The 117,120-nt window shown below is 41.7% G+C and overlaps 1 protein-coding gene across 1 annotated transcript; it reads left to right on the top strand.

Moving 5' to 3' along the window:
* Window positions 1-2,929: 2,929 nt before the first annotated feature.
* On the top strand, window positions 2,930-114,227 carry GALNT2 (polypeptide N-acetylgalactosaminyltransferase 2). Its single transcript, XM_075267778.1, has 16 exons — window positions 2,930-3,207; window positions 40,261-40,354; window positions 45,373-45,526; window positions 47,306-47,404; window positions 50,541-50,608; window positions 57,912-57,977; window positions 65,083-65,204; window positions 77,473-77,560; window positions 86,022-86,109; window positions 90,818-90,921; window positions 94,788-94,914; window positions 98,429-98,521; window positions 101,441-101,524; window positions 107,069-107,195; window positions 109,216-109,335; window positions 113,643-114,227. Exons 1-16 carry the CDS (start codon window positions 3,109-3,111, stop codon window positions 113,796-113,798), a joined length of 1,689 nt encoding a protein of 562 aa, XP_075123879.1. The 5' UTR covers window positions 2,930-3,108; the 3' UTR covers window positions 113,799-114,227.
* Window positions 114,228-117,120: the final 2,893 nt, after the last annotated feature.

Genomic DNA, 117,120 nt, shown 5'->3' with positions numbered 1-117,120 from the left:
TCTAATGTGGCTCTTTTGATGGCTGCATCTGGCTCGCAGACAGGGGCGTAACTATCGGGCCGTGGGCCCCACAAGCACTATTATACTTGGGAGTCTTTTCGGACCCCCGAATATAATGATTGGAGGTCCAGGAGAGGTAAGGGAGCATAAAAAAACGGTGTTACTTACCTCTCCATCAGGCTTTGGGCCTACTTGCGTGACGTCCCAAATGTCACATGACCGGGGCCTGCGCCCATATACGTCGCGACACAAGCCGCCTGGTCACATGACGTCCTGGACGTCATTGAAGATGGCCGACAGCGGCGGAGATTTCCCCCTGGGTCTCCAATTATTATATTCTGGGGTCTGAAAATACCCCAGAGTATAATAATTGTGCATTGGTGTCCACAATGGAGCATAATAGTGCAGGATCCACTATGGGCATAATATGCAGGAATGTGGGGGTGGTATTATTGCTCTCATGGAATTACATTTTAAAATATGTGGCGTTCATGGCTCTCTCAGCCAAAAAGGTTCCTGACCCCTGTTCTACAGTTTCCATTCTATCGTTAATTCAGATATTATAGTAAACAATTGGTTAGGAAAATAGGAGTAAGGGTCTTTATACTTGAGATCTCCAGGAGACGATTAGGGCTACCCTATGCATTAAAGCAATTCTATCATTAGAGTATCTTTTTACAACTAAATGAAGGAATAGCCTTAAGAAAGACTTCTTCTCTTCCCTTTATTGTTCTTATCTGCTCTTCCGTTCCTGCGAAATATCTTCTTTCTTCCTTATGTAAATGAGTTTTCTTGCAGCACTGGGGGCTTTCCTCTGCATTCAAACAACACTGGGGCCGAAAAACACTCCAGCAACGCCTCTGTCCTCTTCTCCGGACCGCCTCTTCTTTCACGTTCTCATCCCGTCGTCATCCAAAAGCACTGACTGCACATGTCTGTCTGCCATTTGCCTGTGGCCGAACGGGAGAGGCCACGGAAAATGGCCGACAGACATGTGCAGACGGCCATTTTCCTGTAGCCGAACGAGAGGCCACAAGATAATGGCTGTCGAACATGCACAGTCAGCGCTTTTGGAAGAAGACGTGGTGGGAGCACAAGAGAAGAGGTGGTCCGGAGAAGAGAGGCATCACTGGAGTGTTTTCAAGCAGCACAGGGGACGCCGTGTTGTGAGAAAACTCATTTGCATAACAACGAAAACCGGGAATATCTACCGAATGGTGGCGCGGAGAAGACTTCTAAAGGTAGGAGAAGAATAGTCTTTCTTAAGTAGTAGTAAAATATGGGATTCTAATGATAGAATCCCATTAAAGGGGAACACTATATTAGACCTGGTGCTCCACATATTGGTGCCTAGACCCACTTTGGAGTGTTTTCCTGGTTAGGATAGAGTATGTTCACCTTTCTTATCTTTTAATTATTTAGGAGTTTCTTTATATTAATAGAAGTTAAGTTTTTGCTTTCTATTTTCACTCAGTGATTAAAGAGGACCTTTCACCACTTTTGGGCACATGCAGTGTTATATACTGCTGGAAAGCTGACAGTGCGCTGAATTCAGCGCACTGTCGGCTTTCCCGATCTGTGCCCGGTGTAAAGAGCTTACGGTGCCAGTACCGTAGTGCTCTATGGTCAGAAGGGCGTTTCTGACCATTAGCCAGGAACGTCCTTCTGCCTCGCGCCGCCAATCGCGCTGTGCTGTGGAGTGGGGAGGAACTCCCCCCTCCCTCCCTGATAATGCTCGTCTATGGACGAGCTGTGTGAGCAGAGGGAGGGGGAGTTCCTCCCAGCTCCACAGCACAACGCGATAGGCGCCGCGAGGCAGAAGGACGTCTCTGGCTAATGGTCAGAAACGCCCTTCTGACTGTAAAGCGCTACGGTACCGGCACCGTAAGCTCTTTACACCGGGCACAGATCGGGAAAGCCGACAGTGCGCTGAATTCAGCGCACTGTCAGCTTTCCAGCAGTATATAACACTGCATGTGCCCAAAAGTGGTGAAAGGTCCTCTTTAAGTTAATATATAAGGTTTAAGTGCAGGCATAAGAACTCCCTATATATTTCCAATTCCTTTTGAAGTCGTTCTTGGATTTGGCTGAAAAAAAGCTGCGGAGGACCTCAGCCTAAAAGTACACCAGATTTTCAAAGCGCATAAGACACATCGGAAAATCTGATGGAGTATAAGGCCCCATTCACACGAGTTGTAGAAGGGCGAATTTTGGCACCAAGAGTGACACGGGGAGCCAAAATACGGGCCAAAATACGCCTGCCACAACTTCCCCTTCTGGAGTAGGCTCGAATGAATGGGCTGATTCCGGAGGTTACTGCCACGAGGCGGACGCCGCGGCTCAACGAGCCACGGAATCCGCCTGAAGAAAGGACAACTCGTTTCTTTTTCCGATAGCGGCAATATGCCGCTATCAGAAAAAAGAACGCTAACGGTCTCCATAGACCACCATTGTGAGGGGGCGAATTATAACGTGGATTCCGCGCCATAATCCGCCCCCTCTGTGCCCGAGTGAACTAGCCCTAAGACTACCTAGACACAGTTTGCATTGTATAAGTTAGGTTGTTTTAGTTTATCCACCCCTTTGTACACACTGGACCTCATATACTAGCAGTCCTACAGGTAAGTGAAGCATGCATCTCCCTAGCTACATGAATACTTGGTACAATCCCTTGCAATGATTTGCAGCAGTTTACTATTATATGAAATGCTTCCTGACACAAACTGAGAGCGATGCAATGACAATGGACACTAGAAGCAATGGCCAGTCAAGCCGCACAGAGAGACGCGATCCTGCTTCTTTTCGAGTCTGAGAATCCTTGTGCAATGGCGTACTGTAACCATGGCGACGCTATAGATCCCACCCATCCCTACCGACAACCCCCTCCAGTGATCTGTGATTGGCTCACCAAGCGAGGTTTGACCTTTGCCCCATGACCTGGTGATGCTCGCTGTTTCCTGCCAGCCGGCCTTGTTCCAGTCAAGGAGTCCATGCCAGAAGGAGAGGGGCTGACGCTGCAGGCGATTACACTGCACTCAGTGGGCGGAGGAGGAAGCGTGCGCCAGCGTAGATCGCCTGTGGCCGCCTCAAGACGCTGCTTCGTGTACAATGAGGAGAAAATCTCGCATTCTGCTTTGCTTCGCCTTCCTGTGGGTGCTTGGAATTGCCTACTACATGTACTCCGGCTCCTCCGTCAGCAACCGGAAGGTAACTGGCACGGTTATGTATGTGTCTGGGCTATGAGCGGCGCAGAGGCAACTTCGCCCCGTGATTTCAGTCTATGGGAGTGAATATAGATAGTCGGTATGTTTAGCCGGTGCTTAGTCGTTTCCCAATATGGCCATAAACGTGGAATGGACGTCACTCAGCGGAAGGCAATGATCATCATTTATTAATTACATAGAGTTATGGCTGGATAGAGAGAATCTTTCAGTATAAATAAGAACCTGTACATGTCCATCATTGGAATCTTCTCTTGGGTAATCCCTTAGGTCATGTTTCCATGTAGCCTTCTGTCCAGGTTTCCATCATTGAATAACAAAGCATGTATTATTACTTTCAGTCAAAACAAAGCAACTAGATACTATTGATCTGGTACAACCTTACGGCTTCTGCAATTGACACAACCATAGAACGGCTGTCAACATCTGCAGTGGAGACTCTGGTACAGTCTGGGATTTGATGGAAACCAAACTGACCGGTCGGGCTACGGTTATATGGCAACTTTACCAAAGACGTGCTGACCGGCCGGAGATTTCAGTACCTGACAGTATTACGGCTAATGAAATTGAATGCTGTCATGTTAAGACCATAACACCATGATGGTTTGAGCCAGTCACTCTTGTGTTGCAGTTGGGGCATCCTGCAAGGACGTGACTTATCGTTAACTACTATTTAGATTTACCTGCGGGTGGAAATTAAACTGAAACCTCACCTTTAAGCATTAGAAAATTGTGTGACACTTATCTGAGTTGTTTCCTTCACAATCGGTAGTAATTCAGGTAATAGTTCAGTGACAGACAATTCACTCTCCATTTGACAGCTTTTCTGGCATCGTCATCCGAGTAGAAGGTAATGATTGTAGGGGCGGGGGCTTTGAGGGATTACAGGTACTTGGTCCTGTGTCCTCTGCTTAGGACCTCCCTCCATGAGTGAAGCAAGGCTGCGGAGTCATAGGTAAAGAAAAGTTACCCATTCTGGCTTCAAAGCAAAATAATTCTTTTAACTGATGTTTTATAATTATTATTGTATAATTAGATGCATAGTTTGTTGCACATTCCCATTCATAGGAATTCTGTCACTAGCATTTTTTTTTTTATGAATTTGAACTTTTGCTGTTTCAGTCTGACCAAGGCTGTCATCCATTTATGATGGAGCAGGAGTCACTGGATTGATCTATCATCTTCACAGTCCTAGAGTGAAGAGTATCCCACCTTGGTGTTATTGGTGCAGCCATGTATTACGGTATATGAAAGGGCATTATGCAATGCACCAGTGTAGCAGGGGTAATGATTAGCACTGTCCGCCACTGATAACAGGTTATCGCAAGCGGCTTCAACATCTGTACCTATAGCCATTATCTGATTGTCTATGTGGTTTGATTTCTTTGCCACACTGTATTGGTTCTGATATAATGTAAGATGGCCTAGAGCTTCTTCTTTTCTTTGAAGGCTTTTTTTTTTTTTTTTTTTTTCTTGTAAACTCTATGTTGATGCCTTTTCCCAAAAAGCTCTACTTTTGTCTCATCTGACCAGAGTACATTCTTACAAAATGTTTTTGACTTTCTCAGGCAAGTTTTGGCAAACTCCAGCCTGGCTTTTTTATGTCTCTGGGTAAGAAGTGGGGTCTTCCTGGGTCTCCTACCATACAGTCCCTTTTCATTCAGACGCCGACGGATAGTACGGGTTGACACTGTTGTACCCTTGGACTGCAGGGCAGCTTGAACTTGTTTGGATGTTAGTTGAGGTTCTTTATCCACCATCCGCGCAATCTAGCGTTGAAATCTCTCGTCAATTTTTCATTTCCGTCCACATCTAGGGAGGTTAGCCACAGTGCCATGGGCTTTAAACTTCTTGATGACACTGCGCACGGTAGACACAGGAACATGCAGGTCTTTGGAGATGGACTTGTAGCCTTGAGATTGCTCATGCGTCCTCACAATTTTGCTTCTCAAGTCCTCATACAGTTCTTTGGTCTTCTTTTTTTCTCCATGCTCAATCTGGTACACACAAGGGCACAGGACAGAGGTTGAGTCAACTTTAATCCATTTCAACTGGCTGCAGGTGTGATTTTAGTTATTGCCACCACCTGTTAGGTGCCTCAGGTAAGTAACAGGTGCTGGTAATTACACAAATTAGAGAAGCATCACATGATTTTTCAAACAGGGCCAATACTTTTGTCCACCCCCTTTTTTATGTTTGCTGTTGAATTGTATCCAATTTGGCTTTTTGACCATTCTTTTTGTGGTTTTCCATTGAAGACAAATTAAATGAAGATAATAATACCAAAGAATTTGTGATTGCAATCCTTTTCTGGAAGAAAATGAGTATTATCTGACAGAATTGCAGGGGTGCCAATACTTTTGGCCAACACTGTATATCAGTTCGAAGGAAAGTTCTCCGGGTTTATGGTTCCTTTGATCAGTCACGAGGTGTCTAGTTTTACAACAACGTCAAGTGAACCAATGATTTTTACCTCTATTTTTAATTCTTTTGAGATTTTTTTTATATGGTAATAGTGTGTCAGAGAATGCAAAATGTGAAGAAAAAAAATTCTAGAATTTTTTTTTTGATTTTCAAAGTTCAGAAAAACTCAGAACTGTACAGGCTTTCACCAGATATGTCACAAGATTATCATTGTTAATATTATACCCATGCAAACGCAAAATTTTAAAACTCATTTCCATAAAAAACGTTCAATTTAAAAATTTCAAAAAATGCACATGTGCTTGCTATGCTCCGAGCGACATCTGTACCAAAATTCAAGTTGGGGTCGCAATGGGATCATATCTTAAAGTATAACTATTACAATGTCAATTCAAAAATCTTGAATTCAGATCTGTTCAGCCTGTGGTCTAAAAGTGTGGGGTCTAGATTTACCAAATATTCCAGGATTTTTAGATTTTACTGTATTATTTTATGTTACAGTTTAGGGGGTGTTGACACTACTGTTGGTGTCCGTTCAGCAGTGTCCGTACAAGATTTTGGCAGACACTGGTTGGTCCTTTTGCAATTTCCATTCATTTCAATGAGATTTTATCTTGTGTCCTTTAGTGTCCGTTCATAACCATGTCCATTTTTTCAAGCGGACAAAAAAATCTTACATGCAGGACTTTTCTGTCCGTTCGAAAAAAGCGGCAGTAAGTGTCCGTTTTTTTTTTTTTTTTTTTCTTTCTTTACCATTGAGGCCTATGGGCAACGGACATATAATGAACACTAACTGATAGCCATCAGTTACTGTCTGTTTGTTTATGTTATGATAGGTGTCCATTTTTGGGGAGGTTTTTAACAGACACCAACGGTAGTGTGAACCCTGCCTTAGAAGAAGGAGAGGACAGAGGAGAAAGCTTTGTTAGGGCTCAACCTGAGAATGAACAGGGATAGACAGTGAATGCAGAGCAGATGACAGGCCAGCAACTCTGTCAGTAAGGGATCGTTCACATCTGCGTCTCGGTCTCAGTTATGCAGGTTTTCGTTTCCAGCCCGAAACTGCGCAGGAAACGGAAACCTGCACGCATTTTTCAAAGCCATTCAAATGAATGGGTTTGAAAAGTGTCCAGCTGTGAGCACCGGTGTGCGTTTTGTGCTTTCCACGGCGAAACTGTTTTTTTTTTTTTTTTAACTGGACACAAAGTCGGACATGCAGGACTTTGTGCCCGTTTAAAAAAAACGGTTTTGCCACGGAGAGCACAAAACGCTCACTGGCGCTCACGGTTGGACACGGTCTGTCAGGTTTCTGTCTTCTGACGGCAGAAGACGGAAACTTGAAAACGCAAATCAAGCGCTGGCGTGAACCCAGCGTCATGTGAAGTATCTGTCCACCGCAGAGTCAGGAAGTAAGACAGAGCTTCAGAACTTTCATGTCCTGACTACGAAGAGGAGGAGAGTTTATTAAAACATCGGGACTCAGCAATACCACACTTTCATTCCATGCAATGAAACGGAAATAAAAACGAGGATTTTTTCATTCAGCAATGACAGTGAAGTCCATGAAGTGGTAGAAGGCAGCACAAGATTGGCAATGGATGACATTACTAGTTCTGTGACCTGTAAATATGATCAGAGCTGATGGCTGCTACTGTACTCTCCAAAGATTGTGAAAATGGAGACGTAGAATTGACTTTTTTGCATCCTTCTGGTCCAGCACCATCCTTTGTGTATCCAAGAAAACCAGATATTTTAAAACTTACCAAAAATCAGATATTAAAGGGATTCAATCATTAAAATGCCATTTTTTCTCCCTTCTTCCGGCTCTGGCTTCAAACTTCTGGGCATGTACAGTCTGCTCATCGTCTGGCCTCGGGCTGAGCCGCCTGCGCATGCCCGTGGCAATTTTCCTGTGGCTGCTTACACAGTAAACTGGTGTTGACCCTGCTTCCAATTTTCGCTGAACTTCACTTTTCCCACCATGCATCCGTCATACTGATGAAGGTCATGTTGATCGAAACGTTTAATAATTTTGGATACAAATAAATGCAAAAATTCTTCATGATTCCCTGTGAGTGCCAGAAACTCCTTTTAATATGTTGTTATGGCGGTGAGATGCCTTCTCTGAGCACCCAAACAAACAAAACCGAGTGACAGTGCACTACAATCAATACCGATGGCTTTGGTTACAGAAGAATTTCTAAACTACTGACGATTTCAGTGAGCACTGTTGGGGCAATAATCTGGAAGTGTAAAGAACATCATTTCACTATAAACTGGCCATGACCAGGTGCTCCCCACAAGGTTTCAGACAGGAGTGAAAAAAATTATCAGACTAGTTGTCAAAGACCAAAGGGCCACCTGTTTAGAGCTACAGAAAGACCTGGAATCAACAGGTACAATTGTTTCAAAGAAAACCATAAGTAATTGACTCAACATCCGTGGTCTGTATGTGTACTCACAACGCAAGACTCCATTGCTGAATAAAAAGCATGTTTAAGGCTAGTTTCACACCTAATTCACAGAGTGTTTTCTGAAGACACTAATAAATCAAATTTTTATAAATTCACTTTTATTAATGTAGTACAAAAACAATAAAGAGAGGTCACAGTGAGGTGCGTCACTCTTCACTTTAGGAAGGCTGCTGTATTAGCTCCTTCTAAATAAAGACCACGGCAGGTCCCTTTAATGCTTTTTGGTGGTAAGTGGAAAAGGGGTTCTCTGCTCTCAAAGACTAGAGACTTATCATATCCCTCAATCAATATCCCTGAGCTCCCTTCACCATACAGGACATGTCATAACGTCTTCCGATGTGGCTATCAAATTGTTAGAGGTGCTTGCTAAATTCTCAGCTTTGCTACCATATGCTAAGAAAAAAAAAAAGGAGTTCAGTAGATGAAAACACAGGGTACTTGACCTTTAGCAGTTCATGCAACGTGTAAAAATCAGCTTTTATGATACCGATAGTTTTATAAAACTGTGGTTATAGCCATTTGAAGTGACCATCCCCCTACTAGTGCATGTTACAGCTTTGCATACTGTATTGAGTGCAGGTGTAGGGGACACTCTCACAGGCAATGTTTGGAGCATTGCTAGTGGGAGCAGTTTTTTTTTTTTTTTTTTTTTTTTTTTATTAAAAGGAATTTAGATTGGAGAACCATTTTTGTAATATACATAGTTAACCTAACACCTTCTGGCACAATAGTAAAAACAACAAAAAATTTTTTGGTACTATTCCGTTATCGGGCCAGCAGCAGCGCAGTTCAGCAGCAGCTTTCGGGACAGCAGTTCAGCAGCGGGAATTACAATGACATCCGAGGACTGCTGGCCCGATGCTTGTGCCCAGTAACCAGTACATCGATGACCCCCCTCCCCCATCCTTCTCCTCCTGCCAGTGCTGCCCCCCAGCTCTCCTTACATCTTCCCCGTACCCTCTCCCCGCCACACGACTAGGCCTCACCTCAGCGCTAGTACCGAGACCGAAAGGAAAGACACCGGGGCTCAATCCAGGCCCTGACAAGAAACACGCCGACTATAGGAACGGTGAGCTACAGCGAGCCGGAGGGACAAACTTTCTGCAGCGTCCGGCGGCTATCTAGTAGCATTCATTGCTCAAGATTTACGGTGAGGCCTATTACAGGGAGAGGGTACGGGGCAGATGTAAGAAGAGCTGGGGGGCAGCACTGGAAGGAAGAGGAGGATGAGGGCATCGATCGATGTACTGCCTACTACACACAAGCACGGCCTCTATCATCGGGCCAGCATCGGCTTAGTCATGTGGCGGGGAGAGGGTACGGGGTAGATGTAAGGAGAGCTGGGGGGCAGCACTGGAAGGAGGAGGAGATGGAGGGGGGGTCATTGATGTACTGGCTACTGGGCACAAGCATCGGGCCAGCAGTCCTCGGATGTCATTGTAATTCCCGCTGCTGAACTGAACTGCTGTCCCGAAAGCTGGTGCTGAAATGCGCTGCTGCTGGCCCGATAACGGAATAGTACCAATTTTTTTGTACATAGTCTTGTTTCAGCTTAATAGATGTATAACTTTGCATTATTCAAAGAATATCAATTTTCCAATTTTACTTTATCAACTCCCAAAATTTCTGCTTACTCTTTCAGTAAAAACCTTATCAAAATGTCTTTTGAAAGATCGAGTGTCATACTGGGTACCGTTACAATATAGTTGGCAGAGTTGTATCGGTTTCTTGAATGAAAACAGATCTTGAAATCTGTGAGGAATAAAAACAAAGTGTAATGGAAAATAGTTTTTCCAGTATTTGGTGAAGAAAAATTATAAACTGGAATACTCCTTTACCCAGACTTCAGGATGTGACTATTGGTGTTTATACATAGCAACTAATAGTAATAATAAAGGGACATTATGTAATTTTTTTTTTCTCACTTACTTTGAAGATTTGGTGCAAGGTGTGCCTGAATTAAGAGCCTATGGCTTTTCAGTAAATTAGGCACCTTTCTGTCCACTAGGATTGAAATCTCTGCTAGATCCTGACTGACAAAAAAATAAATCATGTCATGGGTCTTGGTAAATTTATTGGGCATCCTTAGCTTCGTCTTGATTTTCTGTCCTGTTTTGCCAAATTCCACAAAAAGAGGCAAGCGAAGTGCAGAATCAGGGATGTGTCACATCTTTGGCAAGAGAATGGTCTTTTTCTCAATAATGCATCACATTTGGGGAGGGGGGGGGGGGTGGTATGGCTAGCTGTGGTCTATTTTGGACACATGGTGTGAGAGCTCCCCCTATAGCATTGCTAAAAAGTACTTAACCTGGTAGCCACTTGTACCAAAACGACCAAGAGATATCCAGGATTTCCTGTACATGTCTTCTTTGAGGGGTGTTCCTACAGATCCCACAAACTCCCTCCATCATTCACTTACTGGACAGTACCTTTTAGCGATGGTGGACTTGCGGGGGGGAAAAAAAAAAACTTGTTCTTTAATTTGAAAAAAAAATAAAAAAAAAAAAATATATATATATATATATATATATATATATATATATATATATATATATATATATATTTCGTATATACACGAATATAAGCCGAATTTTTCAGCACAGTTTTGGTGCTGAAAAAGCCCCCCTCGGCGTATACTCGTGTCAAGCAAATAAAAAAAAAAAAAAAATTTTTTTTTTTTTTTTTGGAGCGGGGATCTATGACGAACCGCAATAGTAATGTATAGAATCTCCCATAAAATAAAAAAAAGCTTTAATAGAATATAATAAAAAAAAGTAAGTTTTAAATCCCTACAATACATATAAAAGTAGAAAATGACTGTGTAACACATTAGGTATCCCTGTGCCTGAGAATGCCCGGTCTACTGAATATAGGGTATCTGCAGGCTTATACTCAAGTATATACAGTACATAGTACGGTGTGTGTGTGTATATATTATATATATGTGTGTTAATATATTTTATCCTACAGAATAAATTGCTGGTAGGTGGGGGCGAGTCCTCCCCCTGTCAATCCTGGGAACTGAGGTGTTTTATTTATACACTTCTGCTCTCATTCATTTAAATGGGAGCAGTGGAAGTAACTGAAGTACAGCACTTCTCCAGCATTCCCATTTAAAGGGGCTCTATCAGCAAAATCATGCTGATAGAGCCCCACATATGCGTGCATAGCCTTTAAAAATGCTATTCAGGCACCGTAAAAGTTATATTAAACTACCCCCCTGTTTTAAAATAATAACCTAAAAAAGAATGTGCTCTACGTAGGGATCGTGCACGCTGGGCGGGCATTCAGGTTGTGTCTTCATCTTCATCCACGCCTCTTCTTCCTCCGACGTCCTCCGGTCCCGTCCTCCTCCGGCGCTCGCGGACACTGATAAAAAAAAAAAAAAAAAAAACAAAACTTGGGTGCATGCGCAGTAGCGTACTACTGAGCATGCGCCCAGGCTATTTTTTTTTATCAGTGTTCCCGAGTGCTGGATGACAGCGGCACCGGAGGACGTCGGAGGAAGAAGAGGCGGGGATGAAGATGAAGACACACCCTGAATGCCCGCCCAGCGTGCATGTTCGGTAAGTAGAGCACATTCTTTTTTAGGTTATTTTTTTTAAAACGGGGGGGGGGGGGGGGTAGTTTAATATAACTTTTACGGTGCCTGAGTAGCCTTTTTAAAGGCTATTCACGTATATGTGGGGCTCTGTCAGCATGATTTTGCTGATAGAGCCCCTTTAAGTGAATGGTAGCAGGGGTGTGTCTGTGTTAACCACAGCTAAGAATACAACAGGGGTGAAAAGGAAGGAAAAACAAAAGCCAAATCTGCACTCTTTCACGTCTTGCCTCAAAAAAACAAAAAAGATCCACTGACTGGTATAAATTAACACTGTTTTGTGCTGCAAAACGACACCTTACACAGCTCTGTACATGTCATTAAAAGTTATGAATGTCAAAATTTGGCAGTTAAAAATAACATTTTTTTTTTTGTTTCAAAAATAAGAAAATCAAGATTAAAATCGAAAGTCATCCCCTGAATTGCTAAAAATTTAGTTTTTATTCTTTGTCCAAATTGCTTGGGCCTTTCATACTGCTTTCATTTCTCATTTTATGGTTGCAAAGTCCGTGACTTTGATTCCTCCCCTCCGTAGGTTTATTCTGTACTCTTTTACTCCACATTTAAATTTGCCCATGTATGCAGTGGCGTAACTACCGCCATAGCAGCGGAGGCAGCAGCCACAGGGCCCGGGACATTAGGGGCCCGGTGACAGCTGCTACCGCTGCTGTCATTATACTCGGGGGGGGGGGGGGGGGGTCTTTTCGGACCCCCAAATATAATTATCGGCGGACTGGCAGAGGTAAGAAACATGGCAGAGGTAAAAAAAACATGTTACTTACCTCTCCACGATCCTGCCTGACGTCCTTTCTGACGTCACATGAACCCGGCCTGCGTCCTGGGTCATGTGACGTCAGATGTCATTAAACAAGGATGGCAGAGGAGAAGGCAGCGGAGAAGACCGCGTAGGAGCCGGAGACAGGTAAGTAACAGTGGTTTTTTATGTTATTCTCCACCCTGGGTCTCCGATTATTATACTCTGGGGTCTGAAAAGACCCCAGAGTATAATAATTGTTTATAGGTGTCCACTATGGGCTATAATACTGTGTGCAGGGACCCCTGTGGGGGATAATACTGTGTTAAGGGGCCACTATGGGGCATAATACTGTGTGCAGGGGCCCCTATGGGGGATAATACTGTGTGCAGGGGCCACTATGGGGGATAATACTGTGTTAAGGGGCCACTATGGGGCATAATAGAATGCGCAGAAATGCATAGGAGGGGGTTGGTCAAGGTCTTCGGCGTCGGTCGGGGGGGCCATGTCAAAAGTTCGCCACGGGGCCCCGCCATTCCTAGTTACGCCACTGCATGTATGTGATAGTTGAATCTATTACCACTGTTTTTTTAGGTTTTGAGTTTTACTCATAAGCTCTGAGTTTTAAGTATATGTCCTACATGTATTTTCCCTACTTGTGTATGACCACAGCGACTACAAACATGGACCTTTTGCTGGCTTATATTTTATAAGTGTCTCCATGTACATCATTAACTGTCTATTTGCTTGCTGCCATGTTTTTGCATATTATGTTTGTTCCTTTTTTCTAGTCTTACAATAAATACCTTTGAAACTAAAAATTCACCACTGTAACACCTATTTATGCCAGTAGATAATGACATCAAAGACGTACATTTCTAACTACCAGTTGTGGCATGGGCACAGACTGGAAGTCAGTTCTCTTGTGGCTGGGTGTGACTCCTGTATATTTAAATTGCTCTTCTGACTTCTGGTCACGACTTTACTGCCCTTTCTTCTAGTCTGGAATGTTTGTGAAGGGATTTAAACCTACTCCTACTCTACTTCTCTGAATCCATACTGGCTGAGTAGGAATCTGGTTCTGGCACCTATCTATTTAGGTTGCCTGGCCTTTCATCATTTTTGGCAGTGGTAAGGATTCTGTGTCAGTATGCCTGAAGGTGATTTGTAGTTCGCTTTGATGGGGATGGGGTCCCTCCATTGGGGAGCAGGGCATGTTATTCATCTCTTCTCTCCTTTATTTCAGGGAGACAAGGAGTCCACAAGCCTAAACAACAGGCACAAGTGCATTATCTTTCATATGCTAAGAATTTCAGTATTCGGTAGATTCTAGATCTGTCCAGATAAATTCACACACCTAGACCTCGCTGCTAATGCTTGGTTCACACATCAGTATGCCATTCGTCCATTTGAATTCAGTTTGAGACTAAAAACGACTGATGCACATACTGATTGCATACTGACACCTTTTTATGCTGATAGCAAACCCTGTCTTCCCCTAGAGGACAGATAAGGGGATTAAAAATAGCAATTGTAAACAGAGTAGAGATAAGGACATATAATAAATGTCCTTATCTCTACTCTGTTTACAAGTTGACATAGTTACATAGTTGATGAGGTTGGATAAAGACATTTAGTCCATCAAGTCCAACCTATAACCCTACAATCCCTACAGTGTTGATCCAGGGGAAGACAAAATACCCCATGAGGCTCCGGCCAATTGCCCTATTTCAGGGGAAAAAATTCCTTTCCGACTCCAAATCTGTCAGTCAGTATAAAAACCCTGGATCAACGTGTCCTTAAAATCTAGAGTCCATAACCCGTTATATTTTTCTCTTCAAGAAAGGCATCCAGGCCCTCTTTGAACTTGTTTAATGAATCCACCATCCTTCCTGGGGCAGAGAGCTCCAGAGCCTCGCTGTTCTTACTGTGAAGAATCCCCTTCTATGTTTCTGGTGAAACCTTTTGTCCTCCAGACGTAGAGGGTGTCCTCTTGTCACTGTCACTGGCCTAGGAGTAAAAATATCCTTAGAAAGTTCTTTGTATTGTCCCTTCATGTATTTGTACATTATTAGATTTCCCCGTAAACGTCTTTTCTCTAAGCTGAATAACCCCAAGTTTGTTAATCTATCGTTGTACTCTAGTCCACCCATTCCCCTAATCAGGCAGCTCATCAGATAGGAGACAGGAAGTGGCTTAACGAGCTTAATCCTATTCTTCAATAGATTTGACTCCAAGCCAACGCTCCCTTCACCAGCATGCCAGCATGTCAGACAACCCCCCTCTCCTCACACACCAAGACCCAACCCCCACCGACCTGCAGTCAAATGCAATCTGACTATCTGATCCTGCAGGAGTCTCAGGTGTGTAGGGAGATCAAGAAGATTAAACCAGACAAGGCCGGAGGACCTGATGGTATAAGCGCAAGAGTTCTTAAAATGTGCAGTGACCAGCTAGGTGGTATTATTATGCACATGTACAATGTGAGTCTAAAGCTGGGAGTGGTACCTCGACTGTGGAAAACATCTTGCGTGGTACCAGTCCCAAAGAAACCCAACCCGATGGGCTACAATGACTACTGACCCGTAGCACTGACATCCCACCTGATGAAGGTCCTAGAGAGACTGGTCCTGACACACCTACGCCCCCTAGTGAGCTCCGCTCTGGACCCCCTCCAGTTTGCCTATCAGCTGGGCATTGGGGTAGATGACGCCATCATCCACCTTCTTCATAGAGCTCTCACCTAGAGAAACCCGGGAACACTGTGAGAATAATGTTCTTTGACTTCTCCAGTGCGTTCAACACCATTCAGCCAGGGCTACTGAGGGAAAAGCTGAACCTTGATCGTGTGGACCATCACCTGTCCAACTGGATCCTAGACTACCTGACAAACCGCCCTCAGTATGTGAGAGCCCAGGACTGTGTGTCTGACACTGTGATCTGTAGTACGGGGGCACCACAAGGTACAGTTCTTGCCCCACTTCTCTTCACACTGTACACTGCTGACTTTAGGCACAACTCATCCAGCTGTTACTTACAGAAGTACTCCGATGACTCTGCTATAGTAGGCCTTATCACTGATGGCGACGATAGGGAATACAGAGACGTAAACCGGGATTTTGTTGAATGGTGCCAGCGGAACCAGCTCGGGATTAATGCTGGGAAGACCAAGAAGATGGTGGTGGACTTAAGTAAACGGAGAGATGCTCCGACCCCGGTGGAGATCCAAGGAACATGTATTGAGATAGTCAGGCCCTATAAGTATCTGGGTGTGCTCCTCAATAATAAATTAGACTGGGCTGATCACCTGTAGGCGCTGCACAGAAAGGGCCACAGCAGACTCTATCTGCTCAGGAGGATGAGGGCCTTTGGAGTCCAGGGGACACTTCTTAGGGCCATCTTCAACTCTGTGGTTGCTTCAGTCATCATTTTCAGTGTGGCCTGCTGGGGGAGCTGTATATCAACCAGGGACAGAAATAAACTCGACTGATCAGGAGGGCCAGCTCTGTCCTGGGGAGCCCCTTGGACCCAGTACAGGTGGTGGGTGACAGAAGGATACGGTCTGTGGTGACCTCCATGCGGGAGAACAAATCCCACCCCATGTATGGGACCTTGATGGGACTTGGCAGCACTGTAAGAGACCGCCTGCTTCACTCCAAGTGTGAGAAGGAGCGCTATCGCAGGTCCTTCCTTCCAATCGTGACCAAGCTGTATAATCTACATCAAACCAAGTGAAAATCTCCCAGCACAGAGAACTAATGATTATGACGATGAGCATGAAGTCTTCCTTCTTTCTCTTCCGTTCCTTAGCTGCTATGGACTCCTAGTATATCTTCTCTTCTCAGCATATGTCTGTATTATATTACTGTGTATTATCCTGTACCTGTATTACTATGCTGCTGTAACATGCTGAAATTACCCCACTGTGGGAGTATTAAAGGATTATCTGATCATTTTGGTTGCCCGTATTTGCACTTTTTCAAGTTCACTTATGTCTTTCTTGTATATCGGGGCCCAAAATTGCGCACAATATTCTAAGTGTGGCCGTACCAGTGATTTGTATAGAGGCATAACTATGTCCTTGTCATGAGAATCTAGACCTCTTTTGATGCATCCCATAATTTTATTTGCCTTGGCAGTAGCTGCCTGAAAATCCCTAAGTCTTTTTCATTGGCAGTCTTACCCAGTAATTTACTATTAAGTACATAATGATACATTTTATTACGTCGACCAACGTACATTACCTTACATTTGTCAACATTAAACTTCATTTGCCAAGTCTCCGCCCATGCTTCCAGTTTCCTTAGATCCCCTTGTAATATTGTACTATCCTCCTCATTATTAATTACCCTACAAAATGTTTACACCCTGCTTTGTAAACCCGCTACCACAGTGGTAGGGAACGTACGGCTCTCCAGCTGTTGCAAAACTACAACTCCCAGCATGCATATTTGCTCTGTTGTTCTTGGAACTCCCATGGAAGTGAATGGAGCATGTTGGGAGTTGTAGTTTCACAGCAGCTGGAGAGCCGAAGGTTCCCTACCCCTGCTCTACCAGGTCATTAATAAAGATATTAAGAGAGGACCTAGTACTGACCCTTGCGGCACCCCACTGGTGACTGTGGCCCAGTCTGAATATTTACCATTAACAAGTACCCTCTGTTTCCTATCAGTGAGCCAGTTGCTAACCCAAATGCATATGTTTTCCCCCAGTCACAACATTCTCATTTTGCATACCAACCGTTTATGTGGAATAGTATCAAAAGCCTTTGAAAAGTCCAGGTACACCACGTCTACTGCATTACCCATGTCCAGTCTTGAACTGACCTCCTCATAGAAGCTGATCAGATTAGTCTGACAGGACCAATTCCTCATAAACCCATGATGATTTGGTGTTATAAGATTATTTACATTGTGATACTCCAGGATAGCATCTCTTAGAAAGCCCTCAAATAGCTTTCCCACCACAGAAGTTAAACTTACTGGCCTATAGTTTGCAGGTTCACTTTTACTCCGTTTGTTAGCTGCTTCTTAAGTTTTCTAGCATACCACTTGGTGATGTTGACCCCTTTCCACAAGGAAAGGTTAACTTAATTAGATCCAATTTTTTTTTTGCCCAAACTTGGGGTGTAGCTTATAGTCACACGTATGAAATACAGTATGTTATAAGTTATATATATGTTAAAAGCTTTTCATCTAATTATTATATTAATACTTTAGTTTATTTATTTTGAAACAGTGTCATTAACTTTTCTACTTTGTGAAATTCCGTACTCCTGAAGAAATTTCCGTCTCTTCCTTTTGGAGAAACTGGGAGTTTTTAAAGATGGTTGTAGTCTGGGACTGCTGGGTGGATTACAAGGATTACAAGGTACCCCCAAGATATGTTGTTGAGTTTATCAGGTAATCCATATGAATTTGGAGTAATCACAAGCACAAGTGTAGCATGTTTATTGAGAAGTCCCCTATCAGTTTATAAAAGAATCTCTCGGTGCTCCGCCCAGAGCCAGTCATACCATCTATAAGAATCAAAATTTTAGTCACAGGATGTCATTTTCAGAGAAGAAATTTCTTGCATAGGAGAACAGGAGGATCTGATCAGATCTTATCTGATATCTTTCAGTGCGGGCAGGATGCGTAGACCTTCGTTCACGCTCAAGGCCATCTTACTGAAGCAACAGGTCACACAAAATGGGTTCATTCAAAATGGATACCTAGTTAGAAACAACACCAAGTCCCTAACACTGCGGAGATGAATCTGGCTTCTTTTTTTTTTTTAAATTTCAAAAGTTTTATTGGGTTTTTCGGTTAACACAGAAGTATAGGAAACCATAAGATAACAGAAAATCAAACGCACGATGGAAAAAAATGATTTGACATCCATTACAAAGTATCTAGATAGTGTAGTGACACAAGTCTGTACAAAGACGTTCATTCACATCACAATAAGATGCAGGGTTCCAAGAACCTGGATGCATTAGTGAAGTCAAAGGTGAGAGAAAAGAAAGAGTAAAGGGGGAGGTAGGTGAGTAGTGCGAAGATAAGGGGGAGGGGAGGGGGGTTCAGGCAGTACTGCTTAGAAGAACCTAAAGGTAAGAACAAATATTCAATGATCTCATGTCCATTATTGTCATAGAATGTCTATGTACTGAGTATTCTGATGATGGGACGATGCTTGACGATAACGTTTCCAGGGGGCCCACAAATTTTTGCAAATTGTTCGGGAGTTCTATTAGACCAACTCATCAGCTCCTTGATACGTTCTATCTCTTTTCCCACATTTCTTACGGGGGGGGGGGGGGGGGGCGGCTATGGTCTGCAACCAGTATCTCGGAAGTAATAGCTTGGCAGAAGACCGTAAAAAGGTGACCAAGCGATCCTTTGCTGGGGAGCATATGGTGTTCGGGAGCGCTAGGAAGAGAACTGACAGAGATTCAGACGTGCACCTTCTTTCACCTCTTCCCAGAAGGGGACAATTTTTGGACATGACCACCATATATGGAGGTAAGTTCCAATGAGAGATAGACAGCGCCAACATCTTGAGTCGTCAGTCAGTCCCCTCTGGTGTTTCCACTCCAGGGTTCTGTACCACCTTGAGATTAGCTTGAAGCTATTTTCCTTCATCCTTACGCACGTGGAGAAGCCCTGGGAAGCATTGAGGACCATTTCTACGTTGTCATCCAACATTGTGGTATTCAGTTCCTTCTCTCAGCTAGTAAGGTATGCAGGTCGGTAGACTGTTGGCGGGGAGACAAACTCGTGGTGCAGTACTGAAGTTTTACGGAGCATGGTGGTTTTAGAGAGTAACACTTTCTCGAACTGTCAGTTCTTTTCTCAGTTTGTAAAGCTTGTTGAATTTGGACACATGGAATTGAATCTGAGACTCCTGTAAAAAGGACAATCTACTTTCTGGACCACCAAGAGCGGGTTCTGGTCAGATCTTGTCGCTATCCCCATCCCGTAGTTCTCACAGGCTCAAATTAAGATGAGGCGGCCAGAACAAGTCAGAATGAAGTGAGTTCCCGTCAAGTAAGGCTGGGAGAAATCTCACAGGAAGTAATGGTGAGGTTGCAGGAGCGAGTTCGGATCCAAGTTTCTTCCAAGTATCCACAGTGTTGGCCAAAAGTATTGGAACCCCTGCAATTCTGTCAGATAATACTCATTTTCTTCCAGAAAATGATTGCAATCACAAATTCTTTTGTATTATTATCTTCATTTAATTTGTCTTCAATGGAAAACCACTAAAAGAATTGTCAAAAAGCCAGGCCTTCAAAGAAAACGGTCCCTACAGTCAAACATGGCCAAGGTTCCCTGATGTTTTGGGGTTGCTTTGCTGCCTCTGGCACTGGACTGCTTGACCGTGTGCATGGCATTATGAAGTCTGAAGACTACCAACAAATTTTGCAGCATAATGTAGGGCCCAGTGTGAGAAAGCTGGGTCTCCCTCAGAGGTCATGGGTCTTCCAGCAGGACAATGACCTAAAACACACTTCAAAAAGCACTAGAAAATGGTTTGAGAGAAAGCACTGGAGACTTCTAAAGTGGCCAGCAATGAGTCCAGACCTGAATCCCATAGAACACCTGTGGAGAGATCTCAAAATGGCAGTTTGGAGAAGGCACCCTTTAAATCTCAGGGACCTGAAGCAGTTTGCCAAAGAAGAATGGTCTAAAATTCCAGCAGAGCATTGTAAGAAACTCATTGATGGTTACCGGAAGCGGTTGTTCGCAGTTATTTTGTCTAAAGGTTGTGCTACCAAGTATTAGGCTGAGGGTGCCAATACTTTTGTAAGGCCCATTTTTGGAGTTTTGTGTAAAATGATCAATGATTTGACTTTTTTTTCATTCTCTTTTGTGTTTTTTCATTGCAAGCAAAATAAATGAAGATATTAATACCAAAGAGTTTGTGCTTGCATTTTCTGGAAGAAAATGAGTATTATCTGACAGAATTGCAGGGGTGCCAATACTTTTGGCCAACACTGTATAGCTCCTTTCAGCAACGGATTTCTGGTATCAGGATGTTTCCGGGCACCTGATGGAAGCCAAAGCTCCTTCTGTAGAAAGGGGGAGAGTGTAAAAGACTGCGGTTTGATCGGGAAGAGTAGATGTGACCACCATCTTAGCTGATTTGCCTTGTATTAGAGGGAAATGTCGGGTAGGCCTATTCCACCTTGTGCTTTGCAGAATCTGGCTATTTTTAGGATTGCACTTCATGTGAATTAATTTTTTTAATTTCAAAGTTATTTATTAGTCGAAGATGTACGTCATCGTGAAGTTATATATTTACAGAGCAAATAGAAAATAATGTAGTAGTTTAGAATTTTTCATAAAATTAGTTTCTATAGTTTAGTGTATGTAACAAGGAACATATTGAGCGTACGTGGAAAAAATAGAAAAAGCAACACAACGCAAGTAGAAGGACATATTAAGGAAATAAAACAATTAATAATAAGCAATTAACAGATCACTGCTTCTAAAATTAGGAATCGGACCATGAGGGGAGAATGTAAAACCAAATCATTCATCCCTGGGATTATAGCAGTGAATATGATAGTCCAGGGGCGTCTGATTTGTTAATTCCAGGGAGGCCAATCCTTATCAAAATGTGATCATGTATCATTTATAGTGGCATTTTTCTGCTTTAGACATTGGAATAGCCTTTAGAAAGGCTATTCGTCTCTTACCTTTAGACGTGGTTTCCGCCCCGCCGTTCCTTAGAAATACCGGTTTTTACCGGTATGCAAATGAGTTCTCTCACAGCAATACTGTGTGCAGGGGCCACTATGGGGCATAATACTGTGTGCAGGGGCCACTATGGGGCATAATACTGTGTGCAGGGGCCACTATGGGGCATAATAGAGCGTGCAGGAATGCGTCGAAGGGGGTTGGTCGAGGTCTTCGGCGTCGGTCGGGGGGCATGTCAGAAGTTTGTCACGGGGCCCCGCCATTCCTGGTTCCCTAGGTTGGTCTTCCAGGCAGTCATAAAATTCAACTTAGTGGTACAGGAGGGTGAGGGGACGTTCAATTCACCACATATGAAAAGGAGTGATCCTCCGTCCGCAGCCTTGTAGAGGTACACTCTCTCTAAGCTAGTCGCTTGAATAATTGTCACCTTGAACATTTTGTCACCTTGCAAGCACAAACTTAAATGTATTTTATTTAGATTTTAAGTGATCGACTAATACAAAGTAGCAGATAACTGTGAAGTGGAATGAAAATGATACACGATTTTTTAAAATTTTAATCAAAAATCTGAAGAGTGTGGCGTGAAAAAGTATTCAGACCCCTGATATCAATACTTTGTAGAGCCACCTTTCTTTGCAATTACAGTTGCAAGTCTTTTGGGGTATGTGTCAGTTTTGTGCATCTAGAGACTGAAATTTTTACCCATTTTTCTTTGCAAAATAGCTGAAACTCAGCCGAATTGGATGGAGAGCGTCTGTGAACATCAAATTTAATACCTTGCCACAGATGCTCAATAGAATTTAGGTGTGGACTTTGACTGGAACATTCTAACACATGAATATTCTTTGATCTAAACCATTCCACCGTAGCTCTGGCTGTATGATTAGAGTCATTGTCTTGCTTGAAGGTGAATCTTCTTCTCAGTTTCACGTCTTTTGTAGCCCCATCCATCTTCCCATCCACTTTGACCAGCTTCCTGGTCTTTGCTGAAGAAAAGCATCCGCACAGCATGATGCTCCCACCACCATGTTTTACAGTGGGGATGGTGTGTTCAGGGTGATGAGCAGTGTTACTTTTCTGCCACATATAGCGCTTTGCAGATGGGATGAGCAGATGGTTCTCAGATCAAATATCTTTCTCATGTTTTGGTTGAGAGCTTGGAAGTCCTTTTTTCTTCCTTTCCTAATAGAATTGTTAATGTGTTGTCTGCTTTTGATACTGGATTTCCATTAGACAGGTTTTGTTCTTAAATTTTAAACTTGTTTCTTTAAGGTCAAGGTATCTGCTCTGTGTGCTGTTTGTTTTCTGCCTGGCTACTCACCCCTGGGTCAGAATGTTTATTTAGGCTGTGGGTGGATTGCCTCCTATTTTGACTAGTTTTTCCTTTAAGTCTTGAGGGACTTTTGACTGGTCCTTTCAATATTGGCGGCCTGACCGTGAATCACGAGCCTCTCCTTCCATCCTTTCCATGAAAATAGCCTTCCTTTTTAGCTATATTGGCCAAGAAGATTGGGGAGATTGCAGGCTTTCCACCAGTCATCCATATATTTGGTAATCTTGGATGGCAGTGTTATTTGCCCAGATCCCTCCTTTTGCTGAAGGTGTTCTTAATGTTTCTTTGCTAGTAGGGAGATGTTTTTACCATCTATATGGCCATAGTATAAAGGATGGCATCAATGTGATGAGGTTTATGCAGTTTGCCCTCTGTTCCCTTTCTGTTCTGTTATTTGGGGAGAAGTCTGCTCCCCACTCCCATGATTTGGACATTATGGCCACAAAAGTTAAGGACTTGCATAGGAGTGTTTAATGAGAAGTGCCATGCATCGCTTGTTATCTGCTGCATAAGATTTAATAGTGGCTGCCACATGCTTTCCAACCAATATAATAACCTCCCCCCCCCCCCTCCCTTCCAATCTGGGGATGTTGAGCCCATTTCCTCTCCCACATAAAGTCTCTTCATAGGAAAGAATTTGCCACCTTTTAACTGTCTTCTGCATGAGAGCCAAATCTGTTCAGTTTCTGGAGATGATTGAGAAGCCTAGAGCGATTGTGTGGTGACTGAAGGCCTTTAAGATTCCATGCAGTTATTGTCATAATGAGCTGGGATAAATTTGGCTTGTATACCTGTCAGTCCAGTCACCAGATGCATTACTTATCAAGTGATAAGTGCCAATATCAAGTGAATGGCAACATATCCATAACAAGACTGTTAGTAAACTGTTAACAGTATATAGAAAATTAACATCTGCCCGCGACTTCGTCTGCGGGTTGGTGTTGGCGCTGAGCCAACCTAACATGTAGGTTTTTGCTGTCCGCTTGGAAAATCGGACATCTTTGTGAACGGACACTTAAGGACAGACACGGACTGTAAAAGAACTCACATGATGTCCAATTAAATCAATGCAAAATGTAACGGACACAGCTAGTGTCCGATGCTAATGTCCGTGCAAAATTTTGCGCAGACATTAGCATTGGACACCGACGCTAGTGTGAAACCTGCCTTAGTGTTTAGCGGAGATTTGTGGAATATGGTGAGATAGATAGGCTTTTTAAACAATCAGTGAAGCTTTTCTGTCTTGCAAATTCACATGCTGGGGCTGGAAGTCTTCTAGCATTACTTCTTGCCTGGGGGTCATATACTGTATGTTGGGCCAGTGGGGGACATTATAGTATGTGGGGTCAGTAAGGGAGCATAGTGAAGGTAAAAGATGAATTTTGATTTGTCGAGTAGGAATGGTTGGTTGGGAAACATAGGATAGTGTAGCCTTGAGGGTGCATTCATATGGTGCAGTTAAAACAACTAGAGATGAGCAAACAGTAAAATGTTCGATATTCGTTTTGAGTAGCCCCGCAATATTCGACTACTCGAATCGAATATCGAATCCTATTATACTCTATGGGGGAAAAATGCTAGTTTCAGGGGTAGGCAACATTCAATCAAATAGAACTTACCAAGTGCACGAGTGAGGATCGGGCTGGATTCTCCGAGAAGTCTTCTCCCTGCGCAGCGTCCCCACGGCGTCTTCCGGCTCTGAATTCACTCTGCCAGGCATCGGGCCTGGGCAGAGCCGACTGCGCATGCCCGCACTACAAGAAAATTTCTGCTTACAGTCAAAGCGGCCATTATCTTGTAGCGCGCGCATGCGCAGTTGGCTCTGCTCAGGCCCGATGCCTGGCAGAGTGAATTCAGAGCCGGAAGACACAGCGGGGACGCTGCACGGAGAAGACTTCTAAAGATAGGAGAAGAACCAGCGTTGATTGCCGACTGTATAGCATTCGGCCAATCAACGCTGGTTCTGCATCGAATTTTTCAATTCGAATAGCGAGTAGTATTCGATCGAATACCTACTCAATCGATTACTACTCGCTCATCTCTAAAAAAACATCAAAATTGCATCAGAAAATGCATGCAATTAAAATGCTTTAAAGAGCCGAAAGTGTGCAATTTGGTCTAAAAACTTTCCCCAACTGCAAGAAATATTTTCGTCTCTCTTGCATAGGAAAAACATTTGAAAGAATAACCTTTATAGATGAGATTAAAAACTTGGTTGGTTTAGAAGTTTAGTCTTCTAGGTCTGCTGCTTGTAATCTTAGACCATGGCCACTTCTTCTCCTTCCAAGAAGAGAAAGCTAAACGCGTTTGATGACGTTTTTCCGATCTCAGAGGTAACATTAACTTTGAGTATAGGAGAGATCCTTAGAGGGTGAAACTTTTCAGCCTTCTCACAGCCAAGAAAAATATTATGGGATCTGATACAGGAATTTTTGCAGTGCATGACAATGGAAAAAGCTAATAAGAATAGAACAGATCTCGAATGAGATAAGAGATTTCCATTTTGAGGAGTTTACTAAGTGAGAAGATGCACAGGTGACTGGACTGGGGTTAACTGGGGAAACTTCAGCTTTACTTTTAAAAGCTAACATAGCTTCCGCTTGTGTGTCTCGGTCTTTATTTCCTTGCTTAAACCGACCATATCACACCTCAAAAGGTACTTCCAGACAAGTTATTCTCTCCTCCTTACTTCTGCAAGCTTAAGATTTTTTTTTTTTTTTTTGTATATGGTTCCACAGAATCCATCTGCATTCTGTAAGAAGAGCATTATGGTTGAAGATGTGGTAAAAAAAACAAAGCACACATCTAACCCTAAGTCGTGTGCTATCCCCTTTTTAGGTGATCACTTGTATTCGAATGTCCTGGCCTTTTCATTCCAGCAATCAAGAACATGGAGAACTTGTTCTACGCAGAGTGGGATCTTGCCTGATCTACAGGAGGCCCCTTCTTTCCAAGCTTTATCCAACTATATACCAAGCTATCTGGTGATGATATAAGACCCTTTTAATCAGGCATCAGGAAAAAAAAAAAGAGTTTACCAGTTTTCCTCATTCGCCTTCAGTGGAATCATACCTTCGTTATTATTTCTAAGACATTAGGAAATCAATATGGCACCTTACTTTGATGGCTTTCTCCTTAGGCTTAGTTCACACATGAATACCGTGTGGCGTAATTTGGTCTGGAAAAAAAAGCTTCCTAATATTTTTCCATAATTTTTTTTTTTTTAAAACCACTTCAGAAAATTCCAGGTGGTTTTTCCCTCCCGGATAGTGAATGGACCGTAAACAAGCTGTGTCACGCTTTTTGATTACGGTTTTCGCCTCCCATTCACTTCTATTGACTTCCTGAGGCGGAATCCGCTTCAAGAATGTCATGTCGCTTCTTTTTTCCGCTAGTGGCAAAAAACCGCTAGCGGGAAAAAATGAACGCTAGAGGTCTCCATAGACCACTGTTGTGAGGGGGCAGATTATGACATGGATTCCGCTTGAAATATAAGCCTTACTCCAAAAATACGTCCTAGCTGCAGGCAATTCCTCCAGCGCTAGATTGTCATGTCCTGGACAAGTGCCCTGCTACCTCTTGCCACGGCAAAATCCGCTTACTCACTCCCAGTCCCTCCTCTTGCCTCCCAAGTCCGCTTTTGGTGTAAGCCTTCTGAATGACGCCTCCTATCTACGTGACCAGATGTAAGGTACCACCCCTGATTGCTCCCATAGATGCATCAAGTACACTACAACATCTCCCCTTTGTGTAAAAATCATAAAGGCGAGGTGATAGAGAGGGCATAGGGCCACTGCCACTCACATGGTTTAAAGCGAGAGAGAGTGCCTTTAAATTTGTTTTAAGACTCATAGACACTGCACCATTTATTATGAATGTAAGTTAGGGTTACTAACCTTAACCATTTTACAAGAAAAATAAGACCTACCCCGAAAATAAGACCTACCACTTTTTTCAGGCCCTGTTATTTTCGGAGAAACGTGGTTTGTGTATTATAAAAATGTTTTATTTTTTTACCCCCTGCATTCTTGTACTTGAAACATAATGGGTGTCCCTAGGGGTTAAAATAAAAAATGACACACATGTATGTTCAATAACTTGTTCGTTAGGATTTGCTAGTCAGGTTTTCCAGATGGGAATCCTCCTACATCAATAGCTTCTGAACAGGAACGCTAATGAGCTTTTATGAAGATCTGAACTGGGCTACAGTACAAATAGGATACATATCATACTACTGCCAATCATTTGGTAATTATGTTGCTAAGAAACGAATGTCTAAATAGAATAAGAAAACATTTATTTTTTGGTTTTTAATCCTCTTTACTGATGAGAAAAATGTGTGAAATAGCTGAAGCTAAAAAAAAAAAAACCCTAAAATGTTATGCCTCATTGTGTCTAACATCATACATCTCCAAGATTCACATTGTATTCATTTTTTTAAATCTCCTTTTAATATTATGTGATCCAATACATCTGATTGATAGTAAAATAACTAACCTGGTATATTGTTGTTTTTTTTTAAAAAAAAAAAGTGTTCCCAGGGAAATCATGATGTTTTTAATGCCTTCATGGGGGCAGCCATTTTTTGTTTTTGCATTTCATTTTTGTTTTCTTCCTACTTTCCAAAAGCCACATCTTTTTCAATTTTTTTTTTTTTTGTCTTATTTTTTTTATGGAATGAATTGTTCTTTGTAGTGGCAGTAATTAATATGCCATGCGATGTACTGGACCGCTGCGAAAAAATAAGAATATGATATCATTGAAAGAAAAATGCAATAGTGCCTTTTTCTTATAGATGTCATTTGTAAATTCACCATACAGTAAAAGTGATATACTGCCTGTTTTCTGTATGTCAGTACCAAAAGTATATAGTGTGTATATGTGTTAAAATTATCTGTAACTTTTTGCTGACCTATATTTTTTAACAATGCTACTTTGGGTAATGTATGCCATTTTGATCATTTTGTATTAAAAAAAAAAAAAAAGGAATGGGAATCGAGAAGAAATGAGAAAATGGCCATTAAATTTGGACATTTAAATTTTTTTTTCTACCCTCCCCCCAGCCTGCCTTTCCCACACACACACTACCTTGGTTCCTGTATAGGAACTATATTTTTTATAATTTGACCACTTTTGTATGTGGGGATTTCAAATTTATTTCTGCAATTTTTTTTTTAAAAAATATATATATATATATATATATATATATATATATATATATATATATATATTGTATGTACTCGAGTATAAGCTGAATTTTTCAGCACAGTTTTTGTACTGAAAACGTCCCCCTCGGCTTATATTCGAGTTAGCAAAGGGGGGGGGGGCATAAAATAGTGGGAAAAATAAAAGAAGCTTTAAAAAAGAAAAAAAAAATTTAAATTTCTAAATCACTCCTTTCCCTAGAATAGATACAAAAGTAGAAAGTGACTGAAACACAAACACATTAGGTATCCCTGTGTCTGAGAGTGCTCGGTCTACTGAATATAGGTTATCTGCAGTGCTCCTCTTCCGTCAGGAAGGGGTTAATAGGAGCACTGCAGATACCCTATATTCAGCCAGGCTGAATTCCAAGTGGGGGTAAAAAACCCTGTCCTCAAGCTCAGGGAAGGGGCAGACAGACAACCAAAACACCTCCTCTCCTTTCCCAGCACCCAACAACTACTGCACCAAAAAACTCCGACCATTTTAATTTTTGAAATTTTCCAGTAGCTGCTGCATTTCCGCCCTAGGCTTATACTAGAGTCAGTAAGTTTTCCCAGTTTTTTTTGTGGTAAAATTAGGGGCCTCGGCTTATATTCAGGTCAGCTTATACTCGAGTATATACGGTATTTTTAATATTTTTTCAACAACTTTTTTTTTTTTTAGACTTATTAGGCGGATCTATGGCAGCACGTGTGTAATAGAACCTCCATATCGACATGCCTGGGGCACTCAATGGGCTCCCAGCTATCGTAACCAGGGCTACTGAGGAGTTGAAATTGGGACTAATTTTGGCTGGAGTCAGAAAAAATTTACCGGCTAATGCTTCTATATAAAATTGTTTTTAATTATATTTTACAATTTTTAATCTTATAGAACTAATTACCGTATTTTTCGGACTATAAGATGCACTGGACTATAAGACGCACCTAGGTTTTAGAGGAGGAAAATAGGGAAAAAAAATTTTGACGCAAAAAATGGTAAAATATTTAAAGAGGACCTTTCACCACTTTTGGGCACAGGCAGTTCTATATACTGCCAGAAAGCTGACAGCGCTAATGGTCAGAAACGCCCTTATGACTGTAAAGCGCTACGGTACCGGGACCGATAGCGCTTTACACCGGGCACGGATCGGGAAAGCCGACAGCTTTCTGGCAGTATATAACACTGCCTGTGCCCAGATATGGTGAAAGGTCCTCTTTAATATATGGGAGTTGTACTTTTGCAACAGCTGCAAGGCCACATTGACAGGTGACCCTGCAGCTGTACGGGGATGCATAGTGTTTGTTTTGCGGGGCCAGCTGTACTTTTTAGTTATACCATTTTGGGGAATATCTATTGCTTAGAACACCTTGTATTGAAAAAAAACCCGGTGGTTTATGATATATATATATATATATATATATATATATATATATATATATATATATATATATATATATATATATATATAATTTTATTTTTTTTTTTCTAGGGACAGGAGGTGATTTAGAACTTTTATTTATATTTTTAAAGCTTTTTTTTTTTTTTTTTTTTACTATTTTATTCCCCCCCGGGGGCTTGAACCTGCGGTCACTTGATTGCAAGTCCCATAGACTGCAATACAACTGTATTGCCGTCTATGGGACGTTCTGTCTATTAGTATTACGGCTGGTCATAGACCCAGCCGCAATACTAATACAGCAGTGACAGGCCTGGAAGCCTCATTAGGCTCCCGGCTGTCACCCGAACAGGTCGGCTCCTGCGATATCGCCGCGCAGGAGCCGGCCTGCAACTTCACAGGTACGGGGCCGGTGGGGACCGGCCCCGGGGGAGAAGGGGCCACCGATACTGACCCGGCATCCGCTGTACTATCCCTTGCCGGCATCCGTCTCTCTAGTACAGCGGATGCCAGGCGCCACATTCGGACTATAAGACGCACCCTTCTTTTCCCCCCAAATTTGGGGGGAAAAAAGTGCGTCTTATAGTCCGAAAAATACGGTAGTTGCATAGTTTGTTGCATATTTTACTTTTGCAAAAATTTAATCAAACACTTTTTTTTAAAATAAATTAAATAATATTTATTGCTCACTGATCATGGCTGTCAGCCTTTTGTGAAGAGTCAGTTCAGGAGTTTGAGTCTCAGTAGAAAAATGGAGTAGTCAGTCGTCATAACAACCAATTGCTGTTTACCGATGACTTCCTCGAATGCATCAATAGGGATCAATATGTATCAATATCAAGTACTAGGGGTGGACAGTTATTCAATGCGAACTTGTTCACATTATTTTTCATTATTTTGCATCCATGCCAGCCTGTCTCATACTACCATTGGCTAAAGGATTTGTCACTAAGGGCTCGTTCACATCTGCGTCGCCCTCTCCGTACTGCAGGTTTCCGTTTCCTGCCTAAAACAGAGGCAGGAGACGGAAACCTGCAGGAGTCTCTCTCACCCATTCATTTGAATGGGTGAGAGAGATGTCCGGCCGTGAGCGGCGGTGAGCGTTTTGCGCTCTCCACCGCGAAACCGGGTTTTATAATCCGGACACAGAGTCGGACATGCAGTACTCTGTGTCCGGATAAAAAAAAAATCCGGTTTCGCGGCGGAGAGCATAAAACGCTCACGGCTGGACCCGGTCTGTGCTTTCTGTCTTCTGGCATGCAGAAGACGGAAAGCACAGAACGGAAAGAACAACGCAGGTGTGAACCTAGCGTAACTGTACACTATCCAGCTAGTATTGCTGATATGTGACTAACCGAAACCAAAATGATGTCCTAAAATAGTCCATTAATTGTAATTACCGTATATACTTGAGTATAAGCCGAGTTTTTCAGCACAGTTTTTGTGCTGAAAAAGTGCTCCTCGGCTTATATTTGGGTCATTACGGTAATTTTCTGGTAGCAGGCCAGGATAGCAGACTCCGCCCCCCCACCGCTCCATCACACGCCGGGTGACGTGGGCACGTAAACACAGGCCCGCACCCGGAGTGTCTGCTTCCTGGCCTGCTAGCAGAAGTACCATAAGTACTTCTGCAGATTTTAATGTACAGCATGAGCTGCGAGCTGGCAGGAGCGCGGCGATGCTGTGGGCCCCGGCACCCGCCCCGGTGTCTGGATGCCGGGTCTGTAAACGTAATGGTGCCGCTCTGCAGAGCGGTCGCCATAGAAACCGGCACCTCCGCTGTAATGCTTATAGCAGAGATGCTGAAGCTTATGCCTGCGATCTCTGATTGTAGGCATAAGCTTTGGCATCTCCGCTGTAAGCGTTACAGCGGAGGTGCCCTCCGGAGATGGCCTCCCCCCCTCCTAGTTCAAAATTAGCCCCCGGGGCTGGTCCCCACCGGCTCCATACCTTTAAAGTTGCAGGCCGGCTCCTGCGCAGCGAGCTCGCAGGAGCCGACCTGTTCCGACGACAGCCAGGAGCCTAATGAAGGCTCCCAGGCCTGTCATCGCTATATTACTATTATGGCTGGTCTATGACCAGCCGTAATGGTAATGTAGAGAATCTCCCATAGACGGCAATACAGTTGTATTGCCGTCTATGGGACTTGCAATCAAATGACTGCAGGTTCAAGTCCCCCAGGGGGGGCTAAAAAAATTGTAAAAAAAAAAGTTAAAAAAAAATATAATAAAAATAAAATAAGTTCTAAATCACTCCTTTCCCTAGAATACATATAATGGCGGGTTCACAGCACCTGATCTCAGTTATGCAGGTTTCCGTTTTCTGTCGGCAGAAGACAGAAACCGACATTCCGTGTCTGTGGGTGAGCCGTCTTCTGCTGCCCATGGCGAAACAGTGTTTTGGTTTTTTTTGTTTTTTTGTTTTTTTTTACACCGGACACAAAGTCCTGCATGTCCGACTAAAAAAAACAAAAAACTGTTTCGCTGCGGAGAGCAGAAGACGCTCACCGGCGGACACTTTTCAAACCCATGAATGTTTCTCGGGCACGAAACTGAAACCTGCATAACGGAGACTGGGCGCTGGTGTGAACCTGCCCTCAAAGTAGAAAGTTATTGTGAAACACATACACATTAGTTATCCCTGTGTCTGAAAGTGCCCGATCTACTGAATATAGGGTACCTGCAGTGCTTCTATTCAGTCGGGAAGGGGTTAATAGGAGCACTGCAGATACCCTATATTCAGCCAGGCTGAATTCCAAGTGGGAAAAAAAACCCAGTCCTCAAGCTCAGGGAAGGGGCAGACAGACAACCAAAACACCCTCTCCCCTTTCCCAGCACTTACTGCACCCAAGAACTCGGCCATTTTAATTTTTGAAATTTTCCGATAGCTGCTGCATTTCCCCCCTAGGCTTATACTCGAGTCAATAAGTTTTCCCAGTTTTTTTTGTGGTAAAATTAGGGGGTCGGCTTATATTCGGGTTGGCTTATACTCGAGTATATACGGTAAGTTAAAATGTTTGTTTAATCGTGGCTTTGATTTTGTCACAGCTTTTAGCGGCAGTGTCTGCTACATAATACAGCCAACACCCAGCTGGGTATGGAGAGAGTAGGTCTGAGCCCTCTCCATACCATTTTAGTGATGCCATCATCTGTTCTATATATTCTATATTACTAATAAAATAACCTTTTCTGTGTGCCTGTCACAAGAATTGTATGGATACCATTTTCATAAGAGAAATAATTTTTTTTTTTATGGTTTATTGATGTACCATATAATTAAATGGATAATACAAATCCTGGTCTCCCGTTGCAATGGTTCTTTGATCGTCGCAGTACTACATGGATCCAGAAGTCTTATTTGTCTTCTTCCTCTGCTGATGCTCTTATTCTGGGTCACATGACCGACCGTACTCTTTTCCTGCTGCTTGTACACTGGGAAGAGGAGTCTTTTCTTGTGACTTCAAGTTGGAGCGTCAGCACAGGATATCCAACTCTCTGCAGTGCTGTCAAAATCTAAGAACTGGTGTGACGATGGACCAGGCTGTAATTTATATTAAGTGTGCTTAAATGGTGCAGTGATTACGCTGCAGAATAAATTAGTGACTAAAGGGTTAATAGTACATCTGATTCTGGACAAAAATATAATTGACTTCAACAAAAAATGTTGGTACTTTTTGCATGAAAATCCCCTCTAAAGTTCCTGCTACCAGGTGTCTCTCTTCTAATTTACAGTTCACTGTTTGCTAGTTTTGTCTCCATAAATGCAAGAACATGGACTAATATCTTCACACAGTAAATGCCCATGGAAGAGACCAATTTTCCTTGCATCTTCATGCACGTCTCCAAATGACTGAAGATTCAGCAAATCTCACAGCTTACAATGCTAGAAAAGTCTTATTTGTACTTATATCTATTTCTGGTTGCTTGTGTGACTACAGATGATATAATATTCACTGACAGCAAGCAGCTTTACTGGCTGTGCTTATAGCTTGATCTCTCTTGTGTCACGCCTGCATGGTAGATGCTAGCATCGAGTAGTTTTCTGCATGTATTTGTTCTGTAGTTCTTTTTGTGTTCATGGACCTCTTATATTATGGACACTTGGGCTTTTATCATCTGGCTGTTTGCTATTGCACAGTTACTCCTTGCAGAGTAAGGGTCAGTTCACACGTGAACTGCCCGCGCGGGTTTTGACACCGAGAGAGACGCGGCGAGCTGCGTCTCTCTCTTGTCAAAACCCGCCTGCCGCGACCATCGCGGTTGCGGCTTTCCCCTCCGCTGTCGGCTCAAATGAATGAGCCGACATAGGAGGGAGCTGCCGGGGGCGGAAGCCGTGCGGCTGAGCCCGCGCGGCTTCCGCCTGAAGAAAGGGCATAAGCTTCAAAATCCGCCCCTTTGCCTACGTGTGAACTAGCCCTTAAAGAAACCAGTACCATCAATAATGGGTAGGGGAGGAGACAGACTGCTCTTTATTGTACATATCCACAGCCTCAGACCAATCCAAAATGTGCTGCAGTCATAACTTTTTATGAAAACTTTCCTTTCTGTTTAAATTATAGCATAACTCTAAAACGGAACCGCCATAGGTTGTAAGAATGATGGAAGTACACTCCCTCAGTGGTTAACTGATTACCTGTTCTTTTGCAAACTACATATGGGGGCCGGTTCCAGAGGTCAGACCCCCAATCATGTAAAAGGATGGTATGATAATTTATTTTTTTTTGGATTTGAGAGGCTTTGCTTGTAGTAGTATTATTATATATAGTGTCTGTTACAAGATTTTATCAGTGGACACTAGAGAAACCGTTACAAGTCCATTAAAAATTACATTAATCTCAAAGTTGGTGACCGTGTCCATTTATACCAAATCTGTCTCATGTTCATTATTTTTCACGGGCGAAAAAATCCTGCATGCAGGACTTGTGTTCGTGCAGAATAACAGTTTCATGACTGACATCAAGCGTCTGTTATTTTGTTTGAACATTAATGTCTATGGGCAATAGGGGGGGGCTTCCTTTATATTGTCCATTGTCTTTCCTCTGCACATGCTCAGAAAGCCGAAACAAAAACCCTCCAAAAAAACCAAACCGTATAAAAATGGACACTAAATGGGTCTTTTTTTTTTTTTTGTTTGTTTGTTTAACTGATCCATTAAATATTAAAAATTGGACACCTTAACATCAGTTAGTGGATAATGATAATAATGGATACTATCAGAACAGATATCAAACAGTAGTGTGAACCCACCCTTATGCTGAAACTACATATCACAATCTGCCCTACTACTCCTGCTCTGTAACATTCTGCCTAAAGCATGCACAGCATTTTCAAGAGGATGATCCATTGGATTTGACTCGTCTTCATAGGGAAGGGTATTACAAAAGCCTATGTTAATAATGTAAAAAAATGGTGTTTTTTGCAGTATAACTTGTGCTTTACAGAAGGAACTACCGTATATACTCGAGTATAAGCCGACCCGAGTATAAACCGACCCCCCTAATTTTACCACAAAAAACTGGGAAAACTTATTGACTCGAGTATAAGCCTAGGGGGGAAGTGCAGCAGCTACTGGAAAATTTTTCAAAAATTAAAATGGTCGGAGTTTTTGGGTGCAGTAGATGCTGGGTGCTGGGATAGGGGAGGGGGTGTTTTGGTTGTCTGTCTGCCCCTTCCCTGAGCTTGAGGACTGTTTTTCTTCCCCCACTTGGAATTCAGTCTGGCAGTGCTCCTATTAACCCCTTCCTGACGGAACAGGAGCACTGCAGATACCCTATTTCAGTAGACCGGGCACTGTCAGACACAGGGATACCTAATGTGTATGTGTTTCACAGTAATTTTCTACTTTTATATGTATTCTAGGGAAAGGAGGGATTTAGAACCTCTATTTTTTTTATGAAATCTTTTTTTTTTTTTTTTTTTTTTGCTGACTCGAGTATAAGCCAAGGGGGGCTTTTTCAGCACAAAAACTGGGCTGAAAAATTCGGCTTATACTCGAGTATATACGGTAAGTATACTGTGTCTATTTAAAATGCAGTATATTACTCAGTGGCTTTCTACATATGTTTTCGTGATCCTTAAGAAGATTATCAGTCGAGGAGAATTAACAAAGCCGATTAGCGCACTTTTCCCCACTTCTTTTTCTAATCTGCGACTAGTATTCGTTTCTTGATAAGTCCCTTATATAAGAATTTGTTTTCTACTCTTGAATTCATTTTATGAAGGTACAGGGATGCTATAACTGCTTTCCTGCTGTGTAGCTGGATCTCTACAGTTAGCCATATTGAAATGATTGCTTAGAAGGAATAATTTGTATGAACAGACTTTATAATGCTATTTCCAATATACAGAGGATAAGCTTATATGATTAATTGTATATTTTTCATCTTAATATCATGAAGTGAATCTTTTACTATTCTCCACTCCAGTTATCTGTTAAAAGGTGCCACTCCAATGATTCCAGCACAGCTAGAAATTCCTCAGCAACAGGTGTTGTTAGTTTTAGTATCTGATATGTCATGAGGGCAGTATAATGGATCAATGGGAAAATGGGTGTAATTTAGAACTCTAGTCTGAGGGGGACCATATCAGAGCTCAGAATCATGCCCCCTATCTGTTCCTGTGTGTCAACCCCCACCTGACAGTATGAGTTTTGGTGCAAACACCCTCGCCCCCCTCCAGTCCACCTTAAACTGTGCTGCTCGCTTAATTCACCTCACCCACCGATCTTCATCAGCTGCTCCCCTCTGCCAGTCCCTCCACTGGCTACCTATAGCCCAGTGAATTGAGATCAAGCTACTAACACTAACATACAAAGCCATCCACAACCTGTCCCCTTCATATATCTCTGAACTAATCTCCCACTACCTGCCCACACGTAACCTCAGATCCTCCAATGACCTCCTACTCCGCTCTGCTCTCATCCGCTCCTCACACAACCGCCTCCAAGATTTCTCCCGTGCATCTCCCATACTCTGGAACTCCTTACCACGACACATAAGACTGATCCCCACAATCATAGGCTTCAAGAAGGCCCTGAAGACTCAACTATTCAAGAAGGCCTACAACCTCCAATAACACTATCACCACACCACCATCTGAATTGTCTCCCCCCTCTCCTTCTGTCTCTACCCCCCTTCCCCCATAGATTGTAAGACCTCGCGGGCAGGGCCCTCTACCCCACTGTGCCAGTCAGTCATTGTTAGTATTATATCTACCTGTATATTCTGTGTATTGTATGTAACCCCCAAATGTAAAGCACCATGGAATTAATGGTGCTATATAAATAAACAATAATAATAATAATAATGATGCTCTCTAGCCTAATGGCTCTTATTGCTTGGAAAAGGTGGGCGCTAGAGAAAAAACTTCAACTGTGCCAGAATCAGTGTGGCATCAACTATGAAATTCTATAAGTCTGTACAACTCCAGGGATACCAAATATAATTTTTATTTATTTAATATTTTAACTCCTTTAAAAAAAAAAAAAAATACTTGTCTCCATAATCTAACACCCATAACGAGTTTTTTTTTTTTTTTTTTTTTTTTTTTTAATTTCCATGTATAGTGATGCATAAGATGTCTTTTTTTTGTGGGGCCAGATGTACTTTTTAGTAATAAGATTATGGATAATGTCTGATGTTTTTGATGACTTTTTATTCAAATTTTCATGGGAAGCAAAAATGTGAAAAAAATGGCATTTTGCAGTCTGTGACACTTGCTACATGCCTAATGAGGCTGGTCTATGACAGCCTTCATAAAGACAGCTACTGCAATGCTAAAGGTACGAGGTTGATGGGAACCGGATCTGAGGTCCATTTTTTTCCACTTGTGAGGGGGTGGGGGGCTTTTCTGACAAGGATTGTTTTCAGTAGATGTAGACCAAATGCTTCCTGCATAGGCTGCATAAGGCATCTCTTTTTGTGGGAGCAGACATACATTTTATTTTTACCATTTTGGGGAATGTCTGATGTTTTGGTTGCTTTTTATTAAAGTAGTTTGGCTTTTTTTTTTTTCTCCTGAGCACTTCAGTGGGCACTATAAGAAAGCAATACCCGCGATCAGAGTTTACTTGACTTCAGGTCTCTGCTGTGTAATATAATACCATAATAATATCTTTAAAGGAGTTGTCCCATCTCAAGGATCCTATCTATACTGGTAGCTTATGTAAATTGAAGACTTTCCTAAATATTTTGCTTTAGAAATGCTGCTTTCTTTGCTTGCTATGTAAACTCCCATATGTTATTACATTAAATATGCCTCCCATTATTTACACAACGTTGCTATAATCATGGCCCTGTGAGATAGGACAAGTGACATCACTTAGTGTCAGCAGGGCAATCAGTTCAGCTAATTGCACTTTGTTGATAATGCTAAGTCTGTTATCTCTCTATGTAAACACACAGAGAAGACTGAGTACATTCTCTACAAGCATGTGCATATTATCTGATATTTATAAGCATTGTGTCCCATTCAGCAAGACAGAGGAAGTGGGGGGGGGGAGCTGAAAAAGTGAGATGGGAAAATCCCTTTAAAGAGGACCTTTCACCATATCCGGGCACAGGCAGTGTTATATACTGCCGGAAAGCTGACAGTGCGCTGAATTCACCTGATAATACTCGTCTATGGACGAGCTGTGTGAGCAGAGGGAGGGGGCGTTCCTCCCCGCTCCACAGTACAGCGCGATTGGCGCCGCGAGGCAGAAGGACGTCTCTGGCTAATGGTCAGAAACGCCCTTCTGACCATAGAGCACTACGGTACCGGCACCGTAAGCTCTTTACACCGGGCACAGATCGGGAAAGCAGACAGTGCGCTGAATTCAGCGCACTGTCAGCTTTCCGGCAGTATATAACACTGCCTGTGCCCGGATATGGTGAAAGGTCCTCTTTAAAGACCTGGCAACTCCCTCTAGTTAAGGATTAATATCAGAGAAGATGTAAATAGAAAAGGAGGGAAAAGTGTTTATTCATACTTTTTTATTTAGTATTAATGTATTTTAATTTAATTTATTTTTTGTTGTTCATTGTGCCTCCCCATAAAGTCATAATGGAACTATCAGGGGGCAGTTTAACATAACTTTATTTGCTACTTTTCTCTGTAACTGGGGCTGATGCATTAGCCCCAGTTACAAGAAGAATGCACCCTCCTGAGAAACAAAAGCAAGTTGATCTTTAGGTCATGTGATTAACTGGCTCAAAGGGTAGCCACATCATGGTGGCTCTCACAGCTGGGCACATATCTCTCATGTGTTCTGTGTACGCAGCTCAGGTTATTCTTCATTTTTATTGCACCATTAATTCCATGGTGCTGTACATTTGAGGGTTTACATATGGTACACAAAATATATAAAACAAATATAATACTAATAGTGACTGACTGGCACAATAGGATAGAGGGACCTGCTTGCAAAGGCTTAGGGCTAGATCACATGGAGATTCCGCTTGTGTACATTCTGACGCGACTTTCTGCTGCGGATTAGGCTCAAATGAATGGGCCTAGCCGGAGGGTGCTGTCACAAGGCGGACGCTGCGGCTGAATCAGCCACGGAATCTGCTTGAAGAAAGGGCAGCTTGCTGCTTTTTTCCGCTAGCGGGAACAAACCGCTAGTGGAAAAAAAGAGCGCTAGCGGTCTACATAGACCTCTATTGTGAGGGGGGGCGGATTTTGAGGCTGATTCCGCATCAAAATCTGTCTCCTCTTGCCCTGTGTGAACTAGCCCTTATAGCAGACCTGGGCAAAGTCCGGCCCCCGGGCCATATCCGGCCCTCTGACTTATTCAGTCCGGCCTGCACAGCTTTGACTAGGGAGGCGTGTCTAGTGGGCGTGTCTAGGGGGCGTGTCTTAGTGCCGGCCGAAGATGGAGATGTGAAGTGTGTCATAAAGTACTGAGAGATGTAAGGTGAGCTGCAGGGGGAGAGAGAGAGAGTGAGTGTGTGCCTGTCTATATGTGTGCCTGTCTATATGTGTGTCTGTCTATATGTGTGCCTGTCTATATGTGTGCCTGTCTATATGTGTGCCTGTCTATATGTGTGCCTGTCTATATGTGTGCCTGTCTATATGTGTGCCTGTCTATATGTGTGCCTGTCTATATGTGTGCCTGTCTATATGTGTGTCTGTCTGTTTGTCTATATATGTGTGTGTGTGTGTCTATATGTGTCTGTCTATCTGTGTGTGTGTCTTAGCAACCTAGGGGCAGAGATGGAAGGGGAATGTTATACTAGGGCAGAGATGGCAGATGGAGGGGGGGACATGAAACTGGGGGAGAGATGGAGGGGGGGGGACATGAAACTGGGGGAGAGATGGAGGGGGGGGGACATGAAATGGGGAAAATAAAGGGGGATATGAAACAGAGAGAAATGGAGGGGGGGGGACATGAAACTGGGGGTAGATGAAGAGGGCACTTAGACTGGGGGGACATTAAACCGTGGAGGTAGGTGGAGGGGGACCTGTCTGCCTCTAGTTGCCCCCAGTTTAATGTCACCCTCCAGCTACCCCTACGGTTTAATGTCTGCTTCCAGCTTCCCGATTTTAATATCCCCCTCTAGTTGCCCCCAGTTTCATGTACCCGCTCCAGCTGTCAATTTATTGCCCCCCTCCAACTACCCCACTGTTTAATGTCCCCCTCCAACTGCTCCAGTTTCATGTCCCCTCTAGTTTCCCCCAGTTTATACTGAGGCACCAGGTGAGGGACTTATTACTGTGGGGCAGTTGGAGGGGACACTATAATGTGGGGACATATAATGTACGGGTGACTGTAGGAGGATTATACTGTGTGGGGGGGCATGGAAAGATGATTGGGAATGGGCAGAGTCAACATAGAAGTGGGTGGAGCTAAATTTGCCGTGGCGCGGCCCTCTAGCATAGTTTCAATTTCTTATATGGCCCCATGGGAAAATTAATTGCCCACCCCTGCCTTATAGTCTGAGGTTGAATGTGGAGCATTATACAACATAACACAAAACACATTTGTTTTGTATTGTCTCTGAGAGATCCAACAAAAAAATACTAGAAATCAAGGATGGACAGACTGATTCAGATGGAGAATACAAATAGATTATTTTCTATCTTTGACTACAATGTGTTAACAATAATAAATTGATTCCACAATACGTGTATGAGTCCCACCTAAGGGTTATTTTCTGGATGAAGAGAAACATGGTAGCTTTATCTTTTAATCTCTCTTCTCTCTTTCAGGAGGACTGGAATGAAATTGGTGCAGGCAAGAAAAGAGACCCTCACAGTTTCAGTGAAGAAGAGCGAGCTCAAAATTTGGAAACCCTACCACCAGGTACTCCTATTTTGAAAATTATTCTTTATCAAAAAATTCTTGATTGCTCTAATATATATATATATATATATATATATATATATATATATATATATATATATATATATATTGTACTTCGACAGCTCTATAGAAAGTTATCCTTTTGACTTCTGTAAGGACAGGAACACTTGTTAAACGGATTGTCTTGGGAGTTTAAATTGACTTGCCTGATCCGGAATATGATGATGATGATGGCGGCCCTGGAGGGGTGAGGGGGTTCTGGCATTGTCACAATCACTGGACCACTCCTTTTTCCCAAGTGGCTCCACCCCTTAAATGTTGAGATCAATCTAAGTTGTCCTACCAACCTGGTACCTTATTGGCTTCCTCGCTCAGGGTAGTAGGGGGTTTGGTTGTGTTGTTACTTTCCTGTGGCCTCAGGTCTATGATCGAAATTCTTGCTCGGCTGGGGGTAACCACTGCTGTCCGTGCCCGGCGGGTACATACCTGGAGCTACCATGTGGACACGCCTGCCAGATCCCAGATATACGACCTAATTCATCTGGTGAAAAAGTGGCTGCAACCATACACTTGTACCCCTGCAAAGATGGTGGAGAAGGTGGTCCTAGACCAGTTCACCAGAGTTCTTCCTCCTGCGTTGCAGCGCTGGGTTGGACATGGAGACCCCAAAGATGCCAACCAGCTAATCAGCCTTCTAGAAAGGTACCTGGCGACTGAGGCGGAACTCCGTGATGACCCTACAGCGCGACCATCCCCCAGGAACACCCAGCGGAGAGCACCTCCCTGTAAGACTGTTCCGTTATTTGAGAGAAACAGCCCAAGAAGGGACTCTCTGCTGGAGAAACCAGGGCTGGTACAGTGCTGGAGATGCCATGAGCGGGTAGATATTGCTGCCCAGTGCTCAGTCACTTCTGAGCCAATGGACTGTGACACTGGTAGGCGTCAATCATTATTTGCCAGACCTGTCTGTGCTGAGGCACTGGGACTAGAGACTGGGCCTCAGGTCTGTAACTTGAGGTGAATAGCCATTGTGTCCAGGCGTTGTTGGACTCTGGTAGCCTGGTCACTCTGGTGCATGCCAGCTTGATAGCTGGGGACTTTATCCCGGACAAACTATGAGTGTCTGTTGCATCCATGGGGATGTCAAGGACTACCCCATGTCCAAGGTCACAATAGAGACTATAGTAGGATCTGTTTATTATGAAGTGGGTGTTGTAAAAAACCTTATGCATAATGTGATTTTGGGACGTGATTTCCCTTTGTTTTGGGATTTGTGGGGAAAAGATACAACCACACAGCCAAAGGTGGAAACCCCGCCTACACCCAAAGTGCATGAGGAGGGCGACACCTTTCCGTTACAGTTCCTAGCTGGAGAGAAAGAGGATGATGCCTCTTCCCCAGCTCCTGAGCCTAACATACCTGAATTAGAGGTCTCACGGGATAATTTTGGTACTGCACAGTTGAGAGATCCCACTCTCGCTAATGCTCGTGATAATGTGACAGTTGTTAACAATGTGCCTCAGAAACCTGATGCTGACCACCAATTCCCACATTTTGCTATGAATAATGACCTCTTGTATCGGGTTGCAAAAAGTAATGGGGAAATTGTGGAGCAGCTTCTTGTACCAAAGCAATACCGCCCTGTGGTACTTGATATGGCCCATAATCATGTGCTTGATTTTATTGGCCAGGCGTGTACAGGGAAGTGAAGGATTACTGTGTGTCCTGTCCTATGTGTTAGGTACATGCCCTAGCCCCACATTTCCATAGCCCCTTGGTTCCCCTGCCCATCATTGAAGTGCCTTTTGAAAGGATTGGACTTGGACTTGCTCTGTCCAATAGTCAAGTCAGCTAGATGTCACCAATATATTCTGGTTGTCTTAGATTGCGCTACTCGCTATCCTGAGGCGGTTCTCTTGCGTAATACGACATCAAAGAGTATTGTCCGTGAGTTATTCTATATGTTTTCAAGAACAGGCATACCTAAAGAGATACTGACCGACCAAGGCACACTGTTCATGTCAAAGGTTATGAAAGAGCTATGCAAGATGTTTAAAATTACCCACATATGGACCTCTGTGTATCACCCCCAGACAGATGGGTTAGTGGAGCGCTTTAATAAGACTCTCAAGCATAAGCTTTAAAAGGTGGTAGAAAAAGATGGTTGTGACTGGGATTGCCTGTTGCCATACCTGATGTTCTCTATTAGAGAGGTTCCACAAGCGTCTACAGGTTTTTCCCCTTTTTAATTAGTCTATGGTAGACACCCCAGGGGCTTACTTGATATAGCCAAAGAATCCTGGGAAACTGAGAATTCCCCATACCGTAGTGTCATAGAGCATGTAGCATTTCAACAGTCATGCCAATTGTAAAAGAGCATCTGCAAAGAGCACAAGAGGCCCAAAGCAGAATTTACAATCGTTCTGCCAGAGTCTGAGAGTTTAACCCAGGGGACAGAGTCCTTATTTTGGTGCCTACTGTGGAAAGCAAGTTCTTAGCGAAATGGCAAGGTCCATATGAAATTGTGGAAAAAGTAGGGCCAGTCAACTATAAGGATCACCAACCAGGGAAAAGGAAGCCTTTTCAAATCTACCATGTGAATTTGATTAAGCCCTGTAACCAGAGGGAATCCTTGGTGGCCTCAAATACAGAGGTGGGTGATTCGTTGCCACCAATCCCTCCAGTCCGTGTGAATGAGACCCTCTCAGTGCCCTAGCAACAGGAGGCAAGAGAGTTCCTGCAGAAGAATAGACGCAAGTTCTCTGATCTACCAGGGCGTACACACCTGATAGAGCACCATGTAGAGACAGAAGCTGGGCTGGAAAATAAACCTCAAACCCTACAGAATACCAGAGGCACTTAGGGAGGTAGTGTCAGCTGAGGTTAAACGTATGCTGGAGTTAGGTGTAATTGAGAAATCCAAAAGTGAGTGGTCTAACCCAAGTGTAATGATACCAAAGCCCAATGGTACTTGGCGGTTCTGCAATGATTTTAGAAAATTGAATGAGATTTCCAAGTTTGACGCTTATCCCATGCCCAGGGTTGATGAGCTGATTGAGAAGTTGGGTAATGCCAGTTACATAACCACACTGGACCTGACAAAAGGTTACTGGCAAATACCTTTGTCTAAAGAAGCCAAGGAGAAAACTGCCTTTGTTGTTCCAGAAGGGCTGTTCCAGTACAGGGTTATGCCATTTGGTTTGCATGGAGCTCCTGCTACCTTTCAGAGGTTGATGGACCAGATCTTGCGGCCACATCGTGACTACGCAGCAGCTTACCTGGACGTTGTGGTCATTCATAGCTCAGACTGGGGAAGTCATCTCTGTAAGGTGCAGGCAGTACTAGACTGCTTAAGCAAGGCAGGCCTTACTATCAACTCTGAGAAATGTGCTTTAGGGCTGGAGGATAAAGCCCCAAATCAATAAAGTGGAGGCAATACAGAACTGGCCAAGACCGCTAACCAAGGGGCAAATCGGGGCATTTCTTGGCAATGCGGGCATTTCTTGACCTTTCGTCAGGTCAGTGAGAGGAGCTGCAATAGAAGCAAAGTTTGGCACAAACCTCCGATAGTAGCCCGCATTGTCAAGGGGGTGGTAATGGAGGGGGTGTACATCTCACCCTGACTACTCAGGTGGGTGAGATGAGAAAACTCCAGGAATGTTTGTTCTCAGCAGACAACTTTAGTCTGCTGAGCATTTTGGTAAATGCTCAGTACTGGGCTGGATTTTTCGGAATGACAGGTAGGTTGGCAGTGGGACCTGTCATTTCACCCCCCTCCAGTCCAGACTTTGGGGATGATCCGGCAGCGATTCAGCTGCAGAGATTCTCCTCGTCAAGGAGGCTTAAAAAGCCAGCTCCAGCAGCAACACTTTGGCAGAGCTTGGCTGGAGAGCCAACTGAGAGGTCATATTTTTGGAGCTGTGTCCTGAATGATTCTACTGACTTTTTAGGATTTCTGTTATTCTAGGTGAGGTGACCTATTCTATGTTCAGTTAGAGCCTAGCCGGGCAGGTATTTATTTTTGTATTGTTTCCTTTTGTTGCTGCATTACTTTTTTTGAGTGAAAATAAAACTCTACTATTGTATTGGACTAAAGAAACTGGACTTGTGTGTCTATGCCACCCCACCTAGCAAAATAAATATATATATATATATATATATATATATATATATATATATATATATATATATATATATATTGTGTATGTATAGCGCTATCTATCTATATAAAAGGGAAAGCCATGTAACATCTACAAATGAATAACATTCATGGCAGTGTATTACGAGATGAGCTGCCAGTGGTCAAGTGTACAAAGGGGTGCAGAAACCATAAAAGAAGGTCAGCAGGAAAACAGAAGGGGATAAGCTGTCTCTAACCAAGCCCTATATGGAACTAACCAAGACCTGAGGCCTAGCTCGGTGTCATTACCCTAGTTAATCTGTGCCCCGACTAACACCTGACCCTTCTACATGTGACCCTGATTTACCTTCTCTTGATGCTAGAAAGGTCCAAAGGATGTATAAACAAAAGGCTAATTACTGTAACAAATACGCCTATTCCGACATGAATGTCCATGTAACTCTTCAAATTCTTCAGGGGCTATAATAGACAATAGGCAATGCCACAGCCGGTCAAACTTGCAAAGGTATACAAGTAATCAGTCAAATGCAAAACATAGCATAAAGCACTAAGTTGCAGGGACAAAACAACACACACTCTTTCCAATCACATGTCTCAAGACTCAAGTCGTGATTGCGGTGTCTAAGGGCTTGCAATAACAGGAGGCTGAGTAGTGTATGTATGTGTGTGTGTGTGTGTGTGTGTGTGTGTGTGTGTGTGTGTATATATATACTGCAATACCAAAAAGTGCAAATTGACATATTTTGGTCACTTTGCTTCCTCCCATATAATCATAATACCAAAAAGGCGGAGAAGGTAAACATGAAAAGTCCTCAAGCCTTTAACCTGCAAACCACTCTGTGTCCTTAAAGCATTAATATCTATTTTGCCCCATCAGGTAAGGTACGGTGGCAAGATTTTGATCAAGAAGGATATGTTGGAGTTACTGCAGTTCGACCAGGTCAAGATGCTTATGCACGGAACAAATTCAATCAAGTGGAAAGTGACAAATTACGTATGGACAGAAGCGTTCCTGATACAAGACACGACCAGTAAGTTGCAGAAAAATTAAATCTGTTAATGCTTTTAAATTTTTCAGTTGAAAGTGTTCATTTTTTGGAGTGCAACTTGGATGTAATGTGATACTTACTGTTTCCTTGTGCACACTTTGCTTGGCTTTATTTTACTTTCTGCTCTCTGCATTCTGTGGTAAAACTAAATTTTTTCACCCTAGTCAATGATTGCGCCCCTGGAAGGACAGTTAACAGAAATTGAAGGGGCAACATGGTGGGCTCAGTGGTTAGCACAGCAGCCTTGCAGCGCTGGAGTCCTGCCAGGAACTACATCTGCAAGGAGTTTGTACGTTCTCCCCGTGTTTGTGTGGGTTTCCTCTCATACGACAAAAGACATACTGATAGGGAAAAAAAAAAATACATTGTGAGCCCTATATGGGGGCTCACAATCTACATAAAAAATGAAAAAGTTAAAAGAAATTGGGAGTTCATTAAAATTAAGGTCCCACGTAGCGGGCTGCGGGAAAAACGCCGAGGGCAACGTATCTTAGTTTTCCCTCAGCTGTTTTCACCATACCTATAGAGAAACCACTGGCATAATAGTAGGTATAATTGACTTGCTGCAATTTCCTAAACTGCTAAATCCTTTCTACGTATTTTTCTGCAATTTTCTGGATGGGATTTGCTACAATACCATCCCCTTTGCAGTGACTTTAAAACACTGCCATTTTTTTCTCACTGTTTATGATAGTCAATCTTGTTTAATTTGCCTTCTCCTCTAGTTCTGTTTCTGTCCTGTGCAAGGAGGATGCTGGGAGTTCTGGGGGCTTTGGGGAGAGGCCTATAGAGGCATTAAGAACCTGGTGAGGGGTAAGCCTTCCATAGAGGAGCAGTTGCAAGATGTCTGGCCCTTACAAGCTCCGCCCTCAGGTTTTTTTTTTCCGAGGTTCAGCCTTCTAGGGTGCCTATGGAGTGACCCATGGTGGTAGAGAGCAGTTGGTTTGCTGCGCCTCTAGGCATGGAGAGGCTCATGGCTGAGGAGTATCCTGAGGGGGTCAAAATCGAAAAATGGCACCGGCAGAAGGGGTTCAAGTGTTCTTACTCGAATATATAAGCAGCATATGATCTTCCCTATATAAAATCATCCAAAGTGACAGACTTCATTTAAAATTAAGTTTAAATTTACAATTTTAAAACTTTCTAATTCCCCATGTCTTACCCCCCAACTGACAAAATGTATTCTGTAGACTAAACAGAAGTGTTTCTACATTCAAAATGACCCTTTTGTTTTTCTGCACGGTTGTTTATATCTTGTACTAACTTTATGTGTAAGGCTGAGATCACACTTGTTGTTTGGTCAGTTTTGGCCCTGTAACTGGCCAAATAATTGAGGAGTGCAGCAGTTCTAAGAGCGAAGCCTGTCATGTGCGTGTCATACTCACTGTATTGCTTGACTATCACAGCAGACTCCCCATGTGTGTTACTACAAGGCACCATGTCCTACACCACTATACAGGCTCTCTGCAGCCAGGAAATAGTTGTTTTTTAATGTTGTTTGCTGCAAATTAATTAGGATAGAATCAAATCTTTTTGGGAAATCCGGAGAAGCGGCCGAATCGAATTTTCCATATTTTCCAATACAAATTTTCCATCTCTAATTGTAACCCAATATTAGTACAAAATAAGTATAGTAAATTGTGGTGGTATTTGCTTTTGTTTAATGCTAAATTTGCCATATATATTACACATGTGTAATATATGGATAGATAAATATTTAATGTTTTTTTATATATAATTTTTTCTCCTTTCTTTTTTAAGATGTCGTAGGAAACATTGGAGGACTGACCTACCATCAACCAGTGTTGTCATAACTTTTCATAATGAGGCCAGGTCTGCATTACTCCGCACAGTTATCAGGTGAGTAGGAGGGAAGATGCATACTAGCATACTATACATAAAAACAACAGCTGAATATTGCTCATCTAGAATGTGGCACTATACACACATGAATTTGTTGCAAGCTCTGTAAAGTAAACTACACAGTACAGAGCAACATGGAGGTCTCTTTGCCTGCTGCTCTAATGACCTACTTCTGGACACTTCATGTGACTGCTGACATTTAAAGGGATCCTATCGCTAAAACACAATTTTTTGTGACTAACACATAGGAATAGCCTTAAGAAAGGCTATTCTTCTCCTACCTTTAGATGTCTTCTCTGCGCCGCCGTTCGGTAGAAATCCCGGTTTTCGTGGGTATGCAAATGAGTTCTATTGCGGCACTTGGGGAGGACCCAAGCGCTCAAACGGCACTGGGGGCGGTCCCAATGATGTGAGAGAACTCTCCAGCACTGCCTCAATCTTCTTCAGGAACGGCCTCTTCACGCGTCGTCTTCCGTCTGTGTAAGCGGCCATTTTTCTTGTGGCCCGGGCTTGCGGGCATCTGGAGAAGTAAGGTATGGAGCAGCGAGTCCTTCGACTAGAAGTTTTGACCCCCAGCGCCAGAAGAAGATGCGTGAAGAGAAGGTTCCTGAAGATGGAGGCAGTGCTGGAGAGTTCTCTCACAGCATTAGAAGCGTCCCCAATGCTGTTTGAGCGCTGGGGACCGTCCCCAGTGCTGTGAGAGAACTCTTTTGCATACCGCCGAAAACCGGCGGCATGGAGAGGACCTCTAAAGGTAGCAGAAGAATAGCCTTTCTTAAGGCTATTCCTATGTGTTAGTCACAAAAAATTGCGTTTTAATGATAGGATCCCTTTAATAAGCACCTCGGGTTACAATGTGTTCAGTTGGCACACAAGACACATTTGTGATAAATGCATAGCATTAATGGTGGAAAATGACCTTCATTATTAACTGCTTTAATCTATTTATATTTACATCGATGTCTGTCTCTAGGTGATGATTATATGTTAAAGGTTTTTTTTTTAAAGATTAATAAATAGATATTGATATTTATAGAGAGATAGATAACAATGACTACCTAAATCTCCAGGCAGTAGTCAATGGGGTCCATCAGTCTTCGTATGTGTCCTTTTATTTTAGTGGTCTGTGTTTGTTTTTCTGGTCCACCAACACACCAGAACAATGGAAACCCTAATGCAGATATGGATGTAGTCCAAGTATGCATTGGCATCTGGAGAAGTAAGGTATGGAGCAGCGAGTCCTTCAACTAGTTAGCAGTCATTCTCACTGCTCCCTGCCTAGAGGGAGGTATTAGATTCATTACTGTATGTGAGGAAGGAGGGGGCATAAGGGGCATTATATTGTAATCGGGGCTATTGTTTTGTAACGTGCGCACAAAATTGGGCTTTCGTTTTCCACCCTGGGTTTGCTCGCTGATTAGCCTCATATACAATAGGGCTAATAAAGCATGAGCCTTGTTCTGCAGATTATGTGGTTACTGTGTACTGTGGATCCTGCATCATTGATCATTTTCATCATGCATCTGCTACTGAAAACCATGGAATACAGATGGAATTTAGAGATGATTTTGGGAGTAGAATCTGCCTCATAGCAGCTCCAAATTCCATTATGTGAACATACCTTTATACATTATCAAAGGGTGTACTAGGGCGGGGGCAAGTTGATCCATGCAGTGGGTTAGGAACGAGATCTTGCTGAGGAGCTGTACTGGGTGTGGATGAAAGCTGCTAAGAGGTGCAATGGGCAAATGCTGAGAAGGGCTGTTTTGACACTCCTACTAATCAGGATGTACAGCAACTGCTTGAAAACATGAGTACAATAAGAAAATAGGTTAAACACACTTAAAGGTAATCTGTCTTTGTTCATATTGTAAGTCTTTTCTTGTGTTTTATTTTTTTTCGGAAAACACTTTTAATAAAGTTAGTGTTTTTTTCCTTATGTACCTATTCCACTAATTTCTACCTAATTCCCCTTGTCTCGTTATTCAATTCTACTTGAATCCTTCTCTTGAGTATGGTCATGTATCTCTCGTTTCATATAAAATGTACATACAGGAGCTAATGCATGAATGTCTGACGTGATGGACTGTGGTACATCGACTCGCCACAGGGACAGATAGGAACTAATGTCACTAACTACTGTCATCAAGATATAATGAAGGAGTTCACATCTCACCTTCCTAACCTTATAGTCTTAGATTATTTGTAAGGCTATAGAGAAAAAAGTGTTGCTGCCTTCCTGCAGGAAGATATACAGTCTAGAACTGCCCATGTGATGTGGTGCTATTGCATCAATGCTTTGTTAGAAGAGTAAGAAAAACAAAATGGTGCCTCATCAGGAGCTAAGAAGATGTAAGCTGGATTGTAGGTGTGTGAGTGCAGCACACACAAAAGAAGCCTGGAATATGAGGAGGTGCAGGGATGGAAAGATTGCTACTCTGCTTACTTATTTTAAAGGGATTCTATCATTAAAACTCAATTTTTTTGTCCCTAACACGTAGGAATAGCCTTAAAGGCTATCCTTGCGTCTTCTTCCGGCGGTGGCTTCAAACTTCTAGGCCTCGAGCCTAGAGAAAAGCCGTCAGCGCATGCCCACTGGCCACAAGAAAATGGCTGCTTACACGGTATTGTAAGCAGCCATTTTCTTGTGGCCGGCGGGCATGCGCAGTCGGCTGCCCGAGGCTTAGAAGTTTGAAGCCACCTCCAAAATAAGACACAGAGAGCCCGTTCCTGAAGAAGATGGAGGCGGGGCTGGAGAGTTCTCTCACAGCATTGGGGATGCCCCCAGTGCTGTTTAAGCACTGGGGATCGCCCCCAGTGCTGCGAGAGAACTTATTTGCATACCGATGAAACCTGGGATTTCTACGGAACGGCGGCGCGGAGAAGACATCTAAAGTTAGGAGAAGAATAGCCTTAAGGCTATTCCTGCATGTTAGGGACAAAAAATGTAGTTTTAATGATCTGATCCCTTTAAGGGGTGTTGTCCAGCTTCCTAAAACGATCTGCAAGTACGTCCACAGCAGTGTTCACTGTTCTCTTGTTCAGCATTTTGCTTGGCTTTGTTTTTGCAGAGGTAGTGTTACCATGATAAGATGCAATTTTTTTTAAACTGATTTTTTTCCCCCTCTTTCAGTGTGTTAAAGAAAAGTCCTGTTCACCTGATCAAAGAAATTATATTGGTTGATGATTACAGTGATAGCGGTAAGCTTACGTGTTCATTATACTACGTATAGCAATTGTAATTTAAAGAGAGGCCACTGAGGTTACTGTTTTTGTTATTTTTCTATGTCAAGTATAATGCAAACTGGCTTAAACAGTCATGGCCCTCAGTGTTGGCACCCTTGAAATTTTTTTTCAGAAAATGAAGTATTTTTCCAAGAAAATTATTGCAATTACACATATATTTCTTTTTTTGTGTATTGGAACAACACAGAAAAAAGACAAATTGGACATAATTTCTCACATAACTCCAAAAATGGGCCAGACAAAATTGTTGGCACCTTTTCAAAATTGTGGGCAAGTAACTGTTTCAAGTATGTGATGCTCATTCTAACTCATCTGTGAAAACTAACAAATGTGAGCAATATAAAAATCAGACCTTAAATTAGATATAAAGGAGAGAAGTTAACTCGATTTTTGCATTGTGTGCCTGTGTGCCACACTAAGCAAGGCGAGCAGAAACAGAAGAGAATTGTCTGAGGACTTGAGTACCAAAATTGTGGAAAAATATCAACCATCTCAAGGTTACAAGTCCATCCCCAGAGAACTTGATGGTCCTTTATCCATGGTGCACAGCATAATCAATTAGTTTAAAACCCTATAGACTATCTCCCTGTAAGTGGATGGAAGAGATAAATTGATGAAAGTTTACAAGACAAGATGGTGGATAAGCAGCCGCGGTCAAGTTCCAAAGAAATTAAAGCTGTTCTGCAGGGTTAGGGTGCATCACAGTGTCAGCGCTAACTATCCATCGTCATTGTAATGAAATGAAACGCTGTGATAGGAGACCTTGGGAGGACCTCACTGCTGACAAAGAGACTTAACAACCCTGCAGGACAGCTTTAATTTCTTTGGAACTTGACCGCGGCTGCTTATCCACCATCTTGTCTTGTAAACTTTCATCAATTTATCTCTTCCATCCACTTACAGGGAGATAGTCTATAGTGTTTTAAACTAATTGATTATGCAAGTCTGCAAAGTAGCAGTACCAACAGTCAGATATGGTGGAGGTTTAAAGTTGTTTTGCTTCCTCTGCCACTGGGTGCCTTGAGTAACTGTGTGCAAGGCATCATAAAATCTGAAAATTACCAAAGGATTTTGGATCTCCATATAGGGCCCAGTGTCAGAAATATGGGTTTGCATCCTAGGTCATGGTTCTTCCAGCAGTAGGATGACCCACCCAGAAATCGATGAAAAAAAAAAGTGCTGTAGAGTTCTGAAGTGGTCAGCAGGAAAATGTTTGTTTTTGTACCGTGTTAGCCAGTGGATATGAAATATAAAAAACAAAAAACTAACAGGAACATTTCCATGCGGATAGAAAAGGTGCTAAACCTGCCCTCACCACTGACAGGATGGAGAGACCGACCAGAAGCTCAGAATGAGAATTAATTCATATCGCCATACAATTAAACAACAAAGAATAGACCTTCCCGTGCCAAAACATTTCTGCCAGGAAGATCATAATATCACCAATGACATGAAAATTTTGATTTTGAGAGGGAATTTTAAATCAAGGAAACTCTGATTTATGAGTACAGGTGCATGACCCTATATAACACTCTGGATAATGGAATGAATGCATCACATGGGTTCATGTCATTCTATACAAATCACTGAACTAAGACAACCATAAAGATAAAGAACCTGGGAACTGTGAATTGTTTATATTTATATGTATATAGTAATAAGCCTCTTCCCCCTCCCTCCTGAAATCCTATCCCTTGTGTCCAGTTATACATAAATATGCAGCCTTTAGAAGGTGTTTTTAGATATAGCTGAAGAAGAAGCCAAGAGCTTCGAAACATTGTATTCTGTCATCATTATGAGTTGGCCATTAAAAAAGGTATCACCTAGATACCCACTCGGAAGTGGTTAGCAGTGAGTTTGGATCTAAATCCCATTGAACACCTGTTGAGAGATCTTAATATTGCTTTTGGGAGAAGACACTCTTCAAGTATGAGAGAACTTAAGCAGTTTGCAAAAGATTGGGCCAAAATTCCAGTTGAGAGGTGAAAGAAGCTTGATTGATTCCAGTTATTTTTTTTTCCAAAGGGCAATCAACCAAATATTAAGTTGGATTTGTTTGTTTGTTTGCTTTTTTTCCCCCAATACACACACACACACACACAAACACACACAAAAGAAATGTGTATAAAAAAAAACAAAAAACGTGTAATTGCAATAATTTTCTGGGAGAAATACTTAAATTTCTGGAAAAATTTCAAGGGTGCCAACACTTATGGCCTTGTATCTAGTTACCGTATATACGCGAGTATAAGTCGACCCGAATATAAGCCGAGGCCCCTAATTTTACCATAAACAACAGAGAAAACATTGACTCGAGTATAAGCCGGTCATGTGCATTACAGCTAAGCATAGGATTTTGTGCATGACATCTTATACTGTAGGAAACAAAGGATCTATAATACGTGTGTATAGCAATACATGTTGTATTTTGCTTGCTACAAGTAAACTTGAGCCCTTGGATAGAACCTTGAAAAGATGTAGAAAGCTAACAAAATTTTATTGTGTTTAAGTTGCGGCATGCTACATATATGAAAAATGGAAATATAAGATTAATCTACTCAATTTACAAGCAAAGATTACTATAATGGGTGGATCAGTGTGCTGGCAGATTGTGTGACAACAACTTTTTTTTGGAAATGCCCAGTTGTCTGTCTATTTTTTATTTTATATTTTTCTGTGGGAGAACAAAACACTGATTTGCAAGATGAAAATGGCTCTCCCAGTAAGCTTTTATTAAAGCAGCTTTCTGAAAACCTATGTTCCCCAAAATTATGTCAAGCTAGTGGCGCTGCTCCAGGGCTCTCTGGAGGTCTTTACTTCTGGAGCTGTACTGACAATGTCACAGACTACCACACTTGACCACTGAGCCAAGTGACTCACTAATGCAATTACATGGGAGGTTGTTGTTGTTGTTATTATTATTATTATTATTATTATTATTAGCTATTATTATTGTTTATTTATATAGCACCATTAATTCCATGGTGCTTTACATTTGAGGGTTTACATACAAAACACAAAATATACAAACAAATATGATACTAACAATGACCGACTGGCACAAGTGGGGTAGAGGGCCCTGAGGGCAAGAGCTTGCAATCTATGAGGAAAGAGGGATAGAGACAGATGATGAGGGGAGAGGATGTTCAGATGGTGATGTGGGTTGTTCAGGGTCAAAGACTATTCTTTGGGCACCGGTGTGGTAGATTGAACAACAGAGTAGTAATTGTTTATTTTATAACATTCCTTGCCTTTAGATAAGTTTTTTAGGGGTCTTGGAAAACCCCTTTGAGAACAGATATGTACTCAATTACTCCTATAATTATGGTTAGTGTGTTTGCCGAATAACAGTTGATAAATGACAGTGAATGCCCCTAAAAAGCATAGGCTATATTCACATTACAAGTTAATGTGAAAATGTCAGATGAAGATTCCATGGCAGGTTTCTGAAGCTAATCTTTGGACTTGTACTTAGGGCTTGCAGTTTGATATGTCATGGATCTGCACAAAGAATATTCCATTCATTGGTACTGATTTGCTTATGGTGACCTGCCTAAGATTGTACTCTGAATCTGATTTTAGTAAGTGATCTCTCACATTACACTGGCTGCCTATTCATTATAGAATAAAATATAAAGTTATCACTCTCATCCACAAGGCTCTCCATAATGCCGCACCTCCCTACATTTCTTCCCTCATCTCTGTCTACCGTCCAACCAGTGTTCTCCGTTCACTCAATGACCTAACACTTACATCCTCTATTAGGGTCATTCCATATCAAGTGATCCAAATAGGAATATTTTTTTTACCTGACGTCTTTAGATTTTTTTTATTTTTATTTTTTATGAAGTACAACTTAAGTTAATTACAAATAAAAAGTTTTGAATTTTTTTCTTCATCAGTTAATTTTTTATAGACTTCTAAAGTTTTGAAAAAGTGTGAATTTTGGCCTGGTATGGCTTTACATTTTTTAACATATCTTGGGCTAGAATTAAGATAAATAGGTGGGAGAGGCATAATTTTTCTCAGAGCGGTACCGGCTTTCATTTGATACGTCACAAGACGAGGTTTCTTTATATTTTGTTTTGGAGAAATCAAATTCAAAATTTTGATGCGCAATTGTGAAAAAAATGTATGTTCTAAAATTGTGAAAAAATGCATTTGTGTTACTTGTGTTCTTGGTTATATTTGTACAGGTTTTCAACTTGGGACCAAATTGGGATCAATTTTTTTTAATTTTTTTTTTAAGCCTTGAATCATCTGATTTTAGGTTTGTGTGGGCTTCTTCCTTTTTTCTTTTCAAATTACAACTTGCTGAATTCAACATTTATATGCAACAATAAAGAGAAACAAAAAACAAATCCCATAAGTGCCAGAATAAATACATCTTACGCTGGGTTCACACCTGCGTCTGGGTCTCCGTACTATGGTTTCCGTCTTCTGCATGGCAGAAGACGGAAACCATAGATCGGGTCCGGCCGTGCGCGGCGGTGAGCGTTTTAGGCTCTCCGCCGCGAAACCGGATTTTTTTTATCCGGACACAGAGTAGTGCATGTCCGACTCTGTGTCCGGATTATAAAACCCGGTTTCGCGGCGGAGAGCGCAAAACGCTCACTGCCGCGCACGGCCGGACAGCTTTCTCACCCATTCAAATGAATGGGTGAGAAAGTCTCCTGCAGGCTTCCGTCTCCTGCATCTGTTTTATGCAGGAAACGGAAACCTGCAATAAGGACCGACGACGCAGATGTGAACGAGCCGTTATCATCATAACACAACTTGTCCAGCATTTTCAACCTGAATACATTGAACAAACCGAAAGAAAAGAGCTGCTCATATCCTCAAGTGCGATTTTTTTAAATAGTCTCATCCTAATTATATGTTAACAAGAGTACAAGAACCAATATTTATAACACCTATTTCTACATGTAACAATTGTTTTTTATTATATCACTATACATGTAATTAATTAAGAAAAATAGTCCAGTAGATAAATCCTCATTCTATAAAATATGAACTAATCAAACCATTAATAGGACATTTTTAAACTACTGGCCTTTTATCATCAATTTGTCCTTTCTAGTGAGTGAAATGTAATCCTGTCCATAAGCGCTTACTAGCAATGGCCATTTCCTTTTGTGTCAAAGAGTATGTACGGCCTGTCATGGTGTTCGGCTCCACCTGAGTTAATATCTGATTTTTGTTGACTTGTAAAATGTCTGTTTTTCTTGGATACAAAAAGGATGGTGCTGGACCAGAAGGATGCAAAAAAGTCAATTTTATTGTCTTCATTTTCACAATCTTTGGAGAGTACAGTAGCCAGCCACCAGCGCCGATTACATTCACAGGTCACATAACCAGTTATGTCATCCATTGCCAATCTTGTGCCGCCTTCTACCACTTCATGGACTTCACTGTCATTTTAGACCACAGGCTGAACAGATCTGAATTCAAGATTTTCGGAATGACACTGTAATAGTTGTATTTTAAAATATTATCCCATCACGATCCCAACTTGAATTTTGGTACAGATGTGGCTAAGGGCATAGCAGGCCCATGTGCATTTTTTTGAAATTTTTAAATAAAACATTTTTTTCGGAAATGCGTTTTAAAATTTTGCGTTTGCGTTCACATGGGTAAAATATTAACAAAGATACTCTTGTGACATATTTGGTGAAAGCCTGTATAGTTCTGAGTAGAATGGCGTTTATTTTGTTTCTCTATCTTTTTTCTAGCCTAAGTTATGAGGAGAAATGTAAAGGCAGGAAACACCAAAATTCGCACTTTTTCTGAACTTTGAAAATCAATTAAAAATCCAAAAAAATTTCTAGATTTTTTTTTTCTTCACATTTTGCATTCTCTGACACACTATTACCAAATGACAAAATCTCAAAAGAATTAAAAATATAGAGGGAAAAATCATTGGTTCACTTGACACGGAATGACCCATTATCAGAACCTCCCACGCTCGTATACAAGACTTCTCCCGAGTTGCACCACTCCTCTGGAATGCTCTATCCTGGACAATCAGATTAACTCCCAATTTCTACAGCTTCAAGCGCACCCTAAAGACACATCTTTTCAGACATGCCTATCCCAATTCCTAATGTAAACCCTTCCGTACTGTCATTAGAATCCCAAAAATTTAACCCTCCTCTGTTCAGCTCCCATATTACCCCACATGATATGATGCCATTTCAGGCTAACTTTATATGTCCAAGCACCATCCACATGTTAAAGGTCACGACTGGTGACGGTTCATAAAGTTTTATGTTTGTGTAATGACAGTAAGCTCTATTACAAAATTGTCAGACTACTGTATAAGCAATGCTGCCCCGCTACCTCTTGTGTCACCCCCTCTACCTCATAGATTGTAAGCTCTTGCGAGCAGGGCCCACAGTCCCATTGTGTGAAATGACATTCTTTGTAATGTATCTTTCTGTCTGTATCTAAACCCTACAAATTGTACAGTGCTGCGGAATATGTTGGCACTATATAAATAAAATTTATTATTATTATGCATTTCCACACAGAAATTTTAATTTAAACTACATCATGGATTCCCATAAAAATCAAAGGCAGGTGGATTTCACATTGACATGGTGTAAAATCTGTGTGAAAATTCAGTGAATATACCGTTAGAAAATATGTCATATTGATGGGACGTACTCAGAAAGCAGACAGCTGTGAGCACGATGTAATGGTTGTGGCTTGGTACTGCAGGTTATCCTCCATTCACTTAGGTGTCTTAGGTGTACTTAGGCACCCACTGATGAGATATTATTGGTTTCTCCTAAGGATAGATCATCTGTTTCTTAACAATTTAGTAATACTTTTAACATTCTTTGAAAACATAACCTAAATACAGATATTTATAATTTTATCTTTTGATATGACCAAAAAAGTGCTTGAGATTTTTGAGTTAGGACCTCAACCAAGTTGCTAGAATAAAGGGTTTTGGATGTTAGTTGAGTTATAATATATCTTTGTTTGTAATGCAAATTTTGGACTGTAGTCTATGCTCCCCGTACATTCCAGTGGTCAATGGTTACCATCCCCTTCCTACATCATTTGCTTATGTTTGTGTTGCATCAAAAACAAAGGTTAATCATAAATGTTCACTTAACATTTTGCCTTTTATTTTTTCCAGATTTCCACTATTCTGCCAGTGTTTAGCTTTTAAACGTTTGTTTCCCATGTCTAATAATACAATATTTTATAAAACTATATTATAATATTTCATTTATTACTTTTTCCTCAGCTGAAGATGGGGCCTTGCTTGGGAAGATTGAAAAGGTGCGAGTACTTAGAAATGACAGACGTGAAGGTATGGATCTAACACTGTTGTGCCGTTTTTTTCACTGTTCTACCTCTGATAAAAATTTGTATAAAAATTGATAATAGCAATTCCCCAAAGTGGTATAACTAAAAAGTACACCTGGCCCCGCAAAAAAAAGACACCCTATACATCCCCGTACACGGAAGTATAAAAAAAAGTTACGGGTGTCAGAATACGGAGACTTTTAGAAAAAAAAAACATTTTGGCACAGTTTTGGATTTTTGTTAAGAGGTTAAAATGTAAATTAAACCATATAATTTTGGTATCCTTGGAATCGTACCGAAACATAGAATACAGGTGACATGTCATTTTGGCTGCACAGTCAACGTTGTAAAAATGAAGCATGTAAGATAGTTGCACAAATGCACTTTTTCTTCAAATCTGAATTTTTTTTTTTCCAGTTTCCTAGTACATTATTCAGAAAAATTAATGGTAGCATCATGAGGAAAAAACTGTCCCGCAAGCATTAAGACCTAATAAGGCTCTGAGAGCGGAAAAATAAAAAAGGATATGGGGTTTGAAAGGAGGGGGATCCGAAACGAATAACCAGAATCGAAAAATGCCTGCAGCGGGAAGGGGTTAAAGGGGGTTTCGAGGAATTTTTTTCTATTAGGCTGGGGAAAATGAAAAGAGGTAAAAAAAAACAACTTTTTTTTTTTTCCCGGGTGCTCTAGTGGCTCCCAGTGTGGTGTGGTCTGGTTCTTCTTGTCTGGAGTTATCCTCCATCAGAAGTTTTGCCCCATGTGCCCGCTTAGGCCACCGATAAGCAAAGGACATGAGACGTAACTACTTGTGATGTCACGTGTCTTTTGAGGCCAATTTGCGACCTGAGGAAATGGAGATGGAACATCAGTGTGGTGGGGGCGGGACATCCTCCTTAAGAAACCAATGGAGCAGCAGGAACATACCATGCTGTTAGATATCAGAGAGTCGGAGACGGGGGAGTGAGTGGTTTTGGTTTTTTTGGTTGTTTTTTTTAACTTAAAAAAAATAAAACCTAAATAACTTATGTGGATTGGTTTCTTGAAAGAGCAAGTGCAGCATTATCTGTAATTTATTCAAATTATTAAATTTACGGTTTTAAATATATAGAAAAGTGCTGGGTATTCTGCAAGGGATTGGTTTAAACCTAGCTTCAATGAATCAGTGTTTTGTGCCCAGACTGTCGTCCCGCACACTGATCTGTGTAATACATGTAAGGGCTCGTTCACATCTGTGCCCGGTCTCCGTTCTGCAGATTTCTGTTTCCTGCACAAAACGGAGGCAGGAGACGGAAACCTGCAGGACTCTTTCTCACCCATTCATTTGAATGGGTGAGAAAGCTGTCCGGCTGTGAGCAGCGGTGAGTGTTTTATGCTCTCCGCCGTGAAACCATTTTTTAAAATCCGGACACGGAGTCGGACATGCAGTACTCTGTGTCTGGATTTTAAAAAAAACAGTTTCACGGCGGAGAGCATAAAACGCTCACCACCGCACCCGGTCTGTGGTTTCCGTCTTCTTGCATGCAGAAGACAGAAACCACAGAACGGAGACCCGAACGCAGGTGTGAACCTAGCGTCACATGTCATGAGGGTGGGTCGACAGAAATGAATGGGCCAGTGTGATATCTGGTAAAAAAAAAATCTGGACAGCACACTGACCCTAGCCCACCTGCAAGGGGCTTAAGACTGAGGCATTGCAGAAAAGCTTTGGGTTTTTTTCCCCCTCTCCCATGACAGCACCAGTGTGACAGAAAGAGGATGCCCAGGGACAGGAAACCTATTGAATAAAAACAGGTGGAGCCTCTCCTCTCCTGAGTTTCCTGTCACTGGAAGTGAAACCTGTCAGGCACCCGGGGTTGGAGTCCATGCAGTGGTGCATAGGAATGGGATAGCCCTGGTTGGGGTCCTCTTCCGATTCCCCCATTCTTCCTCCTTGACTGCTGGGGGTTGTCTTCTGCGGGATAAAGGGCTAATCCATTCCTAGCTGTTCAATGGAGGGACCCTTTGAGATGGAGGGTTGGTTTGCCACTAGTTCCTTCTGTTGGGTCTGGGCTCTGGTGGGAGGAGAAGTTTGCTGCAGGGAAGTTGACGGATGCCAGCTTCTGCTAGAAGAAGGAAGCGCTAGACCCTAAGTCACCAGCATGCGTGAAATGGCGCTAAATTTAAAATTGCTAGTACTGGAGGACTCTGGCTGTGGTATCCAGCAGTGGAACATGGAGCAGCAACAGCAATTTCTACAGCAACCTCAGCAGCAACTTGTACAACAGCAGCATCATCATTAATATCATCAGCAGCAGCAGCTGACAGCCAGATCCAAAGGCTATGATGGGGCCAGAAGATGCGCGAGTGAAGTCATTCAGGCTTCGGAGGGTCTGTACAGACCTTACTGAACATGCGTAGTACGCTCTGTTCGGCGAAGACTTCGAGAAACGTACTGCTCGTGCACGCAATTGTGGCCTCGAAAATATGGCCGCCGGCCGGCACGCGCAGTTGGCTCTAGTAGTGTCTCGCTGGCAGAGCCGACTGCGCAGGCGTCGGAGTTGACGCAGAAGGAGGACGACAGAGAAGGGGAGGATGCAGCTGAAGAAGGAGGCGTCGCTGGAGAGACTTCTCGGGTAGCAGTGGGGACGCCCCCATCGCCGTTTGAGCGCTGGTGCCCGCCTCCATTACTGCGAGAGAACTCATTAGCCTACCCTTTAAGCACTAAAACCTAATGATAAAATCACAATTCATGGTAGAGGTCCCATCCAAAACCCAGCACAAAATTAGAGACAATACATAGTGTTGGCCAAAAGTATTGGCACCCCTGCAATTCTGTCAGATAATACTGATTTTCTTCCAGAAAATGATTGCAAGCACAAACTCTTTGGTATTAATATCTTCATTTATTTTGCTTGCAATGAAATAACGCAAAAGAGAATTTAAAAAAGTCAAATCATTGATCATTTTACACAAAACTCCAAAAATGTCCGAAAACCCCCGGTTCTCTTTACATTGGTGAAATTTTATATTATTATGTTATTAAATGTTTTACAAATTTTTTTGCTTCAAAATTTTTTTCCCTATTTTTCTCCTCTAAAACCTTAGTGCATCTTATGGTCCGGTGCGTCTTATAGTCCGAAAAATACGGTATATCAAGAAAGTTTTGTTACGTATGGTGCCACACATGTAAAGGGACTTTATACACTATTGTGTCACTGCACCAACAAAATAAAGACTGGAGTATACATGTGAGGCAGCATACGTAACAAAACTTTCCTTGTAAATATCCGATATACATTTTGAAGTGTATGTTATATGTAGTGATATGTTTGAATCCTAAAATGTGGCAAAAGGTTGAAAAGTTCAAGGGGGCCAAATACTTTCGCAAGGCACCGTGTGTATATGTATGTGTATATATCTCTATCTATCTATCTATCTATCTATCTATCTATCTATCTATATACAGTATATGTGTGTGTATATATATATATATATATATATATATATATATATATATACAGTGTGTGTATGTATGTGTGTGTGTGTGTGTGTGTGTATGTATATATATATATATATATACACAGTCCTATGAAAAAGTTTGGGCACCCCTATTAATCATCATTTTTAGTTCTAAATATTTTGGTGTTTGCAGCAGCCATTTCAGTTTGATATATCTAATAACTGATGGACACAGTAATATTTCAGGATTGAAATGAGGTTTATTGTACTAACAGAAAATGTGCAATATGCATTAAACCAAAATTTGACCGGTGCAAAAGTATGGGCACCTCAACAGAAAAGTGACATTAATATTTAGTAGATCCTCCTTTTGCAGAGATAACAGCCTCTAGTCGCTTCCTGTAGCTTTTAATCAGTTCCTGGATCCTGGATGAAGGTATTTTGGACCATTCCTCTTTACAAAACAATTCAAGTTCAGTTAAGTTTGATGGTCGCCGAGCATGGACAGCTCGCTTCAAATCATCCCAAAGATGTTCAATGATATTCAGGTCTGGGGACTGGGATGGCCATTCCAGAACATTGTAATTGTTCCTCTGCATAAATGCTTGAGTTGATTTGGAGCGGTGTTTTGGATCATTGTCTTGCTGAAATATCCATCCTCGGCGTAACTTCAACTTCGTCACTGATTCTTGAACATTATTCTCAAGAATCTGCTGATACTGAGTGGAATCCATGCGACCCTCAACTTTAACAAGATTCCCGGTGCCGGCATTGGCCACACAGCCCCAAAGCATGATGGAACCTCCACCAAATATTACAGTGGGTAGCAAGTGTTTTTCTTGGAATGCTGTTTTTTTTTGGACGCCATGCATGACACTTTTTTGTATGACCAAACAACTCAATCTTTGTTTCATCAGTCCACAGGACCTTCTTCCAAAATGAAGCTGGCTTGTCCAAATGTGCTTTTGCGTACCTCAGGCGACTCTGTTTGTGGCATGCTTGCAGAACCGGCTTCTTTCTCATCACTCTCCCATACAGCTTCTCCTTGTGCAAAGTGCGCTGTATTGTTGGCCGATGCACAGTGACACCATCTGCAGCAAGATGATGCTGCAGCTCTTTGGAGGTGGTCTGTGGATTGTCCTTGACTGTTCTCACCATTCTTCTTCTCTGCCGTTCTGATATTTTTCTTGGCCTGCCACTTCTGGGCTTAATAAGAACTGTCCCTGTGGTCTTCCATTTCCTTACTATGTTCCTCACAGTGGAAACTGACAGGTTAAATCTCTGAGACAACTTTTTGTATCCTTCCCCTGAACAACTATGTTGAACAATCTTTGTTTTCAGATCATTTGAGGGTGGGCTGTCCATGTTCGGCGACCATCAAACTTAACTGAACTTGAATTGTTTTGTAAAGAGGAATGGTCCAAAATACCTTCATCCAGGATCCAGGAACTGATTAAAAGCTACAAGAAGCGACTAGAGGCTGTTATCTTTGTAAAAGGAGGATCTACTAAATAGTAATGTCACTTTTCTGTTGAGGTGCCCATACTTTTGCATCGGTCAAATTTTGGTTTAATGCATATTGCACATTTTCTGTTAGTACAATAAACCTCATTTCAATTCTGAAATATTACTGTGTCCATCAGTTATTAGATATATCAAACTGAAATGGCTGCTGCAAATACCAAAATATTTAGAACTAAAAATGATTAAGATTAATAGGGGTGCCCAAATTTTTTCATAGGACTGTATATATATGTTATAGGAGTGCATATCTCTGTTGACACAAAGTGTGTACAACATATTGGGTACTGAAATGGCCTTTTTTCCCCTTAAATTTCAATTTCCATTTTGCATTTTAAATCTATTAACTTCTTGTGAATGTGTAAATTTTAGGGCTAAATAAACATATTGAAGAAAATAAATGTCTAAATTGCAACTCAATATTGTTTGGATTCAAACCCCCCCCCCCCCAATCATTCCCACCTCAACGTGACTTTCTTTACGTGTTACACTTTGATCTGTTTATGAGAAGATAACCATTCCGCTTTGTACTTTATTGTATTTGGCTGTAAAAAATGTTAAATTTAATAAAAGCTGATTTACAAAAAAAAAAATACAGTTAAAGGGTTAACAACTTCCGAAATGTTTAGAATTATTTAAGGGTTGCCTTTTGAAAATTGAGTGGTTTATTGGGGGGTTTCTAATATGTAGGCTTTTAAAATCCCCTTCAGAACTGAATGGTCCCTAACAAATTGGTTTGGGAAATTTTCTAGATTTTCAATAGACTTGTAATCCCTCTAACATCCATCATAAAGCAGAGATATGGTAGATAAATTAATGTATGACTATTAAGGTATGACAAGGTATGTTTGAAAAGCAGAGCACTTCACATTTTGAAAATTTTTATATTTTTTCATAAAGAAGTTAAAAAAAAAATAGTGTTTTAGAGAAAAACAAAATCACTTGGGTCTAAAAATCACCTACGTATTTCATCAAAAAAAATGGACGTCTCCTTTGTTAATTAGCAGCTTTTTTAAAAAAAATTTTCTCTAGTTTTCATTCATTTCATAAGTGATACCACTCGAAGGCCAATGCATCACCAGAAACAGTCTTTTAGGCAGTGTCCTTATGAGGTTAAAGCTACTCTTTTGACAAAGACTAAGGCTAGGATCACATTTACATCATAGTCTGCAAAAGTCAACGGTTTCAGTATAAAAACAAAGAAACCTGGCAGAGCCCATTATAGTCTGTGCTGTTCTCAGGTAATCGCTGTTTTTCCAAGATGGGCTCTCCATCATTTGTGTCACCCTGGCTGACCAGAGCAACAGAGAGCCCAGCGCAAGTGTGAACCTAGCCTAAAATGTTACTACACAAGGGTAAATGTCTAGCGGACATACCTGCTTCACTCCCTGTCGAGGCACTCCTCCTGGTTTTCTGTCCCAGCTCCTCTTCACAAGATAATTGCAGCCATCTTTGTAGCTACTGTCAGAAAATCCTATACACACCCCACTTTGGATGAACACAGTGACCACATCAGCAGAGCTGGGCTGTTTCAGGTCATTGGGTGGGGGTGGGGGTGGGGATGTATTGCTCTTGGGACTGCAGCCTCAGAATGCTTGTTGCCATCTTGTCAGGAATAAGTTGGTATGGGAGTGAGTGCAGGCACTATATATATATTCAGTATAATCAGTTTTTTTTTTTGTTGTTTTTTTTTATGGGATGGAAATCCATGCAAACACAGGGAGAACATACAAACTCCTTGCAGATGGTTTTTGCCTTTGGTGGGATTTGAATACCAGGACCCCAGTGCTGATAGGCTGCAGTGCTAACCACTGAGCCACCATGTGGCCCCCTCTTTCGGGAGCCTTCACACGATGTAATGCTGCGCTCATTCTGATTGTAAAAACACATTCAGAATGAGTGCGTAAAAAGCAGCTCCCATTGACTTGAATGGGAGTCGGCATATGTGCGCTCCCCATTGAAATCAATGGCAAGCTTTTTTCCCTATTGCTTTCAATGTATTACGCGATCAGAATGAGAGCAGCGCTACATTGTGTGAAGGCTCCCTAAATGTGTTTTTGCATCTGTAAAGCAATTATAGTTTATCTACGGTAAAATATTTCATATTTGTGTGTCATCCACATTTTTTTTTCTTTTGTTTGTTAAAACAGGTCTTATGCGTTCTCGTGTTAAGGGAGCAGATGCAGCCCAATCTAAAGTTCTCACCTTCCTTGATAGCCATTGTGAATGCAACGAACACTGGCTGGAGCCACTCCTTGAGAGAGTTGCTGAGGTAAACACCTCTTTTTTTTGTTTTGTTTTTAAACTCCTTACCATAGAGCAGTGTAGAACTGCCGTGAGGTCATGAACTCTGCAGCCACATATATTATACAGCACTGTTTAAAAGTTTTTGGCAGCTGTGGATAAAATGCTAAGATTGTTAGTGTTAATACGCTTTGTTTGTTATTGAGGACCATTCAACACCTCCGCCAAGTCCAGCTCTTTACATCATTTAATATGCTCAGGTCCACTAATTCTTGCACTATTGGAATTATTTTTTTTTCTCTCCCACGTAATCTCCAACCAATAAGTGCTGTTAATTTTGGTTCCTCATATCCTATTTAGGCTCTGTATGGTCAGGTACAGGATATCAGTAATATTGTTAATATGTTAAAATGCATTACCGGCCCAGGGGGATAAAGGCAAGAGTCTCCCTTAGTATAGTACTGGGAATATGGTATACTGGAACGCTCTAGATGATTTGTGGAATTTGCACAATGTTTAGCCATGGTCTGTGGAATCGGCTCCATCATCGTGCAAAATTGCAGCTTCTAGGGTATAATAATATATTTACAAAGATGAATTAAGAGTTGTTGCCCCTTTGCCTCTTCACAGAGCTTATAATGGAATCTATGAAGAGTTTGTCTCCAGCGGCCTCTCTAATGGGCCAGTTGGGAAAAACAGCTCCTAATTGCTCTTCTTTTAGCATTAGTATGTTAAAATAGTGACAGCAAGGATCAGTAATTGTCCCTGTACAGGAGTGTAGCCACAGTACCAGTGTACAGCCAGCAGGGAGGATTACTAATCCCTGCTATCTCTATTGAAATGTATTAGTGCCAAATGGGCAGCAGTCATCATCAGTAGTCTTTGTGGAAGACTGTGAGGATAATTATACTATCTGGGGGGGACACAGTAACATTATACCATGTGGGTAGGGGACACTGATAAGATAAGATAAGATATTCCTTTAATAGTCCCACAATGGGGAAATTTCAGTGATACAGTTTCATAGATGTACAGTAGTATATAACAAGAGAGAAAACACATAGAAGCTCATGGCAGATAGAGAAATCCTATGAATCATAGCAACTAAAACGAAAGAAACACAGACACACTGCAGGATCATTTACTTCTCTGTGTGGAGTGATGTTAATAATACAGCCGAATGTGGTTGGAGGACACGAGGAGAGGGGTCACAGCATGTAGATATAACAGGCAGAAAAACATTTTTTGCAGAGGTGGGGGACATATGCAGATGATAAAATCATCATGATAAAATGTGGCAGTTCCTTTGGTACGTAGTGAAACCTCCTGCTCACAGCTGATAGTTCGGTATCTTGCATCAGCACTATTGTCCATTAACAAAAAAAAAAATGCCCCAAATGTCCTTCATCACAAGCCCTCCTCCTCCTCCTTCCTCCTTACCACTGTGTTCTACTTCCCCAAAGAAGTCTGAAGCCATCCAGGTATACAGGGTGCTGCTCTCTTGGCAAGCTTCCATAGCTCCTGGGTTAGGTGGGTGATGGTAGGTTTCAAGGCTGTAACAGAGTCCCACGTGTCCACAGTAATAGAAAGAAATACCAGTCAGCTGTAGCATCTTCACACATCAGCAATAGACGCCAGAAATCATCTCCTTGAACGAAGAAGTCCACACTTCCATGTAGGTTTTCTTCCATGCCGCATGGTGTCCTGGGGGGATGGTAACAGGCACATGTGCTCCAGGTCTTCAGTCATTGTCCATGCTTTAACAATAGATACAAAAGGAACAAAAACTCCACAGGGTCTTCCATTCGATTTATAGTTGCTAATTCATAGTGCTAGATTCTTGGTTACAGGATTTTGAAGATACAGAGAAAAAGAGTGAGAAAGGAAAGATAAGGTTGCTCCAAGCTTGGAGCCCTGTATCGAGGCAGCCACTAAGGGCCACTAAAGCTCTGTTAGTGCCCCCCCACATACACACACACTCTGTAATTCCCCATCTTATTTTGTGAATAAAACTTATTTATTAAATGCCAGCATGTTCCGCAGCAAAATGGAGGGTTCAAGTACAGACAAAAACATACATTACAGAGTGATAGTTAATTCACACAATAGGACTGAGGACTCGGCTCGCAAGAAATTATAATCTATGACAGGGGTAGGCAAACTTTTTGTTCTGCGTGCAGATTTAAATTTAAAAAATCAAAGGTGAGGTACTTTCAGTACTACGCAATAATTGCATGGCTGACGACCACTACACTAAAGTCATATAGCATAAACTGTAACTTATGGGTGCTGTCTTACAGCGCTCCCAGCCACATGCGTTCACTGCTGTTTGCTTGGATACACGTGTACTTTTCCATTGTAAGTACATGTGTATGAGACTGGTAGCAGAGTGAGGTAACACCTGTAGGGGACGACACACTAGGTTCTTGGATGCTGCATCTAGTCCCCAGCCGCCAGTACCTTCACTTTTTTGTAAGTGAATTGCGGATTCATTTCAGCACACATTCCTTGCAGTGCGGTAACAGCAAATCCCCAGCCACGAATTAATGGTTGTCACACTTACACCAAAGTGACAGCATCTGGGTACACAGAGTCAGCTTTTTAGTTTATTATTACCTCCATATATCTCACATATTAGCAGCCCTTATGTGAAACACAGAGGGGTTAATGTGAGGGTCATGGTGAGATTAATTGATATTAATGTGAGGCACATGGAGTTACTAAAACTAAATTAATAACCCCAAATGCCTGACATTACTAGGAACTGTAACCAAAGCATATACCTGTTATTTTTTTACTTTCACTTTGCTTGGAGCTCACCTCTGCTCCTTTTCTTCTGTGCAGGATGCAGACAGCAGGAGCCCATCACTGCAGGCAGGGTGCTTAATCTGTATAGTGATGAGCTCTGCCTCCTGCACTGCACTACTCTCCTCTCATTGGTGGGCAGAGAGGGTAGCCAGAAAAGGGGGATTGTCCTGAGAGCACTGAAGGGACGCTCCCTCTTTCATTACCTGTAGATTCTGTGCTAGTTGCCTGGCCAGCAAGCTATGCAAAGAGTGGCACACGTGCCAGGGGTTGCCAAACCCTGATCTCTGAGGTAGAGGAGGTGACACAAGAGGTAGCAGGGGCGGCATCGGAGGTAGAATTGCTTATACAGTGGTCCAAACATTTTTGTGATGAAGGTTACTTTCATTACACACAAAACTGTCAATGTCCTTTTAATTTAATGTGTAAATGGTGCCTGGACATATGAGGTTACAGTCCAATATGGAATCATGTCCTGTGGGATAATGCGAGAGTGAGAACAGTGGAGGGTTAGTTTTAGGGATTCTAACACTGGAAGGGTTTTCATTTGGAATTGTGTTAGGCCGGTATGTACAGATGTGTCTTTAGTTTGTGCTTGAAGCTTTAGAAATTGGGAGTTTATCTGGTTCTCTGGGGTAGAGCATTGCAGAAAATGGTTCAACTCAAGAAAAATGTTGGATACGGGAGCTGGAGGTTCTTTCTTATAGTAGAAGATGATAGACTCAGGTCGTTGACGCTGGGTTCACACCAGCGTTCGATCTCCATTATGAGGTTTCCGTCTTCTGCATGCAGAAGACTGAAACCTGTCAGACCGGGTCCGGCCGTGAGCGCCTGTGAGCGTTATATGTGCTCCGCGGCGAAAACGTTTTTTTTTGTAAACCGTCCACGAAGTCCTGCATGTCCGACTCTGTGTCTGGTTAAGAAAAAAAAAAAAAAAAACCCGGTTTCGCCGCGGAGAGCATAAAACGCTCCCCGGCGCTCATGGCTGGACACTTTTCACACCCATTCAAATGGGATGAGGAAGGAAAAGTTATGAGGTGCAGCATTATGGAGAGCCTTGTGGATCAGGGTGATAAGTTTATAGCGATAGTCCTATACAGTGAAGGAAATTATTTTGATCCCTTGCTGACTTTGTAAGTTTGCCCACTGACAAAGACATGAATAATTGTCTATGATTTTAAGGGTAGGTTAATTAGACCAATCTGTATGATTTTGAGAGTGATTGGGAAAAGGTGCTGTGGTCAGATGAGACAAAAATTGAGCTCTTTGTCATTAACTCAACTCGCTGTGTTTGGACGAAGGGAAATGCTGTCTATGACCCAAAGAACACTGTCTCCACTGTCAAGCATGGAGGGGGAAACTTTATGTTTTGGGGGTATTTCTCTGCTAAGAGCACAGGACTACTTCACTGCATCAGTGGGAGAATGGATGGAGCTGTATACTGTAAAATCATGAGTGACAATCTCCTACCCTCCGCTAGGACATTAAAGGGATCCTATCTTTCAAACACTTTTTTTTTCTAACTAACGCATCGGAATAGCCTTAAGAAAGGCTATTCGTCTCCTACCTTTTGTTGTCTTCTCCGTGCCGCCATTCGCTTGAAATTCTGTTTTTTCTTGGTATATAAATGAGTTCTCTCGTAGAACTGGGGGCGGGTCCCACAAAAAAAAGTCCGCTTGCACAGTATTGTAAGCGGCCATTTTCTCATGGCTGGTGGGCATGCACAGTCGGCTTGCCCGAGGCCTAGAAGTTACAAGCTACCGCCGGAAGAAGACGCGGTGAAGACCTCGTTCCAGCAGAAGATGGAGGCGGCACTGGAGAGTTCTCTGACAGCATTGGGGACACCCCCAGTGCTGTTTGAGCGCTGGGGCCCGCCCCCAGTGCTGCGAGAGAACTCATTTACGTACCGACAAAAACCGGAATTTCAAGCGAATGGCAGCGCGGAGAAGACAGCGAAAGGTAGGAGACAAATAGCCTTTTTTAAAGCTATTCCAACGTGTTAGAGAAAAAAAAGTGTTTGAAAGATAGGATCCCTTTAAAAATGGGTCGTGGCTGGGTCTTCCAGCAGGACAATGATCCAAAACATACAGCCAAAGCAACAAAGGAGTGGCTCAAAAAGAAGCACATTAAGGTCACGAAGTGGCCTAGCCAGTCTCCAGACCTTAATCCCGTAATAGAAAATTTATGGAAGCAGCTGAAGCTCTGAGTTGCCAAGCAACAGCCTCAAAATCTTAATAAGTTAGAGATGATATGCATTGAGGAGTGAACTCCTTGCGCACCACTACTTCCAAAGGGTGGCAGTGCACTGTCAGTACCCCACACATAGGCCCATATAACATCAGATCTCTGGACGGTATACAGAGATCTGATGTGCAGTCTACTCCTCCCTCCTCTTCCCTTCCACCTAAATGAGCAAAAGCGGGCATGCGCATGGTCAGTTCCCGTACATTTCTAACTACATATGGAGACACAGAATGCTTAGCCCTAAAGAAGCCAAAGTCTATTTTGTCTATTTGCTAACAATATTGGAGGTTAGACTACTGTTTTATGCTTGTCACTTTTTGGAGGGTGCACCACACCTTATTCTTACTTTTTTATTACTCACTGCTTTATTAATCCTATCCTATCCTATCCTATCCTACTCCTACTCCTACTATATAATATATAATATAATATATAATTATTAATAATGTATTAATTTTTTTAATAATATATAAAAATAATGATAATAATATAATAATAATAATAATAATTATTATTATTATTATTATTATTATTAATAATAATAATAATATTATACGTGTGAACGTTTGGATGTTTGTGTGTCAATCACGCAAAAACGGCTGAATGGATTTGAATGAAGTTTGACACATAGATAGTTTGTAACCTCGATTAACATATAGGCTACTTTATATCCCGGTAAATGACATGGCTTCATGATGGTTATGAATTTTTGTTGACATACTATATTACACTGCTCTTATCTCTCCTTCTGAGAAAGCCATGGCTCTCATCTCTCTGTGTAAACACACACTAACCCTCAGTGAGTATACACATTTGCATATTATCTGATCTGCTCCAGTGCAGACAAAGTCACATGGGCAAACACCTTTAATCCAAATTTGCAGTTTGCCAATTTTCCACATTCCTGGAAAAAGAGAATCTAACTTTTCACAAACGACACAACTATGACGGAAGTCAGAGGTCAACAGAGTTCTCAAGCGCAGCTGAGGAGGATCATCGATGCAAACAACACATGCATTATATGGCGTCGCAGCGAGCTGCTGAGATGCCGGAACAATCACGTGCACAGCGCAAGGAACGCGTTCAGCAGCAGGCCAGCTTGACAGCTGCAGAAACACTGGAGCAGGTGGATCATCAACACCAAGAACACGCCCATTATATGACGTTCCAGCGAGGTGCTGAGATGCCGGAACAATTACAGGCACAGTGCAAGAAACAAGTTCAGCGCCAGGCCAGCTTGAGAGCTGCCAAAACGCTGGAACATGCAGATCATCAACGACAACAACACGTTCATTATATGGCATCCCGCTAAGATGCTAGAAAAATCACAGGCACGGTGTGAGGAACAAGGTCAGCTTGCGAGCTGCCAAAATGCTGCAGCAGGCAAACCATCGATGGCAGCAATTTGCTGAATATAGATGGATCATCAATGCCAACAACCCGCAGATGAAGTCGCTGGCAGAAGCTAGTACTAAATATATAGATTAGGTGGCATCTATCAATCCCTCTTCACAATTGGCAAATGAAAAAGTCCATGTACCTCTACACTGCAGAGACACATGGAAATATAGATGAGAATGGGTGGAGTCTATATAGATGTGGGTGGGGCTAAATTTGCTGCGGCACGCTTAGCCCTCTAGAACCATTTCAACTTCTCATGTGGCTCCATGGAAAAATTAATCACCCACCCTTACCCTTAGGTATTCCACTTTACTGGCATCTTGGGGTCTCTGCAACGATGACATGGCATACAGAGACCACAGACATCTAAATCTGCACTCCAAAAGCCACATAGCGCTATTTCACATCTGTACCCTGCTGTGTTCCCAAAATTGCAGTTTATGCCCACATGTATGACTTTGTTGTAGCCAACATAACGTAATTAACAATGTCATATGTGAGTATAAAGTGTTTGGGCACACAGCCAGGTACAGAAGGGAAGGAACATCATTTGGTTTTTGGAGCACAGATTTGAAAAGTTAGTTTTTGGACATCATGGCACTTCAGCAAATCTGTGGTATGCCAATAGAGTGGAATCCCCTGACACCATCCCTCATTTTGGAAACTACACCTCAGGGGTACAGTGAACATTTTTAACCCTCAATCATTGCATTAACTTATTTTCCAAGCATGGAGGGGCATCTGATGGTGAAAGGTGAAAATGGCATGTCAATGCTCAATATGTTGTGCCCAGCTTGTGTCAGAGACTAAAACTACTAACCCTGGAATAACTGCTTACAGTTTTTCGAGTACTGCTGACACAAACTGGGCGCAACATATCGGGCACTGAATTTAAATTTCAATCTTCATTTTTGTTAACAGCAGTTTCTACCCACATATGACGTTGTTACCTTGGATACCAACTGTATTTGGGCTTAAAATTATAATGCCCCTTAAAAAATTCTTAATGGGTGTAGTTTCTAAAATAGGGTAATTTCTTGGGGATTTTTATTATACTGGAACTTCAGGAGTTCTGCAAATGTGAAATAGCCATCAAAAACTATTCCATCAAAATTTGACCCGCAAAAGTCAAATAACATTCTTTCTATTCCTTCGCCCCAGCATATACTCATACAACATTTTGAAACCACATATGGGGTATTGTCGTGTTCAGGAGAAATTGTGTAATGAACTGTGGTGTGTGGGTTTTTTTTTTTGTTTTTGTTTTTTTTTCTTTAACCTCTTTTCTTTTTGGACTAAATGGATGGTTTCTTTGTTTAAAAAAAAAAAAAAAAAAAAAAGAATTTTTCATTTTCGCATCCCGATAATAATAAAATCTGAAACTTCTATGGGCTGAACATGCTCACCATACCCCTTTAATAAATTCTGAGAGTTGTATTTTTTTAAAATGTTGTCGCTTTTTGAGGGTTTCCTTTTTTTGTTCATCAGCAAATGTTTAAAGCATAACTAAATTGACGCAAAAATACCCCCAAAAACCTGTGCAACCTTTTAATTCACTCCATGTGTAAAACATTACTTTCACTTCCTTCTTTTGTCTAGTTTCTAGGGAGGTGTCTTTGTGTTTGATGTAAGGGGACGTTCACACTACCGTCAGTGTCTGACAGGGTAGTGTCCGTTCAAAATCTCGCACGGACATTAGGAGTGGACACTAGCTGTGTCCGTGACACTTGTCATTCATTTAAATGGCGATCGGGTGCGTTCTTTTGCACTCCGTGCCCTTCCTTCACTGTCTGCTTGTAAAGATGCCCGACTTTTCAAGTGGACAGAAAAAACCTACATGTCGGGTTTTTCTGTCCGCTTGAAAAGTTGGACATCTTTACAAGCGGACAGTGAAGGACAGGCACGGAGTGCAAAAGAACGCACCTGATCGCCATTTAAATGAATGACAAGTGTCACGGACACAGCTAGTGTCCGCGCGAGATTTTGAGCGGACACTACCTGTCGGACACTGACGGTAGTGTGAACGCTCCCTTAGCCAGTACTGTATGCAGTATTTCAATCTTCAATATAAAGGTAGACTCCAGGAGTGTTTAACACAATGCGAAGAAATTAAGAAAAGCCGGCGTCTCGCTGAAGTGAACTTAAAAATTTTACTTTTAATCCATCAGGTTGGTAAAAATAGCACATTTTTACTAACCTGATGGATTAAAGTTTAAATTTTCACACTGAGTTTTTTGGTCAGGAATCCACCTCAAAATCAGCCTCCAAAAAAAAGCCTCCCAGTAGAGTTTTATTGGGAGGCTTTTTTTTGAGGCTGACTTTTTGGGAAAAAAAAATCTTTTTTTGCATTGCCTTCTGAAAGCCTTACTTTTTTTATTTTTCTGTTGAAGGAGCTGATTGAGGGCTTGTCTTTTTGTATGACGAGCTGTACTTTTTATTGGTACCAATTATATAGAACTTTATGATCGCTTATATATGTTACTCTTTGATTTTGGCATTTTTTTTTTTATTTATTAGGTCCCACTATATGACTTCATCTGATTACTTGTTAATTTTTATACACTGCAATACTCATAGTTAGCAAAGGTTGGTTTAATTTACTAATTGATTTATGGCAATTGTAAGCGGCAGAGTCACAGATCAGATCCCGGATCACCAGAAACAGCTCCCCCAATTGTTTCTATGTGCTGCCTGTTTATGTGGCAGAGTTTGAGACCCTGCCTTAGGTATAACTCACCATAGCATCTAAGGGGTTAAACTCTACGATTGGAGTGATCTTCATCCATAGGTGATACAGTTGGCACTGGGCTGTGTGTTACCGTTGATTCCTGTTGTACATGGTGCCAACTTTCTTGCGAACAGGTGCAATGTACATGACTTTATAGTACAGTCTGGTGCGTTAGCCACTTTCCTGATACATACCTCCCAACTTTTGAAGAACGGAAAGAGGGACAAACTGTGCGTAGCGCGCCGCGGCAATTTTAGCCCCACCCACTTTTGTGTTGACTCCGCCCACTTGTTAATTTTCCATGTGCCCGCACACAGTATAATCCTCCTACAGTCACCCGTAAATTACATGTCCCCCCTCTATCTCTCCCCCAGTTTCATATACACCCTTCATCTGCCCCCAGTTTCATTTTCCCCTTCCATCTCTGCCCCCAGATTCATGTCCCCTCCATCTCTGCCCCCAGTTTCATGTCCCCTCCATCTCTGCCCCCAGTTTCATGTCCCCTCCATCTCTGCCCCCAGATTCATGTCCCCCCAGATTCATGTCCCCCCTCCATCTCTGCCCCCAGATTCATGTCCCCTCCATCTTTGCCCCCAGATTCATGTCCCCACATCTCTGCCCCCAGATTCATGTCCCCACATCTCTGCCCCCAGTGTCATGCCGTCCTCTCCTTCATCTGCCCCCAGATTCATGTTCCACCTCCACATTAAACTTACCTTCTCCTCTGCTCCCTTGCCGCTCTCTGCGCGCCTCTCTCGCTGACACATGCGGCTGAAGGAAGGAGCTGACACAGGTCAGCTCCTCGCTTCGCCACTGCGTGTCTCTCTCGCTGACACATATGCGGCTGAAGCAAGGAGCTGACCTGTGTCAGCTCCTCGCTTTGCCGCTGCCGCCGGCTCCTGGCTTGTACACGCGATGTGACACATCGACCTTGCTTCAGCCGCATGTATGTTCAACTCAGATCTGCGTCCTCTGGACGCAGATCTGAGTTGAAATCGGGACATACCTCCCTCCAACCGGGACCACAGGACATGTCACCCAAATCGTGAATGTCCCGCGGAAATCGGGACGGTTGGGAGGTATGCTGATATGCTATTTCTTCAGTGGTTAATAGATTTGACCATTATTTCTTCCTTTCATGATTTAACAGCGTTAATGATGTGTTTGGACTCCTTCTGTCTAACCTCTAATATTAGCTACACTTCTGGTTTCTTAATAGCTCTTAAAGGCCACCTCCTTTACGTTTACTTTACTCTTGCTAATCTGTCTGACATACAGTTTAGCAGTCTTTATAATGGTCACTATTAATAGTATCCAGTGCATAATTTGACACTTATAAGTGCAACTGCACAAACCCTTTCACTAACTGTTTCGGCAATGCTCCATTAAATGAGTCAGTTTGATTCCTGCTCTTGCATGTTGCAAGTCTCCCATGATTACAATATTTCCCTTTGCTGCCATTTGAGAAATTCAGGCAGCCAACATAATATTCTCTGTTTGCCCTAGAGACCTATGTACCACACCAGTTCTAATTGTTGATTATTATCTTAATCTGTTTTCCCTTAGTCATAACAGCAGCACGATACGGGGTATTTCTGCCACTGTGTACTGGTAGGACATACAGAATTTTTAATTAACATAAATTATGGATGACTACGGTAACCTATAAGAGGGCAAATAGATATCCGCCCCCCTTCCCCCTCGGGTGTATATTATAAAGTAGAAAAAAAAACCTATCCTAGGAATGGAAGCTTGTTCTGCTGTTGGACTAAGGGGAAACTGATTAACACCATAATCAACGATTCCCTTACGTTCTACAGCAGCACAATATGGGGATGTAGCAAGTAATTCCTATAGGGAAGGTTTCCTTTCTCTGCTGAACTTTACGACTGAGGCAGTTGCCTCATGTTTCACAAAGGTCAGCTGAGATGACCAAGAGGTGGCTGCACAAATTTGATCCAAAGGCACTGCACAGTTCTCAGCCCAAGAAGTAGACACGGCCCTAGTAGAGTGGGATGTAAAGAATTCAGGAGATAACCCCTGAGCGAAAAAGCAAACTATGGGAGGATAAAAAAAAGACCTCCCTCCACCTGTCCGACCACACAGGAAAGAAAAACACAGAGCGTGGAGGTCTTTTGCCCTCTTATAGGGTACCATAGTCGTACATAATTTATGTTAATTAAAAATTCTGCCTGTCCTACCAACACATAGGCGCAGAAATACCCTGTATTGTGTTGCTGTAGGACGTAAAGAGAATAACAGTTCTGTCATTAGTTTGCAGCCGGATTCAGAGAGGTTTTATCTCTTGGTTCTTAACTGAATTGCTGTGGATATAAACTATACTTGATGTAAATGGCTACTCCACCACCTCCCTCAGTCTACTCCATATTTCCTGTATGGCTTCTTTTCATTATCTTGCAGACTAGTTTCATAAGCAGAGAGTGTTTGTCAACACTGAACATTACGGTTTGCCCTGTATTATTCATAATAACATGAGTGACTGTATCTACTGGACAAACAACATTTCCATCACTGCTATCCCACGGTTTTCTGGCTGGGGACAGAAACCCTCCTTTTCACTTAAGAGGTATTCCAATGAACATAACCATATTTAAATTTGAAGGTAAAAAGTTTAACATTATTGCAATAAAAAATCTGCAGATTTCATAGATTTTCTCTAACCATCTGAGTGGTGGGAGTTTCTTCTTTAATCCAGCCATGATTTCCTTTCTGTAGCCGAATTATCTTCTTGTGCATCTAGTTTCTCTCCTTGATAACCTGGACACAATAAGGAAATCATGGCTGGGTCTCTGACAGGTCCCAGACCATAGAAAGTTCCTGCGTTCATGGCCGTTTCCATTGGCAACAAATAAAGACAACAGACTGTCACCACTAAAATTATCATAGAAAATCTTTGAAACTCTACTAAATGCTTAAATTATTATATTTGCAAAAATATTTCTCCATCTATAAATTTATATATAGTCATGTTCATGGGAATACCCCTTCAAGTCCTTCTTGTTTATACGTCTTTCCATTCAAAGGTTTTTTGGTTTTCTTTTGCCCTTTTTTAATACTGGAATAAATATTTTGCTGTATTTACTTTTTGTCATTTTAGGACAGGACTAGAGTTGTGTCGCCTATAATTGATGTGATTAATATGGACAACTTTCAATATGTTGGTGCTTCAGCAGATTTAAAAGGAGGTATGGTATTCTCAGAGAAATCGCTTCTTAACAGAATATACTATTTTTAGAGCCCTTAACTGTTTTATGTTTTAATGAAAAATGTCACTCCCTCTGGTGATCCAGGACCAGAGACCCTTTTTTTTTTTCTTTAAAGTTAATTGAAAGATCAACATTTTATTTCCATGTGGTGCAGGATGGCAAGAAGTGTGCTCAAAGTGCACTCTAACTTTTAAGTTTTGTTATTGAAAAAAAAATTATTTGCAGAAATATTAGTTATCTACATGTAACTTCACTTCCACTGGTAGTCAAAATGTATAGGTCTGTGCATGTCATTCCACGGAGTCTCTGTTAGACGTCCATGCCCATAAGAATACTGTACAGCGTCTTCTGTAGTCTCAGTTAAAAAGCTGGTATGCTGTATCGTTAGGCTGAACATAGACCCAAGTATTAGGCTAAGGCCCCACATTGTGGAAAAGCTGCTTTTTTTTTTTTGTTGCCGATTTTGCTGCAGTTTTTTGAGCCAAACCTAGGAGTGGCTACAAAAGGTATGGGAAATATAACGGAAGTATTTATAGTTCTCCTTTCTGCTCAATCCTCTCCTGGCTCAAAAAAACTGCTGCAAAATCTGCAATAAAAAAAGCTGTGTGTGTTCAACGTGGGGCCGTAGCCATAAATAGGTTTTACCCCGTAAAAAAATGTCTTTTGTTTACTTCCTGCTATGTAACTTTCTCATTAACCCCTCTCACCCCCCTTACCCTCCCCTCCTTCCTCACTCTCCCCCCCCCCCCATAGTATATACTTGCCCTCCATGCAGCAACAGCCCCTCCTCCTGTAGTGATTCTGTCTGTGTGTTCTCTTCTTCTCCAGCGATGTTCCACCTCTATTGCATGTGCGTGGATGTGCAGTAGAGGTGAATTATCGGCAGCAGTGCACACATTGCTTGGAGAAGAGCAGACACCCTGCAGAATCCGTACAGAAGGATGAGCTGTCTCGCCAGAAGACGCGTGGAGGGGGAAGGAAGTAGTAGTGACTATTAGCTTCCGGCAATGGGGAAACCGATCGTTACCAGATAATCAGAAAATGTCCCTGTGGATATGTGTAAATATTAGAGATGAGCGAACACTGTTTGGATCAGCCGATCCGAACAGCACGCTCCCATAGAAATGAATGGAAGCACCTGTGACGCTGACTTTGCCGGCGGCCAGCCGGCATCACAGTTGCTTCCATTCATTTCTATGGGAGCGTGCTGTTCGGATCGGCTGATCCGAACAGTGTTCGCTCATCTCTAGTAAATATACTTTTTTTTTTTTTTTTTTTAATGTTATTTATAAAGTAGGAAGGGGGGATGGGTGTTTGGATTAGTGTAGGGATTTTGAGTTATCCCGGACAACCCCTTTAAATAGCGAAGGCATTACGTGATCTCCCCATCAGTTTGTGAAACTTCTACATCAGAAGCTGTACTGTATACTTAGGGTCATGCAGATCTTACAGAAGCACACTAGAGTAATAAGCAGAGAACTAACCATTGACTTGCAAATTTTCTGCAAGTATTTTTTTTAAACGTTAATGTAATTTGTAATTATTTTTAATATTACAGTTTGTGGTTCACATGGAAACAAAAGTGCTAGTGTGAAACTAGTCTTTAACCAGTTTTACCTTGAACATCACTATAATTAATCCCTTCAGATTTAAAGGGATTTTATCATTAAAACTTTTTTTTTTTTTTTGTGGCTAAGACGTCAGAATAGCCTTTAGAAAGGCTATTCGTCTCTTACCTTTAGACGTGGTCTCCACTGCATCGTTCCTTAGAAATAGCGGCTTTTACCGGTATGCAAATGAGTTCTCTCGCAGCGATGGGGGCGGGCCCCAGCGCTCAAACAGTGATGGGGCGTCCCCACTGCTGCCAGAGAAGCGTCTCCAACGCCGCCTCCTTCTGCAGCGTCATCTTCAATGTCGTCTTCTGGCGCAGGCTTGTAACTTCTAGGCCAAGGGCCTTGGGCAGAGCAGACTGCGCAGGCGTACAGGCCACGGGAAAATGCCCGCTTGCACAGTATTGTTAGTGGCCATTTTCCTGTGGCCTGCACAGTCTGCTCTGCTCAAGGCCCTTGGCCTAGAAGTTACGAGCCTGCGCCAGAAGAAGACATTTGAAGATGACACTGCGGACGCAGAAGGAGGCGGTGCTAGAGACTCTTCTCTGGCAGCGGTGGGGATGCCCCCATCGCTGTTTGAGTGCTTGGGCCCGCCCCCATCGCTGCGAGAGAACTCATTTGCATACCGGTAAAAGCCGTTATTTCTAAGGAACGACGCAGCGGAGACCACGTCTAAAGGTAAGAGACGAATAGCCTTTCTAAAGGCTATTCTGACGTCTTATCCACAAAAAAAAAAAAAAAAAAAAAGGGGTTTAATGGTAGAATCCCTTTAAGGTAGCATAGGCATTAATGCTAGGTAACTTATTTCATATTTTCTCCGCCTTCCAAAAATACAATTTTTTTCCCTTGTTTTTCTGTCAACATACCATGTTTCTCCGAAAATAAGACCAACCCTGAAAATAAGCCCTATCCCTACTCCGAAAATAAGCCCTAGTTACAGTTCATTAAAAAAAAAGTGTCCGGGCATGTAAAAAAGTAAATAGAATACAGCAGAATTAATACAGTAGAGTTCATCAAGGAAAGTGGACACCCTCAAAAGAATTGAACCCCTAAAACAAAAAAAGACACCCCCAAAATAATTACATTGCCTTTAAGGGAGCTATCTGTACAAGATAGTACTAAGTGAGAGAGTTCTCCACAACTATAAAGGTTGTATACCGCTAGTGCTGGGCTCTCACACAGAGATCAGCTAGTCCTGCTGGCATCACTGTTGTGGCTGTTTCTGGTCAGCAGGAGCAGCCAAATAGTATACTTGGCTGCAATGGAATGCTAATGCAAGGGACTTGACATTGACACACTTTTGATAGGAGTGATTCAGATCTGTGTGTGAGAGCCTTTCCACCATTGATACTTGCAGACTGTAATTGTTTTGGGTGTAAGGGGGTTTGGTGAGTGAATTGTTGTTCATGGACAAAAATAAGACATCCCTTGAAAATAAGCCCTATCCCATCTTTTGTTGCTAAAAATAATATAAGACCCTGTCTTATTTCTGGAGAAACATGGCAGCTGTGTGAGGTCATAATCTTTGCATGGCGAGTTGTACTTTCATTTGGCACCACTTTGGGGGTACATACAATGTTTTAATTGAAATACAAGGAAAAATATATCTTTGTACCGTATTAGCCAGTGGATATGAAATATAAAGATTGAGTCTTCAGTAGTTGATACTTTTTTTAATGGCTAACAAAAATGATGACAGATTACGAGTAGAGATGAGCGAACACTAAAATGTCCGAGGTTCGAAATCCGATTCGAACAGCCGCACACTGTTCGACTGTTCGAACGGATTTCGAGCCCCATTATAGTCTATGGGGGACTTGCAAGTCTTCAGTAGGCGATACCTTTTTATAGCCATTAAAAAAGGTATCACCTACTGAAGACTTGCAAGTTTTTTGTTTTTTTATATTTCATAACCACTGGCTAACACGGTACAAAACCAAACATTTTCCTTATAGTCTATGAGGGGAAATGCTCGTTTCAGGGGTACGCAAAATTCGATAAAATTATACTTACCAAGTCCACGAGTGATGGTCGGGCTGGATTCTCCTTGAAGTCTTCTCCCGGCGCAGCGTCCCCGCATCTTCTTCCGGCTGAAATTCACTCTGCCTAGGCATCGGGGCCTAGGCAGAGCCGACTGCGCATGCGCGGTCATGCGCAGTCGGCTCTGCCAGGCCCGACGCCTGAGCAGAGCCGACTGCGCATGCCAGGGCATACCCGCTCATGCGCAGTCGGCTCTGCCTAGGCCGGATGCCTAGGCAGAGTGAATTCCAGCCGGAAGACGCCGTGGGGATGCTGCACGGAGAAGACTTCTAAAGGTAATAGAAGAACCAGCGTTGATTGGCAGAATGTATAGCATTCTGCCAATCAACGCTGGTTCTGCATCAAACCTTAAACTTCGAACAGCTAGTAGTGTTCGATCGAACACCTACTCGATCGAACACTACTCGCTCATCTCTAATTACAAGCTTTCGAGACTGCTAGGTCTCTTCATCAGGCGTGGTATGAAGAGACCTAGTAGTCTCGAAAGCTTGCAATCTGTCTTCATTTTTGTTAGCCATTAAAGGGATTCTACCATTAAAAAACTTTTTTTTTCTAGGTAACACGTCGGAATAGCCTTTAGAAAGGCTATTAGTCTCCTACCTTTGGAAGTGATCTTCGCCGCGCCGTTTGTTTGAAATACCGATTTGTACCGGTATGCTAATTAGTTCTCTCGCAGCGATGGGGGCGGGCCCTAGCACAGGAGATGCGATGGGGACATCCCCATTGCTGCTCGAAAACCGACTCCATGCGCGGAATTGCGGCGTTGGCACTATGGCCGCGGGCATACGCAGTACGTTTGGCGAACTTCGCCGAACAAAGCGTACTGCGCAGTCGTCCGATGTCAAACCGAAGAAGGAAGGGGCAGATGCAGAAGAAGACAGAGGCGGTGCTGGAGTCGGTTTTCAAGCAGCAATGGGGACGCCCCCATCGCATCTCCTGCGCTGGGGTCCGCCCCCATCGCATCTCCTGCGCTGGGGTCCGCCCCCATCGCATCTCCTGCGCTGGGGTCCGCCCCCATCGCTGCGAGAGAACTAATTAGCATACCGGTACAAACCGGTATTTCGAACGAACGGCGTGGCAGAGATCACTTACAAAGGTAGGAGACGAATAGCCTTTCTAAAGGCTATTCCGACGTGTTACCTAAAAAAAAAAAAAAAAAAAAAAAGTTTTTTTAATGGTAGAATCCCTTTAAAAAGGTATCAAATACTGAAGACTGAATCTTTATATTTTATATCCACTGGCTAATATGGTACAAAGATATATTTTTCCTTATACAAAATGTTTTATTAGCTTTTATTAACTTTTTAAGGGTTGTGGGTCCATGTAAAAAAAAAAATGCCGGAAGTAATGATTTTTTGCCATCTCATCTTACTAAATATGCTATAAAAGTGATCAAAAATTCACATGTACCCCAAAACAGTACCATTAAAAAGAACATCATCCCATAAAACATAAGCTCTTAACCAACTCTGTCAACCGAAAAATGAAAATGTTACACCTTTCAGAAGATGGTGATGCAAAAATAATTGATTTCCTTCCCTAAATGGGTTTTTGCTCTGCAAAATTAGTATCACATAAAAAAAACAATATAACTGATGTATCATCGTAATCATACTGACCCGCAGAATAAGGGTGACATATTGCTTATGCTGTACACTGCATGGCAAAAAATTTAAAAGGTAAAACGCAATGCCAGAATTGATGAGGGTTTTTTTTTTTTTTTTTTTTTAAATCTACGAAGAAAGAGGTAATAAAATTTAATCAATAAGTTGCAACCAAAAATTTTGTCATTAAAAATGCTACATCACCAGAAAAATAAAGAAAATATAGCTTGTGCAATGTGAAGGCAAAAACCCCAAATATCGCCAAATTATTAGAACACAACTAACTGCCTCAGATAAGGAATGTATAAACTGTGCAAGTGTATTTCAGGGTACAAACCAGATTTAGAGCTTATGAAAGAGAATAAACCAGAATTGAACACCCTCCCACACACACAATTATAGGGACTACTGGGGAAATAGTAGGAAATTTAGTGTTCCCATTGTACTCTACACATCTTACATATTCCCTCTTCACCATCCGCTGTGCATTCTCGTCTGGAATACAAATGCTCACTAAAGCTCCTGATAAATTCTTTGAGGGGTGCAGTTTTCAAAATGAGGTCACTCCTTTGGGGAACCCACTTTTCTTGTACCTTACAGGCTCTACAGACATGACATGGCAGTTTACGACCACATGTGGGGAATTTCTGTGTTCAGAAGAAATTGTATAACAAACTGTGGGGTGTTTTTTTTCTTTTTTGACCACTTGCAAAAACTAAAAATATGGTGCTAAATGGATGATTTATTGTTTAAAAAAAAATAATAATAATAATAATAGTGGTCTTTCCATTCTGAGCTCTATCATGTACCCAAACATCAGTTTACGAGCACATATGGGGCATATCTGTGTTCAGGAGAAATTGTGTAATAAACTTATGGTGCTTTTTTTTTTTTTTTTTTCTTTATCCTGTTGTGAAAATTAAAACTTTAAGGGCTAAATTGTCTGTTTGTTGGAAAAAAATAAGTAATTTTTTCATTTTCATGTCCCAGTGTTAATAAAATCTTTGAAACAGCTGTAGGGTCAAAATGCTCACTATATCCCTTGATATGTTCTGTGAGGAGTGTAGTTTCCAAAATGGGGTCACTTTTAACGGGTTTCCATTGTATTAGTATTCGAGAGGCTTTGCAAAGGCTTCATGGCACCTGAAAAGTATTCCACTAAAATCTGCCCTCCAAAAGCAAAATAGCGCTCTTTCCATTACAAGTCCCGCCATGTACCTATGCAGCAGATTATGACCACATATGGGGTATTGGCATGTTCAGGAGGTGCTTTTCTACTCCTTTTAACCCCTTGTGAAATAGAAAACTTTGAGGACATAGTGACATTTTAGTAATTTTTCATTTTCACTTCCCAAAGTTTGTAAAATCTGTGAAACGGCTTTGTCGTCAAAATGCTCAATATACCCCTTCATGAATTCTGGGGTGTAGTTTCCAAAATGGGGTCACTTTTAGGGGATTTCCATTGTTTTGATATTCTAGGGTTTATGCAAATGAGACATGACACCTGAAAATTATTCCAGTAAAATCTTCTTTTCAAACGTCCAGCATTGCTCCTTCCATTCCGTGCGCTGCCGAGTGCCCAAGCATCAGTTTACACCTACATGTGGGGTGTTTTTGTTCTCTAGAGAAATTACACAACAAATTGAGATGCAGTTTCTCCGTTAACCCTTTGTGAATGTGTTAACTTTAGGTCTAAATAAATGTATTAGTGAAATAAAAAAAAAAGTCAAAATTTCACCTCCCTATTGTTTTTATCCTTGTGAAATGCGTAAAGGGTTCACAAATATCCCAAATGCTGTTTTGAATAATTTGAGAGGTGCTGTTTTGAAAATGGGGGGATTTATGGGGGTTTCTAATATTTAGGCCTTTGTAATCCCTTTCAGAATTGAAGTGGTCCCTAAAAATTTCGTTTGGCAAATTTTCTTGTTAATTTGGAAAACCATTGTCATACTTGTAAGCCTTGTAACATTCAAAATAAATGAAAATACGATTAAAAGATGATGCCAGTATATATCAGAGATATGGTAGATAATACTTATTAATGTAATTGAGTGGTATTTCTGTCTACTTGAAAAGCAGCAGAGTATTTCACATTTTACAAAAAAAAAAAATTTCAAAATTTCCATCACATACAAAAATTTTGATTAGTGTTTACACCTAACATGACGTACAATGTATCACAAAAAAAAAAAAAATCTTAAAATCACTCGTGTAAATGTCTCAAAGTTCTTGCCATTTAAAATGACATGTCAGTTATAAAAAAACGAGTCCAGGTCCTTAACGCACTTTTGGACGGGGTCCTTAAGGGGTTAAGAATCCAAGACCGCCTCAGTCATTTTGTTTACATTAGTGTCAATGGGAACAGACTCCAACTCAGTTTGTGTCCTTTACTCTACTATAGTTATTGTCCTTTGCTATCATCCTAGGACGGTGCGGGAAAAATCGTGGCGTTTTACAGTGCAAGCAAAGGGGATGTTATTCATGCGAATCCCATGCCTACTTTGCGGAAAAAATCGCAGCACGGACACGCTGTGATTTGCAAAGCTGTTGCTGCTTTGCAAATCGCAGTATGTCAATTATAGCTATGGAAACGCGGGCGGCTTTCCCATAGATATAATTGTAACAGAAAGTCTGCAGAGGAAAACTCAGCAAATTTTTATTTAATAAAATGTACAATGTATAGAATTTATTACCCACAGTTTCTCTGACCATTTCAAATCAATACAATACTGTAGCCTGTGTTTGACATTCATTTCCAGTATAAGGCTAAGGCCCCATGTGGCGTAAATGCCGCAGCAAAAACAGACATGTTTTACGGTCTCTGCAGTGAGTCCTAGCAAATCCCACCTACGCATTGCAGAAAATCATGCGCAGTGGAAATGCTGAATCTGCAGACTTGCTATGGAAGAAACCGCAATGTGTTTCTGTCGTGTTTTTTCCTACAGATCTTTTTTTTTTTTTTTGCTGTGGGGCCTTAGCCTAAAGGCTGTTTTATTCTTTTTAAGATGTTGCCCATTTTATTTGTTACGTATACTTAATAAAACCAGATGATCTGTGGGATTTTTTAATTATTTTTTTTAAAACAAATCAGGCGAACGTTTTTTTAAATTTAAAAAAAAAATGTTTGTTGCCCGAACAGCCTGAAATGTTTTGTAACGCTATCCTTTTGCTTTATTCTAATTTTAGGTTTTGATTGGAACTTGGTTTTTAAATGGGACTATATGACTCCAGAGCAAAGACGAGCACGGCAAGGAAACCCAGTAGCACCAATTAAGTGAGTATTTCTGTTGAAATTTGGAATGCATCTTTAGACTGTAATGCAGGCTATAATAAAGCAAAAAAAAAAAAAAAAAAAAAGTTTTTAAATCTCCAATTTTTAAATAAAGTGTTTGTAGACTATCCTCTGCGATCGCAGTATAGGCTTTCCATCTCTCACCACACACAACCCATCATATGTACAGGCTCAGCAGTTTGTGGTAAGCAAGGGGAGAGCAGCAATAGCATCTGCAGCATCTCTGTTTTTTACAACTGCACTATCCCTCCCCCCCTTATCAATGCTTTTCAACATAATCTTCATGACAGCCAGGGTCCAAAGTGTTCTGCCAGCTGCAGAACACACTAGCTTTCAGGCAAATCCAGCCAAAATTCAGCTTAAATCGTCTGTTTCTCTCCCCCAATTTCAGTATAAAATCGTTGGAAACCTGGCGGACACCATTATAGTCTATGGGTCCATGGATTTCTGCAGGTATCTACTTTTTTAGGTGGACAGGGATACTGTTTTTCGGGTCCCCATGCAACAGACTGTAACAGAACACTGTTGTGAACCTAGCCTGAGTCCTATAGGGCAGCCAATCATTACTGTAGAAGTATTGCAGTGTATTGTGCCAGTCTAATTTATATTCAGGTCACCTACTGACACTTATTAAAACAAGAGATTTTTTTTTTTTAACTTTTGTCCCTGTAGATTAAAAGAGAACATGTACAATTGATATCATTATATCTGTAGTGACCTCAGCTAAAAGTTATATAACCCGCGTTGTGATCGTTGTAAAAAAAAAAAAGAAAAAAGCTAAATAAATAAACAGTGCCAAAATTAAGTTCTAAGAGTTAGCTCTAAGAATATGGAGATAGAGAAAATATATATTTTTTTACAGCAGTAGTTTTGCAATAGTGGTAAAACATGAAAGAAAATTATTTTTATTACTATCATTATGCATACAAACAAAATAAAGGTATCATGTTTTATGGTGAACAACACAACATTTATAATGCAAAAACATTTGCCAGAACTTTAGTTCATCCCAGAGAGTTAATAATGGTTAATTGCATAAATAATAACACAAAATGAAGCTATTAAATATGTGATTTGTTGGTCAACGAAAAAACCCTCATGATTTTTTTTCCACCGAAAGATACCGTTATTTAAAATAAAATAAAAAAATAAATGAAAATTTGATTATATCCTAAAATAACCTTGTCATAAATGGGTTAACTCCAGTTTTCATGTTAAATAGTTGCTGTCGTTTCTACAATTGTGCATAAATGAGTAGTAGAGGTGATTGTAGGGCTTGTTCACATCAGCGTTCGGGTCTCCGTACTTGAGGTTTCCGTTTCCTGCCTAAAACAGAGGCAGGAGACGAAAACCTGCAGGAGTCTCTCTCACCCATTCATTTGAATGGGTGAGAAAGCTGTCCGGCCGTGAGCGGCGGTGAGCGTTTTAGGCTCTCCGCCGCGAAACCGGGTTTTATAATCCGGACACAGAGTCGGACATGCAGTACTCTGTGTCCGGATCAAAAAATCCGGTTTTGCGGCGGAGAGCATAAAACGCTCACCGCCGCTCACGGCCGGACCCGGTCTGAGCTTTCCGACTTCTGGCATGCAGAAGACGGAAAGCTCAGAACGGACAGGAGAACGCAGGTGTGAACCTAGCGTAAGAAACTTTGCAATGTGTCATATCAGAGAGAAATGCTCTTAGCAGGTGCTCCTGCTCTCTCTCCCCTCTGCTAAAATGCCTTCCATTCTGGAAATTATTGCAATATTTGTCTCTGCTGCAGGTCACTTGACTCAAATTACACATGTTTATTTAAAAAAAAAAAAAAAATTAAAAAATCATGTGGGAGATGAGCAGGAAGTGCAGGTGGTATGAGAAGGTAAACAGGTTTAGTTTAGACTGATTATAGAAGTTTATTCACATTAGCAAAGGTCGGTACTTCTCTATATACAGTCCTATGAAAAAGTTTGGGCACCCCTATTAATCTTAATCATTTTTTGTTCTAAATATTTTGGTGTTTGCAACAGCCATTTCAGTTTGATATATCTAATAACTGATGGACACAGTAATATTTCAGGATTGAAATGAGGTTTATTGTACTAACAGAAAATGTGCAATATGCATTAAACCAAAATTTGACCGGTGCAAAAGTATGGGCACTCTTATCATTTTATTGATTTGAATTCCCCTAACTACTTTTTACTGACTTACTGAAGCACAAAATTGGTTTTGTAACCTCAGTGAGCTTTGAACTTCATAGCCAGATGTATCCAATCATAAGAAAAGGTATTTAAGGTGGCCAATTGCAAGTTGATCTCCTATTTGAATCTCCTCTGAAGAGTGACATCATGGGCTACTCAAAACAACTCTCAAATGATCTGAAAACAAAGATTGTTCAACATAGTTGTTCAGGGGAAGGATACAAAAAGTTGTCTCAGAGATTTAACCTGTCAGTTTCCACTGTGAGAAACATAGTAAGGAAATGGAAGACCACAGGGACAGTTCTTGTTAAGCCCAGAAGTGGCAGGCCAAGAAAAATATCAGAAAGGCAGAGAAGAAGAATGGTGAGAACAGTCAAGGACAATCCACAGACCACCTCCAAAGAGCTGCAGCATCATCTTGCTGCAGATGGTGTCACTGTGCATCGGTCAACTATACAGCGCACTTTGCACAAATAGAAGCTGTATGGGAGAGTGATGAGAAAGAAGCCGTTTCTGCACGTACGCCACAAATAGAGTTGCCTGAGGTATGAAAAAGCACATTTGGACAAGGCAGCTTCATTTTGGAAACAAAAACTGAGTTGTTTGGTTATAAAAAAAGGCGTTATGCATGGCGTCCAAAAAGAAACAGCATTCCAAGAAAAACACATGCTACCCACTGTAAAATTTGGTGGAGGTTCCATCATGCTTTGGGGCTGTGTGGCCAATGCCGGCATCGGGAATCTTGTTAAAGTTGAGAGTCGCATGGATTCCACTCAGTATCGGCAGATTCTTGAGAATAATGTTCAAGAATCAGTGACTAAGTTGAAGTTACGCCGGGGATGGATATTTCAGCAAGACAATGATCCAAAACACCGCTCCAAATCCTCAGGCATTCATGCAGAGGAACAATTACAATGTTCTGGAATGGCCATCCCAGTCCCCAGACCTGAATATCATTGAACATCTGTGGGATGATTTGAAGCGGGCTGTCCATGCTCGGCGACCATCTAACTTAACTGAACTTGAATTGTTTGTCCAAAATACCTTTATCCAGGATCCAGGAACTGATTAAAAGCTACAGGAAGCGACTAGAGGCTGTTATCTTTGCAAAAGGAGGATGTACTAAATATTAATGTCACTTTTCTGTTGAGGTGCCCATACTTTTGCACCGGTCAAATTTTGGTTTAATGCATATTGCGCATTTTCTGTTAGTACAATAAACCTCATTTCAATCCTGAAATATTACTGTGTCCATCAGTTATTAGATATATCAAACTGAAATGGCTGTTATAAACACCAAAATATTTAGAACTAAAAATGATTAAGATTAATAGGGGTGCCCAAACTTTTTCATAGGACTGTATGTATAATTCATCCATTATCCTGTGCTGCTTCTCAGTGAGAGTCAGTTACAGAGCGGTGCACTTACTGTGGAAGGTTCTTAGTCTTCACCCACCAGCTCAGAGACAACTGCAAACTAGAGAGATTCCATTAAGTGAGGGGAAACGGCTAAAAACTGGCAAATACAAACAGAAATATTGCTACTCCTTATGTCTACATATTTAGCAGCTTATCCTGAAATGTGAAATGAATCTGCTTGTATGCTTTAAAAGAAGTCTACCAACATCTCCAAGTGTAGTCCACTGCCATCCATCACCATGTTACAGAGTATGTATAATGATAAACAACATACCCCTGCTAGGCCTGGTTCACATCTTGGGGCTCCCCAGAACAGAATATCAAACACATTAAAAAGTGGTTAGCAGAGAAATCACATGGTCCCCATAGACTATAATGGGGTCCGTGTGTTTCCCACGTGGTGTCAGCATGAATCATGTGGAGAGAAAAGTACTACAACTGCTAACTTTTTAATCCCTTCCCGACATCCGACATACTACTACGATGGATGCTGGGTGTTTAACTATGGCAGCCACCCGGGAGTCGGGCGGCCCCCATAGCTGCCGGGTGTCTACTGTGTTTACTGTGTTTATATACAGTAGACATCCAGCGCTAATGCCCCCGTTCGATGCCCGCACCGATCGTGGGCATTAACCCCCTTCGGCACCTCAGTCAAAGCTGATCAAGGCTCCATTTTCCCTGTGATCGCCAGCACCTAGTACATTGCACAGAACAATTAATGGTAGCATCATGAAGAACAAATTGTCTTGCAAACATTAAGACCTCATATGCCGCTGAGAGTGGGAAAAATGAAAAAGTTATGGGGTTCGGAAGTAGGGCAGTCAAAAATCAAAATATGCCCTCGGCGGGTCCCCAAGCAGAATCCCCGAATGGAATACCGGACACAGATGTGAACCAGGCCGTGTGTGGATGGATATATATATATATATATATATATATATATATATATATATATATATATATATATATATATATATATATATACTTTTGTACATTTGGAGAAAAACAACTTTGAAGTTGTTTTGTATTATTGTTTCTTCTGTACTTAGACTGGTCTGAATTGTTATAAAGTCTTATGCTGTTCGTTGTAGAACGCCAATGATTGCTGGAGGGCTGTTTGTTATGGACAAATCCTACTTTGAAGAACTAGGGAAATATGATATGATGATGGATGTTTGGGGTGGAGAAAATTTAGGTATGTATAAATTGTGCTTTACCTCTTCTATACAACTTTGTGAGATTTCTGCCTGTAGATCCGCAATCTGCCTGTATATTGCACAACTTTCTGCTAGGGAAAACAGCTGAATATTTCATTTCTCTGCATGCTCTGACCTTATCATCAGAATTACTGTTTTGAGAAACTTATTCATTCTGATTACAAAATATATTAGGAGTTATTTAAAAGGATTTTGTGCAATTCCATAAGTTGTTAAAGGGCTATTCATATTTAAAGATTTTTCACCTTGTCCAGCTTGTAACATCCTTCAATAAGTGGCACTCCTCTGCAATGTAGCTGGAATTTTCATCTCTAGCTGCTACAGTTCCTAAATAAAAACTGCCCTTTATTTCAGCATAAAATATGTTCATTAGGCTGTCTACTCTCAGATGTCTGCCCCAGCTTCTGACCCTACCTGACTGTCTCATTAGCATATTGAGTGCTGAAATTAACCGAATGTAGTTTGCACGGCATTGTGACGCTTGCACCTCTGCGTCACAACACCGTATCACTCCTGAGACCATGATTGGTCCCTGTCAGTTAGGAGGGCTGGAAGAGACTTGAAAAGAACAAGGAGTCAGCTGGAGCCCAGGAGAGGGTAAGTAACAATATTTGTTTGATAACCTCCCCTTGGCCTCATAGACCCCAGAGTCTGTTTCTGGTTCAAACGTGTTCCGTCCAAGTGAAGCTCCAGGTAGAAACCACACATTTTTAGAGGTTTGCCAAACACATATTCTCCTCCTGTAAACTCCCGTTTCCTTCAACAGTATCAGCAGTTCCTGAAACCGTTGATTATGAGGTTGGATTATAATGGGTGCCTCGAGCTACAACACGTTCTGCTGTTTAAAAAGGGGTGAGGCCTAATTGACCGATCATTAATAGTAATCGAGGTGAAATGCCAATAGCATTTTGATTTTTATTTCGCTCATAATTAGAGATGAGCGAGTAGTACTCGATCGAGTAGGTATTCTAAATACTCGTACTCAATCGAGTACCACTCGCTATTCGAATGTAAAAGTTCGATGCAGAACCAGCATTGATTGGCCGAATGCTATACAGTCAGCCAATCAACGCTGGTTCTTCTACCTTTAGAAGTCTTCTCCGTGCAGCTTCTCCGCGGCGTCTTCCGGCTCTTCATTCACTCTGCCAGGCATCGGGCCCGGGCAGAGCCGACTGCGCATGTCCGCTTGTAGTGCGGGCATGCACAGTCGGCTCTGCCCAGGCCTGATGCCTGGCAGAGTGAATTCAGAGCCGGAAGATGCCGCGGGGACGCTGCAAGAAGACTTCTCGGAGGATCCAGCCCAACCCTCACTCGTGGACTTGGTAAGTATAAATTGATTGAATGTTGCCTACCCCTGAAATGAGCATTTTCCCCGCATAGACTATAATAGGGTTCGATATTCAATTCGAGTAGTCGAATATTGAGGGGCTACTCAAAACAAATATCGAACCTCGAACATTTTACTGTTCGCTCATCTCTAATCATAATCACACAGCCATAAAAGTGGTGAATATGTTTCTACTGTGGGGATGAAGGCTGTATATCATTATTCTGTATACATTGTACACGCCATTTCAACATTTTTTTGTTTGTTATATTTCATTTCTTCTGTAACTGTAGCTTCAGTTAGAGAGGAATACAGCCTCCTCACACATACTTCAGTTCTGACAGCTAGACTGTCAGCAGCGCCCTTCTGACAGTGGGGAAGATTGGTGTCAAATAGGTCTTTCTGAAATGTTATTTATGGGTCATTCCATATCAAGTGAACCAAAAATGAATATTTTTTTTTTTTTTACCTAGCGTCTTTAGATTTTTTTTTTTTTTATTTTTTTTTTTTTATGAAGTACAACTTAAGTTAATTACAGATTAAAAGTTTAGAATTTTTTTCTTCATCCGTTAATTTTTTTACAGACTTCTAAGTTTCAAAAAAGCGCAAATTTTGGCCTGGTATGGCTTTACATTTTTTATCATAATGTCGGGCTAGAATTAAGATAAAGAGGTGGGAGAGGCATAATTTTTCTTAGAATGGTACCGGCTTTCATTTGATATGTCACAAGACTATGTTTCTTTATATTTTGTTATGGAGAAATCAATTCAAAATTTCGGAGCGCAATTGTGAAAAAACTTATGTTTTAAGATTGTGGAAAAAATGCATGTGTATTACTTGTGTTCTTGGTTATACTTGTACAGGGTTTCAACTTGGGACCAAATTGGGATCTATTTTTTTTTATTTTTAAGCCTTGAATCATCTGATTTTATGTTTGTGTGAACTTGTTTAGCATTTTCAACCTGAATGCATTGAACAAACCAAAAGAAAAAAGCTGATCATATCCTCAAGTACAGTCTCATCCTAATTATATGTAACAAGATTAAAAGAACCAATATTTGTAACACCTATTTCTACATGTAACATTTTTTTTTCTTATTATATCACTAAACATGTAATTTATTAAGAAGAAGAATAGTCCAGTAGTTACATCCTCATTCTATAAAATATTAACTAATCAAACAATTAAAAGGACATTTTTAAACTACTGGCCCTTTATCATCAATTTGTCCCTTCTAGTGAGTGAAATGTAATCTTGTCCATAAGCGCTTACTAGCAATGTGTCACAGAGCATGTCCGGCCTGTCATGGTGTTTGGCTCCACCTGAGTTAAAGGGATTCAATCATTAAAATGACTTTTTTTTTTTTCTCCCTAAGGGGGCCTTCACACGGAGTTTACGCTCTGCTCATTTTAAACGTAAACTCGTTCAGAGTGAGCGGCGTAAAAAACAGATCCCATTGACTTCAATGGGTGCCGGCATACGCGCGCTACCCATTGAAGTAAATGGGATGCTTTTTTACCTATTGCTTTCAATGTGATACACGCGTATGCCGGCACCCATTCAAGTCAATGGGATCTCTTTTTTATGCTGCTCACTCTGAACGAGTTTACGTTCAGAATGAGCGGAGCGTAAACTCTGTGTGAAGGCTCCCTAACACGTAGAAATAGCCTTAAGACAAGCTATTCTCCTACCTTTAGATGTCTTCACCGTAAAGCCATTCGATAGAAATCCCGGTCGTCTTCTGTATGCAAATGAGTTATGGAGAATGCAAATGGACCAGCTAGTGTCCGTTGCTAAAATCTTGTACGGACAATAACCATGGACACTGCTGAGTGGACACCAACGTTAATGTGAACACCCCCTAAGCTGTAGCATAATAAAATAATACAGTAATATCTAAAAATCCTGGATTATTTAGTAAATATAGACCCCACACTTTTAGACCACAGGCCGAACAGATCTGAATTCAAGATTTTTGAATTAACACTGTAATAGTTATATTTTAAAATATGATCCCAACTTGAATTTTGGTACAGATGCAGCTCGGAGCATAGCAGGCACATGTGCATTTTTGGAAATTTTTAAATTAAACGTTTTTTCGCAAATGCGTTTTAAAATTTTGCGTTTGCATGGATAAAATATTAACAAAGACACTCTTGTGACATATCTGGTGAAAGCCTGGACAGTTCTGAGTAGAATGGTGTTTATTTTGTTTCTCTATCTTTTTTCTAGCCTGAGTTATGAGGAGAAATGTAAAGGCAGGCAACACAGAAAATCGAACTTTGAAAATCAATTAAAAATAAAAAATTCTAGAATTTTTTTCTTCACATTTTGCATTCTCTGACACACTATTACCAAATAACAAAATCTCAAAAGAATTAAAAATATAGAGATAAAAATCATTGGTTCACTTGACATGGAATGACCCTTATACAGACTGAAATCTCTACATTAATTAAGCCTAAATTGGGATTGAATTTATTCTCACCCATAGCTTGTTTTTATCTCAATGTTAGAGATTTCGTTCCGTGTTTGGCAATGTGGTGGAAGTCTGGAAATAATCCCATGCAGTAGGGTAGGCCATGTGTTTCGCAAACAACATCCATACACATTTCCTGGTGGAAGTGGAACAGTGTTTGCCAGGTAAGAAGCCTTCTGAGTTGAAGTGTAACTAAACTTTCTAACAAGTTTTGATTTCTGGCAGTATTCCTGTCATTAATAAATTTTGGATCAATTTGGTAAAATCCTGCATTTTTTTCACTCTTTCCCTTGTTTCTGTATTAAGGCATTAAGGGATTTTCCTTCCTCTCATTGAATGTGTCAGGGTCTGGGGTTGTTAAGTGGGGTGGCATAGACACAAAAGTCCAGTTTCTTTAGTCCAAAACAAAGGTATTTTCTCTCAAAAAAGGTAGTGCAGCAACAAAAGGAAACAATACAAAAATAAATACCTGCCCGGCTAGGCTCTAACTAAACATAGAATAGGTTACCTCACCTAGAATAACAGAAATCCAAAAGCCAGTAGAATCATTCAGGACACAGCTCCAAAAATATGACCTCTCTGTCAGCTCTCTAGCCAAGCTCTGCCCAAAGTCTGCTGCTGGAGCTGGCTTCTTAAGCTCCCTTGATGAGCAGACTCTCTGCAGCTGAGTCGCTGCCGGAACATCCCCAAAGTGTGGACTGGAGGGGGGTGGAATGACAGGTCCCACTACCAACCTACCTGACATTCCTAAAAATCCAGCCCAATACTGAGCATTTACCAAAATGCCCAGACGAAAGTTGTCTGCAGAGAACAAACATTCCTGGAGTTTTGTCATCTCACCCACCTTAGTAGTCTGGGTGAGATGTACACCCCCTCCATTACCTGACCAGCCATAGGCTTACAAGCTCTATAATATATAATATATATGATATAAAAATCTTAGTCCAGACTGTGGAAGCAGCACAGCAGCCTTATTGTCACATGAAAGAAGTAAGTTTATACGTTTTATAATGTCTGTGATATAACGGTTTTAAGTGACCATCCCCCACAATCATTTTCTCCACTACACTGCCCTGTACTCCTGTTCACAGCAACATTCAGTAAGGGGCAGGAACAGCTTTCAATATAGAAACATAGGAAAGAGTGAAAAAAAAAAATCAGGATTTCACAGAAATAATCCAAAATGTATTAGTAAAGTATATTACAAAACTTATCACTGACACAAATACTGCCAGAATTCCCATCCTCTTTTCCATCTTCGTTTCTTTGTCTTTTATATCTCACTGGCCACTTTTCCTCCCTTCCCACTCTCTCTTCATTTTCTTTAATCATTGTTTGTTTCTTTCTGATTGTGGTCGCCATGGGTTCCCTTTTGGTGGCTCTGGTCTGTATTGTTTGTATTTATGGTCTGTTATGATTTATGTTTAATCTTGAAAATTCAATAAAATATTGAAAAAAAAACATACTGCCAGAAAATCAAACCTTGTCTGAAAGTTTAGTTACACTTTTTAATTTCAGAAACTGTTGTAGAAATCAGTTTTACTAGAATAACAGCAATTTCTTGAATTATTCTGTGTATGAAGAGAATAGCCTATTTTTTACATTACAAATTTGAGTATGCCAATTAGCTGCAGAAACAACTGTTTACTCATACCTACTGTAGAATACAAAGTAATTAACCCCTGCCCACAACACATACTTAATAGTACTAATAGTACATCATGAAATGGGATAACTTTCCGACATGCTATTACATCATTGTAATGACTTCAGCTCAGGAGCTGGTTGAATGTCAGCTGCAAGAATCCACTAACACCTGTGGCGTTTTATGAAGTGTTTCCTCTTTAGCATGTTTGGGAGGTGTCAATCTCCCAAAATGGCAATTCTCCGTATAAAATGATTTAAAATAAAATAAAAATTTAGGAATACATATTTGGTACTGTAATGTTTGTCACAATCTGTCCAAAAAAAACCTAAACCTGTCTAGTGAATGTCACAAACATTTATTGTAACAATTTTTTGTCATTACACTTTACTAAGGGTCCCTTTACACGGAGTATACGCTCACTGATTCTGAACATGTAACACGTTCCGAATCTGTGGCGTTTAAAACAGATCCCATTGCTTTCTATGGGAGCCGACATACGTGCGCTCCCCATAGAAATGAATGGGCTGCTTTTTTCCCCTATTGCTTTCTATGTGATACACGCGAGTGTCGCCAGGATATCTGAGTAGTCTGATGCAGACAGGTGTCTCGTTGGCAGCCACGTAAACCAGCGCACCGCTCAACCACGAGTGTTCGATGAACAGTAACGTCACCTCCGCAGAGTCGTACAAGGCTCTCGACTGTCTACTGTGGGTCAAATTGCCGCCAATTTGAATGTGGGGCACCAGGACCCCATTTACACCAGGAATGTACGCCGAGGACTGCACCGCATAGGCTTCAACAGTCGATGCCCAACTCGTGTCCACTCGAAGACTATCATGGTCTCGCAACCATCATCATTGGACCATAGAACAGTGGTGGCATGTGGCATGGTCTAATGAATCATGGTTCTAGTTGTACAGAGCCGATGGGCGTGTGGCATATATGCCCCATGAAGCCATGGATCCTGCATGCCAACACAGACATGTTCAGGCGGGAGGTGGCTCCGTCATGGTTTGAGCCGAGTTCACATGGTTGCGATTGGGCCCCATTGTCCGGGTGCAGGGATCAATTACCGTTGCTCGATACATGCAACTTATGGCAGACCATCTGCACCTAATTCTGGTGTTGGAGCTGCCTGATGGGGATGCTGTGTACCAACAGGACACTGCAACATGTCGTCGCTCGTTGATGAACACACCAGTGACCTCACAACCCTCGATTGGCCTGCACACTCGCCCGACCTCAACCCCACAGAGCATTTATGGGATGCTGTGGATACCAGTGTCTGCTCCATGGACCCAGCACCAACTATCTAGGGCCTATTGTGGACTGCAGTGAAGACTGCGTGGATCAATATCTCTCCAGAGCTCTTTCAACACCTCGTGGAGTCCATGCCTCGTCGCCTTGCTGCAGTTATCAGGGCTCGCGGAGGGGCGACCTGCTATTAACGGCGCATCCAGTACCTTCCCATGACTTTTGGTCAATCAGTGTATTATAGTAGTGTTTCCCGAACTGTTCAGACTCTCTACACCCCAGATGCTCCCCAGTGGCCCATGCACAGAGTATAATGGTTCCTAGTTGCCCTTTCTGCACACTATAATGATCCCTTGTGTGTTCCACCCAGTTGCATCAATTTTTTAAAAATAATTTATATGCAGCTTCATGCGGCAGGTCTGTACTGAGCTGCAAGCATCACTAGAAGATGTAGAGATTGGAGCCCACTGCTTTCTCCTCTACCATGTCTTTCAGTTAAAGTGCTGCATGTGTTTGCAGCAGCCACAAGTAGACGCCACAAAGTCAATGACCCCACCCAAACTGCCTCCCCATGATATGCCTTTGCTAGGTACACTACAGGGTATTTTATTTTATTTTTTGTCTTCTAGTAAGAACATTTTTATGTTGATGAATTAGGGTGAATAACTATGACAAAGAGGTGGCATTGCATTCAGCTCTACTTGAAGCTCTACTTCATATCAACTGAAATATCTTTACTTCTTAAAAGAACTAACATTAATGTTTTTCTGATAAAGGAACACGAGGAGAGCTGCTGAGGTGTGGATGGATGAATACAAGAATTTTTACTATGCAGCTGTGCCTTCTGCCAGAAATGTACCATATGGAAAGTAAGTTCCATATATGGAAATTCAACCTGTATTCCATAGCTTTTTAGCCCCTTCTGATTAACCCCTTTACTTGTACTACTTAGTGAATTATATATTCTTGTCTGTATTTCTTTCAGATATTGAATTATATTTTCTGTGGGGATGCCATCTTGCTCTGAACTTCTACTCTGTTCTGTTAGCAGCCATTTAGTGATATTCTTTACAGCAGTTTCATGGTCATGGGCATCAATAGACTAAAGATGAGTCATTGAGGTCTATGGTAAAGTTTTCTAGATCTGCTTTGTGCAGCCAGGGGAAGTAGATAATCTGTGACTTAAACACGGTTGTCAGTAGTGGATGCCAGTAGTAGTAGTAGATGGTAGTGGTAGTAGTAGATGGGCCAATGGTGTCACCTACAGAGTCTGTTACCTTCTATTGTAATAGTGTCTATGATGTAAATGAGTTAACTGCAATAGAGTGGCAGGAATATTTTATATAATCACCGTATTTTTCGGACTATAAGACGCACCTAGGTTTTAGAGAAGGAAAATAGGGGAAAAAAATTTTGAAGCAAAAACTGGTAAAAATATTTAATATATGGGAGTTGTAGTTTTGCAACAGCTGCAAGGCCACATTGACAGGTGACCCTGCAGCTGTACGGGGATGCATAGAGCGTTTTTTTTGCGGGGCCAGCTGTACTTTTTAGTTATACCATTTTGGGGGATATCTATTGCTTAGATCACCTTGTATTGAAAAAAAAAAAGAGGAGGTGATTTAGAACTTTTATTTATTTCATATTTTTAAAGCTTTTTTTTTTTTTTTTTACTATTTTATTCCCCCCCCGGGGGCTTGAACCTGCGGTCACTTGATCGCAAGTCCCATAGACGGCAATACAACTGTATTGCCGTCTATGGGACATTCTGTGTATTAGTATTACGGCTGGTCATAGACCCAGCCGCAATACTAATATATAGCAGTGACAGGCCCGGGAGCTTCATTAGGCTCCCGGCTGTCACCCGAACAGGTCGGCTCCTGTGATATCGCCGCGCAGGAGCCGGCCTGCAACTTTACAGGTACGGGGCCGGTGGGGACCGGCCCCGGGGGAGAAGGGGCCGCTGATACTGACCCGGCATCCGCTGTACTAGAGAGGCAGACGCCGGGGCCTGAGACATCGCTACGATCCTCTCCCCTGCATGAAGCCAGCGGCGGGGGCACGGAGGAGCCCCTGCCGCTGCTGGCTTCATGCGGGGCAGAGGAGCGCAGCGATGTCGCACCTGTAATGGCGTCTATCACTTACCGGCTTCCGCCTCTCTATTACAGCGGATGCCAGGCGCCACCTTCAGACTATAAGACGCACTCTTCTTTTCCCCAAAAATTTTGGGGAAAAAAAGTGCGTCTTATAGTCCGAAAAATATGGTGTGTATATATATATATATATATATATATATATATATATATATATATATTTATTGTGAGGAAGGTAGCTCGGTAGAAATAGTGGTGCAAACCCAACCAGTCAGAGACACGGACACAAATCTTGCAGCAAGGCAGTTTATTTAAAGAGGACCTTTCACCACTTTTGGGCACATGCAGTGTTATATACTGCCAGAAAGCCGACAGTGCGCTGAATTCGGCTTTCCCGATCTGTGCCCGGTGTAAAGAGCTTACGGTGCCGGTACCGTAGTGCTCTATGGTCAGAAGGGCGTTTCTGACCATTAGCCAGAGACGTCCTTCTGCCTTGCGGCGCCTATCGCGCTGTACTGTGGAGCGGGGAGGAACTCCCCCCTCCCGCTCCTGATAATACTCGTCTATGGACGAGCTGTGTGAGCAGAGGGAGGGGGGCGTTCCTCCCCGCTCCACAGCACAGCGCGATAGGCGCCGCGAGGCAGAAGGACGTTCCTGGCTAATGGTCAGAAACGCCCTTCTGACCATAGAAGAGCTACGGTACCGGACCGTAAGCTCTTCACACCGGGCACAGATCGGGAAAGCCGACAGTGTGCTGAACTCAGCGCACTGTCAGCTTTCCGGCAGTATATAAAACTGCCTGTGCCCAAAAGTGGTGAAAGGTCCTCTTTAAGTAAAACAGCAAAATATATAAACCTTTACCTCAGGCACAAAAATGAGCAACATAAAATACAGCCTTAACTGCAGGCAAAATAATGATAAACAAAATCCTGCTCGTCTGAGCGCTAGCTAAATAGAAAATACTAACTGTATGTGTGGCTTACTATCAGCCACACAAATCAATCAAAAAAACACCATACCATACCACAAAGTTCTCAGTGTCAGGACAGACCCAGGCCCTTCCTCTCTTCCCAGGATCTGCCCTGAAGTGCAGGCCCTGCACCCTTTTATGGGCCAGTAACAAGCCTTAGGACTCATAAGTCAAGAATCTTGGGCTGATATAGCGGGACTCCAGCACTTTGCCTGTGACCTTCTCACATATATATATATATATATATATATATATATATATATATATATATATATATATATATATATATAATTTCCTATATTTCCCTTATAGACAGAGTTGGAGAATGTTTTTACCAATGATGTTTCATTCATTTTTGTCATTTTCTACATTTTCTATGAAAAGATATAACGCTGCAACAGTTTGATCTATAGTAGAAGTTTGGGATAACTCTGCTACATCTGTCTCTGTGTGTGTGTGTGTGTGTGTGTGTGTGTGTGTGTGTGTGAGAGAGAGAGAGTGTGAGTGAATATATTTTTATAGTAAAGGGAACCTGTGAGGTTGATTTTCTACAATAAACCATGTGTAGGATGAAGTAAAGACCTTAGTGCTCATGTGTAATCTGTCTTGCAGTAAAGTGAATTTATTAAAGGGGTATAACCATTTCTATCCTGATGGCTCTTGTAAATTGTAAATTCCTTAAAGAATGCATTCTTTTACTGAGCGTTTCTTTTTCTTGTCTCCAGTATTCAAAGTCGCGTAGAGTTGAAAAAAAAACTGGGCTGCAAACCTTTCAAGTGGTATTTGGAAAATGTTTATCCTGAGCTAAGGTCGGTATGTGTATAGAAATGTGTGTATGTATATATAATGTAATACAATATTTTTTTTATACATGCGTTTTAGACAGGTGTGGAAAAATGCTGCAAAGTAAGAATGCATTCAAAAATAGTTCTGTTAATAGTTTATTTTTGACAACCAACAAAATGCTAAGTGAATCAACAAAAGAGAAATCAAGACCTAAAATCTATATTTGGTGTGGCAACCCTTTTCCTTCAAAAACTGTGTGCAAGTTTAACTAGAAGAATTGATACTGCTTTGCATTTTGGAAATCTAACTGTAGAGCTTCTATGGATGTAGGCTTGCTGAAATCATGGTCTTTTCATGTAATCCCAGTCAAACTCAATGCTGAGATCACAGTTCAGTGGGGGCAGTATCATGAAAGACTCCATCTTCTTTATGCTGTAGATGGTTCTTAATGACATTGGCTGTATGTTTGGGGTCGCTGTCCTGCTACAGAATACAGTTAGAGTCAAGCAGATGCCTACCTAAAGGTTTTGCATGATGAAGGATCTAGCTTTTTGACCACAATTCTTCCATGAAGACCACTTCTGGCCTCACTTACCTCAGTAACAGATGGATGTACCTGGGTCCCAGTTGTTTCTGCCAGTTTTAAACCGATGACACTGATGGAAATGTCCCAGTTTCAAGGGGAAGCAAGCATGATGTGTCATTCATCTGCTCCATTTTTTCTTTGCCGGCCACTGCTCCAATGGTCCACTGGGGTGCTTGTTTCTTGGTGCTTCTTTATCTTCAAACCCAGTCGTTTTCAAAATCTTTGCCTGAGAGAGACCTTACTGATTTACTGATGTAGAGTTGCTACCACATGTCTTGTTGTGCTCAGTCTTCCCATGGTGTATGATCTATGACATGTTATTCTCCTCCACACCCTCACCCCACCATTGTAGCAGAGTTTGGCTGTTCCTCACCTAGTTTTCTGCCTTCTACAGTTAATGTTTCAATCTACACATCGCATTGCAAAAACCTTGACTTTGTGCAAGTGTAGCTAGAAGATTTGATAATGTTTTAACCCCTTTCTGACATTCGGTTTACTATTACAATGGATGCCAGGTCTTTAAAGATGATGGCCTCTCATCAGAGCAACCCCATAGCTTCAAGGTCTGTGATGTATTGTACAGTGGTCAGAGGTCACACAGTGGTGGCTGTATCATCCAGGATTCCTTGTTCTTTATGCTGGAGATAGTTCCTAATGACATTGGCTGTATGTTTGGGGTCACTGTCTTGCTTCTTTGCAAGCCCCCCAAATTAAAATTTTGGCCCACCTACCCCTATTACTAATCAGGCTGTGCAGAGCCGCCCTGCATCCTTGACTACTAAAGGTTTCCAGAGCCTGTCTTTGCATAGACCAGCCTAAATAGTTATGTAGCGATCTCCCATAGACTGCAATGCAGTTATCAGTGGCATAAATACTGGGGTAGCTGTGGTAGCCCGAGACATTAGCGAACCCGGCGGGCACTTGATGTTTGTTTTTTGTTCTGTTTTTAATAGGTCATTACCTGCTGGAGTAACCCCAGCAGGTAATGGACCTGATTTACTTCCTGATCTCCGCTCCTGCTCACGGCTGCCTGCACTTCCACTTGTGCATAAGTGGAGGCAGTCGTGAGCAGGAGCGGGGATCGGTAAGTGAGGCCGCGGGCTCGCAAACCCCAACAAACACTGTCATTATACTCTGGGGTCTTTTCAGACCCCAGAGTATAATGACCGGCGAACATGGGGAAGTGAGGGAATGCGTCATGATGCCGGCCTATCTCACCTGATGTCTAGTCCAACAAGAGGGCCAAAATTAGTGGGGAGTGTGCCAGGGACAGGTAAATAACAGTTTTTTTGGGGTTTTTTTTGTTTGTCACCTCCCCTGGGCTTTCGATCATTACCCTCTGGGATCTTAAAAGACCCCGGACTATAATAATTGTTCATGGTTGGTCCACTATGGGCATAATGTGTGCAGGGTCCTCTGTGGGGCATATTAGTGCGAGCAGGGGCCTCTATGGGGCATATTAGTGCGTGCAGGGACCACTCTGGGGCATAATGCTGTGTGTGCAGGGGCAATGGTGGGGCATTATAGTGTGTGTGTGTGTGTGTGTAAATGGGGTGTTTTACTATATGGGGGTCAGGAAAGGGGTGCTATGCCATGGGGGGGTGGCCCAAATCAAAAGCTTGCTGGGGGGCCCAGTCTTTGTTAGTTACGCCACTGAAGTTTGATTGGATGTTGCTTAGATTACAATATAAGAATTGCAGGTCCATGTCCAATATTTTTCGGACTATAAGACGCACTTTTTTGGGAGGAAAATGGGGGTGCGTCTTATAGTCCGAATGCAGTGGCTGTGCGTCTGTGTCCCGTCTGTGCGAAGCAGAGAAAGGCTACAGATAGAGGGGTACAGGCGGCGCAGGCAAGTTAGAAGAAAGCCTGCGGCGCCTGGACTTGTTTGTCATGCCCCTACACTGAAGCTCCTTCCTGACATCTGCCGTTTCATTACAGTAGATGTCTGGTCTTAAAGATGGCAGCCGCTGATAAGAGCTCAGAAATCCCGGAGCTCTCACCTCCCCTATCTGAGAAGCTCCACTACTTAAAAGACCCAAACAGCTCAGAGCTGCTCCCAGCCCCTCCCTCCCCCCTGAGAGCAGGCAGCTACATCACTTGACAAATGAGCAGGTAATCCCAAGAGCCATAGAAACGGAGTGTAAACAATGAAGTGAATAAATTAAGATAGCGGCCAAACAAAGCAATGCATTTAGGAATGTCTTCTCCTTGCTGTCGTTCGTTAGATATCCCGGTTTTCCTCGGTATGCAAATGAGTTCTCTCATAGCAGTGGGGGCGGTCCCCAATGCTGCGAGAGAAATCTCCAGCGACGCCTCTATCTTCTTCTAGGCATGCGCCGTCGGCTCTTCCTATGGCCACAAGAAAATGGCCGCTTACACAGTAATCTGTGTAAGTGGCCATTTTCTTGTGGTCATGGGCATGCACAGTCTGCTCAGCCTGAGGCCCGATGGCAGAGCCAACTGTGCATGCCTAGAAGATTGAAACCCAGGACAGAAGAAGACACAGGGAGAGGGCATCGCTGGAGATTTTTCTCGCAGCATTGGGGACGCTCTTAGTGCTGTTTGAGCGCTGTGGACAGCCCTCAGTGCTGCGAGACAACTAATTTGCATAACAAAGAGAACCTCGGTTTTCTACTGAACAGCGGCGCGGAGAAGAATAGACTTTCTTAAAACTATTCCTGCATGTTAGTTAGAAAAAAAAAAAGGGAATCCAGTGATAGGATCCCTTTAACATGTAAAAAAAAAAAAAAAAAAAAAAAAAAAAAAAAAAACCTGTTTATTTGGTAGCCCTGGAATCATATTGACAAACGAATACAAGTGACAAGTGTCGTTTTGGCTGCACAGTGAAAGTCTTAAAAACAAAGCCTGTAATAAAGTCTCTCGATCACTGTTTTTCTCCAGTTCTACTCCATTCTAGTTTTTTTCTGACTTCTAAGTACATTGTGCGGAATATTAGATGGTGCCATTTACGATTGTTAATGGTACCAAAGTACAATTTGTTATACAAACATTAAGCCCCTGTATGTCTCTGTGGACAGAAAAATATATTAAAATATATAAAAAGCTGCGGAATATGTTGATGCTATATAAATAAAGTTTATTATTACTATTATTAAATAGTAATGGGGGTTAAGGGGGTTTTGAAGGCAAAATAAAAAAAATTGCTGCACTTTACGTTATTGGTAAACTTTGATCAATATTTTTTGCATTTATTTCTGGAAATTTGGTGGAAATATATAAAAAAAAAAAAATTACAATTTTTAAAATGTGAAATGCCCTGCTCTTCAGACAGGAAGTTATATCAAGACCGTTTTAACACATTAATGGGCCCTGTGCAAAGGTTTCATAAGTGGCTCCCCTATCTCCACCAATTAGACAAACTTATACCATTATTATTCCACTAAATTATAATGCCACCTCTGTGGATCCTACGTAGTGTATTGCCTCCTTAGTGTCCCAATACAATATAATACCCTCGGTATAATTTCCTCCTTAGGGGGCGTTCACACTACCGTCTGTGTCCGACATGTTTTTCTGTCCGCTTGAAAAGTCGGACATCTTTACATGCGGACAGTGAAGGAAGGGCACGGAGTGCAAAAGAACGCACCCGATGTCCATTTAAATAAATGACAGGTGTCACGGACACAGCTAGTATCCGCTCCTAATGTCTGTGCCAGATTTTGAGCGGACACTACCTGTCGGGACACAGACGGTAGTGTGAACGCTCCTTTACAAGTCTTTACAAATTCCTTTTAAAGAAGTTGTTTTGAGACACAGGTATAATGGATACTGATGACCTATCCATAGGATCAGTTGGGTCCAACATCTGGACTCTGCACTGATCAGCTTTTTCAGTTCTGCTCCTATTTCAATGGGACCAGAGCTGCAGTTCTCAAGAACCACATCTACTGCTGGTTAGTGTAGGTTCCTGGAGTAGAACCCCAACTGATCTAATAAAGATGGTCCATCATGTGGAGAGGTCACCAGTATCCTTTTTGCCTGGATCTCGGACAACCCCTTTAGTCTTAGGAATGGTTTAGGGTAAATCGATATATGGACATTGTGTACACTGTAAAGTTGCAGAATCAATATCATTGTCACTAAATTGGTGCAGCCAATTATTGTGAGAGGCCCTATAGAGCAATCATAAACGTTTTGTAAGAATCTTGACAATAAAGGTTATACATTGAGAGATTTCAATTCCTAACCATCCCTGGATTCCCAGATAGTTAAATGAAGATACCAACTGCAAATTACAGTTCTCAGGGAAGGACAAATTATTCAGTGTGGACAAAGGTAGAACAACAGATTTTGACTAGTTTAAGGTCATCTGCGAAAAGTGCAACTTATTAAATACTGATCACTATATCTGAAGCCTTCTTCTGCAAGTGATGTCCTGAGTGCAGCAGCAAGGGGCTCAGTTGTCACCGCAGATAGCAGCGATAACACTTATCCAGGCTGTATCCTTATATGTAAAGGGAAAACAAAAGGCCATTAGCTCTTAATCTAGCCATAATAGAATGATAAAGCAATGCTGTCTTTCAGCTCTTATCATAGGTTCACATCTGTGCCTGTATCTCTGTTTTTTGGGTCCACCAGTGGACCCAAACAATAGAGAGCCGGACTGCTAAAAAGTGGACCCCGTGAACCTCATAGACTATAATAGGGTTTGTCAGATGTACACTGTTTTTATACTGCAATTGGTAGAGAGAAATGTCTTCCGTGCAGGACATTTCTCTTTGCCTGTTACTGGTGGTCTCCGGTACAGATGTGAACGTAGCCTTTACTTGCATCTTTGTCTTTGGAGCACAGGCTACAAGCTGAAGGCAGGCCATGAGGAAGCTTGTGCTAATTGGTCCTTGTGCTGAGATTGTGGTAGCGTTTGGTACTTAATGCAATTCTCTTATATTGAGGCTTCAGTAGATTCTTGTTTGTTTAGACATGTACTAATAAGCTCCTGACATGCATTCTGTTCTAGAGTTCCTGACCATCAAGATATCGCATTTGGAGCTTTGCAGCAAGGTACAAACTGCCTTGATACACTTGGCCATTTTGCAGATGGAGTTGTTGGTGTTTATGAATGCCATAATGCTGGAGGCAACCAAGTGAGTATAAAATGGCAAATAGCTTAATATTTTGCATTCACTTCAAAATACAAGGTACAAGCGTCAAATTCTGCATGCACTCTCTTTCAATATTTCAATATGAAACCATTTAATAAATTCCCACTTCAAGAGGACCTTTCATGTCCTCAGAAATATGTGGTGCTATATACTGCTAGAAAGCTGACTATGCACTGAATTCAGCGCACTGCCAGCTTTCCCGGTATGTGCTTGTGATATTGGTGCCATTAGTTTTGTTATCTCTCCACTGTTAGAAAGGCGGGCCTTACAGCCTAGTGTAAGGGACGAAAAATTGTAACAAGTCATCAGAAAGTTGACTAAATATAATACTGTTTAAAGACAACACTTAAAGTACATCCCCCTGATAGTACAAGGGGGGAGGGGGTAGCATGGACTTCTTTCCATGTTATCCCCTCTCCTATCAACCAGAGAGCATACTGTACTTTTCCTCTGTGATTGTGATATATATATATTAGATAATGTAATACCCCTCTGAGCCTAATCACAGGGGTATTCTTATTTAATACCCCTCTGAACATAACCAAGAAGCTTTTTGACACTGTGAACCAGATGTTTACCACTGTCGAGGTCGCAGCGCCAGAAGAGTTACACCAAACACACAACACCTACACACTCATCAATAAACTTAACATTTTTCCACTGTCCATGTCCTGTCCATTCCTGATCCTTATAGAGTAAAATATACCGACTATATCCGTTACACGCTAAAACAGCATTAATGATTATTACTAGATATGAACGTATAAAAAATTTCTGACGGACGGAAAGTTCCATCAGTCACATAACACATTGTCACCCAATGAATGTCACCATGTAAAATCCCAGATTTTGGCAGATTTCAGATGGGTATAATAGCAGGTGGTGATGAAAGGGGTGGGGCACTCATGAAACCTTTGCACTGGGCCCACCAATGTGTTAGAACAGCCCTGCTGCACTTACTAGACTCCTATAGTCTGTGCTGTAGTCTTCGCAGCTGCAACGGAGAGCCATGATTATTGCACAGGATATATACAAATCCCCATACAAAGGAAAGGCTAAACATATAAGCACAGCTGTGCCACCTTTGCCTAACACAGTACGAATAGAACATATTTATTGCTCCTATTAAATACCCACATGACAATATTTGGTGGTGTGGTAAACCAGAATTAATCCAAGACTTAAATTTTTTGACTCTCCTACATTGGTATGTTAGACATGTCTATCTATCAACAAGCTATGCATTCCAGAGACCTTTTCTCCTATGGTGAAGCTAATATGGTGCCTGTGTCATCATCATACTTACCTTTTCTCTAGATCACTCTTTTTTGCTTGCATCAGTTTGCACATTCGCATTTATGTGTGGCAAACTAATCTTCTAAGTGCCAATAGGCTTCCTAATGCAAATGCCAGGGGAATTAGACACTGAATACATGTGGAGGAGGCCGCTACTATGCATGCCTCCAGATTAATCGCAACTGCACATATCTGGGAACTTATGGGTTGGCAAAGGGGAGATTAATGCATATGCCTGTGAATCCGTGAATTATAATCCACCTTTTTTAGCCACATTAATTGCATATTTAAAAGTAGGACAACGGTAGAACTGAAGTACAATTTAATAGATACTGAATCAAAAGCAACAGATATGAGGGTGGTTAATTTAGCCAGTAGTGTTTTGTGAACTGCACAAGAACTATGACTGCAAAAGTGGTTATCCTTTACACCCACTTGCTATATACATAGTTGGCCTCCATTGGCCATTATGTAGTTTATTCTCCTGTATATTTTTATACACTGGAAGTTAATGGCCAACATATGCCACTGTATGTTTGTACTGTAACACATATTCAAAACTTCTGTAGGAATAGCAGTTTAATTCTGATTTCAACTTCTGATATGGACACAAACAGAAATGTGAACAGAATCCAAGGCAAAATTGGTCTAGGAAGAATATAGTATGATACATATATATAATTTTAATTTTTCCTTTTAATTTCAGGAATGGGCGTTAACAAAGGACAAATCGGTCAAACACATGGATCTTTGCCTTACTGTTGTGGAAAGAGCCCCAGGTTCACTTATAAAACTTCAGGGATGCAGAGAAAATGACAGTAGACAAGTAAGAGCCCAATATTTGTACAAAAGATTTATTTCTGAAAACACAAGTGTGCCTACAGAGTAAAAACCTATACAGAATGCTTAGGCTGTGTTCACATGGAGTAATTTGCCACGGATTTTGCCCCCGGAATACGGCTTCCATTGTTTTCAATAGGAGGCGGGGATTGCAGCAAGACACGGAAACAAAGAAGAGTCTTGCTTGATCTTGCCTCAGAGTCTGTGGCTCAGGACTCCCTACAGATTAGGCCCATTCATCTGCGTCTAATTGGCAGCGGGATCCCACGACTGAATGCTAATGCACGGCATCCTGTTGCGGCTAGACCATGGCGAAAATGCTGGTGGCAGAAAATGAAGAGGAATTCCTCTTCACTTTCCGCCGTGAGAACATAACCTTAATTTGATATGTAGGCAATATTTGGTTTCCACAGCTAAATTGATACTAGATCAGGTGTTTTGGCTCTTAGGTTTTTGATATTGATTATCTTCCTTAGAATAAGTAATCAATATCAGTTTGGTAGGGGCAGACACTTGACACTTTCACTGATCATCTGTTCCCAGCTGCCTACAACTCTAGGACTACAGTCTAGGGAATTTACTAACCCATCCAGTAGGAATATCCTTTAGAAAGGCTATTCTTCTCCTACCTTTAGATGTCTTCTCCATGCCACCGTTCCGTAGATATCCCAGTTTTCATCGGTGTTCAAATGAGTTTTCTTGCAGCACTGGGGGCGGTTCCCAGCACTCACAGTACACTCGTGTAAGCGGTCACAAGAAAATGACCACGGGCATGCAGAGCTGACTGCGCATGCTTCCCATTTAAAGCCAGAAGAAGCCACCAGAAGAACACGACGCGGAGAGGGCATTCCAGAGGAAGAAGAGGCAGTCGCTGGAGAGTTCTCTCGCAGCACTGAGAACCGCCCCCAGTGCTGCGAGAGAACTCCTTTGCATACTGAAGAAAACCAGGATTTCTACCGAACAGCGGCGCGGAGAACACATCTAAATGTAGGAGAAGAATAGCCTTTCTTAAGGCTATTCCTGTGTGTTAGCGAGAAAAAAATGCAGTTTTAATGATAGAATTCCTTTAATAATTCAGATGCATCTTGCACAAGCCAGAGAATTAAGAATAGTATATGAAACTCCAGTCTAATAAAACTCCCGTATTGTAGAATGAAACAGAAGGCTGTATACGCAGTTGTGAAAAATAAAGGGAACACTCAAATAACACATCCTAGATCTGAATGAATGAAACATTCTCATTCAAAGTTGAATGTGATGACAACAAAATCACACAAAAATCATCAATGGAAATCAAATTTATTAACCAATGGAGGCCTGGATTTGGAGTCTCCCCCAGAATTAAAGTGGAAAAACACACTACAGGCTTATCCAACTTTGATGTAATGTCCTTAAGGCTTAGTAGAGGCTTAGTAGAGTGTGAGGCCTCCACATGCCAGTATGCCCTCCCTACAATGCCTGGGCATGCTCCTGATGAGGTTGTGGATGGTCTCCTGAGGGATCTCCTCCCAGACCTAGACTAAAGCATCTGACAACTCCTGGACAGTCTGTGGTGCAACGTGACGTTGGTAGATTGAGCACATCTGGCACATCATGTCTCGCTCCATCAGATTCAGGTCTGGGGAATGGGTGGGCCAGTCCATAGCTTCAGTGCCTTCATCTTGCAGAAACTGCTGACACACTCCAGCCACATGAGGCCTGGCATTGTGCTGCATTAGGAGGAAACCAGGGCCATCCATACCAGCATATGGTCTCACAAGGGGTCTGAGGATCTCATCTTGGTACCTAATGGCAATCAGGCTACCTCTGGCGAGCACATGGAGGGCTGTGTGGCCCTCAAAGAAATGCAACCCCACACCACACTGACCCCAACCCTCACTGACCCACTGCCAAACCAGTAATGCTAAAGGATGTTGCAGACAGCAGACCACTCTCTACGGTGTCTCCAGACTCTGTCACGTGCTCAGTGTGAACTTGCTTTCACCAGTGAAGAGCACAGGGCGCCAGTAACGAAGTTGCCAATCCTGGTGTTCTGTGGAAAATGCCAAGCGTCCTGCACGGTGTTGGGCTGTGAGCACAACCCCCATCTGTGGATGTGGGGTACTCGTATTATCCTCATAGAGTCGATTTCTAAGCATTTGTGCAGACACATGCACATTTGTGGTCAGCTGGGGGTCATATTGCAGGGCTCTGGCAGTTCTCCTCCTGTTCCTCTTTGCACAAAAGCAGAGGTTGCAGTTCTGCTGCTGGTTTGTTACCCTCCTATGGCCCCCTCCACATCTCCTGGTGTACTGGCCTGTCTCCTTGTAGCGCCTCCAGCCTCTGGACACTATACTGACAGACACAGCAAACCTTCTTGCCACAGCTGGCATTGATGTGCCATCCTGGATGAGCTGCACTACCTGAGCCACTTATGTGGGTTGTAGAGTCCATCTCATGCTACCACGAATGTGAAAGCACAATCAACATTCAAAAGTGACCAAAACATCAGCCAGACAGTATTGGTACTGAGATGTGGTCTGTGGTCCCCAACTGCAGAACCGTCCTGTGTCTCGATAATTGCCAATAATTTCCATCTGTTGTCTATTCCATTTGCACAATGCCATGTGAAATTGATTGTCAATTCGTGTTTAGAGTTAAATTGTGTTGCTTAAGTGTTCCCTTTATTTTTTCTTGAGCAGTGTACACACGCCAGCCATGCACATGAGATTTTTCAGTGGAACAATGACAATTCAGTTTATTTGAAAGGATCTGCTGTTAATTTTATGAGTACCAAAGACATTAGATTCTCTGCAGATTTCACCAACTTTACCTGGCTCTGCCAAAGGATCTACAGATAAATTTCTTGTGTATGACTAAAGATGAGCGAACACTAAAGTGTCCGAGGTTCGAAATCCGATTCGAACAGCCGCACACTGTTCGACTGTTCGAACGGATTTCGAACCTCATTATAGTCTATGGGGGAAAATGCTCGTTTCAGGGGTAGACAACATTCGATAAAATCATACTTACCAAGTCCACGAGTGACGGTCGGGCTGGATTCCCCTTGAAGTCTTCTCCCGGCGCAGGGTCCCCACGTCCTCTTCCGGGTGGAATTCACTCTGCCTAGGCCGGATGCCTAGGCAGAGTGAATTCCACCCAGAAGAAGACGCGGGGATGTATAGCATTCTGCCAAGCAACGCTGGTTCTGCATCGAACCTTAAACTTCAAACAGCTAGTAGTGTTCGATCGAGTACGAGTATTTCGAACACACAACTAAGTATAGGGCAAACAAATGGCAGAGCCACAAGAATGAAACACTATGCTAAAAAAGCGCACTGCCACCAAAATGTTTTTAGCAAAAATATCTATCAAACTTTATTTAAATACACGTAAAACATATGTAAAGAACAAAATAACAAATGGGGTGGTACAACCATACAAACAATGGAGGCCCAATTTGAGTAACAGCATATATAGGCAAATGTCAAACACTCTCATTGTAAGCATGTAGGGATATATATAATATCCATAATTACTTAGTGCATATACACCGAAAAATAACATAGTATAAGATAATTACCTATGAGGGGACCTCCATGTAATAAACGCGCCCCGACGTGCGTTTCGCCACTAACTGGCTTCGTCAGGGGGAAGAAACGTCATGTGGCTGTGCATGTTCAAAAAAATATATATATAGGGTCAGAGCATAATTAGGGATCCATAAGTATTCGAGTATTTCGAACACCTACTCGATCGAACACTACTCGCTCATCTCTATGTATGACCTGTTTGAGATCCTTTCAACAATTATAGGTTTTTCTATTCTATTTAGTGTACAAATTCTTGCAAAATCTCCAATAAAGGCTAAGTTCACATCTGTGCTGGGTTCTTTTTTTGGGTATAAAAATTGCTGACCTCATTATAGTTTATGAGGACCGCCAGTGTTCACGGGTAACCACTGTTTTAGCGGTCCAGCTCTTTGTCATTCGGGTCTGCTGTGGGAGTCGAATGAGAGAGACCTGTGCATAGATGTGAAATTATTCTTAATAAAACTACTCATTGGAAACAACATGTGTTATGAAAACTTTTACCAGTTCGTCTAAACAGATTATCCATTTCACTTTATTTTTTCAACTCTAGTGGCAAACCTCAGGTAAATGTTAGTTTTAAATTTTGAAAGTCCTCATGTACTCATCAAAAACAATGAATCTGTGCCCTAGACCCTCTCTAAAGCATACAAAATGTGTAGTCCTTTATGGGTGAAGTTACTTGTAGTAGTTTCTTACACTTTTTATGTTTGTTTTGTTTTAGAAATGGGAGCAAATTGAAAACAACTCTAAATTGAGGCACGTTGGAAGCAACTTTTGCCTGGACAGTCGGAATGCCAAAAATGGTGGTCTAACAGTAGAGGCTTGCAGTCCTTCTTTATCGCAGCAATGGAAATTTTCACTCAATCTACAACAGTAGAAGTCTTAAGTCTTGGGCTAAAGGGTGGGGGTGGGGGGGGAGACCATCATTTCATGGACATCGATTATGAATGCTTTGCAGATGTATATGGTAAACATTCTGCTGATTTATATACCTCAGTATTCCATCTGGACTTGGAGTTCAGACGTACAATGGATATGAGAGATAGCTGTTGAGAAAAGAAAACCAGGGCCTTCTACAATTCTGTGATCTTGGTATGAAAAGTATTTAAATATTGCACATAGGCCTAGGTTCTCCAAGAAGAAAAAAATGCAAAACTGCCTACTTTGAAACATGCAGGAATGGAGGTATACACTTGAAAAGATAAATGGCGTTGGGACATCATAACTTGCCGTGTGTGTGAAATAACCTGGACACAGGTCGCTTGTATTGCCCCATTTCTATATTTCAATGCAAAATATGTAAAAATGTATGTGCAATGTTTGTTTCTTTTGATCTGAGTGGGGTACCTCAACTTGAACAAGAACCAGTACAAGACAGAAGCAGTGCAACAGTTTTTTTGGAAGGTGCGGTAAATGTTTGCAGATTTGAACATCTGAAACACTTTTACATTGTAGAAGTCATTTTATTTTCTTGAAATAATATCTAAAGTATAGAGTTGCTGCTGGAAGATGTTTTGTATTTATTTGAGCTTTGACTGTATGTGCTTTCAGTTATGTTGAGGTAAGGTAATTTTTTTTTTGTTTTTAAAAGCATTAATCATCATCCATCATCCAAACTAATCTACAGAACAAAAAAATCTATTGTATAGGGAAATTCCCTTCTCTAAATAAGACAATACTGTATAGTACTTTCTTAAGCCCTTTCCTCTTTTTCTTAAGAAAACAAAAAAACAAAACAAAAAAAAAAACATATAATAATTGAGGAATAATGTCTGTGATTTAAAATGGAAAAAATTGATTGATTCCTTATTTGGGGGACTATAGCCTTCATTGCCAGTCTTGAGTGCATCTCTTTTTTTTTTCTTTTTTTTTTTTTTTTGTACGTCCTTATACTCTTTTGTACAGCAAACATCATTTCTTATTGGTGTCATATTTTTAACTAGGTCAGCACATGTCTTAGTTGTCTTATATAGACCAGTTATAATTGCAAGAAGGTTTTTTCTGTCTTAATTCTTTTCCAGACTTTTTAATGCAGTGCCTATTTTAAGTACTTTCAGTGGTTTGGGCTGATGTTTGTGAGGAAAAAGGGGGAATGGTATTTTTTTTTTTTTTTTTTTTTTTTTAAGGCAAATGACTATTGATGGGCTTTGCTTCCTAACTGAATATTAAGTGTGGATCTGGAGAACTAAGTTACACTCCGAAAGTTACATATCCCAAATTGGTCAATGTTGAGAGAGCCTCATTCTTTTGGTGGATGAACATGTGGTTTTCCCATTCCTGCTTTGTCTGGACACGAACATAAATATAAACATAATTTAGCTGTGAATGCTCATTCATTTGAAAGCTGGCTCACCTCATGAAAATTAAAGGGATTCTATCATTAAAATGACATTTTTTTTTTGTCCTTAACACATAGGAATAGCCTTAAAGTCTATTCTTCTCCTACCATTAGATAGAAATCCTGGTTTTCTTCAGTATGCAAATGAGTTCTCTCACAGCACTGGGGGCATCCCCAATGCTCCGAGAGAAATCTCCAGCGCCGCCTCTATCTTCTTCTGGAGCGGTCTCTCTCCGCGTCGTCTTCCAGCGCTGGGGGGTCACAAACTTCTACACATGCGCAGTAGGATCTGCCATCGGGCCTCGGGCAGAGCCAACTGCACATGCCTGTGGCCATTTTTTTGGAGGGAATGCTGTTTGAGCACTGGGGACCGCCCCCAGTGCTGCAAGATAATTCATTTGCATACCGAAGAAAACTGATATTTCTACCAAACTGCGGCAAAGAGAAGACATCTAAAGGTAGGAGAAGAATAGCCTTTCTTAAGGCTATTCCTACGTGTTAGGGACAAAAAAAAATGTCATTTTATTGATAGAATCCCTTTAATGCTTGAAGCAGTCAAGCCTGCATATTTATAGCCATTTGGGTATGGAATAAGCTACTGCTAGAAACCTAACATGTTGTTTCCTTTAGTATGGCTGACATTAGGAATAGACAGAGTCCCCATATTCAATAGTCAGCTATTTCTAAGTCTGTGTTTAGGACCAACTAACAAGGGTTATGCAGTTTAAAAAAGAAAAAACTTCTTCCTAATATATAAGCCCCAATTAAATCTGTAGCTGTGTGCCCCTGCTAATCCAGCTTTGTGTGATATCTCTGACTCCACTCTATCTGCTGCATATCTGTAAAGCAATGTTGGTCATGTGACTGAAAGTCGGAGCATCAGCAGAGGAACAAGACTGCTGGTCTCTTCTTCTGCACTTTGCAAAGCTAATCATCGGGACTCCAAGGGACCTGCATATATTAGTAAGGAACCTGCTGTGAAACATTGATCTATGGACTTCAAGAGGAATTTATAATGGCAGTGTAAAATATGCCCATCACAATAATTTGATAATGGTTACTAGTGAATGTTATCCGCAGTGCTTGTAAGTTTGTTTCATCCAGTCTGTTTGGAGAAATACGCCAGGTTACTACTGTTTTTTTATATATTACAATTACAGCCATCAAACTTCCATTTGTACTTAGAAATATATTCTCTACCATAATCTCACTACATTTTTCTGATTTTGATCTCTTAATGCCATTGGGTAACATGTTCTAAGGTTTAATATTTGATTTATTTTTTCAGCAAACTGTTTTTAATACATGTGGTTTTCTTAACATTAAGTAAAATCGGGTGACTTTAACCTTTTAAATAGGCTATAACATACATGAGCCTGCAAGGTATGTTGCTGCTTTGGCTTAAATAGTCTTTAATCCAAAATTTATAAACCTCCTTCAGCAATTTTTGAATGCGTAATCTTTCCACACACTTTATTGTATTAATTTTATATCATTAATATACACAATTTGGTAGCAAGTTTATTGCTTTTGATGTTTCGATATGTTTACATGATATCATGTGCCAAAGTCATTTTCTTGTGAGTTTCTAGTCTAATAAGAAAACAACCAGTAAGACCCCACTGCTGTAAGCAGATTAGTATGTGTGTTGCAATGCATTTTCATTATTGTGAGCATAACAATAATTTTTTTGTGGTTTTTTTGTTTTGTTTTGTTTTGTTTTGTTAAACTCAAAGCTATAGTTTGGTAACTGTTAACTGTTCAATTGGCTATAGTAATACAACAATGTCAGTTGTATAGAGCCTGTGCGTGTTCATTTTATAAATTCAAAGCATCATTGTAAATTGTTTAACTTAAAATA

This window comes from Leptodactylus fuscus, chromosome 3 (assembly GCF_031893055.1).
Source record: "Leptodactylus fuscus isolate aLepFus1 chromosome 3, aLepFus1.hap2, whole genome shotgun sequence".
NCBI classification, from domain to species: Eukaryota; Metazoa; Chordata; class Amphibia; order Anura; family Leptodactylidae; genus Leptodactylus; species Leptodactylus fuscus.
Note: the sequence above shows the minus strand (reverse complement) of the source record. Positions and strands in the feature narration are given on the sequence as shown.

Coding starts and splice junctions, on each gene's coding strand:
- GALNT2 (XM_075267778.1), top strand. CDS start 3,109: ATGAGGAGAAAATCTCGCATTCTGCTTTGCTTCGCCTTCCTGTGGGTG. Junction 3,208..40,260: donor CCTCCGTCAGCAACCGGAAG/GTAACTGGCACG, acceptor TCTCTCTTTCAG/GAGGACTGGAATGAAATTGG. Junction 50,609..57,911: donor TGATGATTACAGTGATAGCG/GTAAGCTTACGT, acceptor CTTTTTCCTCAG/CTGAAGATGGGGCCTTGCTT.